At 34.0% G+C, this 121,896-nt stretch overlaps 1 protein-coding gene across 1 annotated transcript; it reads right to left on the minus strand.

The window, feature by feature from the left end:
• Positions 1-79,609: 79,609 nt before the first annotated feature.
• Positions 79,610-103,197, minus strand: LOC128673754 (uncharacterized). The gene is made up of 6 exons (XM_053751816.2): positions 103,016-103,197; positions 83,806-83,978; positions 83,053-83,239; positions 81,999-82,138; positions 81,185-81,410; positions 79,610-80,272 (listed from the first exon to the last, which is right to left on the minus strand). The coding sequence occupies exons 1-6, from the start codon at positions 103,047-103,049 to the stop codon at positions 80,205-80,207; spliced, it is 828 nt and encodes a 275-aa protein (XP_053607791.1). The 5' UTR covers positions 103,050-103,197; the 3' UTR covers positions 79,610-80,204.
• Positions 103,198-121,896: the final 18,699 nt, after the last annotated feature.

The raw sequence follows: 121,896 nt of genomic DNA on the forward strand, positions 1-121,896 counted from the left end.
TTTGTATACTAAAAACAATTTAGAAATTCACAGCGCGCCTTTTATCACGCGCCTTTTATCACGCGCCTTTTATCACGGGCCTTTTATCACGGGCCTTTTATCACGGGCCTTTTATCACGCGCCTTTTATCACGCGCCTTTTATCACGGGCCTTTTATCACGCGCCTTTTATCACGCGCCTTTTATCACGCGCCTTTTATCACGGGCCTTTTATCACGCGCCTTTTATCACGCACCTTTTATCACGCGCCTTTTATCACGGGCCTTTTATCACGCGCCTTTTATCACGCGCCTTTTATCACGGGCCTTTTATCACGCGTCTTTTATGACTTCTACAATTAATCTTAGAAATTGATCTGATCATATATATTTTATAAGTACTATGCTTGAATACAAGTAGACAACTCGGTTAACAAATTCAGATAAAAAAAATAAATAGTCTACGAAAATTTTAAACTATCAGTTTAAATAGCACGTAACTGCTAACAAAATTTTGTGAGGGTTAAATGTGTTTAGTTCAAGAACGCATGCAGCCAGATTAAATTAAAAAAAAAAAGTCAGCAACATTAGGTACATAAAATTAGGTTCGTTTAGTTATTTGATGATAAGATTTGAAATAAATTTGATATGATTTATGTAATTATTTAAAAAATATGAATTATATACTTAATATTACGAAGGCATTACCTAGAACATAGACAACATGCATTTCCTTATTAAACGAGAAATGGATCCCGAAGAACAACAAGACTTTGTTATAAAGTTGTAAAATAATATCATGTCACAAAACAAAAAGTTTCAGAATGAGGAATATAAGATTTACGATGATACAGCCAACGGTAAATCACGTCTACGATATATCCTTTGCATCACCGTAATAATTTCTTAGTAAAATTTGTTCAAAATTTCTTTCTTCATAGTCGTACTCCTCGTGGCTGAGGGTTGTGGTCCCTAGGTGGAATGAAATATACACAACGACTTTCTTGGTATTATTCATGTAGTGGTTTGCCATTGTAGTGTGCAGGTTTCCTCACGATGTTTTCCTTCATCGGAAGCTGGTGAATCTACGAAAACTATACATGTGTCAGATTGGTATGTACTCATGTAGGTCAGTAAGATTCGAACCGGGGATCTTTTGATCCACGGGCGGGCGTCGTAACCATTACGCCTCCACCGCTTCAAGATTAATAAATTTCTGCGAATGAAATATAATTATGAGAATAGCAATTATCTCTTTGTCTGTTTGTTATTTGAGCGAGTGTCCATTTTCTTCAGCTGTTTCTTTTTGTGTCGACTGTAATTAATAGTAATGAGTAACTTCAGTAGTTTCAATCTTCTGAGTGTAATAACTATATCGGGTCTCGGACAGGATGATTGGGCAGTTAAAGTAAATTCCGCAGACATTTATACAGAGACCGATTTCAAAAATTTTCTTCGCCAAATCGTGCGGCATTCGGCTTCGTTCATTGTTTGAATATTGGCATATCATCCATGCCATCATCAAGCCAGCATATATTGAGTTTACGCTATCTTAGGACAAAGTGGAACGCATAGCGAAACAAATTGTTTCCTTCACCATTTCCATGACAATAAGGTATTTATATCACACCACCCAAGCCTCAAAATGGCCTGGACTATGTGGCGTGAATACAAAAAAGGAAAAACAAAACAAAAAGTAGTAATATGTTATTATCATTACAAATATAAGTTTGTTAATTATTTGTGAAGAAGATATTTTGTTATTTGGTTCGTTTAAAATGACTCATATTTATTAATAACACTAAAAGTTAAAATTTAATAAATATAAATACTAAATTAATTTCAATAAAAAAATTGACACCAAATCGCCGTCGTCGTGCGGTAAAGTTCCCAGAAGGCTGGCGACATTTTCTCTTTGTATGGCCAAACTCAAACGTTGGCCAAAATAGTCACCAACCCTTGGTTCTCCACCTTGGCACCCCAGGGTCCCAGGGTCTCTACAGCAAAAGGCGTAAATATGTATGGCTCTCCCAGAGATGCATATTTACGTCTTTTGCCGGACTCTGCCGCCAACGCAGCCGCACCAGCCTTACAGGCAGTCGTTGCTACGTAGGATGGAGCTACTGCATCCACGCACGTCGCATCCCACACCAACGACCGCCCATTTTTCCACAGAATAAAAAATTGCATTGAATTTTGGTTAACTATGACTTTGTGTTGACTGTACAAACTTTTCACTTGCAGCGTTGAGGTATCGTCGCCGGGGGATATCTTTATCGAGTTACGGTATGACCGGATTGGGGACCGAAATGGACCAGCCCCTTTTAGTGATTTCGAGGCTTTTTATGGTAACACTGTAAACAAACCCTTTTAGGTTCCATTTGTCTTTCCTATATGGAGATTGAAAAACACTTTTTTCTCCTTTATCATTATCCTCCTTACATATTATAAAACAAAATTCTCTGTCGCGTCTGTCTGTTCGCGATAAACTCAACTACTGCACGGATTTACAAGCGATTTTTACCATAAAATACTTATTGTAATTTCCGAGAAAGATTTTGCTGTATAATTGTAATGTTTTTACCCGAGTATTCAAATTCTCACAGCTCTTTTTGTAATCAAGTGAGTGATTCTTAGAATAACTTTTCTTATCCATGTTTAAAAATATCCTGCTATGTATTTACGAAATATAAAACACAAAAATAAATTAATAGTTAAACTTGAAGATAAAATTATATCCTTTGCGATTTCTCTTTATCTTCCGCTCGTATCAATTTAAGCTCATTTTATCCTCTACACTCGATAGAGCCGGAAGATTATCCACTTTCCCATTATCTCTATACAGATTTTTTTATTTATTACTTGTTGCCCGCCAGTTTTTATGTTTACTTTTTATTTCACGTGGTGAAATTTTAGATTCGGCACGCAAACATAATGTTCAGAAGTTTTTATATAACAGATAGTAAAAATTGGTTTTATGCATTACTCTTGTTCCCTGTTTATATGCATACAATTTTGTCATAATAGTTACGCACAATATTAGCACATTTTTTTACGCATATAAGCATAACAATTTTTAAGCATAATATTCTAAAGCTTATTGGCTACTGCTCCACTATAGCTTTATGCAAATCAAAATTATGGTAAAATATATTAGCCTAAACTATAATTATGCTTATTGAAAAGGTATGCCAAAAACAAGTATGTGAAAATATTATTATGTCAAAAAAATATATGTCTAAGTCGTTATGGTAAATTAAATTAGAATGAAACATTTATGCGAAAAAAGGGATCCCAAATATAACATATACAATCATAGTTACAAAACAATTAAAATCACGTTTCCATGACTAAGCTGCTGGACCGATTTTGATCTTTGTAATAGATATAGATCCGAAAACAAACTACTAGACTACCACGAGTGGAGCTACAGGTAACAGCTAATTTATAATATTTGTACGTTTTAACTTTCTACGATCTACCAGAACTTTTTGTGAAGGTTTTGCACTATTTCTACATGTATAAAAAAAAACACTGTCTCAAAATGTCCAATTGAACGGGTCGATCGAATTTTTTCGTTTATAAATGTGCTTAAAATCATAGAAAAAAATTTGAGAAACTTGGCGAAATATGAACGTCGATTGCGTGATAATTTATTTTTTACTTTTGGTCTATTTCCTTAAACTAATATTTTCCCCCAATCTGTCTCTTGAAAAAGAAACGTGGATATATATTGTTTCTGAACGTAAATTATTATTTACATACATAATTTAAAAACTTGTAACTATTTTGTTTTATCTACAAAACATATTAATTGAAAGGGCGGTCATTTCGCGTAAGGGAAATATGGTTATCCAGGGATATATTTAAAGGGATTTATAACCTCTAAACTTTTAGGGCGTTATGTATTTTGTTTGACTTTTATAACGACTTTGGATACTGTTAGAAATGAAAATAGGCTGTTTATTGTTACACTAAAATAAGGTTTTGCGAAAATATTATTGTTAATACATGCTTTTTAGTTTTTACTTTGCTTTTAAAATTTTAGTGTAAAGAGGTATCAAACAAACATTAAACTGCTCTTCATATCTATATTTTTAATTAATTGGAAAAATAATCGATAAGTGTTTAAAATTGTACTTATGTCCTTATTAATAAATAAATATATTAGGACGAATCATGCAGATTGAATTCAAATTCAAATTCAAATCATTTATTCAGAAATTATATATATATATATATATCGATGTGAAACGCAATTAACTTACATGAAAATATATGAGAAACGAGATGACCAGTTCCCTCTGGCAGCACCCGTTCACGAGTTGACGCATGGGACAGCCATCACGTAGCTCAACCATAATAGAGGGAACCTCACGACCCGGCCCACGACGCCACCACCAGCTAGCTCCAAAGTAAGTTCGAGACTTGTGTTATGGGATATTAACTCAACGATACTATTTTTTATAACAAATACATATATAGATAAACATCCAAGACCCGGGCCAATAAGAAAAAGATAATTTTCCATCATGACCCGACCGGGGATCGAACCCGGGACCTCTCGGTTCAGTGGCAAGAACTTTACCACTGCGCCACCGAGATCGTATTTATTTGCTATTTCGAGATAAATAGTATGTATGTTATTATATATGTACCTATATTATTCCAAGTTACATTCTATCAAACAGATTGATTTAGCCCCAAGGTAAGTTCGAGACTTGTACTATGGACGATACTATATTCTATAACATATACATATAATATAAATATTAAAGACTTAGGTCCATCTGAAAAATGTCATTTTCCATGTTGACCTGACCGGGGATCGAACCCGGGACCTCCAGTGTAGCAGTCCGGCAAGATGACTTTATGATAAGATGATTAGGCCACGGAGGTCGTCAAATAGAGAGTGTATATCTATTTCTTTTTAACCCATGAATATGACCAAAGTCGAACTATTTGACTACACGTGTAGAAGCGGTGGTAGTGTAATGGTTAAGACGACCGCCTGTGGATCGAAAGGTCCCAGGTTCGTATCCTACCCGTGCCACATGAGTTTGTATACCAATCTGACTCATGTATAGTTGTTTTCACGTGGTGAAGGAAATAATCGTGAAGAAACCTGCACACTGGTTTTTATTATTAACTTGTGTGTGAAATGGAGAAGGCAATGGCAAACCACTCCATTAATAATGCCAAGAAAGTTGTTGTGTGTGTTTCATTCCACGTAATGACCAACGACTCTCAGCCATGAGGAATACGACTATGAAGAGTAGTTAGTATAGATATTTAATAATTAAAAAATCCAGTTTTGACAGGTCACAAATTTAGTTACCACCAAACCAAAACCGAATATTTGGTTATACAATAGAAAATACTGAAATGAACTGAATAAAGTACGTCTAGCAAAATGGCGTCATTTGGAATTACTTAATCAAGCTTCCAAATCAATTAAGCTCAGGGTATTTAAGACAAATATTTGAACGCAAATAACTACACCAAATTAAATTTACATTTTCGTTTAATTCATTTATGAATGGATCTACCAATAAGTGTTAAGTTTATACAAATTTAATCAAATACAGTTCGCTAAGTGACTGAATAGATACACTCTTACATTTATTTTTGATAAGTACGTATTTATACATAGATGTATGTGGAAACCGGGATCCAAAAATAAAAAAAAACCACTTCATATTAAATTTTGCCGCCAAATAGTACCACATGTCTTTTTCTATTTTTAACCTAACGCTATCTTAACTATTATCTAGTTCTATCCCTCTCCAACCTTATCTCACTCTTTTTAATGTTTCCATCCCACATATAATAAAACTGTAAGTAAAAAATTGTTTTGGCTTCTATTAGCCCCATAACATTTTTTTCTTTAATATCTCCTAAGCACAGACATAACCCGTATGTAATATTATTTCATTAAAATATTATTCTTTCAAATTATACAGTGAACAGAGTGAAATAAACAAAGCAAAATATGTCATGACCGTTAGCGGAAATTTTCTGAGCAAAATGTAAAAAAAAAAATACAGTAATGCCGTATATCGCAACAAGTCTTCAACTGTTTCGTGGAAACTTTTCGTGATGGTAGAAAATATACTGGCTCCTTCGGAGGTTGATATAATATGGAATTTTTTTTAAGTGGGCCAGATCCTGCCTATCATACTAGCACGAGTAGAAGTATTAAAGCTGAAGTATTAATTTTAGCTATTATAATCAATCATTCAGTTATCATGCCAGACTGCTACACTGGAGGTCCCAAGTTCAATCCCCGGTTAGGTTAAGATGAAAAATTAACTTTTTCAGATTGACCTGGGTCCTGGATGTTTATATACCTATATGTTATTATAGTACTGTTGAGTTAGTATCCCATTACACGAGTCTCGAACTTACTTTGGGGCTAGCTCAATCTGTATGACTTATCCTTACATTCTAAGTGGGTTCCAGACTCTCTTGGATAGTTCTCAAAGTTATACAGATTAAACTTGGACTAAATTCCAAAAGATAAGTTTGGGACTAAAATTGAGCATGATTAATCTTTCAATTTTTTTTTTGGTGGAAATAATACTGTAAATGTGTACACACGTAACGGAATAAATAATCATTCCTTGAAATTTTAATTGTTAATTTCTCTGCTAAATCGGAACTGCTAAATCATAATCGAAGTCGGAATCGGAATTGGGCTTTGATTTCTGAAAAAGTATTAGTTTAAAAGTAGTAGTTAAAGACTCCCGGGTCTTTATCAAAATCGTTTAGCCGTCAAAGCAGAACAGGCAGACAGAGATGCGCATTTATAATTTTATGTAGTTACGAATACACTGCAGCAGGCAATTATTACCTTGTTTAAACAATAACATGCTATATAAGAACTAGCACAGCATGATTTCTTGTCAATTTTTATTAAGCCAATATTAAGAAACTCAAATCAAAAGAAAAATATGGAATGCCCGAAGGCCTAATGTTTGCTCCCTTGCCTGATTCGAAATTAAAAACACAAAAAACAATAAAAGGTAAGCAAAGATCGTAAACACAACATAGGGAAATTTATAACGCGTTTGAACTTTTTAAATATTTCATTCCGGGGTTTTCCCGCTGGGGCCCATTTGTTTGACCTCACAATTTCAAATTTCCCGTGCTCCTGTAGTTGCGTTGGTTTAGGAATATTACTGTTTTGTTGTACTTTAGATACTATAAAGGGAGGGTCTCTATGTGTACGCGTGATAAACTGAGTTAGCCGTTAGTTTTGTTTAAAAGTTAAATATTGAATGAATAATAAACGCGTTGAAGATTAAAAGTGAGATGTACGTTTTTCCAACTTTAATCTACGAGTAAAATAACACAATTTATGTTATTTCATCGAAACTACAACAGCGTGCAGGTTAAATTTAACGTCAAAGTTCAATTTAAAGGCAAAGTGATGTAACCATAAAAGCTGGTTTTATGTCACGTCGTCTATAGGCAACGAAAGCATTTTCAAAGTGGGGTTGATGTCCGGCAAACGGTAGTTAATTTTTTTCGCGTACTTACCCGGGTATAGGACAACCAGAGATTAGCTAGAATGAGAGAGACAGAGAAAGCTAACGAGCAAGTGAAGATTGGCAGAAAAACACTTTTAAAATGATTATACCAATAAACATTATTAAATTCTAGATTATTATCAGTTTTTTTTTCATTTTTACAAGTCGCGTATTTTTTCAAGTATGCCTTTCAGTTTTCAGTTATGCTTGATCAGGCATTTAAAAATTATTTTCCACAGTCTGAACTTATTTTCTTCTTCATAGTCGTATTCCTCATGACTGAGGGTCATGGTCATTACGTGGAATGAAACACACGTAACAACTTTCTTGGCATTGTTAATGGAGTGGTTTGCCATTGCCTTCTCCATTTCACACACAAGTTAATAATCGATAAGTGTGCAGCTTTCCTCACGATGTTTTTCCTTCACCGGAAGCAAGTGGTGGTCTATGAAAACTACTATACATGAGTCAGATTGGTATACAAACTCATGTGGCACGAGTAGAATTCGAACTTGGAACCTTACGATCCACAGGCCATTATACCACCACCGCTTCTTATTCTACAGTCCTCGAAATTACTGCCCTAGGATTTGAACCCTGGACTAGACAATGGGACCAAAAGAGAATATATCCATTTTGGTAAAACAGAACGGCATAACTCATGTTTTCAGCGGCGAGTGAAGACGCGGATAATAAATTGTCTTTAACTTTTGGCGAATGTTGAATTTTTGCTGCGTTCATTCACCGAAACGAATTTACCAATTTGGACGAGGGAATATAAAATTTTGCTTATTTGGTATGCGGCGAAATTACGTGACTTATTTTATTATTTTAGTAAAGAATTTTTTTTTTGCTTCTCGTTTAAGAAGCATGAGCCTAACCCTATATCGTATTCGTAGATAGATAAATAAAGCGTTTATTTGATGCTTCCGTTTGCCCAGCAGTGGGACACAAACAGGCTATTTACACACATACAAAAATACGTATATAAATAATCATAAATAAATACGTATATAAATAATCATAAATAAATACGTATATAAATAATCATAAATAAATAATCATAAATAATACATATATAAATAATCAATAAAATGTGTGTCGTGCAACAATACAAAAAAGTCTAGCCGATGAAAGGATTAGAGCAGTTAACATTTGATAGACAACATTTCCAAAGAGAGTTAACATCAGCCGGTCGTAAAATCTAGGGGGCATCTTCAGATCTTAAAGTAACTTTGTATAAAAAGATATCTTGAGTGCATTTACTTAACACATTAGTATTCAAGTCCCGCGGCGCTCCAGTGAGATCGAGGTATATTACAAGAAGTAATGTGATCCAGAATACAGATTCCGATTGTCTATCTTTTATCAAAGTGACGACGTGTTACATGTTCTACCAACGGTAGAACAGAGAATTTCTTTCTTTTTCGAGTATATGTTGGTGTCAGATTTTATTCAAGTCGTCTAAAGGCATCTGATATGACTTTTATGACTATCTACAACTACGTTGCTAGGTGGTGATGTCTGCTCGTTTTGTGTGGCGTGTGACGAGTGGCTTGTATTTTTCTGGTGCTATTGTGTTAGTTTCGGTTTAAATTGAATTCGTATTCGTTTAGTCTACCTTCTATTGTCTTAAGTGTGTATCATTAATTATATAATTACTATGGCGCGATCGTCTTCGATATGCGTGAAACCCCGTGTACCCTCTGTGGTGCGGTGGTATCTGAAAACCAGTGCCCTGCTCTCTTTGTTGAGCAGAATGCGTATTCTGCTCAAAAAAGAGAGCAGGGCACTGGCACTGAGATACTGCCCTTTTATATCACTGCGGCACATGAATGTATAGTTATTTAGAATGTTTCTCGTGTATTTGTCCTTTATTTTAATGATTTACTATGTACTAAATGTATATTGTGTATCCTCGATATAAATAAACAGTTTACCAATCTATCCATCCATCCGTCCGTCCGTACGTCCGTATTTACTGGCAGTAATCTCAGACATTGTGAAATTAAACTGTCAACTTACCAGTATGCTGGATTCCTCACGATGAAATGCTGATCTATGAACTATTATGTGAGTCAGATTAGTACACAAACTCATGTGGTATGCGTAAAATTCTAACCTGGGACTTTTCGATCACACGCGGGCTTAAACATTACACCAACACGGCGTTAAAATTGAAATATACAGAGACAAATCATACAGTTTGATTTAGCCCCAAAGCAAGTTTGATTCTTGTGTTGAGTTCTGTTAGGTTCGAGATTACAAACCACAAAAACTCGTAGTGTGTGTTTCATTCCACGTAATCACCAAGCCATGAAGAATACGACTATGAAGAAGATTTATATTTTATTTCATTATATGTGCGTAATGTTTATTCTATTTAACATTATAACATAATTATCTTGTCATCTGCTCATCAAAAGGTATAAAGATTATCGCCCATTGGTTATTCATTGGTGTAAACATAAAAAGCACCAATAAAATGGATCCCATTACGCTCACCTGTCTCGTGGCGAAATATATAAAAATATATTTTATGTCCTGTGAAAATTTTATGACAGAAGCCATTCGCTGGATGGAATCAATAAAGGAAATTTTATAATCATTGCCAGTTTTATTTTAAAGTAAGAATTTTGAGGTCAATTTATATTGACCCGGAGATGTTTGTGACTGGTAGTATAGTTACCTTACCGACCGCGACTCCGCCCACGGCTTAAAGTTGCTTATATTATACCACTCTCCACTTTCACATCTTCCCACAATAAATTTCTCCGTTTTATGAGTTGATTGGTATGCAAACACATATGCCATGAGTAGGATTCGAACCTGGGACCGTTTCTTAACTATTTACACCACCACTGCTCCTTCTCGTAGCATCAGTGTTGATAAATAAATGTCTAATGTCTATAAAATATATTAGTGAGATCAGCATTAAAATATACTATATTTTAAGAATTTAGTCTCCGAATCCCTCATCTGGACACCACTTGTCACTAGTCTGAGACACTGACAAATAGGGGACGCCGAATCAAATGGCGTGACGACCGACATTAATAGAGAAAGCGCGTGGAAAGGGTTAACCGCCATTCTTTTGTGAAGAGAGACTTGACAATTCCAACCCAAATTAGATAAGGTTAAATTTGAAAATAATAATATTAATACTGGAACCACAAATTTAAAATTCGAAATTCTTTATTCAATTTATGATGATGATATATAAGTTAAAAAGTCTACCACCGACTTCCTAAGCGCAAATGACGAAGAAGCGGCGCAACAAACTTTATCTCCCTTATCTAAACCTTTGCCGAGTAAAAAAAAAATATTTTCAAAAAATATGGGACGTCAAGTTACATCGATTTGATCGATTTTTACCATCGAAATGGTTATAGTCGTTTTCGAAAAGAATACAACTCAGGTACTTGTTTGATAGGATTAAATATTTTCACGATAAATGAATGGTTTTTTTCTCCTTTCTTTAAACTGCACTAAGTACTATAACTTCTTCTTCATAGTCGTATTCCTCATGGCTGAGGGTCGTGGTTGTTACATGAAATGAAACACACACAACAACTTTCTTGGCATTATTAATGGAGTGGTTTGCCATTGCCTTCTCCATTTCACACACAAGTTAATGAGAATCAACCAGTGTGCAGGTTTCCTCACGATGTTTCCCTTCACCGGAAGCGAGTGGTGGTCGATGAAAACTACTATACATGAGTTAGATTGGTATACGAACTCATGTGGCACGAGTAGGATTCGATCCTGGGACCATTCGGTCCACAGGCGGGCGTCTTAACCATTACACCACCATCGCTTCTATATAGTATAAGTAGTATAACTACTATAATATATTATAAGTATACGCGAATTTTAGTTAGACCAAAAAAAATATCCTCTATATACTTAGTAAGTAGGTTTAAATAATTTGGTTTATATTTATAGGTACACGAATACCAATCTGGAAAATAGTAAAACATTCTGCCAACTTACACAATACAAATTCAAAACAATGAGATTTTACCACGAAATCGTTATTTCCTTGTTTATAGAACGCCATTAAAATATGCTGTAACTTGGTCTGTTAGTTAAATTTATGTTCTCACGAAGAGTTTTAATAATTTTAAAAATGTGCGATGCAGCGGTCGCTACCAGGATGCCATGAGTTAAAGGAGTTAATATTTCAAAAGACAGACCCCGGAGCAAAAGACGTGACATCCTTGCGCTTGCAAGTAAAGACTGGAACACATTACCGAGTCTTGAAAAATAGGATGAATAGCGGAAATAAAATCCTCGGAAATATTCATTCCATATATTATAGTATAGTATATTTAATATAGATCAAACCACGCGAATTCGATAGTGTTGGAATATTCGTATTATTTTCCCGATTGATAATAAGTTAGCATTTAAATATGGAACATATAAAATATCTCCAATCTGTATGTACCAAATTTACATTACCAATACTCTGCATGGAGACATGTGTATTGTTAGCTACCATAGTTTGATCTATCGGAGGTGACTTCATACAAGCCTTCAGAACTGTTGGTCATATGTATTAGCGATGCTCCTGAGTCCACATACTATTCCACATTATCTTACCTTCAGAGGCTGAAAATACTGCTGCAAACGCTTTATCACTATTGTTCTTCTTTGTTTTACAGAAGATCACTTCGCGGAACTGAACTTTGTACGGGAAAAAATACCTAAATCTCTAAAATATGGTATTAGGTAATGGGTTCTACCCATTACTTAATTAAAAACTGGTAATTAAATAATTATACATAACAATAAAGTTATTGGTGATTTTCTAGTAGCACGATACAGAGCATCGCGGGAAGAGAACCGCAGAAGGCGGGAAAAGCAAGACTTGGTCAGAATAGGGTGCATTCTATATTTCAACATATCAAAATAGATAAAACAAAATATAAAACAATCTATTGAATTGTAGATTATCACAACAACAACAACCCAATGTGTCGCCAGCTTAAAAATGCAGCAGACTTATCCATTGAATATTTCCTATTCAATCTTGTTCGAACACGCCTGACGACTCTGTACTGATTCTGCTCTCCTAGTACCTTGCGTTCTATTGGATTTACGGTTGGTCTTTTGAAGAACTTTGAATAGGCTACCAACGGGAGATAGGAATTCCTGTGAACTGACTCTTGCACTTTATTCACTCCTGATACACGAATACCAATCTGGAAAATAGTAAAACGTTCTGCCAACTTACACAATACAAATTCAAAACAATGAGATTTTACCACGAAATCGTTATTTCCTTGTTTATAGAACGCCATTAAAATATGCTGTAAATTGGTCTGTTAGTTAAATTTATGTTCTCACGAAGAGTTTTAATAATTTTTAAAATGTGCGATGCAGCGGTCGCTACCAGGATGCCATGAGTTAAAGGAGTTAATATTTCAAAAGACAGACCCCGGAGCAAAAGACGTGACATCCTTGCGCTTGCAAGTAAAGACTGGAACACATTACCGAGTCTTGAAAAATAGGATGAATAGCGGAAATAAAATCCTCGGAAATATTCATTCCATATATTATAGTATAGTATATTTAATATAGATCAAACCACGCGAATTCGATAGTGTTGGAATATTCGCAGTGACTACATTACTATATTTTCCCGATTGATAATAAGTTAGCATTTAAATATGGAACATATAAAATATCTCCAATCTGTATGTACCAAATTTACATTATCAATACTCTGCATGGAGACATGTGTATTGTTAGCTACCATAGTTTGATCTATCGGAGGTGACTTCATACAAGCCTTCAGAACTGTTGGTCATATGTATTAGCGATGCTCCTGAGTCCACATACTATTCTACATTATCTTACCTTCAGAGGCTGAAAATACTGCTGCAAACGCTTTATCACTATTGTTCTTCTTTGTTTTACAGAAGATCACTTCGCGGAACTGAACTTTATAAGGGAAAAAATACCTAAATCTCTAAAATATGGTATTAGGTTATGGGTTCTACCCATTACTTAATTAAAAACTGGTAATTAAATAATTATACATAACAATAAAGTTATTGGTGATTTTCTAGTAGCACGATACAGAGCATCGCGGGAAGAGAACCGCAGAAGGCGGGAAAAGCAAGACTTGGTCAGAATAGGGTGCATTCTATATTTCAACATATCAAAATAGATAAAACAAATATAAAACAATCTATTGAATTGTAGATTATCACAACAACAACAACCCAATGTGTCGCCAGCTTAAAAATGCAGCAGACTTATCCATTGAATATTTCCTATTCAATCTTGTTCGAACACGCCTGACGACTCTGTACTGATTCTGCTCTCCTAGTACCTTGCGTTCTATTGGATTTACGGTTGGTCTTTTGAAGAACTTTGAATAGGCTACCAACGGGAGATAGGAATTCCTGTGAACTGACTCTTGCACTTTATTCACTCCTGATAACGTAACAGAATTTCTTCCAATTCAGCGAATTAACTGGAAAATTCATAGCTAATAAAACAAAAGCATTAATTTATTTCGAATAGTTTAAAAGAATATGGAAAGTTAAATTTTAAAATATTACTAATATTTACAATGGTACTTTATTTCATACATTTAAAAATAATATAGTGGGAATTCATTTTGTATTTGAAATAATGACGTCACTCCGGCATTATTGAAAATTCAATTTTAGAAAAACTATATTAGTTTGAGCTAACTTGGTGTCACATAATGAAAATATATGTATTTCTAAAGATCTTTTAGATAAAATTTCATTATTTGTATAATAATTTATAATAAATGAATATGAAATAGATGAATTTTAACACTATATCAATTTGGTCTAATGGTTGGTAGATAAAGAATACCTATATATGGAATTAGTAGGTACTACGAAGTACTTACTAAATCCGTGGCCTTATGTCGCCAACATTTGTAGGTAATACTCAAGTTAAATTAATAGACAGAGATCTATATATGTAATACAAATTAAGGCTTCCCCGTAGGAGTGAAATTTATAAAATCTAGACTTTTTAGTAAATCACAGAATCACATCTGCGCTTCGGGAGCCAATAGCTATAAATCGCATGGACTAGGATATCAGAAATAAAGTGCAGCCGTACGTGGCAAGTATGGCGGAATGTATTGGTAACTGCCGTCTCGTGGTGTTGTGGTGAGAGGTTGGAATTACAATAAATCACAGTTTGTTCCTATCAGATAATTCTCTCTTATTGCTGCATTCAGAATTCCTTTTGTTTTTTTTTTTATCTTTCTTATTTAACAGAACTCTTTGGTCGCTCACAAATTAAGTTTGATAAAACTGTATATATCTGATGCGTATTTATTTCGGCATCCGTATGTAACACTTTATGGTTTGTGTAAGTAAATACCTTTTTGTTGCTTGGTTGAATCACAAATATAGATCGACAGACAGACGCGGACAGACAGAGGACTTTGTTTCATAATATGTAAGGATAACAAACCTAATTACTTTAACAAAATTTATTTCTAAAATGAACTGAAAAATTGTGATATGGCTTGCACGATTCCTCATGTCCTAATAAAATAAAACATTTCGACTTTAGCTTTTATTACCATGCAGTAAGTGTTATTGGCTGACCAGTAGCTTCTTATCTTTACGATGCTGACATATAACTTCAAAAACTGCAGTCAGTATTCGTGGAAATGCTACATATATTACTACCTACTGATCTACCTTTTGCAATAATAAATTCTCATTTTTATTGACACAAAATTATAAACAAACAGCAACTAACCATTCTGCTCTCCTAGTACCTTACGTACTTTCGTATTTACTGTTGGCCTTTTCTTCTTCTACTTTATGTGCCTATTCATTGGGCTTTTGAAGAACTTTGTATAGGGTAACAACGAGGATATAGGAATTCTTATGAGTGACTACTGCAGTTTATTCACTCCTGATTCAATATCATTTGATTATCCGCCGTAGCCCTTCGTTACTCACTGCTTGATATAGGCCTCCTTCCGTCTACGCCAGCTATCTCTATTCTTAACTAAATTAAGTCAAGTCGCCTAAAGTGATGTCAGCCTTTAGGCGACTTGAATAAAATCTGACACCAGTGTAAGCAATAACACATTAAATGAGAAAGAAAGAGTTATTGACAGAATTATTCCGGATTTTCAAACTAGGTTCGCATGTATATTTTGGAATGCATAAGACTGTATTTTTGAAGAGGAATCGATTTAATATACCTATAAAATATCTGTCATCTCTTTCTCATTCTTGTATATTCCGAACATTATCGGCTGCAAGGTCTCAAAGCCCGTGGTTTACATTAAAAATTAAAACGACGACCAAGTATTTTAAAATTTTATTTTAAAGTCTTCAGCGTACGCTAACAACCGTAGAAAATATATATTGTTTTCGTTTAAATGTGCTAACAACCTATCTATATGTCAAGTCAACACATTTTAGTTACGCTGTCGTTGCCATCGATGGTATTAATTTTTGCTATCCCTACCTACGTAACGCTGTAACGTATGTATCCCTTCAGGTATACTCCAACATAAAACAATTGTATCGTCATAAAAACCCACTTTATGACGGTTGTAGGTTATTTTACGGCCAGGTACATTAGTAAATTGACTTTGAATATCATTCCTGTAAAATTTGACCTATTTGGTTTTATTTCAGCTATCGTGTCATTATGTCATAAATTTTATTATGTTTGTGGTGACGGGAGCCAGCGGTGCGCCGGAATTTATATGATTTAAATTATAATTTTATAGAGGTATTTCGAAATAAGTCTATACTATATTGGATGAAAAATTTTTGGAACAGATCGGGAATTGAATCGAAGACCTGTCTTTGCGGGAAATTGGAATCCCGTATAGAAAGGAACTCGGGGTCGATTCCAGAATATTTGCATGAAAATTAAGTTTAACTGGATATGTCACATATAACAAAAACGATTTAAAAACTCTAGGTATATAATTTTAATTCACACAAAACAAATATCATAATGTCAGCTGACATGATACCTCATGTCCATATGCTTTGAAACATATGCTTTCTTATATATATATATATATATATATATATGCTACATAAGGTTATTGTAGAACTCAAAAATATAACAAAGTTACAGATTGTTAAAAACTACATATTTGTTTGAAATATCACACGAAATGCAAATGAGAAAAATACTTTATTCTTATTATTATTTAAGAGCTTATAGGTGGAGTATACGCCACGCCTCTCTATCCTCGGCTTTGCTTTTAAGGTCTCGATAGGATAATAAAAAGTATAAATACAATTTTTTTCATATTTTGCTGATGTTACACAAAAAATAAAGTAATTGCTGTTGTAAAATGTATACAATTATGTGGAAAAAATATGTTTTTCGCCCAAAATAAACACGCTACTCTCACGAAAACATAACTTAAATTATAAAAAATTACACATACTTACGTAAACGTGAAAGCCGGTCCTGCCCCTTGAGTAACATTTCAACTAAATTCTGTAAAAGCTTCGGTGTTGTTTAGAAGCTTTCTATTTTAATGTACCAAATGTATACTTTGCGTTGTCCTCATGTGTACTGAAACTCGCAAAATGAAATTCAACTTTAATTTCAATATGTAAGATTGTTTTTTGAATGGACAGGCAAAATTATATTCTCTTGGACTTTGAAACCTAGACAAAAGTTTAAGTTTAACTTTTCAGTTGGACGTTACTTAGAAATATAATTAAAAATGCTTTGATAAATTTACTTAATGATTGCGTATTTTATCGTTATTTTAAAGTTTAAATCAATATTATTTTATATTGCGTAGGTACATCTTCAATTGGGTTTTGGAAGTCTAGTATAACGTACTCGAAACGGAGAGATTTAATATTCAATGCAAGTTAGTGCGGCGTGTGGTTCCGTCCTAGAATAGGCCCACTCCTGCGGATATTGTATGAGGCGACTGTACTGTATCTGACATCAGAGGATCGTATTCCCAAAGAAAGTCAGGCGGGCGGCCAAATCTTCCAAATTTAATAACAGTATTTTTTACATTATCCCAGGCTTTGGGGCGTCACAGTTCCGAATGAAACGGGAACACGCGAAAATGAGAGAGAATGTAAGTAAGTTTATTATTTACGCTTATCCCGGGCTCGAGACGTCACAGCCTACCACACACATGCCAATAAAGCTAGTAAAGTTTTACATGAGCTACAAGATTTAACTTGCAATGTAACTATGTATCTCGGGTGGAATCTTGCAACTCAAGTTTGAAGCAGAATCTTCAACCGATTGAGCTGAAATTTTATACACACGTTTAGTTTGGATGACCATGTATTATTATGATAAGCATGTCACGGTGCACCCAGGGACGGCTCCAGACGTGGAAACTCCTCAACGATTTACTGAAAAATTTTCGTTTTTCTAAAAACCTTGTTTCACACGGTCTCATAAAAAATTAGTGGGGCTTAGTGTTTTGCCTCTGTAACTCTAAAGGCATAAGTGCTGAAGCAGAACGTGGATAGGAACGTCCCAGGTTCGAATCCAAGAAGAACCACATGAGTTTGTATATCAATCTGCCACATGTATATTAGTTTTAATCGACCACCACTTGCTTCTGGTGAAGGAAAACATCGTGAGGAAACCTGCACACTGGTTGATTATTAACTTGTGTATGAAATGGAGAAGCTAATGGAAAACCACTCCATTAATAGTGCCAAGAAAGCTGTTGTGTGTGTTTGTGACCCTCAGCCATGAGGAATATATTTATGAAAAAGAACTCTAACACTAGAGATTACTAAAGCAAAATAAAAGCAAGGGACGTTTCTGAATTAACATATCCCAACTAAAAACCGTCCTAGGTGAACGACGAGCGCAAAGCAACGCAGTGCGGTGTGATGCTTCAATATTAAATGTTCATGTATTAAATCCATTTATTTCTAATTTTTATTTAGAGTTCTTTTTGGCATTGATTCTTTCTTCACAGCAGTATGCACAGTGGTTAAATTTAACAAAATAATATTTTTATTTTATTTTTAATATTAGGTAATTATAATAATGCAAAAAAAAGATTATTAATTATAAATGATGAAAGATTATTAATTATATTAGATCCAGTCATTAACCTACCAGTACGATAAAAATAAGTCCTCAACCTATAATCTATTTACAACCATTAGTCTAGAATTCATATCAAAATATTATTGTTTTAAAATTTGTCGATAAAAGCGTTGACTTCATGAAATATTACGGAAATAACACAAGCCAGAGGCGGTTAAGCGTAAAAAATAATATTACATATTATTTTTTAAAATAATATTACATATTATTTTTTAAGCTTAATTATACGCATGGCGTCGTGCAGTGTTACATCGCTGACCTAGGATACCGGGTACTGTACAAACGTGGGTCTACGCAAGGCAGAAAGGAATTCAGTTTAACAACGTCCTAGCGACGAGATGGTCCCTTGTTAATAATTAACATGCTTATGTGGATAACTAAGTTTATTGTTACGTTAACTGTTGCTTTGCTCCGACTTTTGGTTACATAAAAATTATAAGAAAATTCATGAAAAACACATTTCCGAAATTATGTTAATAATAATAACTTCATTTCCATCACCATCATCTCATACAAACCATGTTCTCTCTGAACTATCAAACTCTTAATAAAATTTCACGGTTTTTACTTGGCTTCGGCCCGTATATATCGTTAAAATTACCGGGTTAAAACCCGAGAATAAAATGGAATTAAAAATAATAATAATAATAGTTATTTATTTTAGGTAAAAACCCATACATTTGTACATTTACGTATGTAAAATAAATACAATGAATTATCTAAATGAAATAAAGTAAAAATAAAGCCACAAGGCGTATTTTCAGTCTTACAATGATACTTTTTTGTTAGGTTCCCGATGTGCTGTGATCCAATACCGCATCATCGGGCTTGTCAAGTCTTTACAAATTACTTTAAGAATGCTATTACTAGCGTCACGCAATCTGTCCCAGAAGGAAGATATACGTGGCCTTACAATAGCAAAGAAATCGGGCATTCTCCCCTCAGCGAACATAATAAATATATACTTGGAGTATTATATCGAAAATTTGTTAAGTAATTAGACATAATTACACTTATTTAAATACCAATTTTATTCTGAAATTTCAGTAACAAATTGACCTAAGATATAATAATGTTAAAGTTGAGAAGTCTAGTATAAGTGAATATTATTTAGATCACTTTAGCAAATATTATGTTTAACGAAACATCGCGAACCCTCCAACATGTCCCAAATGAAAAGAAAACATTGTCGCCTTCAATTTTTAAGGGATAGACTTCGATAGTTTCGGAAATGCCAAGTGTTTACTTTTAGCCGTTTACTTGCACTAGACGTTGCCCGGGGCTTCGCTCCCGTGGGAGTTTTGAACCTTTCTAATGGTAAAACATTTTTTAAAGTCGGTTCTGTAGTTTCGGAGATTACCCGCCTCAAATATACAAACTCACAAACGCCTACCTCTTTTTAATAATAGTATATATATTAGTAATAATATGTATAAAATACTGATTTTGACAACTCTGCCCCCTTTCTGTTGCAACTACAGCTGTGACTCCACGAAGCGCAGGATTCGCGTGAAAAATATCTTTTAAATTTTTTAAAGTCAAATCTTAATTATTTGTTTAGGGATGTGACGTGAAGTCAACCCTGTTTGAAAATACACAAGATCGGAGAAAACGGCATCTGGTGTCTTAACGATCGTCTGGAATTGAAGTAACAGGGAAAAGGCTTATACGAGACAGACAGAGAGAGAGAGAGAGAGAGAAAACCATTGAGATACACCATATTAAATGTGACTATCTCCATGAACGAGAGATTTAAATCGAATGAGACCGTTGACTAAACATTAACATCTCAATGAAGAAGACTTACCTTAGGTATATAATTAAATGCCGTCTCAATGCTGACTCGACCACGACCTGCCAAAGCAAACAATGCAAATTGTTTAAGTAAATCTCAATGTCGAATGTCGACTAACTGAGTTATGAACAGTCTCTGACTGACTATCTAATGAGATATGCTGCCCTGGTACCTGCCTTGGAAAAGACTAGTGCTCGTCCCGGGGCTTCGTTCTCGTGGAAATAAATTTCGAGTTTATGTCAAAAAAATTAACATGAAAATTTAATCACATAACTTTAATTCCAATACATCGAAAGTTAATTTGCAGGCATTTTCTTAATAATAAATTGATGCTTGATCCAGTCGGGTATATGTCAATTTGACACAGGCAATTTCCCATCTATTTTCGCGCCATTCCTGACGGAAAATGAAAAAAAAAACTCCCTTTACATGATCACTGTGCGCCTTTATGTATTTGTGTGCAATAATGGGTCCTTTCTTAAATAGGTCTTTGTTGTAATCTAAAGCAAAATACGATTTGGAAACGAAGTTGAGTCACGAGTCACGAGCCAAAACCCCAAACTCAGAGGAGATCTCGCTCGCTCTTAATAATATGCGGTCAGCACCGTTTGCGACTGACTGGGAATTCTCTTGTTGTGAGGCACCTAGGGTTGCCATAATTTATAGTAACCAACAGGGGGCATATTGGAACATACAATGAATATATTTCTATACTTTGACAGTACAAAGTGTGTTGGATAGAATATATTAAAAAAAAAAACAGAATTGGCATACACTGTTTTTTGACGTGCAAATTATATGGTATGAAAAAATGGCGGTCAAGTGCGATACGGACGTGCGCAGCGAAGGTACCGAAAAACCATAGTACCTATACTAATTCCTGAGATCTGTCAAGATATCTTGACAGACATATAGACAGACAAGCTAACAGACACACGGACAACGTAATAAAGCTAAGTATTCCGTTTTAACTTACAAAATCATAAATATTATACATACCAGACATTATAGGACTAAATTTTTTTACGAATAAGCTTTTTTTGTGACTTGATATAATTTTGGAAATATGGAATCGATAAAACAAAATCGTCGATAATCCTGTGTGTTATTGTGAAACGTGTGACAGCCCTAGGCATAGCCGAACTATTTGCATCGAAGATTAGTGGAAATTAGTATTAGAGATTAATTTCTAAGATTAATTAACAAGTTCATTATCCCAATGGAATGCATTTAACCTGTGATAGTAAAGTTAATGCAATTTTCACAGTACGGTAATATTAATATTGGCCAAAATGGCGTTTACATTAATACTCTTGGTATGAAAAAACATTTTTGTCAATAAATACCAAGGTATTGAAAAAAACTCACTGCGAATCAAATGTAAAATTGTTCGTTCTTTGGTCCTGTACCGAATTTTAAGTTAGATCGTCCGGTATATAACTTTCCAGTATCGCGATGCATGAATAAACATTGTAAACAGACAGAAATAAAAAAAGTTTTGGCTTCTATTAGTCCCATTAAGAATCTACATAATTATCTCACATTAATGTCTTCTACATATATAGACAGTTTATTATAAGTATAGATGCCAGCTTTCTACCCTACAAGAAAACTAACACTAGTGTACTTAACACACACGTATTATATAATACACACAACACACAATGCGTCCTGTTTCACAGCAGAATATCCTTAAGTTCTTGTTGGTTATACGTATCAAGAATCATGGTCTGCATCAAGCCAGCTTACAGAGCATTTTAAACTCTAATACTGTGACCTAGGATTTAATTTTAAACGTACTTACATCTTGCAGCAGATGAAACTGCAAACGTTAGACAACATTTGAGCTTTAATGCTTCGGAGTTAAATATAATTTTGGATGTATTATTTGCAGTCGCTGAAACTAAGGCGAGTTGTGAAGTCTTTATGTCAAGGTATTAAAGGTTGATATTTGCCGTGAAGGTTGTGCTCAAGTTACACAGGTTGTGTTTGAAACTGAATTTAGTATTTGTGTGAAAATTTATTGTAGTAAAAGCACTTCCTGAATATAATATTTCATCGTAGGCCATTGTTTTTAGATAATTTGGTAGTTAACGTGAGAGTTTTGGCAAGAGTCAAGAATAGTATGAATGCATGGTGCAGTTTATTTATGATACCGATTTTTATAAATTAATAGGTCCCAGTTAAAAAATACGCTACTTTTATTTTCAAAGGTTAACGCCAAATTACTGTAATGGGCGGTTTCCGCTTTCGCAGAGAAATTCACGCGGGGAAAGCCGCTTTATATTCGACCCGTGTAGCAAATTTCATAACAATCGGTCCAGTAGATTATACGTAAAAGAGTAACAAACAAACACTCACGCTGTCCTCACAAACTTTCGTATTTATAAGTAGGATTAAATTAAAAGGGTTATTCCATTTTTGCTTGAATTGTCTTCTGGTTTATGTATTTTAGCTCTTTTAAAACTATACAAAAGTAAATCGAATTGCACTTCAGTCTAAACTCGTCGTCTAAATGCTCGAACTAAAATTCGTATCAAGTTTTCAGAGGGAAAAATATACCTAACTAATGGAATTCAAACTACTTTTTCAAAACTTATTTACCTAAAAACATACAATTTTCAAAGATGATTCGAATTATCTAAACATCGGCAAGAATCTATGTACACTTGTTGTATCGTAACAAAATCCTTCACCACTTGTTTACTCGATTCCCCACAATTAGCAACATGTTTATTTGCAGTATAACTTAATAATTCCTCCCCTTGACGCAAAACAAAGTCTATTATGAGGGAAAAGATTATTAAATTTCGCAGAAGGGACTGTATTTGTACACTCTACTTATTAGAATGCGTCTTCTAAGAATTTAATCAATTTATCATACATAATTATTTATATATTTAATAAATTAAATTATATTGTATTGCAAAAATGTTTGCTATGGTAAAACTTCTCATTTAACACTGTCGTCTAATTTACGTTTGGGACAATCGGATGTAAACAGTATTGGGTTGAGTAGCATAGAAACTGTGTTACTTTTCGAAACTTTTACATTGAATTTTATCCGAGCTATAGGTATAACTTGTTATACAAAATTATGACGTCATTAAGTGATGTGTCTAAATTGAATAAATGATTTGGAATTTTCTTTTGAATTAACGGAAAATATGTAAAATGTTAATAAGGTAAAACAATAGACACACTATTCCGCATAGAATAAATGCTATGAAGAAACATATATGTAGGTACTTAATCTAACAGAGGTCCATATCGCTTCTGTATTTTAATCTATGAATACATTTTGAAGCGGAAAACAAATAAATAATTCTTGTAATAGGATGTCAAATTGAGAGGGCGACAAGATACACCACATCAAAATGCAATAGGAACCCTGTTCCAGACAAACAGTGGCAGAGGCAGGGTCTTTTCATATTGGTCTGCTTATAATAAGGATGTTTTCACAAGATGCCTGATGCCGATATGATAAAGCCTGGACATCAAAACGACTATGAGGGCAATTCTACAAGATATACTTGAGATATTTGCCATTCAACTGGATATTAAACTAGTAGGGCCAACTTAGAGTGTTTTGCAGCGGTCAATTTTGACGTTAAATTTAACCTGCGCGGAAGAATCAAACTGCGACTTTATCTAAATGTTGGCGGCGTGCAAGTTAAAGTTAACGTCAAAGTTGACTGGTGCAACCCAACTTAAACATATTCGGTATAAACAGAAAGAAAATTGATTACATTTTGTTAGAGTACGTCTGTCTTTGATGGTAAATAATTGGTCCAAGTTATGTAAATCAAATAAATTATTAATTTAAGGAGATACTTTGATTTTGTACATGGTACATATTTGGATTTGGTACATATTAAATATATTCAAAAATATACAAACAAAATCTCTGAGTAATAATTAATAAAATAATTTGTTAGAAAAACAACTAAATACTTATTTTCTAAACACATACTTACTTGTAAATATTCTCAAACAAATAAATAGCTGTTGCAAAATATTATTATCAGGTCACAGATGAAACAAGAGTTTGAAGTAAAAAAAAAAACCCCTTTTTTACATCATCATTTTAGCCTCTTTGTAACAGCTGAGCATCATTTACTAGTCATTCAAATTTCATTTATTTTTTACAAGTTTTCATTTAACTTGCAATGTAACTATGTCTCGGGTGGAACCTTGGAAGTTTGGAACGTTTAGTTTGGACGATAATGCATTATTATGTTAAGCATGACCTGATGGTGCACTAAGGAAAGCTCCAGAGGCGTTAACTCATCAGCGATTTACTGCACGATCAGTATTTTTTTTTGTGTCATACATTGAATATACTCTGTGATATCAATAAAAGCTTACGTGTTAGAAATTACGTTTTTGTAAAGAAATTATTTATGAAACAAATGGCGAAAAAGTATCAATTTATGAAATTCCATAGAGTAACGTTTGCATCTACTAAAATATAAATGGTATCATGGCATAATCGAGCGAAAATCGTATTATAATCCGTCAATAAAGAAAAGATAGTCGGGTCTGTCCATAAAATATAGCATTTACTGAAGACATCAACCCTCATAAAGATATACTAAACATATCCAACATACAGTTTATATTTTATGAGAATAACGAATTATAACAGTAATATTGTTTACGTATATGTTATTGCTTATATATATATATAGAAGTATATATCTCTTATCTTCGTGCTTTCTCATTGCAGTCAACTTCGACTGTGAAGCCTAAGGTCAGCGCAAAAATAAAATATATTATTTTGAAGATTCGATTGTGATTTTACAACTGGCCGCCTGCCGGCGGCTCATTGGAGATGCTATTGCTGCTTAAAGTTATTTAATAACTTGTAACGTAACTTGGGAATTATAGAATTCATTTACATATATTCCAAGACTAATATATGTTGTAAACTTTAGCTCATTCCTACCGGATCTTGTGTTATGCCTTCTACCAATCAAGATACAAGTTAATTCCTAGTTTGATGGTTTGACTAACGATGTATGTAAACAAATGTAATGGATTGAATCAATAATACCTTTATTTTTTAAAATTAGGCGTGGCGTACCAAAGCCCAACGTTTGAAACATGTGTGTGGCGAGTGGACACAGGACGCCCGGATATTCCTTCGCTCACTCGCCGCAACTCGCCTTCTGCAACTGCCAGTTGGTAATCATACCAAGAGTAATATCGGGCGTATCAATCGTGGAAACGAGCTTGACACGGAATTAGAGATAGAAGAAGAGGCAACGACCACAAACAGGATTGTCATCAGGTAGACGGCAGGACGTCAAACCACATATAATTTTATGTCATTAAAATATATGGTTTTTTTTTAAACTGAACCCATATTGCAGTCATCAATCATAGCTGTAAAGGTAACACATATGAGAGAGAATAGACTTTCTTATAATGATCTACGTAACAATTAACATACACAAATTTTGCAAACAACAAACTTAAATTTAAATTCAAGGCATGAGCGGGATTTGAAAAACTTTAAACGTTTTTTATATGTTTAATGAACAACTCTTTATTTATTCGTAAACTAACTTGCTATACAAATATATGTTTTTGGCAATCTTGAAAGCTGTTTAACGGAAAATACCTATAAAATATCTTCTTCTTCTTCTTCTTCATAGGGTGCTTCTCCGATTTATGAAGGTTGGCCGTCAATTTGGCAAAAACTTTACTATACTTAGCGAGACGTAACAGCTGGGCGGCGCCCGCTATCTCCGTCCACCCCTTGATGTTGCGCAGCCAACATTTTTCCCTCCAACCCACACGCCTTTTCCTGCGACTTTTGCCATCACAATGAATGGCAACATTTATTTGCCATAACTTTAAAGAATGGACATAACGCCCCCATTTACTTTCTTCTCTTTATAAACAGACTTTAGCTACTCTTTTGTCATTTCCATAGAGTATAGATTTTGAACATCGTATCTAAATATGGCCAGTTAATAGCTAATTTTCGTTTCAATCGCACAGGCCGGCTTACGTATGATTGAAATCGAGTTACCTCGAATCAGGTGCATGCGAGTTATCGAATAATTTACTTTGACCTAACGTGACGAATTGAACGTATCGATACATATTGATTTTCAATTTGTCTAACGATTCCGTTTTATTATGGTGAATTTATTTGAATTTATTTGAATCTTAACGTATTCAAATTATTGTGTAATTGGTGCACATTGCTATCACTAAGCTAATGCAATAAATTGTATTCTGTTGTCGTTTTGTATTATATTTGTTTTGTATGTAACTTTGGTGTTTTAGGGTTTATTCATATTAGATTAAAATATAATATGCTGCATTTATAACAAAAGAAAAATACTTTAGCGTCAGAGCCCAGGGTCCTCCTTCTCCCCTTTTTCTTTACTGTATAATATTACTTAATTCTATATTGTGAAGAAAATCCTTATCCTTGTATAATATAAAAGAAAGTCCTCTGCCGCGTCTGTCTGTCTGTCTGTCTTTTTGCGATATTTTTTTTAAATGCTGCACGGCTTTTCATGCGGTTTTCCCGGAGTAGATATATTATATAATTTTCAATCTTAACGTTTTGAATTGAATAGAATAAGAATGTAATTTTCTCAAAAGTAGATTACAAAGCGAAATTGTATCCTTCGATCTGCGTACACTAAGTCGATGGATTTAAGTTAAGTGAAAGAATAACCTAAGTAAAAATTAGAAATGAAAAATCGTGCCAGTTCGATATAAAATTAAATATCATTTCAAATCAAAACAAATTTCCTAGCTCAATTAATACTTATTCGATTTTCAAAAAATACATTCGGCAATAAAATTAAATTTGTTAAATAAATCTATTAATAATACTACATTTTAATTAATAATTAATTTCATTAATGATTACTGAGACAAGTAAAATTATAGTGACATCAATGCCCAAGAAAAAAAAACAAAATCAAAAGGCGTGAACCACAATTGAAACAACGTGATAGTTTCCAAAAGTTCAGCTAATAAGAGTCAAGTTTGCCAAGGGGGTGGAGGTGGGGTGGGGGGGGAGACGTGAGGGGAATCCAAAGAACTTTGGATACGTTTTTAATTAACTCACTGATTCGCACGCTGAGAATTTTAAAGCTTTTCGTGTGACGGCTACACGTTCGCTGTGAAAAGTCGGCACTTAAGGCGCTATGTACCCGCACACTAGCGCCACCGTCAAATAATTATCAATTTCTTTAATTTCTTCTACTAGGACACATTCTTATTATGGAAATCGGGATAAAAACCCTTCCCTATGTTATATTCTGTCCAGGATAATCCAGGTTATATTCTACCCGTGTACCAAATTTCATAATAATCAGTCTAGTAGATTTTGCGTAAAAGCGTAACAAACATACATACGTGCATATACATTCTCATAAACTTGCGCGTTTATAATATTAGTAGAATTAGTAAGACTAGCGACCTGTCGCTCGGATAAATGATCATAAATGCATATAATAAAACGGAAGAAAGGTCGAATTTGTACATTGGATTTTTTTTTAATTCTTCAAGGAATATATTTAGTTACTGATATAGATGACAAAAATATAGTCTTGGAAATTTTTGTCTGTTTGAACGCGCATCACTTGAAATCTACTGGACCGATTTGCTTGAAATTTGGTATGTAGGTACGAGTACCTTATATACCCGGTTAACATCTTAGATACACTGTATCCCGGTAAATGGTCAGGTTCCCGTAGGATAATTAAAAAACTAAATTAAAATTGAAGAAGGGCCAAATCTGTACATTTTTTATAATACAAAAATAATTAATCAAAAATAATTCGGAATCCCGTTTTAACATCTAAAAGACATTTCATCCCGGAAAATGAGGAGGGTCCTGCGGAAAATTAAAATAACAATTCACGGAGCCTATTTACTTAAATTTTGTTGAATGTTGTAAACAGAATATAAACAATTTTTTTTTATTGATAAAAGTCAGTTAAAGATATAGTCTGTCTGTATGTTAGTACGCGCATCACACAAAATCTACTTATTGAACGGATCTGCATGAAATTCTGCACAGAGATAGAATGTGGCTTGAATTAAAATATAGGCTAATTTGTATCCCGAAATTCTATCCCAAAAGGGGAGAAATAGGGAGTGGAAGTTGGTATGAACCTTTTGTTATTTTTGAAGTGAGACACGTACAATTTTATATTTACGTTCATCTTTAGGTTAAAGTTTTAAAAACAAGTTTGTAATTATTTGTGTTATAAGTATTAAATTAAAAAAAAATTACTTAAAATGTCCATAAGAAAAATAAGGATAATTAGTTTTACTATCTGATAATAGATGGCGCCACATGTGAACTCATAAAATGGAAAACAAAATTGTCAAATGATAATAAGAGTTCACTATAAATTAATTTTGTGTCAAAAAAGAAAACAGTTTATTTTACTCACGCCATCGAACTTTCTCCATTGAATATAGAAGTTGAACTCACTTCAATTTTTTTCTGATACAAGATGGCGCCACAAGGAAATAAAAAAGCAATGTCGATTTGAGAAATTATATCAAACTCGAAATACGTACGCACATAGGGACCTTTTGGCTTTTCGATTCGAATAAACCAATACACTTTTCTTTTGCTTTAAAAGTATCAAAACTATGCCTTCCCGATAATGATCTAATCTTTCTTCCGTTTCTGCGCTTTCAAGCGCACTTGAGAAGTTTGACAGAAAGTCGACCGGATCGTGATGAGCGTTTAGCTTCACAGCGTTCCAAGATTGCATCGTCTAGATAACTCAAAGACACTCTTGGAGACTCTTTTGAAAAGGAATCATGTATGGATGCTGCCCCTCGATTCAATAAAATATATTGACTTTTCTCAACTTTTCTCAATAAATCTCTATATATACCCGCAATGTCGTGCTTCGAAATGGCACGGAGAGCCTAAAGGAATTTGTTGTTCATCAGGTAATGTTGGCCTGCCACTGGAACAGTTGTTATATGGAGAACATCTGCAATCAAAACACTTCCTGGATAAAAGAAAAGGGCCTACAATAGCGCATTCAAAACGACGTTTTATGGAGCCAACTAAATTTCAGAAGCAGCGTTCATCCTTCACGAGCACCTTTAAAATTCATAGCCAAGTTTATCATCTAAATAGTTCATTGGTGCTGACTGACGTTCCAAAATTTCTGCAAATATATTTTGTACTCGATTATCAAGACAAGGCAGATTTGAGACTACTGAGGCAACAAAAAACCATTCCGGTGGCGATTTACGAAAAACCTGTACTATCTTATAGGTGGCGCTAAAAATAATTTGAGATTAACTCAGTGCGAGTTAATTTCAAATCAATAAAGATTAAATTTGGCAGGAAGGTAGATTATGATGGATAGGAGACGTCCGCTGAGAAAGGAATTTTGGAAATTCTTTCCCTAAGGGCGTGAAATAAGGGTTGCAAGACTGTATGAAACTTCATCAATTTAGAAGTATGCGCCATGCGAAATTTTATATTTACATTTACAAACTATCCAAATCCATTGGGATTCCGTGGGATTAGCGATAAAAGACTGCCAATTTGAATTTTAGTACTTTAAAAATCAGTCGATGGCGCGGAGAGTATGTTAAAATGGGAAATGTAGGTTTTTTACAGTTCCCGTGATATTTATTGACTCCAAACCCGACACAAATCTGTGAAAGTACGTTTTTTTCGTAGTTTGTACCTTTTCACACTTTGTCTACTCAACAAATCTTGAAATTTCGTATAGTCAGTCGCATGAGTACGAAGAAGAGCAACCAAAAAGTATTATTCCTGTGGGATTCACTAGAAATGATTATGCAATATTGCATTGCGTTATTTATGCATTCATACAGTCATGGATACAGAACAAAACACTTCTTGCTTCCAGCCCAATAATTCCCACTAATTTTCCATTGACAAACTCAGAAGGTTGCAGAAGTACCTACATCTCAAACAGTCAGGCTTTTCCCATTGCCTGTAGTATTTTTGCGTGTGTCCAGTGCTCAGAATTTATTTGTTTAGTTAATTGGAAACAAGCAATATTCTATACAACAATGTCCTAAAATAAATTTCAGATTTGTTCAATCCTATTCCAGTTTTTCGATCTCAACTAATATCCTAATCCTATTCTAACTAATATTATAAATACGAAATATACAATACTAAATATACGAAATATATAAACAAGTAAGTTTGTTTGTTACCTCTTCACGCGTTATGTAACTCAACCAATCTTCTTGAAATTTTGCATACATATAGTTTGAAATATGGAGGACATAGGGTGCCTTTCATCCCGGAAATTAAATGTTACCGTGGAAAATTAACGCGGGCGAAGCCGCGGGCAAAAGCTAGTCCATAATATTCGTAAACCTAACCTAAACCTTTCACGGGAATCCCATAGTCTATTGTTGAAAAATGGAAACCGAAAAAACGGATTTTAATATTATGTGTGTTTTATTACATACGCTGAAGAAAACAAAAAATAAACATATCCAACCAATTAAGTAAAAGCGTATTCAAGAGGATAAAGCGATGTAAAATATTAAAAGTCGCATGTTTTTCATTAAAAAAGCTCATATAACATGCATCTATTCGTATCGCAGTGCATACAGGATGCGCCGTATTTGTCGACCAGATGGTATGTGTACAACGTGCATATGTGTGTTTGCGGTGAATGTTTTAACTAGATTGGGGTCGGTTGACATGTTAACATTAGTTGTGTCAGGACAAATTCCAAAATATAAGCCAAATATTGGTTTGGATAAACGCAAATATAATAAATTGGAAGGATCATCAATATATAGATAATATTAATTGTTTTTTGCACCATTTACAAAATCTCCAATTGTCATTTCTTTCCAAGTGTGTTATTGCCAACACCGGTGTCAGATTTTATTCAAGTAAAGGCATCTGACATAACTTTCGAACTACCTACAGACATCTTGTGGCTAGTGAATTTGTTTTTGAATTGCAAACCAATGAGACTGAGAGAATGAGAAACCAAGAAAACGTCGTGAGGATACCTGCAGGTATCCTCACGACGTTTTCTTTCATCGGAAGCAAGTGGTGGTCAATGGAAACTTGACTCAAAGACATTCAAAGACACATCTATTATCAGCACTCGGGTCACAATCATAACCTGTTTTGATATATTCTTTTGCTATGTACATAATACTTTGATATAAAAATGGGAAGCCTTTCTGGTATGATAGGGACCAACACTGTTAATATTACTTTCTTTCGAAATTTCTTCTCAGCAGTGGTCGTTTCGAAATGCCAGTAGTTTGTAGCTTGTGAGAAATAACTATTTAATATAAAAATTGACGTGAAAAAGTGCTTGAGAAGGTCTAATTTCTGAATAAATGATTTGAATTTATATTAGAATGCCTGCTTGTTAAAAATAGTAATAAAACTGCCTTTTTTTGGCACATTATCTTGCAAAGTCGGCAGCGCGCTATCACATGAAATCAGTTTAGTATAAAGAAATGTAAGTATGGGAAGTCTACATATTTTGTTTATTTATGTATAAAAAAACGTAAAGCGGGTTCCCAGAATCTGCCTACAGAGTCTCTAGTTTTAATTGTTTCGAAAACAAAAAGTATAATGAACTTACAAATGCTCGGTTTTTGTCATTTAACTAACACAAACCTAAATATGATGGCAAGACAACCATTGTTTTGTTGACAAGTCAACAAAACAATGCAAACCCAAGTAACATGCGGGGGCCACTAAGCCATTCATAGCACTATTTTGCAACCGTATCTGAAATCAGCGTATAGAACGGAGTAAAGTCGTGTTCACAACCATTTCACATCCATCAATGCATAAAACATTTATGCAGAAATTAGACCTTCACAGACAGTTTTTCTCTTCACAGGTGATATCTCAAAAAGCTACAAACTACTGGCATTTTGAAAGGACCACAGAAAGAATCTTATATAAACAGTGACGGTCCCTTTCCTTCATTTCAGCTTACCATTATCGTTTCTAGTAGTATGTTCTGTGCACACTCATTTTGCAAGTGTTAAAGGTCGTTGACACTTATAAAATGAGACATCTCGTTTTTAAATGAAACAGGTCATGTTTACTCAAAACGGAGCAATGAAAAATTGAGCAAAGCTATGGCATAATTTGTTGCTGCGATCAAGAATACATGAGTGCAGGGGTTTGGCTATTCGACAGGACAATATAAATTAGTAGTATCAGCAGTTGACAATGAGATCAGGCCATGTGTTTCGAAAACAGAGGAGCTACCATGTAACGTTAAGACACGAAGCAGATAATTTCCTTTACACGTTATCTCTTTTATACATTGCGTATATAATATGGGAAAAAGAGACAGCATCAATATGGACGTCATTATCGAACCATCTCAATTCTAAACACTAAAAGGCACAAAATTATAAAAAAACTACATCAATACTCGACTCACATTTGATGTGAACACAGCATAGAAACGGGCCTGTGAATTTTTAATATTTCCATTTCAGAGGTGACATAGGTATACCAGACCTACTCTGGTCGCAATGAAAGAATGTCTGATTGAATTTGACTGCCCTAATTAACTTTCTGACGGCTGATATTTGCTGTTCGAAATAAATACATAAAAGTATTTAAATACGGATCACAATAATTAATATATATATTATTAGAAATTTATATATTATTAGAAAGAAAAAAAAAACATTGTAAGAAACAATAATGGTAAGCCGATCTGGCATGATAGGGACCAACACTGTTCAAATGAGTTTCTTTCGGCATTTCTTCTCAGCAGTGGTCGTTCCGAAATGCCAGTAGTTCGTAGCTTGTGAGAAATAACTATAAATATTGACGAGAAAAAGTGCCTGTGAAGGTCTAATTTCTGAATAAATGATTTGAATTTGAATTTGAATAAATTTCATGTTTTATTAATTACGTAATTTACTGTTTTGTATCCATTAGAGTGTATTAGGTAGGCACCAAAACTGTGACGTCATAACACAATACTGTGATATTAAATAGAGCGTTGCATTTAATATTTTATTTTTGACGTTAGAAATTCTTATTTTACTAGTTAGAAAGCGGGCAATTCCAATGTCATTTAAATGGTTAAACAAGCAACGTAACTTAACATTTTTTTCCCGATTAAGTGTGAGTTCAATTTTGTTTTTAAATTAATTTTATTTACTGTACACATAGTTTCATTTTCATTATAGGAATTAGTATTATACGAGTATAGATACTTTCAATTTATCGTGTTTCGGTTTTAATCTTTATTTTAATTATTGTAATGTTTCATCGTCAAAATAACTTAAGTATTAATACCGGCGAAGTTTATTAATGTGCAAACTATCTGTACGTTTATTACAATTTGTACTGTTTTTGTTAATGTAGGTACCAAGTACCAAAATATAATAGTTTTCCGTGGGATAATTAAAAAAAAATGTATTTTTTTGTATTTAAATTTAAATAACTTTTGATAACTAGTACAACAGACACATACGTGGAGTAAATCTATATATTTACGTATATAACTCACGAAATAAATGCAAAAAGATGACGATAAATCAACTGAGAAAATTTGGTAATTCGACGCGTGTTCCTATATTGCTAACCCTACGATACAGCATAGCGATAAATTAGAGAGACGCGGCTCGATGCTTTTATAGAAAACAAAGTAGAAAACAAGTTAAAAGTAAACTTTGCTTTTGTAGAAAACAAGGCAAGCTTAAAAGGAAGTTTAGCTTGCCTTGTGATAATGACAACCTACAATTAAGTGATCGATGCTGAAATTCTTAGTTCTGCTGCGTCGCCCCATGATATATTCAAGTATATCTTACCCAAATACCCAAACTAATACAACTTATGTGTTTAACAAATGGCAAACTCGCCGCTATTCATGAGGGGTAACTTGATGTGTTGACTGTACAAATTTGAGCATTCTATTTGGAATTTAGAAAATATTACCTCTGTCCGTGCTTGTTGGTAGTACGTAAAGGTAAAACATTTTATATAATAATGGCTACCGAAAGAAAGAATTCGTATGAATAGAGCTATGCTCGAAGGGCTTTCGGAGAGAAGTGGTCGGAGGTTGTTCTGTATAGAGAGAAATAGAATATAATGGGAGACCTTTGCCCAGCAGTGGGGCAATATACATTAATATAAAAATACTTTAAACAATATCGTCGTACATATAGTCGTACGACTATATATCAATCGGGCGGTCAATCAAGCCTTTTTTTTAGTTTTTTCTAGCCGTACCGGTTTTTATTTTTACGGTTCAAAAACTGGAATTTTGATTGTAACGAGCGTAGTTGTTCGTGGTTTTTTAAAATTTTCAAATGAAAATAAATAAAGACATGCTTCATAAGCTCACATATTGATGTTGGGGGTTATCTACCGAACTCTTCAAGTGATTTTCACGACTCATCCATATAGCATAACAATATTGCTATATTCGTTCAAAGTGTTATTTTTTTATTTCAATTAAATGACCAGCGGCGCATTCGTTCTACGTTCAGTTAAAAACATATTATTATATGTTATATAGGTTATTATTATTATTAGTTATACGCGTAAACCTTCCTCAGGAATCACACTATCTATTTGTGTAAACCGCATGAAAATGCGTCGATCATCTGACGGCCATATTTTTCGACTGCAAAAACGATTTGTGCCGGTTCGAAACGTTTACTTTCTGGGCCCGGCGAGTGATTAACTTGTAAAAAACCGACAGATCTTTTTCAGTTTATTTGTGACCATAGACTTATGAAAATATAGGACTTGTCTATGCGAACAGTTTATAATAAATTTCAGTATTACACATTCGTGTACAAATAGTACGTAACGTATGATTAAGCGTGAACACTGTTTAGCACGTGACGTTTTCCAGACTTGATTCATGTCTTTAGGAGCCGTCCCTTGGCATACTGATAAGTTTATATTAACCGGTGCATTGTCATTGAAACTTAAGCGATTTCGGCTCGATCAAACAATAATAGTATTTGAGTGTTATAATTATTTTAAATACAGTTTTATTTTATTATTATTTATATTATTTTGTTTATGTACTTATTGTGTGTTAAAGTATACTTATATAACTAATTCATTGTTTTTATATTAGGTACTTGATGTTTCGTGTATTTCTATTTTCTTCATATTGCACGTTTATCTTTCGTTTACACTACCTTACTTTGTGCGTTAAATTATTTCCTTTCAAATACTTGTTTGACTGGAATAAATCACTTTCTGGGATAAGTACGCCTTTGTACGCGTCTGTTTCTTTATTTTACTGCTTTCTTCGTGCTTTAAAGAGTTTACAAACAGACAAACAATAGTTACTTGTAATAAAAACTTGTAATATATTATGTATATTTTAATAACATAATGATATCATTGCCAAACCGCTGGATTTTCTGCAACGAGCCCATTCTACTAATTTATAGGTCTACGTCTGCCCCTAAATCGCATCGAACCTTTTTTTGCGCAGGGACTGTTTGTTTATTTTTATCATTTTGTTGATGTCTTTGTTCTGATTGAATGTATTGGGTATGTTAACGAGATTTGTTGCCGGCTGTTAAGTATTCGAAATAGATTTTAAACCTAAAGGTTCCCACCTTTAGGTTTAAAATCTATTACGATTGCACCTTCAATTTTGACTTAAATTTTATCGTACGCAGAATAATTCACGCATTTTTGTCTTAAAATAAAAATCATCCACAAAATTGACGATGCCTAATAAAAGATGGCAATTTTCATGACTTGCTAAATAAATATACTGTAAAAAATGACATAGATTTCATTAACTCCAAATTAAGCCCAACGCTCATACTATAGAATAAATAAATTAATAGACAACACTCAACAGCCCACACTAAACATTAAGCTTGTTTCGCGGATCCGATGGACACTAAAACAGAAATAGGCACACACTAAACCGCTGACAAATATTAATTGTGGTCACAGGGCACAAATATTTCCCCTTGATGGGAATCGAACCCAGTACCCATATGTCCTGAGGTCGTTAGAGATACTCAATCAAAAAATCTTTTATTTGTAATTATTGTTGATGACATTTTCAAAAATTGCTGATAGGTAATAATTTTCAAAAAGCCCACATATATACATCCCGACCGGAGTAATAGTAGTATTTTCAGGTTTTCCCAAGGGTAAATTTTATTATTCCCATCATCCATTAGGTATGAATCCTTAAAGATATTGACATAGTCAATCTATTGACATTTGTACGGCTTCCACCGAGGGCGAGTCCAACTTGCACTTGACCGGTATTTAATATATCAACGCTTTCACACAATTGTTATTTTGTGCTTTGTAATCATATACATCTAGATCTCCAGGGCGTTTTTAAAAATGAAAGCATCAAAATTTTAGGTTCAAATTGTTACCGATACATAGTCGTTCCCTGCATTAATTTATACTGTGGGCTGGCGGCAATGCGTATGCTTTTACTTATACTGTGACACGCGCAGCTAACGTTCTATATCGTGATTGGCGCTCGAATCGCTATAGACCGTGGATAGCATCACGCGTTCCCGCTTCCCGCGCCCGCTCTCAAGTCAGTCTGTGTCGTCGTTCGTCTTGTAACAGTCGTGTGTGCTAAGATAAATGTTCCGTGATTATAAAGTGTTAAGGCTCCTCATTGTACGATAATAAACGCTGTTGCCCTACCTAAGTCCACAAATCTTTCATTTCTAACACAGATAAAATATCTTTAGTTTTAACACTAAGAAGTAAACAAGCATACGACCAATCTCTTAAAAACAAATTTGGGCACATACGAAACGGACGCCTATTAGTATCAACAAATCACAGCCGATTTAATAATTATAAACTTAGTATTAAAATTTTTGAAATGTCAATATTTACTTAAAATTTCGCAAAGGATCTATCCAAGGTATTATCACCCCGCCTAGTATGTGCACGGGGTTTTTGATACATCCTATATATACGAATCATGAGTTCAGATATTTACTAATATTATTTAACTATTTCCTATTAAGTACAATATTTTTTGAAGCATTTGACCTTTTCTGCTTACTCAAAGGTTCTCGAATGATCTTAGAATATCTATGTCATGTAAGAAATATTTGGCAAGCACTTGATCTTTTGCGCTCCTAACCGATTCTCGTTTGACCGTTTTGGAAATTAAATTACACACAGTAAGTACCTACTACATCCACGTCATTACGTCGTGTCACAGAATTCGAAATATTCAAACATTATAGAAGCGTTAGGATGCGTTTGTTTGTTCGTAAATATAAATAAACACATTACAAAGAAAGCAGTATAAAAAGAAGACTTATCTCCGAAAAGGATTTCTTCCACTCAACCAATTATTTTAATGGAAACAATTTAACGCAAAGAAAAATAATAGTACACGAAACATCGATTAATATAAAACAATGAATTACTTACTCTAATAAACATATTGTATAGAATTAGGTACATTTTCGTTATTTTGTAAACGCTCGGTAAGCATCGATAAAATTCCTAAATTCAAGTAATTCATAGAATTTTACATACATCTAACAAATATTACGTTACGTTGTTATTTATTTACTAGCTCTTGCCCGCGGCTTCAGTAACATAGGCCAAATTAGCCTTTATGAGACTCCCCAATACCCCAAATATCTCCACACAAAAAATCACCTCATTCTTATGCTTAGTGAACACAATTTCATACCTAAAATTCCAAAATTGCAAGATAAAGAATTCATGATAAGAGCACTAAAGGTCAAGAAGTCTGTAGACTATGGGCTCCGATGCTCGGAGGCTGAGGAAGACCCCACGAAAACGTTTATACGTGCGCAACTAAACAATAAAGGTTAGTACTAAACGCACATACACATTACTAGTTCATTACACTGCAGTATAAATAACAATTTTTTTGCCTAATTTATACCCTATAGGGTAATTATAATTTATACCCTATAGGGTGATTATAATTTATACCCTATAGGGTAATTATAATTTATACCCTATAGGGTAATTATAATTTATATCCTATAGGGTAATTATAATTTATATTCTATACGGTAATTATAATTTATACCTTATAGCGTAATTATAATTTATACCCTATAGTGTAATTATAATGTTAAAAATCTAGTTTCGGAAAATATTTCAAACAGAATTTAACTGCTTGTATAAAGTTACCAAAACAAAATTAAATATCACAACTAGGGCAACCTACAAGCGAACACTACATGCACAAATATTATGTTAATTTTGCACAAAGAAGTCTTTAAACGAGAAATATGTACATATACGAGTATATTATTAGACGTAGTTAAAATATACAATTACAATCAAGCCGTCAAAAATTTTCAGAGTACGCACGCACGTAGATCACTAAGTAATGGTAATATTTGAGATTTTCTGTTTTTGTCCAAAATGGCGTTTTAAGAAATTTGACAAATGCAGCATTTGTGTGATTTCGTCTGAGGCTTGTTAATATAAATGCAGTAATGACCAGGAACAAGGATACAATGCAGTATTTACGTTAGCGCTACAAATTCGATATGCAGTATTCAGCTAATAAATAAACTAATAAACACATGGAAATATAATTATACTATCCGATGTGCACTTCAGTTCGCGTTACTATTTTAATTTCCATGCATAATACGAGCCGAGCTTCTAAGCCAAAGTCAATAATGTGATTACACCACGCAAAGACGGGGCAAATTTCATTCGAACAAGGGTGTGTGTACTTGGAACTCGACTCCCTAGTTAGGACGTTTTCGTTTCTCGCATGCTTAATTTTATTCTACAAATTTTGGGAGTGAGAAAAAGGCTTTCCCGTTTTATAGAACAAAAAATATGAATCATTCTCACTCTCTGTCTTCATCGCGTGTCCCTGGTTCGTTGCTATTACGCCACGAGGCTAGAAGTCAGTGGAAAAAATATATGTAAAAAGTTTTTAGGACCGATTGTCAACCAACCGTTTGCCTGACGTTATACCCCCATAATAATGTTATTATTATTATTGCCAAGGCCATGTGTCTTTCAGTCGGGTTATTCCCAAAGTACTCCATTCTATTGTTTCGAAATAATTAATATTCCATACATTCATTCCCAAAATACTCCACAGAATTATTATTATTTTTAAATATAATATTTTACATTCCCATTCTTCTCCAAAAAAAAAATATTCCCGAAATGCTCCACGGTAAATTTTTAAATTGCTTTATTAAAATGATTCAATTATAGTTTCATTTTACTCCATCAGATATTAAAAAGGTATAGTCGGCTACAAAATTTCTTGTACACTGCCTGATTATTATGACGGTGAGTTACGCATCATTATTTATATTGTACATAAAAGGATTATAACACAACTACGGAGAGTTTTGTTCAAAAAATTGCAAAAAGTGCAAACAAGCACACTTTGTTGGATTTTTACGCTTCGCCCTCAGTGTGAATTCTAATACAATAAAGTTCCACTATTCGAAGTTGGCATAATTGTAAGTTTATTTTATAATTTTTATTAATTTTATTTTTCTTTAGTAGTAATACATAGTATAACATTAATTTGTTATTTTAGGGGTAGTTATTTTAGGAGTTGTAGTTGATTTGTTATTATATTGCTATTTTGCTCGTACGACATCTTGTAGAGGATTAATATTAATGAATACATTAGTATATTAATATTAATTAATATATTAGTATATTAATATTAATTAATATATTAGTATATTAGTATTAATTAATATATTAGTATATTAATATTAATTAATATATTAGTATATTAATATTAATTAATATATTAGTATATTAATATTAATTAATATATTAGTATATTAATATTAATTAATATATTAGTATATTAATATTAATTAATATATTAGTATATTAATATATAAGTATATTAGTATTGATTAATATTAAAGGATGTGGGTGGAATGATGCAATATCTGTAGCCAAATACACGATACATGTTGTCGTAATGTAACTTATGACAACGTAACGGCTGTATGTGGTTTTCACCGTATAACTGCAGGCCTATCATCAACATTCACGGAATTTATTCCAATGCATCTCAGTTCAATTTAGGAACCTAAAATGAAACGCTTTCATACTAAAAATCGATCGTTACGAATTTGCGATGCAGATCAGTTTAGGTCGCAAAATGGATCGTGTTAAGAGATGAAGCCTTCTAGACATTATTATTGTCGTTATGTATACGAGGAAATCAATACATATAATAAAAAAGTAGAAAAAAAATTCCTGTACATTGAATAAATTTACATAAAAATAAAATGAAGCGATAGAGTCACAGCAACAGAGTAAGATCTTGAAAAAAAAATTATGTCTGTTTGTCTGTCTGTTTGTACACGCTAATCTTCGGAACCACTGGACGGATTTGAATGAAACTTTTTTGTTATATAGCTATTAAGCCTGGGCAACATATAGGGTATAAATTATTTTGAAAACTGGAACACCTGACGGAGAATAAATATGGTACAGCTAAATCATAGGAAATATAGAAATGACGCCTTAACAAAAGTTGTTCAGTCTGATGAGCATTTTCTGTTGAGGTATAAAAATCGAAGACCTGGAACACCTGAAGAAGAGTCATAATAGTTCAGCTAAACTATGGAAAGTATACTTTTTCATTCTGATTAGCATCTTCTGTATGTATAGGTATCGTTACATTTGTCTGTACAATTAAATGTCTCTAATAGTTTTGACTCCATACCAAAAATTGTTCGGCCACGCGAACGAAGTCGCAGGAATCAGCTAGTTAAAGGATAAATTAAATGGCATAGCATCAGATAGACAACAACATGTATATTCAACAAAATAGATTGTTTTTGTTGAATATACATCATAAGAAAACCTAGAAAATTGTAGATTGTATTTACTAGTGTTGCTGTCACTAAATGAATATCATTTAATTTAGAATATTTCGCAAAAAAAGTGCTTGTGAAGACCTAATTTCTGAATAAATGATTTTATTTTAATTTTGACTAAAGTGAAGTGTAATTGAAAAGTTATATCAGATGTCTTTAGGCGACGAGACTGTAATCAATACCAGAGTTAGCAATGACACACTCGATAAAAAAATATCAAGTATTTAGCACAAATTCTGTACAAGCAAATTACAAAATAAAAATGTTATAAAGTTTCATGTAAGGAACAAAATACCGTACGTGTTGTATGATTAGCATATAAAGCATTTTTATTCAGATTTTATGCAAACCTTACATAGTGACTAGCGTATACTACCAAAGGGAGATGAAGTATTAATTCAGTATAACTTGCCCGGTGTCCTAGTTGGGTGACAAACACGGCAAGGGAGCGTGCTACTCGACGCGATTAATCAATATCTTGTGAATGATTTTTTAATCTTTCGCTTATGGATTTTCTCGCCATAGTAATCTACGGATAAACAACTTGGTTTTTAACTAAGTCTTAGCTACGTAGCCAAACACTACACGATATATTATGACGGGCCCGTCCCGCCTCGCTCGGTTAAAACCAGAATAAAAAGTAGTTTATATTATCCTGAGTGATTTTCCTCTTGAAGGAACTTTATGCCAAAATTTATCAAAATTAATTTAAAAAAAAACGAAGAAACAAAACTACAAACTTCGTTTTTCGGACTCATCATCATTGGTATATAAATGCATTAATACTTATCAAATTGTCGCGCCTTGTAGTGCTACTAAGCCGGACGCTTGGTCTCTCCGATTATTCCTCCATGTACTAAGAATTCCTCTGTTAGTTAAACAAACAGGGCTCAAAATGACCACTTTGTTTTATCACCCACAGCGTCTCTTCATGCAGCAGTCCACAGCTCAGTTAAGACACCCGTCTGCACACAGTTCCATATTTTGTCATAGTTTCTATCCTCTAAAGGAAAAAGATAAATGTGAAATATCTCTTGCTCATAAATCAATCCTTCTCACGAGACATAGATTTGCATGTAACTAAATTACCACATTAATATACATTATGAAAATGGTCGAGCCGTCCCTTATCTAAGGGATGATATCCAGTGGCTGTTTTAACTGTGTTATCCTGACTCGTTCACATCCCTCTTTTTGCATCAGGGGGTTAAAAACAGGGTTTAAGAATAAAGTTTATATGGTATGTACGTAAATAAAGTATGAAAGTTATTGTAACAATGGTATAAATAAGTCCCTCCAAAAGTCGGGGTTTTTTTTAATTTGTCTAACAAATAAATTTGGTAATAAGAAGCTGTATGCACAATAAAACGGTCTTATACAGTCTATTGTATACGACAAAATCCTTCTAGTAATTCTGCGCCACGATGTGACGTTTCAAAAAAATTATAGCTTTAAATATTATCAGTCTACTGGAGGCACTGGAGCGCAAGCTTTACAACATACGGTGCAGCTTACAGCCGTGTACAAAGCTCTGTCGACCATGAAATTGACATGGCGGGTAATTTCAGCAACACGATGCATTGTTTGCCGCATCAAATATTCACATAATATATAGCTTATACAAAAAATCATAGTCTGCATATTCTGATGCGTTAGAAATAATGGAATGTTAATTTAATATAAACAATACAAATATATATTATTTAATCTGATGCATCATTAGATTATTTACTAGTTGTTCGCCGCGAATACAATAAATTTTAATGAGTTTTTACAAAATTGTGAATATTTAAAAACAACTTAAACGATATATATATTTTTTTAAATTTCATCTAAATCAGATCAACACAGTTCGAAAGTTATCGCGTTACATACGTACAAAACGTTATACATACGTTTATATATACATACAAAAAATATATTTTTTAGGTTGATTTGTAGACCTCGCTCGCTTGGTCAATAATTAAAATAGGCATCTAGGTATGTTTGGTGTGCCTTTGCAGGGTTTCAATTGTACTACTTTTGAATTTAAATTTGTTACCTAAAACCTCCAGTCCGATTTGAAAAGACATATACTGTTAGATTTTCAGAATTAGTCTTTTTATAAGACGTTCTAAAACTCGGGGTGAGCTAAATAAATATACTTAAAAGTTTTGACAACACAGATGTGATTTTACAACCACTCCTCGCCCGCTTCACGTCAACTCTCTTTGGGAATGCTATTTTTGTCTATCAACCGCAGAGGCTATATTATGTGCTTTAGTCGCGTCGTGGGACTCAGAGTTATATAGAGAGGTCCCATTCTAAAGTCACATAAGTAATTAATTGAAAATAACAGGTATTTTCTACTACTCAAGACGTCTGATCTCACTACTAATAAGGTACGTATCATGGTCGGAATCATTATTGGCCACTGTGTACTAAACAAATACCTTTTCGCCCTAGGTCTTACAGACAGCCCACTATGCAGAGCATGCACGGAGGGTGAGGAAACTGCAAACTACCTCCTATTGGAGTGTTATGGCGGAGAAGAGTTCCTGGGAATATCAGGGACCATGAGCGAAGCCTGCCATCGGCGGTGCTCCGCTTCCTGAAGGAGCTGAGCTGGCTGGAAAGATCAGCGGTTCAGACTCCGCATTCAGAAAGGTCCCAGACAAGAAGCCTAACTGCGGAAAATTATCCTCGAGGGAAATAAGAAGTAAGTAACAGGTATTTTCAATTAATCAGGCATCTGATTCATCGACAAAGTAATTGAATATCATCGTTGTTATTACGACTGGCGCCATTAATACGGTCCTGTACATAACACAATATTAATAAGAACTTTTCCAATAACGTGGAGAAACTCCAAACATAGCGTTATGATTTGAGGAATGCCGCGTGTCGTACTGAGCACCAATTCGAATTGCACACAACGGGTTGCCTTATGAGACAAATGCGATGCAACGCGACGCGACGCGTAAACATCAAATTTATGAATGTTCGTATGTTATAGTGTATAATGGTAAAACCCTAGACTTTTATTTTTTATTAAAAATTTGAGTTCATTTGACTTTAATCTAGACTTCAATCTAGGTCTAAAAATTCCAATTCACTCTTGCCTTACATCCTTAAATTGTGAAACATATCGACGCGAGGAATTGCAGACCTCGGCAAATTGGTGCGAGACAAATTAGTACGCTGAATGGAATGACTAAAATTCCTTGTTTATTCCCCGCGTCCTGTTTTGTGTGAGATAGTGAACTTGAAATATTTTTTAATTAAAATCCTTTAGTGTATGGAGTTATGTGTGTGTTGTGCGGTTCAATTTTATTGATCTTTAACTGAAATTAAAACGGTGGTTGTAATTCAAAAGTCCCGGGTTCAGATCCTACTCGTGCTATAACATATTTCTAAATGTTTTTCACCAACTGAATAGAGATATTTACTTGACATACATAACAATGAGACAAGAACATAAAATATAAGTTTTTTTTTACTTTTATCCATATTAATATAATATATTAATATTAATATCATACTAATATACTTTATGAATAATACGTAATTAAGTTCAAGAATGTCTCGAAACTGGTATTTTAATTTAGTCCCTTAAACCTCGTTAAAGAGATTTTTTTGATTTGTTCAATCTAAATGAAAATGCTCTTATATCAGAATCCGAAAAAAAAAATGTGTTTTCTCCGAGTTGAATCGTAATGAAAAACGCTCTTTATGAAATCAAAAATTAATTTAGTATGCGAACCAAGAAAGAATTTCATAGAGGCTAAACATAAGAAAAGTTAAAGCTCGCAAACTTGCAATCAACGACCACATTTCAACATTTAAATCTGTAGGCTTCACAGACCACGCTGACATTTCCCAGAAGTACTTTAAATCCTTCGTTATAGGATGGGCGCGGTTATTCCAATTGCGTCATTAGGTTACCATAGGACCCAAGTGCTAGGCCTAGAATTTTATCGCACTAATATTATGCGAAAGTTTGTGAAGATGTGTATGTTTGTTACGCTTTCACGCTGTACAAAATAACCTGGACGGATTGCTATGAAACTTGGTAACAGGTATTATATAAAATGGAATGTTAAATAGGGTATTTTTTTATCCCGAAATTACCACGGACGCGAAGCTGCGGAAAGTTATTTATAATAATAATAAACATTCCTGTATATGTATATGTTATGATAGTGTTTTCCAAGGGATATATTTGTATAGATGCAGCTATCTCATCACTAAACCCTCTTCAATGTTCTTCGTCCTTATGAATCCTCAAAGGACCGGATCCCAATGGCTAAAAGTGCGAACCAACATGATAATCATCTTAATCTTTGGCATGTGTCCCTTAGTCGCCACTTACGACATATATGGGTACCACACGCCACTGATTTATATCATAGGTAAGTGATATCGTTAAGATAGATAGATAGATAGATATATCGATAAGAGTGATATGTCAATTTTCTTAAGAAAAGGATTTCGGTTTTCTGTGGGTGATCACTCTCTTCTTAATAGGTAATTTATCTATTTTTTCTCACAAACATCATCTGATTTTTCATGTGTATGTTTAAATCCAAACTAATGTGTGAATGTATATTTGTGTGTTTAATACAAATATACATCCGCGACTCCGCTCATAGAAAAAAAACCTATGTCACTCTCCAGCACTCCAAATATCTCTGACACCAAAAATCAGCTCAATCAGTTGCTATAACTGATTGAGGTCATTTTTGGTGTCAGAGATATTTGGAGCGCTGGAGAGTGTCATAGGTTTTTTTCTATGAGCGGAGTCGCGGGCAACAACTAGTATCACATATATATGTAGTTATAAATTCTTATTTATTTATTTGATTGTTTGCACCGGCAGAATTTTTCTGTTTATCCCAATGGTTCGCTGGGAGAAAATGCTAAAAGCATTAACTTCACCATTTGTTTGTAAGTGGGTGGTTCGCAGAGTGTTTCGACCGCTGCGGCTGCGGCTGCGGCTGCGGCTGCGCGGTCATTACAATTCTTGTGGAAGGAATCATTTCCAAAATCAATCATTCATAAAATTGACATCACTACAGTACAGAGTAATTAATGTAAAGTCATATAGTGAAACTCATTCTTGTCTTTGTTAAAATTTGAAAAATTGTAATGACAGCGCGACCGCAGCGGCCGAAACGCTCTGCAAACCACGCTAGTATGTTTTTACTTGGATATAAAGTTTTCGAGATATAAGGTTTAATAAATAAAATGTACATAATTTTGCATTTCTATATATTTTAATTAATGAATTCATGCAAACCTACGATGCTGAGATGTTTCCGATGCAAATCCATAGGATGCAAATGCATAGCACTGTAGGTATTGCAACGCTGGCAGACACATTAAAACGTGTATGTAAAACAAAAGGGAATGCATTCAACATCGTTAGCATTGATAATTCAGAACCACTGCATGGATCGTTGCACTGGATTTAGGGTGACCAGGCATTCAAACTGTTTAGACAAGTATATATATAGTAAATAACAAAGAAATTGCCGCACGCCTGGTCGATGTCTCTGGGGACCCTAGGGCTGGTGACTGTTTTGGCCATACAAAGAGGAAATGTCGCCAGCCTTCTGGGAACTTTCCCGCACGACGACGGCGATTTGGTGTCAATTTTTTATTGAAATTAATTTAGTATTTATTATTTTAGTTTTAATTTTAACAAATAGCTTAAGTGTGTATATCCATATATATAGTCATAAATTTATTTGAATATAAGTTTAAATCAGATGAAATTTTATAAATGGTGCAACGTCGCAGTGCAGTAGACGAAACGCTCTGAGAAACACACAGTCCCATACCTGACTGTCACTGAACAACGATTCTATTTTTAAAAGCTAAGAATTAATACTCACTTCTGCAGATTCCAAAGACAAAAGTCTACTTATAAATAAAAAAAAAATTTAAAAGATATATATTTTCGAAAATAGAAACACAATGGGACAAGTTACAGAAATACTAAATTCATTGAATTTTGACGAACTCGGTGGCGCAGTGGTAAAGTTCTTGCCACTGAACCGAGAGGTCCTGGGTTCGATCCCTGGTCGGGTCATGATGGAAAGCGATCTTTTTCTGATTGGCCCGGGTCTTGGATGTTTATCTATATATGTATTTGTTATAAAATATAGTATCGTTGAGTTAGTATCCCATAACACAAGTCTCGAACTTACTTTGGGGCTAGCTCAATCTGTGTGGTTTGTCCTCATTTATTTATTTATTATTATTATTATTTATTGCAAATAAAATTAGACGAACAGGCACAGGAATTAAAAGAAATGAAAGAAATTATTCCGAGAAGTGTAAATAAAAACATGGATGAAAAATTCAATCTACTAGAATCCAAACAACAGGGTTCTTATATATATAACTTTAAATAAAACTGAAAGGTCGCAAACCTCAGCATTAATTAATGTGTTTCCATTGCAAAGAGGAATGCCAGTTTCTTTAACATTTTTTGTCTCGCTTCAAATGTTCTTTATAGAGTGAAATTAGATTATTATATCATAACGCTACACTGTTTCCTAGTTTTGACTTCCGAGGCTATTTCGTGGCACAATAACCAAGACAAAGTACCCTCATATATTTAACAGAACTGTCCTGAATGTTTCGTTTATCATAGCCACCGTAATGAGAACTAAGCGTCTCTATTTTCATATTCATAGTTAGGATAGAAACACACTGGGGCCAGTTTAGGAAGAGATACACTGTTACTCTAACTATAGGGAACTAATTGGTGTTGAAGTGCATTGAAATTACTGGGGTATTATGTAATCTGTGATTGAAATTAATATGACTTTTTCCCATTCAATTATTTTCGTTGTATGTCTGTCGTCCGTATGTCAAGACATGTCAAATGTCGGAAAATCACCTTACTAATATTATGAAATGCGAAACTTTGAGAGCATGTATTTGTGTATGTGTGTTTGTTGCTCATTCACGCAAAATCCACTGGACTGATTGTTATGAAATTTGGTATACGGGTGGAATATAATCTACTAGGGCTAACACGTAGGATACTTTTTACCCCGAAATTCCCACGGGAGCGAAGCCCCGGTGCGCAACTAATCTTCCATAAAATATATTTGCTTTATGATGGATCAACACTTGGCACATATAGGAACGACCATTCACACGTAGAGTAGTTTGGATATTTGTTAATCTGCGCCATTTTGCAACTAGCGAAGTCAGTACGTAGGTACTATATTACCGTTTGCGGAGGTGCAATCAGAACTAAATTCCTTAATGAGTAAAAGTTAATGAGCCAGAAAAAGTTCTCTTCAAAGTAACTTTGTCAACCTCGGTGGCGCAGTGGTCCCGTGAACCGAGAGGTCCCGGATTCGATTCGTTAAGTTTATAGATACCTTGACACAAGTACACACCTTAACTTAATTTATATATATATATTTACTTTTATTCATTTACTTTAAGCCTACTATATATATATAGTAGGCTTATATCCAAGAATGAAATAGATGAATGAAAGTAGGATAATGAAAAATGAAAGTAGGATGTATATCCTACTTATAAACTTCATGTCGGTAGGCCTTTTGACTATAAGACAATTTTAAATCCTTTCATAATTACACAATTCTATAACTACACAAAACATTGAACTTTAAATCTACAAGAACGCTGAAAAGTTGCTACTTATAGTGATTGCTGGCGCGGGCGTCAGAACTGAGTTTCCAGGAAGACAAATTAAAGAACAAAAAAAAATATACAACTTTGTGTATGTACGAGTATTATGCTTATAGACATTCACACGCTATCCAAATTTGCTTGTAAGAACAAATTAACGATTGGCTAAAAACATTAAACTATGAAAAAACAGAAACACTAATTGAACAATAACACACATACAACATACACATGTCTGGAACAAAAAATTGGACTGAATCTAAACAAACACCTGGCGTCAATAATGACTAACAACACAAATAAGACAGACATTTATCGACTACTGCCGGACAATTTTAAAAATAGTAAACAATAGAAATGAGAATGAAATATGTTCTCATTATATAAGTAAGAATATAAGATTGAACATACATAAAAAAAAATATTAAATAGCAAACATGGAAGTAGCATAAGCTAGATAGCAAAGTAGAAATGAAGAAAGAAGTATAGTTATTATACCCTGAATTATACAGCCAAGCAATAAAACATTTAAAACAGAGTATACAGGCATCCCACCTGTCCGGAATAAAAGGAGAAGTGTCACATTTATTCTAAACTAGTAAGGAAAAGATAACAAAAATGACTTCGTTACAAAAATGACAGACTTCAATTTTAGAAAATGTAATAAAAAGGAAATGGAAGAATACCGTTAAATAGGTGGGTAACAAAATATTAACACATCCCGATTGATAAAAAGGTCTCTAAACAAAAACACCACTTCCTTTAATCCTCCAAATCAGCCAGACATCAAGAAAACTTAAGGAAAGAGAATATCTTCAAAGTGCGGCCGTAGGATGAAGGGGAATCCGGTACCGGAGCGTAAATCCCTATGGAAAGAAAGTATTTGCATGCTATTAATTAGCTACACGCTATTTAAAATAAAGGGATGGTAAATAGATAAGATATTATAGGTGATTTGATTACATATAATATTTATCTATGATGAGGTTTTTTACATAGAACTATATTTTAACAAAATAACAGCTTCTATAATAACAAAGAATAAAAGTAGCTCTTACCCAAAATATTTGGGGATCCTATAATTAATTACAGATCTATCTTAATAGATAAATAGGAGATTAAAATTTATTTTAATCTTTACACATTAGAATATAATCTACCAATCTTTCAGTTTGACATACAAGACCATGACAAGACATTATCAAGAACCAAAATAATAGACAAACAGAATGAAAGAGTTCCGAAATGAAAATAAAAAAATAAAACGTTAAAACATAAAAGTGTTACAGAAGTATGAATGGAAACGTATGTAGAAGCATAAATGCGAGAACTGGAATGAATGAGAACAGTAAAAAAAAATCACACATACAAATTCATACTCCTTTTATTATTACTTGTCACAATATGCTATTGTACTTGCATAATTATAAAGTACGTCATTTATGTTTGGCAGAGGAGCATGACGTCCTTGTATCTTCTCAATAGGACGTCATAAAACCATGAAACTTATAATATAGGCAGGTAATAAACGATTTTGATTTTTAATTGAACACTTTTTTCTCAGTAATACTGGAGTATGTTCAACTGTACAATAAAAATTGTACAGTTGAACATACACCCGTCCATGTATTTGTGATTTTTATTAGCTGTGAAAAATACTAACCTATATGTCGACGCGATCAGAAGATTTATGTCCAATTATGTGGCATACTTAATATTTATATTTCAAAGAGAAATCAAGTTATAGTACCTACAGGTCCCTTCCAGTTGACCAAAAATCATAAATTTTGCCAAAAAGTGAGAGATTATAATACAAATAAAGAAAATGGAAACGAAAATTTGTAAATACAAGTAAACAAGAAGAAAACCCACACAGTGCGAGTATTCACAAGTAAAATTAATATTTAAAGATAACCTTTATGTTAATGACAACTATCACCGAGCGAGTCACGTTAAAAAATTATTAAAATATCAACCAATTGGTAGAATAAATTAATCTAAAACACACTTAGTCAAAGACATATCAGTAATTTTCCATCACACAATCACTATTTTAGTGTGCTCAGCTCCTTAGTTTAGCCACATGTTTGTGATTCCTCTCTCATAATGCAGTGCTCGTATTATGTCAAGTCTATTCATTAACAATTTGGTATAAGAAGTTTTGTTAAAAACCATTATATTAAAAAAACAACAACAATATGTCTCTGAACTGTCCCCGTGAGACAAAAGCTAGTTGGGATTAAAAGCAGATAGAAAAACATAAAGCTAAATGGAATATATTTTTAAAATTGTATTTCCTCGGCTAATAAATATTCCACTTCTCAAACGATTTTAATGATGTTTGACTTTATTTACCTTTTGCTGTTTACAAATTGATCGCAAATATTTTTTGTATATTTCATCGATATATAAATTGAGTTATAGAGCATGTGATATTTGTTAAAACCTTGTTACTGTATAACTAAATAATGATAGAGTAACAAGGCGTTAACAAATATTACACACACGTGTAGACCTATAATTGGCTCACAATTCATGTAAATTGATAACGTAAAATAAATAAATATATTAGGACAAATCACACCGATTGAGCTAGCTCCAAAGTAAGAAGACTTGTGTCATGGGATACTAACTCAACGATACTATATTTTATAACGAATACATATATAGATAAAGATCCAAGACACGGGCCAATTAGAAAAAGATCATTTCCCATCAAATTTAATTTAATGAAAATAAGTGTAAGTCTTGATTACTCTAATCAATTTTACCATTACGTTTTTACGGTAACTTTAACCACGCTGCGCCGCCACGGACAATGGCGTTTATTATAATAATTTATATTATTGTGCGCAGGTTAAAATTAACGTCAAAGTTGACTCCAGCAAACGTGTCAAGTAGTTATTACAAAAAAAAATTAACATAACATAAAAGTATATATACTAAGATCTTGTTCATGAACAGCCCGCTTTATCCTTAATTTTCAAAGGGGGCCGGCACAAGTGCTCAGTGTGTTTACAGCCTTATTGTTTTACTAACAAGACGTCTTTGTGTTTTCTTTAATTGCAAAATATTTGCTTTTAGTCCGAGAGTATTTGTAGATAATTACTTTTGTTAAGTAAATCTAACGAGCGTTTTGTTTTGGTTGCACCAGTCAATTTTAAAGTAAATATTAACCTGCACAGAAAAACGCAAAGTATTAGTCGGGCGAGGCTCCTGCGCCGACCTATACTTAACGTTTAATTAACTCTTGTATTACAATATATGGTTTTATTTGGCTATGATTTTACGACCGCCTGCCTGCCTGGCGTTAACCCTCTTTTATTTTCTCTCTCTTTCTATTGTTTCCCATTATCTTAGCTAGGGCGGCATTTGTTCTCTTAGTCGTGTCGGACGACGGGAAGATATGTCGGTCTTATTCTAAGGCGGAACCACACGCTTCATCTAAAACGCTGAGTAAGAAGTATAACTCCTCGGAGACTAACTATAATTAGTAGCAAGAGTGCACCAGCCGGCAATACTGTGCGCAAACTAAGTAATGCGCTGCATCAACTATGTAACGGAAGCACATAAATTAATTCAGAACATTGTGCTTGTAACTTTGACGTCCCAAAAGTTGCTCAAAACGGTAAATTTTATATTATTAACTGCGTCCACGGACTCGCGTTGGAAATACATAAAAACGACAATAAATAATTTCTCACGAAATAAAATCAAATTGCCGGTTACCTCCAGATCTTTTAAGTTTCCTGAGAAAAAAAAATAAAAAATATTTTCTTGACAGAAGTGTTTCTTCTCATGAAATTCGTTTTCACACTAATTGGTTTGATTGTTTTTAAAGACTTTTTCCGAAATAACCTTTTTTCTTTTTTAGAAGATATATTTCTTGAAAATTGAAAATTGTTTTAGACCAAATAATTTGCATCAATTACGTACTAAACTTTCCACAAATCACATTAGTATTTTCATGCGTAATTCAATGATTTTCCGTAAATGTACTGTAATTTTGTTATAATTATATAAGTATAGTACGTTTAAGTAGATAATTGTGGAGGGATGTACATAAAATAATTTTGGGGGGACAAAGTGGAAATTCGGCGAGCGGGGTGACGCGGGGCGGGGGTAACGAACCGTGACGTCAAGCGTTTTGACTCCATTCGGGACGAACCCAGATCATATATGTTGTTGATACGCCAATTTTTGAACTGCGCGCGCACGCGGACCTTCCCAATCTCGCTCGGGTGAGACCAAAATAAAAGTAGCGTGTTTTTCAACATTTAATCTATAAATTGTATAAAAATCGGTCCCTTGAAATTTTTTTAGTTTATTCATTACAAACAAAAAAAACAGTAATATAAATCTTTTATCTTTATAATATTAGTAGGTGGATAGGTTAGTTTGAATAGCTAATCTGACTTGTGTTTGTGCTGTGGTCATTCTAAATAGGTATTCTAATTATGTGCTCATTTTAACGCAGGGGACATTTTGATTTAGTTAACTTTATGCGACTAAAGGTTTTCATAGACCTCCGCCTCATTGAGCGTTTTCCGGTTTCTTCCGTCACTATAGAGCGTTGGAGCCCACAGTCCGCATTTGTAGTTTCCAAATTAGTCAATAATTTACTATATGGCATTTTTCATCAAATATCAAATTACATAGGTATACTTAAACATATCCGTAGCCTATGTTCGCCTTACTGAGTTATTAACTACTTATTAATTTATAATTTTACTAACAAATGGATTCTGTTATCCGAAATAAAGAAATTTTGAAATTTGAATTAACTACACCTATTCCAAATATCATCGAAACCGACCCAGGTGAAAGCGTTACAGAATTTCTTATGTACATATAAATATATTTTCAGTTTTATTAAATCAAAATAACTAGAGATACCACATCTACCCGTGTTTTAGCATCCGCGGGAAAGATCGCAAAATGACTTTTTCTTTAAGCAAGGCGAGCATTCTTCACTCTGCCTAAGTGTCCATGTAATGTAAACTCTTGCTTGTGGCGACCAATTTTTTACATAATATTTCATTAGCAAAGTCGTTCTTTCAAGTTATCATGGTACAGAAATCTTAAATTGTCAAAATGAGTGTATTTTTTTGCTTTACTTTGAGCCGTCTTATTAAACCATCGTCCTTGAAATGATTTGAGAAATTTAACAATAAACAAGATATTTTAGTGGAAGTATAATTGGCAGAACTATGAATAAATATGTTTAACGATATCCATACTAATTCTATTCCGGTTTCACGGCTAAACTGCGAGACCAATTTTAATTAAATTTTATAAACATATAGTAGAAAAACCTCGTTCAAACGTTCGACAATTTTTTTCACCCCCAAATGACTATCATAGGGGATGAAAGTTTGTACGAAAATTATGTATGTTCCGCTTTCGCAGAGAAATTCAAACAAGCGAAACCGCGGGCAAAGGCTACTAATATATTAAAAGGGACTCAGCACGAACATGTTTTTTTGCATATTTATGGTTTCTACAACTTTTCAGTCGCCGTGGTTGCAAGAAAAGTGCATAAGTACGTGTTTAATTGTCTTACATCTAGTATCTTTTCCGACAAAATCTACAACGAACCAGAAAACTAATAATGTTTGAGCAAATAAACGTTTTTTCTTTCTTTTCAAACCGTCGGCTTCTCTAAAACATTTCCAAAAAAAAAAAACACACCTTAATGCCAATAAGATCCCAATCGAATCTTATAATCTGAGTTACGAAACTTATACCTTCACTCGGTCCAAATTCCGCAACGACTTCACTCGGGTGTCCATACTGACGTGGGGCGTCCGGGGAAATCTGTAATCTGGTTTGGTTTTATTCCTTATACCGACCCTGAGGGCTTCGGATTTTTTTCGGGTCTTGTAGAGCGCGAGCCAACCGATTAAATGAGAAAAAAGACTAAAGGCTTCTTTGCACACTTTACTATATAAAAAAAAAACAATAAAATTAAGTACACAAATGTAAAATGTTTTGAACAATTTTTCTAAAGAGATTACATTTATTTTTCTATTACCGAGTGTGTGCAATTTAGCTAAAATTTCTTCACATTTAGCTTCTATAAAACTCTATCCGATTAATTGGCTATGCTTTTGTTAATGTCATTATGTTGATTAAAATGTACTCGTTACTAATCGATATTTTCTTTGTGGCGGGAAATCTATTTAATGAAATTAATGTGAGGTCGAAACTTGTGCTAATTAGAAGTAAAAAACCATGGCGCATTGCGTCAAATAATAAAAAAAATATGTAGGTAAATTTTACGTTGCTTGACTCTTAAACTATTTTTTTTACTTTCCATTCAATTCCATAAACAATCTACAGAATTTCTATATTGAATTTCAGTGCCAATAAATCAAATATCCAAATATATATAGTCCGAATATACACATTCTAAAGTAAAATATTTATTTACCACGTTAGTCATTTCGTCAACTGTAACACTGTGAGATCATAAAAAATACATTGCAAGATTACATAATAATTCTTTTGTGTTTAAGTTGAATTGTTTTATGCAATCGCCGCCTCACGCCTTCCGTTGATCAACTAGAGCCTGCTCTATATCATGAAAGCTATCTAAAATCCCGTCCAATCCCGGCGACCAGTGAGGGATTTTTATCTTAGATCGCAGGACCGCTGACATACCACTGTGATTTCAGATTGAGGCAGGATTGAAGTAATATGGTATTATGGAACGTTGACAGAATGCCGACCGGGACATATAAAACGTTACGTTACTCGTTGCCCTTCAAATCGCGGCTTTTCCGCAATATCACATCAAATATTTATATTATTTCTCCGGAATATTTGCTGAATATTTCAAATCCTTTTTGGAAACTGGCACTCTTTAAGATATTTTAACAAGATTTTATCGCATTTGTTTTCACATTCGATTACCTGATTACCTCAGTGACGTCACCCACGTCGCTATTTGGATATCCTAGGCCACCACGTCCGCTATTTGGATATCCTAGGTTCGAAACCCAGGAATTTTAATTTGTGTCCATTGTAGCCGCGATAACTATCCTAAGGGACACATTACCTTGGCAGCTAAAAAGCAATAATAACATTCTCAAAAAGAATAAAAATACAACCAAATCTTAGGTATCACTATTTTTGCTATCTTATCATTATTTATTTTAAGCTAACTTTAGGCCGCGGCTTCGCCTGCGACAATATTCCGAAATGAAAAGTACCCCTATGTAAAAGTATCTTTCATACTTCAAACTACATCTATGCAAAATTTTAAGAAGATTGAGTAGATTAGATGGAGCGTGAAGAGGTAACAAACAAATAAACAAAACATATTCATGTTTATAATATTAGTTGGGATGTTAGGATTCGGATTTATTACACAATATACACGGAAAAACTAACAACTGTATAAATTTAATGCCGTACCGAATTCTCTGCCAGTCAAACCTATTGGAAAACTGAATGGGAATTAAAAATACCACCCTAGTTTGCATCATATACGGTGTAAACTGTATGGCCCTGCCAGCATTCACGAGGTAAAAGCTTCGCTAATTAGGCCACGAACAATAGTGAGACGCCGCAGTGGGCCGACTAATAAAGTTTAGTTCATTAACTAAAAGCCTATGAGACTTCGTTAATGAACTGTTCTTTTTTAGTTTTGGGTACAAAGTTACAGCTTGAAATTGTATATCTGCATAAATACGTGTGGAAGAGTATGTACTACAATAATCACTAACTACGCCCCGGGGCTTCGTTCCTGTCGAAATTTCGATATAAAAGTACCCTATGTATTAATTCAGGATATATTCTATCCGTGTACCAAATTTTATATTAATCCGTCCAGTACATTTTATCTGAACGACAAATTTTCGCATTTATAAAACTAGCTGCGCCCCGGGCTTCACTCCCGTAGGAATTTCGGCATAAAAAATACCCTATCTGTTATTCCAGGTTACATTCTCAATTCATAACAATCAATTTCATAACAATCCGTCCAGTAGATTTTGCGTGAAAGAGTAGCAAACATACACACATACATCACACACAAAGTATTGTTATTGAAATGTCCCTCACAGATTCGGAACTCCAAAAACTGCTTTTTATACGGTTTTCACCAATAGATAGTGTAGTTTCTTAGGAAGGTAGATGTATAATTTATTATGTTCTTACCTGAGCGAACCCAGGACGGGCCGCTAGTTACGCAATGTATATTGGCACTTTCTTTGTCACCGCTATATAAGCTGTTTGGTCATAAACGGTTATTGCTTGGATTCAAACTTTTACATTACTATGTTGTAAAATCTAGATGGTTTGATACAAAGTACAAGTTTCACTACAGCAGTAAACCGTAATAACACTTGAGGAAAAATTTTAACAATTCCTTACAAAACATCAAAGCATTTTATGGATCTAAAGCCCCGTACTAGACTCGTTTACAGGTTGACAAATTGTATTAACTTCACACGAAGAAAACATTTTCATTTATATATGAACTAGCCATTTTGCCGCGACTATCGTCGTCAAAGAATGACGCAGTTCAACAGTTTATTTTTTTTTTTTGTTATTAATGCCATGCCAGATTCTCGGAGAAAAGGCTGCGGTGAAGTTTGTCACGCCGCTTCTTCTCTACCTGCGCTTTGGAAGTCGGCAGTAGATTTAGTTAAGTAAATTTGGACGTCGATAAATGATGTACTTTTATCCTAAGTTGGATTTTGAATTTATAAAATCACAAAAATATACATTTTCAACATAATTTCTTTCATGTAATACGAATACAAATATTTAACGTTTACCAAAGCTAAAAGTAAACAAATTTAAAATAAATATCTATATTACTGAACCATAAATCACTTCTAAGTAACCAATTGAAAAATGTTTCTTTCAATCAAACGTATATTTTGTAAGAACATGCAATGGAAAATAAGCCTCTGAGGAAAAAAATACACAATGTCGTCTCACATCTTTCTTATTGTTTATTGCTTCCTGCATTATCCACGAGACAATTTTTTTTCATTCGCGTGTGAAATTGGTTTATATTGTCCCAAAAACATAATGAGGACAGGATGAAAATCACGGCGAACAAGAACTTCCGAGCTCTAGTTTTACAAAATCACATGTGCCATTAAAAAAAACGAATATCACTCAAATTTAAACTTTATTTTGAAGAACGTAGAGATGACGTGTGTTGAATTTTATAAATTTTGATTATTGCGATACTTTCCACACATGTTTTCGCGCGTGATTTTTCTTTGTTACATTAGGAATTTCCGCTACCTACGTGTCAGTTATTTGAGCCTGTCGCATGGGTAATAAGGGTATACAATATACATGTTACGCATTTATTTGTAATGAACGTACATTTTTGACCTGCCTACCATGGGAAATTTCACTCGTGTATTTTCCGGTTTATGCTGCGTAATGGAAAATAATTTATGAATATATTTTGCTAATGTAAGGTATATATATACGACATGTCCACTAATTGGTTCGTTGTAATAACTTTATCTTGAATTTTAACAAATCGGGTTGCGAAATAAAAGCATATCGTATACCTACTTATTTGACATAAGAAGTGTTTAATGTCTTACACATGCACAATAAATATTTTGCTTCAATAATCACACAATAAAATTTCTATTTAAATGCATTGTCACACATGATTTTTAACTTATTTTTGAAAATAATAATGAGATGAAAAAATTCTGGAATCGAGCGGGAATCGAACCCGCGCCCCTGTCTATCCGGGACAGTGCTCTTGACCACTGAGCTATCGAGAACATGGCTGTTCGACCGAATTAATTCATCTCTTCACGTCTATATATATATATATATATATATATATATATATATATATATATATAAGTAATTATATAATATATATATAAAGTAAATCTGTAAGTTGGTTATGTCTGTACATATGAGATATTAAAGAAAACTAATTATGGACTAATAGAAGCCAAAACATGTTAAACAATATTTTCACCAAATCAAATCTATCAAATACAAAAAGTGTAACTAAGATATTTCACAAACGACAATATTTTTTTCATAAAAAATACTTACGTGCCGTTCGTGGTGTACCTCAAGGGCCATATTACGAATACCTATAATATGGTATTTTGGTAAATACACGAATTTAAACTTTAATAAAATAAAATTTTAATAATTTTAGTACCTATTTCTTGAAGCGCACTTTTTTTTTAGTGTGGTTCAAATAACAAGGCGGCTGCACTAAAAACAAATTCGCTTCGAGGAATACCTGTTATTTTGATCGGTGCTCAAAGTAGCACTGGATAGTACTGTATCAATGAATAGTTTAACACTCCAGATACACAAGGTACATTCAATTATGAAGCAGGTCTTGCAGACGGTTTGGCGGCATTATTGTTCAATTAATTCGACGCTGATTAGCCAGTCATTGTCCGTGATGCTAATCTAGCTCTGTTTAATAGTATACATACCACGTTGGGCCATGAAATATGTAACTGTGTACACGAGCTGAACTCATAAAGATTAACTGGGTGTGAAACAAAATTTCAAAGATTTTTTACTGAAATAACAATTTTGACACAAGTAATGCATTCGATGCGTGATAAAACATCATGTCTTTGCAGTAAACCGTTGAGCAGTTCCCACGTCGGGAGTCGTTCCTCGGAGCACCAACAGGTCATGCTTATCATAATGCATTGTCATGTAAACTAAACGTGTGTACAAGATTTCATCAGTTGAAGATATCTGCTAATGCAGATATCTTGGAATTGAGTGCAAAATTCCACCAGAGACATATTACATTACATACAAAAAAACTTGTAAAACAACATATATAGGGAATTGTTTCAATAAAAGCATCAAGCAAACGGTCGTAATTTTCAATAATTCATTTCATTAATTAATTTTAAAAAAGTATATATAACTATATAAGTATATAGTGACAGTAATAAATAATGTGAATCGGCGGCCCGCATTTTCAACTGACGTCTTTGGAGAAAAGGCTGCGGTTTATTGCGCCGCTTCTTATTTTCCTGCTTTTTGGAAGAAGCCGGCGGTGGACTTAGTGAGTAAAATTTCACGTATTAAATTTTACGTAAATATAAATAAATATATTAGGACAAATCACACAGATTGAGTTAGCCCCAAAGTAAGTTCGAGACTTGTGTTATGGGATACTAACTCAACGATACTATATTTTATAACATATACATATGTAGATAAACATCCAAGACCCGGGCCGATCAGAAAAAGATCATTTTCCATCATGACCGGACCGGGGATCGAACCCGGGACCTCTCGGTGCAGTGGCAAGGACTTTACCACTGCGCCACCGAGGTCGTCACGTCGTATATCATCCTATGTTGAATAAAGGATTTCAGATCGCTGTTGGAGCTTGATATGGCCACACTAACTGGTCTAGCCAAATCTATTGCATCCTGCATAATACAATTGGACTTTAATTTAATGTTAAATTAATCTCTCTCTCCTTAGCTTTCCCATATCTTCGTATGTTCCTGGTTTAATTCTTGGCTAGGAAAGGATCCCATAAAAATTTGGAATCAATCAATTCAGAACATTTGCAAAGCTGCTAGTGATAGTCGTCTCGTACGAAATCCATGGTCGCATATTGAGAGCTCTTATCTAGAGTGGAAACCTAGTACACTGGAGCTAAGCTCTAGCTTAATAATATTTGAAATGCTTTCCTACAGCTTGCGTTCTTCTTAGCATGTTCAAATTCAAATTCAAATTCAAAATTCTTTATTCAATTTAGAATGATATACATCACTTATTGACGTAAAAAAAATTACTTAAACTAAGTCTACTGCCGGCTTCCAAAGCGCAGGTGAAGAAGAAGCGGCGCAACAAACTTCACCGCAGCCTTTTCTCCAAGGACGTCATTTAACAAATATAGGTATTTTAAAAATAAGGAGGACGAATGTCAATTCGACTACATTTGTGAGGAGGTCACCACGAAGCCCATCTGTCCCAGCTGAGCTTGAGGGAATTGGGAATTGAACTCAGCTGAGCCGGCTGAGTTCAATTCCCAGGGCGGGCAACTTTATTTTATTATATATTTGTACTTGTGAGCACTGATATTGCATAGATAGTGTTCGTTTCTATGTTTGAGTCCATCGGCGGGTCCGATGGACTCGAAACACAGATATAAGCTTAATTAATATGAGCACACTCAACGAAGTCTATTTATTTGTGTATCTAATCATATTCAGAATTGTTTCCTCTATTCCTATGAGGACCTCGAACTTCAAACCGCGGAAGGGAGAAAATCAAGTTGCAGACGCCAAACCAACTGAACTGTTAAGTTCAGTTGGTTTAGCATCGGTAACTTCGCTGGATCAATACTGTTTTCTTATCATTAATACAGGTCGGAAACCAGTAATGAAGCAATAGTAACAGTGATTGTAAATCAATAGCTTGCCGAGATGAAGTGGATAAAATGCAAATTAGATTGTAGGCGCGTCATGTTTATCCCCGTTAGTAACTTTGTATGTTATCCCTCTATACAATACAATTTAAAAAAAACGTACTTTATTGCACCAAAACTTAGAAATAATATATAGAATACCTAAATAATATGAAGGTCCTTCGTTTTGACGTCCGTCGACTGATAAAGCAGAATAATGCAGAAATTGTACGAAGTTTCGACTTACGTCAACGCATGTCACTATTAAAATCCACAGGTATAAAACAACGGAGCATTAAGCTGGCACCGTCAGTTTTTGTTTATCAAATAATGCATTGCCATTGAAAGTGAATCCCACTAATATTATAAATGCGAAAGTTTGTGAGGATGTGTGGACCTATTGTTATGAAATTTGGTGCGCGGGTAAAATATAACCTGGAATAACATAAAGAGTACTTTTTATACAGAAATTCCTACCGGAGCGAAGCCCTCGGGCGCAGCTAATCTTCCAAATACATTCATTTTTATGGTGATGCGATGTCCTATGATTCACAAACAACCAAGAAAGTGCAAGAATGAGAAAAAATATTTCTATTTCTACCAATATCAAGAAGTGGGACGATGTAATGGATACAAAACGAACAAATTCATAATTGATTAGTGGCATTAGAGATACAAGTAACTATTGCTCTGTATATACTAGGTTCATACCAATTTTGTAATTAATATTCATGAGAACAAAAGCAAAAAAAAAAGTTTCAAAATATATTTTGGTTTAAGTATAACATGCAAAATTTCAAGAATCTATTTTTTGCTATTTTGACAGAAAGAGGATATTATAAGTTCAATGTGTCTGTGTATATGTATGTCTGTCCGTGAAATCGTAGCAGTTCAATCGGCTAAACCGATTTTGATTTACGTAGTTCTTTTCAATTGAAAGATATTTTAACCGCGAGTTTTATGTCTTGAAAATGTGTGTTCAACCGTTTGAAAACCGTCTGCGTTCTTTCAAATCTTCATGTACTAAATGCTCCCAGGTTATATAGGTAGGTAGGTAATCCATATTGAAGGTAAATTCAGGTAAGCTGTGGATTTGACCTGTCCTTCATATTCATGAGCCGGCCAACACGACTGAATAATACCTATATACGTCTTTTGACATGAATAATAAAATATTCGTTATACACAGAACTGTAATGTTTCGAATCGACATAAATTTATATGTCTTGGGAATGAGTCAAGTTTAGTTTCACTAGCTTTTGCCCACGTCTTCGCCCAAGTAATATTTCCCACGGGAACATTTATTTTTCCGGGATGAAAGATAATATATGTATATTATCCTTGTATATGTCCTTCTAGGTATTTCAAACAACATATATGACAAAATTCAAGCAAATTGGCTCAGCAAATATTGCGTGAGCACATAATAACCATATTACTTTCGCGTTTATAATATTATATCATGATATAGTATTTAATAAATCAAGGCAAGTATTCAATTTATAGTACATAATAAACATCGCTGGGTGTTATTTAGGTTAACTTTGTTAATTACGTAAGTGCTATTGTTTTTTACTTACATGTTTAATTCTCCATTTCCATGTGAGTGAAACCCATGTGGTAAAGCTAAGCAAAATAAAAAAAATATTTTAATATGTTTAAAATCGGGCTTACCAACAAAGGAAATTCAAATATCGCCTTGCTCGGTCCAGGTCATTTCAGACGAACACAAAAGAACACGAAAGATATTGTTATTTTAATAAGATTTCTAAAATATATTCACCATAGAGTTATAACTGTACTGGTGAATTGTGTAGAAGATGGGTAAAAGTAAAAAAAAAAAAACCGGTCAAGTGCGAGTCGGACTCGCCCATGAAGGGTTCCGTAGCAGCAAGTAATACAACATGAAAGTGCTTGATGATCTTTATGATTATGAAATAAAATGTTTTTGTATATTTTTATATTTGCATTGATTGATTGAAAGGTACATTGCGATTTACTATTTATGCCGTATAAAAAACAAACTACTTAATAGATCTTGTTCAAACCAATTTTCGGTGGAAGTTTACATAGTAATATTCATCATACATTTTTTCAATGTTATTATTCTCTTATTTTAGAAGTTGGGGGATAGACATTTTACCACTTTGTAAGCGTCTCTCGGGCAACTATTCAGTTTAGAAAAAAATTATATTAGAATCTCCAATATTATTTTAAATGTACACGTATGTATGATAAAAAAAATTCCAGTGTTCTAAGTATGGGGATCTTAGAACACTGGAATTTTTGGGGATCCCCATAAATTTATTGTTTTTGTTTTCTAATTTTGTGTAAAATCTTAATGCGGTTACATGTACTTACCAAGTTTCAACAATATAGTTTTTATAGTCGGAAGAAAGTGGCTGTGACATACAGACGGACGGATGGACAAACAGACAGACATGACGAATCTATAAGGGTTCCGTTTTTACCATTTGGCTACGGAACCCTAAAAATGTGTTTCTGTATTGTAATATAATATTTTTAAAATACATTCTTTACTTACAAAACAATTTACAATGGCGCTCCTAAAACCTAATAAAATTAAGATTAACAATAACAAAATAATTTGTGAACATGTTAACCTACGAATTGTCGAAGTACTTTTTGACTTGCAAAACTTGATTACAGACAGACAAACATACACCGGGACAGACGTAGGCTAAATAAAAGGTAGTAAAAATGATATTTATTTTTAATTAACGTGTTTAATTATCTAAAAACGATCGCCTGTTATAAAGATTAAATAAATTTAATTACCTATTTTAGAAATGACTCTCTTAAAAGACATAAAATCCCCGGCGACTCGGATTGAACAGCTCTAAAACTATTACTATTGAAAATCCCAGCCAGTATCGAGGTCTACTTAGCAGAATCTATGACGTAATCAGTCCGCGACTTCTCATTAAGAGCTCGCTATTCAGCTGAATTATTGGTGAAAGAAATGAGGAGATAAAACATAAGGAGACATACAACTATAATGTTGCCGAAAACTCGATTTTGTTGCTATCGATAGTTGATCTTAAAATTATATAACTGAATTATATAGCTGCGTATGCACTGATACTGTCGACATATTGATCGGTGAATAGTATCTATGATTAAATGTTTGTAACACTAATGGCATTTCGGGTACATTTTTTATTTGCCCAAAACAACATTTTTTGGAGCTTAAATTACCTTTCTGCCAAAATTCATGCTTTTATATAGGAATATATCTATACTCATCTATGTCATCACTCATCTATATATATAGTTTAGACTGAAAAAATATTATAATAAATTTACCAATTAATGTGACATTTCAAGTAACTTTTTTTTTTCTTAATAAATACTCCATTCTTCTACATTATACTAAAATATACTCAAAAATTACTGCACGGATTTTTATGCGGTTTTCACCAATATAATAGTGTAATATTCCTGAGGTGTATGTGGATTTAGGTGTATAATTTATTATGCTTTTACCCGAGCTAAGCCGGGATGGGACGCTAGTATCAATATATTAACACATCTCCTTCAACCTGTAATCCGTGAGAGCCGCTAATACTCAGCAGGGTCGGGAAGTAATTAGACTCGTATCCTTAGAAGAAATTCCGGTCAATTTGACCCCAAGTCGTAATTCAGTCATTTCCACTGCGCTATCTGAGCTTGGGGTCGTGTAAATGAAAATATAAGGACAAATCACACAGCTTCGGTCGGAGTCAAAGTTTTCTATAATTTATTTCATACTTTTGACGAAGTTTTGTATTTTGTATTATATATATATATATATATATATATATATATATATATATATATATATATATATATATATATATATATATATATATATATATATATATACATACTTTACGTATTAATAAAACAGTAAAAATCTTTTGTCTGTACATTTAGTAATTTTGACTGAAGTGGATACTTAAAAAAGGACACGCGCTAATCTCCGAAAGCACTGGACGGAATCCAATGAAACTTTTTTATAATATAGCTATTAGGCATAGGTAACATATAGGGTATTAATTATTATGAACACCTGATGGAGAACAATGACGGTACAGCTAAACTATATGAAATATAGAAATGACGCCTTAATAAGAGTTCAGATTTATGAGCATTTCCTGTTGAAGTATAAAAAAATAATTAAAGCCGAGATTCTCATGAGAGTGGTTCCGGTGAAACCGTACTCGACTCGACGTACGGGACCCTATGTGGCTTTCTCCAGGGTGAGTAACAGTTATAACTGTTCTGGTGAATTGTGTAGAAGAAGCGTTTGTGGGTAAAAGTAAAAAAAAATCGGCCAAGTAGATACGTTATATAGTTCCGGAAGAAAGTGTCTGTGACATACGTACGGACGGACGGACAAACAGATCTTTTTATATTGGCGCCCGAAGGAAATACCCCCATAGTAGTATATAAAGATTTTTTTTAGTCTCTCCAATAATTTTGACTCCTTATCAAAAATTGTAGGGCCACGCGTACGAAGTCGCGGGCATTAGGTAGTAGCATAAATAAAAATATTCTTCCAACGTGCTAAAAAAATAATTGATGAACTGTTTGAAGAATTTATGTAATATAAAATGTATATTAAAATAAAAATAATATTTTTATTTTATTATTATATGATATCACTTCACACGAAGTCGGGCCAAGTAGCTAGTTTTTTGAACAAAGAGAAGGCGGATGTGATGAATTGTGATAAATTCTGTACATCCAATACGTATAAAACCTGTAAATATAATCTGATAAATACAAATATAATTAAATTCCAAACAAAAGAAGCACAACTCGTTAGCTTTTGACGTTTCTGAGACCTACTGAAACCTTTATTGGAGAGCTTTGAAAAGCCCTTCAAAATCTATTGTGACGGACCTTTAGAGGAGATTTGAAAACTTTTGACGTGCTTTTCGGTCCTTATAAGGCTTCCTTTCTAGTTTTATCTTCCGCCTGAGGCATGGGCTTCGGGTTTCCGGTCAAGTATATATCGTCGTAATATAATATATATAAATTTTTTTCTTACACTAATCTGTGGTTTACGAGGTTGGCTTCACGTTTATTTATATTTATTACAATTTAATGTAAAGCTGTTTGTTTTGACCCAAATAAAAATAAATGTGAATCCAACCCCGTAAACCGTAAATTAGTGTGAGAAAAAAATTTGCAAGTCGGACGTTATTTGAACATATAAGTGTTTCAAGATTGATTACATAAAGTTAAAAAAAAAACCAAGATTTAGCTAATTGTTTTGAATGATATGCCAATAAAAACTGCAGTTGTGACCACTGGATGTGACATAACTTGAACTTATCCATAACTAATATTTTTGAAAGTACAATGCAATTATAAAATATATATATTTTTAATAATCATTATATCGATTCAACATACCGTAACGAGGTGCACTAAAACCTGCTTAATGATCTTCGTCTGTGACGAAATGTTTAATTATTACACTGAACTGATTTCGAATTTGAATAATATTTCAGTAAAATATGTCGGTTTGAAGAATAGCACTTCTAAAATAGACTCGAAATAGGTACTTATGACTTGTTTTAAACTCAAAATATCACATGAAGGTCACACCTATCAATATTTTCTCATAAATTATTTGTTTGCTTTGGCCCGAGACTTCACCCGCTGTAATTTCCCACGGAAACTGCACACTTCAAACTACATTTGTATGCAAAATTTGAAGAAGATCGGTTGATTTCGGTCGGTTGAGTTATATAGAGCGTGAAGAGGTAACAAACAAATAAACAAACAAACTAACTTACATTTGTACTATCAGTTAGTCTTATATTTTTGTATGTAAGCCATTAATTATGCTGGCAAACGTCAACAATACAACTTAACCATTGTTGTTTAAATATTCGTGATAAATTTAATAATTACTACATTTACTATTAGTTAAGTAAAAAATAAAAACAAAAAATAGAATTAGTTCTATTTAGATGTCCAAAGATACTTAATATATTATATAAATATACAATATTAAGGAAAGTTATAAAAATACATATATATTTATTATTATTTATTTTGACGGCCTCGGTGGCGCAGTGGTAAAGTTCTTGCCACTGAACCGAGAGGTCCTGGGTTCGATCCCCGGTCGGGTCATGATGGAAAATGATCTTTTTCTGATTGGCCCGGGTCTTGGATGTTTATCTATATATGTATATGTTATAAAAATATAGTATCGTTGAGTTAGTATCCCATAACACAAGTCTCGAACTTACTTTGGGGCTAGCTCAATCTGTGTGATTTGTCCTAATATATTTATTTATTTATTTATTCATATATGTAACTTTCTTTAATATTGTAAATATTTATATTACACATCATGACGAATCATGACTGCCTAGTTAATTAATGTAACTTGATCCGGAAATAGGAAACAAACTAGTTAATGAAGTGTATGAAGGAGATGCTTGTACACAAACTGTTCAAAGTATGAACTGGCATTAATTACATAGAATCCATATCGAGCTCTGTTACCGTAGTAAGTTAAGCAAGTTATGGAAGCCTATCGATATTTCCAACATAACAGTGGTTAGGTTATCCTAACTAATATTATAAATGGGAAAATAAGTTGGTTTATTTGTTATACGCTCTATTTACTTAACCAATCTTCTTGAAATGTTGAAATCTTGAAGTATAGAGTTATACCTTTCATCCCGGAAATTAACGCGGGCGAAGCCGCGGGCAACAACTTGTCCTACTATAAATGTGCAAGTTTGTGCGAATGTATGTATATTTGTTACTCTTTCACGCTAAAGCTACTGGACTGTTTATTATGAAATTTTGTTCACGTGTAGAATATAACCTAGAATAACATATAGGGCACTTCTTATCCAGAAATTCTCACGGGAGCGAAGCACCGGGGCGCAGCTTATTAAAACACGATAATCAAATGTTAGTTGATCATGCAATTTATTTACAGCAAAATTTTGTGCCTTTTTGTTCTTTTTAAAGTAGATGTAATTAAAATGCTTTTCATTCCAAATTCAAATCATTTATTCAGAAATTAGACCTTCACAGGCACTTTTTCTCGTCAATTTTTTATTTATAGTTATTTCTCACAAGCTACAAACTACTGGCATTTAGGAACGACCACTGCTGAGAAGAAATGCCGAAAGAAACTCATTTGAACATTTTCCAACATTTATGGAACACTAAAAAATATTAAAATTTTATTCTTCGAACCGTTTAAATATACGGAAGGGCATGAAGTTAACACAATAACGATATCGACTAATTAGTTTAAATCTGAAGTTTCTGGTGCAAAGGATTGCCATTGCTATTCAGCGTGGCAGCGCCGCTAGTGTTTTAGGCGCCTTTGCACCGGGAACATTGGGAGGTGGGTTATAATTAAAGCATTTAGTGACCATTTTTTATAGTTTAAATTCGTTAAGATATTTACCAAAATGCCAGATCGACATAAATATGTGTATGTACCTATAGTCATATATTATTAATAATTCGACGATGTTTTAAATCCTACATTGAGCATCGCGTTACATTGTTATCTAGAGTATAAATCATTTTAGATTTTACCACAATATGATTGATAAACATGTACTCTACTTATAACTGTGTTTTAATTATATATCTAAAACACATTTATCATTTGTCATACTCGGAAAGTATGATATGTTTGACCTAAATATCTGAATAGCTTTGTAAAACACCACACTATTGCACAATAGAACCATTCCCTCACTAGGGTAGTAAAATATCTATATAATATATTATTTCATGAATTATTTCTCATTTCTTATTTATTGTTAAAAGTGGGTCGAAGAACATATTTCATTATTTTTTGTATTCCTCGAAGCTCAAAACACACACAAAATTAAAATTTGTGTGTGTTTTTTGTTTTCTTTTTTTTTTACTTTTTGGTGCGCTTCGACGGGTGCAGTTTTAACAAATTCCATTTCTTTCAACAATGTTTCGATTTATATAATAACGAGATTAGAAAAAAGTAGAAATTACTGCTTAAAAATCAATGATTAACTCAAAAATACTATCCTAGAAATGGCAACACTAAAACTAAATTAATAAAAGTTTGCAATAACAATCAATCGTTGGCAACAAATGCGTAGGTATCTTCAACAAGAACTGAAGACACGTAATTCTCTAGAGAGAGTACTTGTTAACCGACTAGTATCAAGAGAGTGTTCCAGTACAACTCGAGCCTATAGCCCGGCAAAGTCACGCGATGCCCCGGGGACTTTTTGTTTAGCGATACGTTATTGAGCAGTGCAAAATTCGGTACTGGCAGGAACTGCGTGTTTGATTAAAAATATTCTTTTTTTGAATGTTGGGATCGAGTTGCTTTGTTAGAAATAAAGTCACAAAAAAAAACATGGTTTCCTCTTTCAACTTAATTTCTGATTTTTTTTTTGACGTGACAACGTCTTAAATTAGGTTGCGGCTGGGAGTCACTTATGAAAAAGTGTAACGCCCGGTAACGTTACGATGAGTCATCGAACGAGAGAGAGGCCCGCCGAATGCCTTGCGTCTCTCTCCCACTCAACTATGATCGGTCTGCCGCGCGCGTAAAAAGACGTTGTCACGTAAAATCTTCGCCCGTAAAACCGACTTTACAGGCAACCATTTTTTTTACAAAAGACTTGGCTGTATGGGCTAGTACCCTTTGCCTCCTCAATAAAACGAGGGAATAAACCAAAAAAAAAATCATTTCTGATTTGCCTCAAAAACCGGCTTCGCTTAGGTTTATGGAAGATTTTACTGTTTTTATGGTATGTCTATTCTCGTTATATATTATATTCTCAAGATGTCCCAGGGGACAGTTCAAGACTAGAGTCGTAAAATCCTTCAAATCGTCGATAATAAATTTTGTAGAATGAGTATCATCATAATTCATTACTTTATTGATTTAAAACTTTATAATGTGCCATTTTTTCGGTGATAAAGACGTGTTTTTGTCTGGCACTTTTCTTTTGGTCCTTTTTTAATCGATACATCGATTCAATGGAAACATCGGAGAGAGGTAATTAGAACGATTAGCTACTAGGTATTTATTTACCCACTACTTAATTGTGTAACTTTGATTATAATTACATGGTAGGTATTGAAATAATCTAGAAAAAAAAACTCGAACTTATGATTAGACCGATAAAGTTTTTACTTAAAGAAATAAATAAATAAATATATTAGGACAAATCACACAGATTGAGCTAGCCTCAAAGTAAGTTCGAGACTTGTGTTATGGGATACTAACTCAACGATACTATATTTTATAACAAATACATATATAGATAAACATCCAAGACCCGGGCCAATCAGAAAAAGATCATTTTCCATCATGACCCGACCGGGGATCGAACCCGGGACCTCTCGGTTCAGTGGCAAGAATCTTACCACTACGCCACCGAGGTCGTCAAATGTTAATGGATACCATAAAATAATGACTTTTTGTAACATACAGTCAAATTAGTTAACTCAAATGTACCTATTTAAACATTACATTCGTAAGACAAGATCAAACACATCAAACCAGTTAATACCAGTCCCGCTAATCCCCAGGGATGAAAACCTATCCTTTTCCAATTACCTGTACGGCACAATGTACTGTATGTCAAGCAACCCTTCATGGACCTCTACGGAGTGGTGATAGAGGCGAATTTGAAGTGAATATGGATAGTATTATGCTGTGATCTGTACAATTAGAATTCGAGTTTGCATCCCGTGAGAGTTCTCTCGATTTGGGCTATAAGCAGCTCTGTGTCCATCGATTTTAACGCTGCCCTAAGCTTTTCAGGTTTTATGCATCCCATATAACAGGTTTGGGATCCCTTTGTTTGGCATAAATTTTTTATCCTAATTTAATTTAGCATAACGACTTAGGCATATATTTTTTGACATAATAATATTTTGACATACTTGTTTTTTGGCATACATTTTCAATAAGCATAATTATAGTTTAGGCTAATGTAATTAAACATAGTTTTGATTTGAATGAAGTTCTAAGGCATAAAGATCAATAGTCGTAATGAATTAATCGTAATATTTATTTCTGATTAGGTTAGGTTAGGTACTTATGCCTAATTATCATTATGCGTGAGCATATTTAGGCTTTAGAATAATATGCTTAAAAATTGTTATATTTCTGGTAGGTATGCGTAAAAAAATTATGGCCTAAAACATTATGCCAAATTAATATTGTGCTTAATTATTATTATGATAAGTAATTGTATGCCATGTTAATTTATGACATAAAATTGTATGCATAAAAATATATCCTTGTCATATCTTTGAAAGCATTGTAATTAACACAGTATTTTTTTCACTGATGTTTCTATTAATATAAGGATATATATTTATTATATATATATATATAATTTCTAATAATATACGAATAGTCATCAAAATAAAATAAAAAATACAAACCAATTTACGCGAAAAATAGATGTATTTTTTGGGTTGTAGGTATTTTTAGTAAAAATGCCACTGAGAAATAAAACAATGAATGATGATTCATCATTTTATTCCTCAGTGGCATTTTCACCTTACAACTTCGGTTCTAAATATATTTTTTAATTGATGAAATGTTGAAAAACGTGACACAGAGTGAAGGATTAATTGGATAATAGAATGAAAGAACAAATCATTACATACGTTTATTATCGCCATTAAGAACGATACATCCAACGACCATAATTTACATGGATTATATATTATAATGCATAATATCTAAAGCCTTGTATACATTAAAGCATAAATACCCTTTATAAGATGTCGTCATTAAGCTCCACATACTTAAAGTTCATTTGACGCACACCATATTTTTTTATCGATGAAAACGCTACGGAAAATCGACTAAGATTTCTTTGCTTGGTTAACATTGTTAGTCGCTCAACTAGGACACCTGGTATGAAAACATGACTTCTTTACGTTATGCCTTAGTGTATACGAGGCTTAACAAACACATGTATCACAGAATAATCTGATAGTGCACGAAATTGACCATTTTTACAACGTGGACGATCACTTAACATAAATGAGTTAGGAAATAATATACAAATACAATGAGAAAGAGTATTTTAAAACATTAAATATTATACAAAATTTTATATTAGGCCTTTCAAAAAGTAATCATAATAATTATATGCAATATGTAGTTTACATTTAAAAAAAAATAAAGTAAACACTTTATTTTAAAAAATGTAAACAACATAATATTGCTTTGAACTTTTTAAAAATTTAAAACACATCTTTTCACACTGAAAACAGCCTAACATAAATTAATATGTTGCTCTCTTTCTTTTTGCCTGTTACAGGTCAGTGTGAAAGAGATAGGGGGAGTAATATTGCTTTTTTCCTCATTCTCGGCTTCGGAGTATTCGCCAACTTTCGATACTTTACGATTATTATGGTCATTTACGAGAATCGGTATTTCTTCTCGGCGAAGTAACGATTATGTGTATTCGAATGGATTTTAGCTGATAATACAATGTCACAACTTCAGACCTTGTCCAAATAGAGCTAGGTAAAATGTAATCATGATTACATATAATAAAATGATTACATAGTAAAATTACCCAACTTGCATAATATCCTCGTTTTAATTTGTAATAAAAAATCAGAGTATGGAAAAATGAATTATCATTAAGTTTTGTAATCATTAATCATTTAAAGCATATTCTTTTTATTTTACTAAACTATTGTCATTTATAACTATGAATATTAATAATTTTTAAAATAATATTTTCATACAAAAAAAATGTGAAGACCTGATTGTTATTGCAATTGTTCAACAATTGGAACTTTCAATGATTTATTTACAAAATTATGTTTTAAAGTTCTATTTTTTTTTAATTAATGCGAAGTTTAGCATCGCCCGTATTACAGAGGAAAAGGAAGTGGTGTTAGATTCCGTAAATATTAGACGTTTTAACTACCTAGTTCACATTATATGTACAATTTACACAATTAATAGGTGAATTTATATATTTAAATTTGGCACGACAATGTGACAATATTAATTTTCATGTTCATGCATATAAATATTATATTCATTATGAATATTTCCGCAAAGTAAATTAAAAAAAAAACGTGTTTTAGAAACTCTTATATAGCTTGCAATGTAACTATGTATGTCTGTATGTCTATTCTGGTGATAAGCATGAGCTGATGATGCACCCAGGAAGGGCTCCAGACGTGGGAACTCCTCAACGATTTATTGACATGATATTTTTGACACAAATTGAATGCAATTGTTCTGACAACAATAAAAACTGTGTCACAAAATGAAATTATTGTACTTAAAAATCTATTTAACGCTCTTAAAAACTTCTAAAACACGAATCTTCTCGCTCGTACACCGTTGCGTCGAGGTAGCGTACTGTCGTTCCTATATGTTTTATTGACATTCACGTGCGTCTACTTAAGTCGGAATACTATACGCGTCATTTTAGAGTTGATCCGTCACAGAACGTCAACGTAACGAAGGACGACGGAGTGCAACGGAGCAACGGGGCCAGATTTTATAAAAATATTTATATATTTCGTTGCATAGTGCAGCTTTATATCATTCTAGTAGGATCAGGTTCCCAACCAGTATACACATAGGAATTAAACATTGCACCAGAATTGTTATCTCAAATTCCTGTTACAGTTGATTAATATTATTTTTGAACGGAAACAACTCAAATTGGAACGAACATTCGACACTGATTAACGAATCAAATAATTGTTTTCGAATGCAAAAGTATGTGTAATGTAAAACATGTTGGAATCTCACTATAGCCATTTAAAAATACACAAAAATACAAATATTTTTTCTAGTATATTTTAATTAAAATTGATTCCAACAATAAGTTAACTGAGCCTTTGATAAATTTTTACAGTTTTCTAGTTTGATTTTCACTCATAATTAAACACGATTTCACATTTATCTTAGACTGAAATTCAGTGAATATTCCATCCATTGGACATATTACAAGGCAAAATAATTACTAAATAATAAATAAAAAATGAGAAATATCCGTCCGTCTATTTGTATTCTGACATTAACTCGACGTAATACACGACTCCAACATATAGTGGCGCAGCTACAAGAGGACCACATCGTGGGTGCTTAATTTAGGGGCCCTCAGATCTGATTAGCCACTTTTTTTTTGTCCCACAAAATTTTTAACTAGGTAGTATTACTGTACTAACAAATAGTAGCGCAGCAACAAGAGGACCGCATCGTGGTTGCCTTATGTTAGGGGCTTCAGACCTGAGTTTTTTTTTGTCCCACATATTTTTTTACGTAGTAATACTGTGACTCAATAATTATTTAATGTGTTTGGCTGGAATAGTATAATTCAGTGTTATGAATCTATGTCTGTTTCGACTAATTGATGCTGAAAGAACAAGGTAAAACAATGAACAATAACCAACATTCCAATAGTCATTTAAATATTTTTTATTTATTTAATATCTTATATACACTGAGATGGTAAACAGGAAAGTAAATACAAGCTGCAATTTATTTTAATTTTTTTTTATTCCTGCAGATCCATGATAGGCGTAAAAGTTTTTTAAAAGGAAAACAAATAACAGATTTCTGACTACGACACTAGCTACAGCTAACAAAACTAAATAGAATCAATTACACACAATATGAAGTTATAGAAGACGAAAAATATGCGCAAATAAGTTAACATGGCAGCGCCTGTTCTCATCGATCAAAATTATTTGCTAAAAGCTGCCTGAAAGCCAGGGTATCGATTCTGCTAACGTTACGTCAAAATCGCGTCGCAATGGTTTTCAAATAGTATTTCTGTTGCAACCGTTACGTATTTCTATTATTTACGAATTAATTTACTGAATAATTATTTTATTTATTTGTTTATGTTAATTTCGATTCACCATTTTACCGTTTATCTGTACAATTAATGGTGCAGTGAATAATTATTAGTTTCATTTGTATAATATTAATACAAGTACTGTCACCATAAATAAATAAATAAATATAAATATATTAGGACAAATCACACAGATTGAGCTAGCCCCACAGTAAGTTCGAGACTTGTGTTATGGGATACTAACTCAACGATACTATTATTATAACATATAGTTAGGGATCCATTTTTTCGCATAATTTTTTATTCTAATTTAATTTAGCATAACTCGTTATGAGTTAAGCATATGTTTAACGAGTTAGACTAAATTAAATTAAAGTATGTCAAATTGTTATTATGTAAAATAAAAAAATATTTTTTGACATAAAAATAAATTTGACATACGTGCTTTTTACATAATTACAGTTTAGGCTAATGTATTTTACCATAATTTTGATTCGCATAAAGCTATAGTGTAGCAGTAGGTTAGGGTGCGGCGGGGCGGCCCTTAGACCACCCATTAGCCGCCAATATGTTAGAATATAATGCTTAAAAATTGTTATGCTTATAGTAGGTATGCCTAAAAAATTGTGCCTAAAATATTATGCCAAATTAATGCGTAACTATTATTATGATAACTAAATGTATGGCATGTTAAATTATGACATAAAATTGTATGCATAAAAATAGGGAACCATATAGTTAAATAGATAAACGTCCAAAGTTCATGTCTGAAAAAGGTCATTTTTTCATATTGATCGAACCAGTTTAACCGTCCACTGTTTTGCTATTTGCCATCTGAGCTCGGAATCCCAAAAATATTTATATGCATGAACATAATTAGATATCTAAGGACTTAAGAATTTGAAAAAACTAGCTTTATAAAATATTCAGTTTTCCTATAATAGAGTAGTTGCCACAGCAATAAGACTTGTATATATATATTATATACTTTTAGAACCATTAATCCGTCGTCACCTATACTGACCAGTAACCGGCCGGTCGTAAAAGTCATGCCAGATGCCTTTGGGCGGCTTATAATAATAAGTCGATTGCGAACGAGATTAATATTAAATTAAAATCTAAGCAATCCCCGACTCCAAAGTTACAGAGATCCTCTCAAAGAGCTGACGATTTCCAAACGGCAGAACGCACATTTCTCAAATATAGCCATGAACGCTCTCGATTAAATTATCTTTCATATAGAAAAAACTAGATCAATATCGGTTCAGCCGTTTGATTGCGCTACGATGCCACGGGCAGACACTTTGAACTTCTGCCCTCTTTCTGTCGTCGGGGATTAAAAAGAAAAATAGGTCGGTAATAAACTAATTTTCAATTGTGTTTCGTTTTTATAAATATTTGAAATACATTTTGCTATTGTAATAGAGGCAACATCCCTATATCTAGACTTACGAGATATAATCAAATTCGATCATCAATGTATATTGCGCTCTCTGACACAGTCAATTAATTTAGACGATGAATATATTTTACATTCTAACCATTTAAAAGGAACTAGAAAATAAGGTAGAATTAAATGAGACTTATTTCGTTTCACGCATACATATCAATATATTTAATAATAGTTACTATTTATCTTATACAACACTGTAATTTAACAACGATTTATGTATTATTACGATTTTAAATTTATACAATGTAATTATTTATATGTTGATATCTGACTGATAAAATATTTACAGATACTTTTTGATTGCAAAAGAAATGCCAGACAAAATAATTCTCGTAAACAGCCAAAACCATTTTTGACTGCATCGCCCGAAATACTTTAAGGAATGTCAAAAAAACTACTGTAATACTTTTGAATAATTTTAGCAAATCGACTTTGTTATTTTTTGTGAGATAACTGATAGTTTTAAATTGCGTCTGCCATTTAAAACTATCAGTCAATACCATTTAGTATCTGACTACAATAATAAATACATCAATAATAAACTATATTTTTATGAAACTAGCTGCGCTCCCGGGCATCGCTCCCGTGGGAATTTCGGGATAAAAAATACCCTATGTCTTATTCCAGGTTATAATCTAGCTGTATACCAAATTTCATAATAATCGGTCCAGTACAGTTTGCGTGAAAAAGTAACAAATATACATACACACATCCTTACAAACTTACGAAATTTTATATATAATATTAATAGGATTTAAAAGTAGTTTAACTAAATGTGAGTCTCAATCTAATAAATCCAATCTAGCTTTCCAATTAAAAACACAATGGCAAAACTAATTACCTCCCGTACAAACCGTAGATCGCAAACAATCCCATGGCAATAATTTATCTTGTAAGGTATCGACAAGTTCATGAATATTGCGTTTTCTAATAGCGTTTTGCAGAAATTATACAACTAATTATAGAAATAAAACCTATATTTGTTAATTGACGTCCTTGGAGAAAAGGCTGCGGTGAAGTTTGTTGCGCCGCTTCTTTTTCACCTGCGCTTTGGAAGCCGGCAGTAGACTTAGTTTAAGTAATTTTTGACGTCAATAAGTGATGTATATCATCCTAAATTGAATAAAGAATTTTGAATTTGAATTTGAGAAATTATTAGATTAAATTGAAATTCAAAACGAACATATACGACAAATAAAAACTTGTATTGATCACTTTCAAAATCTCGTGAAAAAAATCCATGTTAATTTTGAAATAGTGTATGATATTGAGCAATTTACATTCTAATCTATTATATTAAAATTGAGGGTAGAGATTGATAAAACACAATTATTTATAAAAAATAACAGTTTTGTTGAATATATCAAGAAATTTGTATTGCGAACAGTATTCCGTATTCCTTTTTCATGTAGATCGTGGATAATTTATGAAATACATAAAATAAAACTTAAATGAGAATAAAGGAATTGATTTAACCACTTAAAACTATTATATAAACAAATTAATATATAATATTTTTTCTTAATTTTTAACATTTATCAGTAAGATATCAAATATGATAATGATCTACATCCAGACTCCATCCAACATATGTAAATATTACAAAATTTTCGTGACACAAAACATCGAAATTCAGTGCTTGCTATAATCATAGAATAATTGATTTAATCATTATAATATATCCTTGTTATTCTTATAACTATCACCTGTTGATTGCTGTAACGTACTTACATAGAAAAAACTTCACAAACTAATACACAATCGTCACACAACATTTCCCGATACATTTACTTAGCTATTACAATGAAGATGTAAATTTCTAATTTTATTTTTGATTTATTTTCAAACAAAGATGTATGTGTCATATAATTTCTGAAAAAAAAAACATGAATTTCCAAATTCATATTTTTTTTAGAATTGAAATAGCAAAGTAATACAATACATAAAGTCATATTCCGTTTTAATAGTTAAGTAAATCAATTTGCCTGTCGTTTTCCACGTTTCATAATTCCAAAGTCCACTTAATTGTTATTCATCTTTTTTTAAATATAATAAATATATTATGACAAATCACACAGATTGAGCTAGCCCCAAAGTAAGTTCGAGACTTGTGTTATGGGATACTAACTCAACGATACTATATATATATATATATATATATATAAACATCCAAGACCCGGACCTATCAGAAAAAGATCATTTTCCATCATGACCCCCAATCGGGATCGAACCGGTTCAGAGGCAAGTACTTTACCACTGCGCCACCGAGGTCGTCAAAACTTGTTTATCTATGTCCAAACATAATATTTGTGCTTGATGAAACACAAAATATTACCAGAGCCCTTGGTTTCCAAGTTTCAGGATTGTAATTAAAGGTAATAAGAGAATTGAAACACTTTTTTATGTATTTATTTTAGTAGCATTAAATTGTGGACCATACATATTTGTATTCGAACTAAAGCAACTGTGAAGCCAGTATAGCATAAATCATTTTCTCGTGTATCCCCACGAGAGATGTAGCTTGTCTCACGGTCTCACACTCGAATCGCGTAAGATCGATACAGCAATAACCAGTGCACACGTTGAGAAAACTGTTCTGTGCAGATTTCAACTGATCCGTGAGTAGTTTGCAGTCGAAGATGAAGATTAGTCAATTTTGTTTTGAGTTAAGTACACGAGAATATAAGTTTTGTGCCGTTAAATAAATATGTTACATTAACATTTATTTAGTAATTGATCGAGCGAGCGAGATCTTACAGTCTTCTTGGGGCAAAAATACATTCTTGTATGTATATAACTTTCGAACCGTTGGTCCGATTTTGATGAAATTTAAAAAATATATATCTTTTAATTTTCAAAGTTTTAAAGTTTGGAATTTATAAGTTGAATATTTATTCACAATTTCATTGTGTTCGTGAGGTCTACGTTCGCGGCGAACAACTAGTTAGTAAGTGAAATTTGATTTCGTATTATTTTTTATGGTATTTTCTATAAGATTTATTTAAGCAATGTTAATATATGCACTCTATAGAGAGAGAATGGTCAATGGTGATTTATTATTCTTCTTTCTATCTACCCTGGAAATAAATTTTAGTGCCTAAGTAACGCAAATGGTAGTGAAGGAAATAAAAGGAACGAGCATCGTGAGCTTTTATTTTATTCATATACCTTACATTTTACGACTGCTTCGCGACGTTATATTCTGAATGTTTCTTCTTGAATTATATTTAAAAATGGAATAACAAAAACATTCTTTCAGCCAGTAGTGCAAATAAAATCTGCTATTTAAAAAAATGTGTTCGAATGGATTCCTCAAAAGAAAGTCTAAGAGAACTGATAATTTATTTTTCAGATTTTGAATAAGGAACGTTGTCAATTTTAAAAATGGAAAAATGTGACTTCTTGAAATATTTAATCTTATCGGCTTTACTATGCGTACATAATTTTTAGAATAAAATTTAATGAACAACAGTTTTCTCAAAGTGCAAACTTTAGGTGAACAATTGATAACTACCTATAACTACTTCATACACCGACTTATATCGACCGAGTCGACTAGACTTCATCAAGGCACTGTATTTAGAAAATAATATGTACTGACATGCACATTATTAGGGCTACCAATGCGATGACGGGGCTGGCAGTACCTGGGATAAAAAAAAACAATATTAGTCATAGTTAGAAAATCCGATAACACTTACCAACGTAGTAATAGATCACCAGCTGAAGCAAAAACAGACTTCAACATGGACTAGTAATTTTATTTTCTGATTAAAAAATATGCAATTACTTGCTGATAAAAAATATGAAATAAACGGCACCTAGAAGGTTGTATGTCCAAAGGACAAACTATACCCGAGTTAGCTAGCTCTGTATCTTTGTTGGTCTGTATCTTTGTTGGTCTGTATCTTTGTTGGTCTGTATCTTTGTTGGTCTGTATCTTTGTTGGTCTATATCTTTGTTGGTCTGTATCTTTGTTGGTCTGTATCTTTGTTGGTCTATATCTTTGTTGGTCTGTATCTTTGTTGGTCTATATCTTTGTTGGTCTGTATCTTTGTTGGTCTAAATCTTTGTTGGTCTGTATCTTTGTTGGTCTATATCTTTGTTGGTCTATATCTTTGTTGGTTTGATCAACTGGAAGTGCTATTTATTTATCTATTAGTCGGCAATAGCTCGGAATTATCATCTATAGCAACACTACATTTCAAGATAAATAATTTAAACAACTGGCGACAACTTGATAATGATGGCCCAGGACAGAGCTGGTTGGCATAGATGGAAAGAGGCTTATGCCCAGCAGTGGGTCACGAAGGACTGCAGTTGATGATAAAGTGTTACGTAATTCGATTATTTTATTTAGTACCAATAAAATTATCGAATCAACAGCCGTCACGAATAACATCATTATAGAAATGATGATCCCACAGACCTATATTAAGTCTGTGAGTGGTAATCTTACTCTCAACACACAAAAACACTGAAGCATCATCCAGCTAATCTATAATACAATACAGCTTCATTCATGCACACTTCCTCCCATCAAACAGTAAAACGCTCACCAGAAGCCGATAAATAAGAAGAAAGTAGATGCGGCGACCGCGCCACCTGCACTGTGGCGTTGGTGGCGCGCAAAAACGGCGGCCATGTTGGCTGCGTGGCCTCACATCTCACTCCCATGTGGCCTCTCACCGTGTTCACACGGAATCTGATGGAACGCCAGCTGTAGCGGAGGCCAGTCTCGTCCGGTGCGGAGACTTGAGTGTAGTTGAGCATCCAGGGTTCTATCTGTTAAAGTGTGAGAAATTATGATTCGTTTCAAAATTTTAAATAAATTGGACGCTTTCTAAATCTATGCATTTGTGTTGGGGAAGGTTTAGTTTACTGTCAAGTTTATTTTTATACTACTGTGTAAGCAAATAGACATGCGGCCCACTTCATAGGTTGTGGTCACTGCAGCCTATAGACGACTGCAATGCGATGCAAGGTCAATATGGAAAATAATAATAATTTCTGAATAGATGATTTGATTTTGATTTTGATTCAAGTCTTTACAAATTACTTTAAGAATACTATTACTAGCGTCTCGCAATCTGTCCCAGAAGGAAGATATACGTGACCTTATAATAGCAAAGAAATCGGGCATCCTCCCCTCAGCGAACATGCCCGACGCGCTGCAGTAGCGAGGAAGCTTCATAAGGATGCGGTATGCATTATTATACTGCACCCATATAGTGCTGAAGGAAGACTTTTTTGATTATACCATAACTGGCAAGGGTAGAAACACTGGCTAAAAACACTGGCACTGGCTTAAAGCTAACTCAGTAAGTCACATGGCCATAATTTTTTATTTATTTATTGAAATATGTAAGCTACCCTCTCTGGCTTTCCATCGATGAACCAAGCTAAGTTTGCAGGCGGGTTCGCCGGCGTCGTCGTGCAGTTGAGTGTAACGTCCTCTCCCATTTGCACGCTGCCCGTTATACCTTCGATGACCGGATCATCTTTCAATGTCACTAAATAAACAAATAAAATAAATATGTACGTAATTAAAGTTTTTGCACATCAACTATTGAAAATCAATCAGATTTATATTGCACGAATGCAAGATTTTAGCGCAAGGAAGAGACCTCATAATCAAAAGAGGTAAATTGAAAGAACTCCAAAAGTCCAAATTACCTTGAGACTTGTTCTTATTTTTTTTATTTTATAGGCTCTTTCTATACTATAATTATAAAGAGCGTTTGTGTATTTGTATGTTTGAGGCGGGTAATCTCCGAAACTACCGAACCGATTTCAAAACTTCTTCCACCATTAGAAAAGTAGCGTTATCCATGATTGCTATAGGCTATATGTTATCTCAAAATTCCCACGGGTGTGAAGGCCCGAGCAACATCTCGTAATTTTATAATTTTACTTGTATCTTGTCCCAGATTCGATGTGGTAAAAGCATTTAAATTATACACCTAAACCTTCCTCTTGAATCACTCTATCTATATAAAAAATCCGCATCAAAATCCGTTGTGTAGTTTTAAACATCTAAGCATACATAGGGACAGACAGCGACTTATCGACTTTAATTTATACTGTATTTTGTGTCCCACTGCTGGGCTAAGCTTGAAGTTTAAGTTTACTGAGGAAAGCTTTAAGTAGGAAGGTACATGGATATAGAGATGGATGGATTGTGTCAGGGAGGATATGAGGTTACTGGGGGTGGATCCAAATATGGCAAAAGATAGAGAATTGGGGAGGCAACAGACATTTTGCGCCGACCCCAGATGATGGGACAAGGTAAGGTAAATGATGATGCTGGGCAAAGGCCTCCCCTTCTGTCTTCCAAAGGTCTCTATCCTGACCCATTTGTTGCCGACCACGCTGAAGCCTGTATAAAGTTAATAATTTTCTTAAGTGTAAATAATGTAGTAGTTACCAGCCACAGTGAGATTCTTCATTTGCTTCACCACCGCGAACCTGGGCCCCTCGGTGGATACCTCACACGTGAAGGATATCTTCGTGTTGATGGTCTTCGGCAGGGCTACAAAGATAGCGCAGCTGTGCTGGTTGCAGGAACTCCTAGTTACACCCGTGGTCGTTGTGTTGAATATTCTGGTCGCTGGCTGTTGGTAAGCGATTAGTTTTATTTTAATATATACTTCCATACTAATAATTCTTAACATTTTAAGGTTATTGTTAAAATGCTAGTTATTAGGGCGCCATAACCGTGAATGTGATCAAAAACACGCAAAAATGAAATATAAATATAATAAATACATAAATAACAAAAATGAGATATATATAATATTAATGGTAAGAAATTTGAGAAATTACTCCTGTTATTGTAGCGACAATCTTAGACAATAGTGTTAGAGTGTAGTAAACTCTGAAAGTATTTCTAAGTTTCTTGAAGTTTTCTTATTAGACTCCTGCATATTGGGAACATACGTAGATTGTACGCTCAGTACGATATTACACTCAATTACAACTGCCATTCGCTGAGTAAAACTTGATTCTTCACTTTTATCATTAAGCGTGGGTTGCACCAGTTAACTTTGACGTTAACTTTTAACTGCGCAGAACAGCGCAAAGTACGTCATTTTATTTAAACGGCGCGCAGGGTTTAGTTAACCTCAAAGTAGACTGATGCAACCGAGCCTAAGGTGATGATAATATATAAATCATATACCTGTTGACCCGGTGTATATCTGAAAATCTCATGCGTTCCTCTATACCACTTGACTGAATGAAGGTCTGGGTCCCCTCTCTCACTCATATAGTGACAGTTGAGGTTGACATCCCGACGAGGGTCACCATACCGAGGGACTTCCAGGAACGTTATGTTGTGCGCTGTTGCGATCACTGTGGACAAGCAAAGACGAATTTGCAACGAAGAACACATGCACCAATCGCAAAATCGCGGAGGAATGCGAAGGAGGATTTTGCATATTCGCGTTTCGCTTCGCGCCGTACACCGATCGGTGTCGGTATTTTAGTATGCACAAAATACCAAGGTGTCACACGCGTCTTTTTTTTTAAGAATATTAAATATTTTTCTCTGAAATCTTTAAGAAAATCAAGCGACGGATTGACTTCCTCCGAATGGCAAAAGGCGGCAGGGATGTCCAAGATTGCTGAAGTTGAATGGCACGATGTAGCACTGGACCGAGTGACGTGGAATATACAGGGACAGGCCTACGTTATGTCCCAATATTAAGTATATATTATACATATCTCATAATATACTTATTTTACGAACTTTGAGGTTGTGGATTGAACTCCCTCTGTTCCTCCTCTCCCTGTCATAATGTACTCTGGAATATAGAGAGACAGGCCTCTACCCAATTGGAACATAATAAATTCTTATTTATTTCCGTATTCCAGCCTGCCCTGACTGGCCTTTCTCTCTATTCCAGAGTACACTATGACAGGGAGAGGAGGGACAGAGGGAGCTTATTCCACAATCTTAAAGCTCGTAAGATATAAATAAATAAATATATTAGGACAAATTACACAGATTGAGCTAGCCCCAAAGTAAGTTCTGGACTTGTGTTATGGGATACTAACTCAATGATACTATATTTTATAACATATACATATATAGATAAACATCCAAGACCCGGGTCAATCAGAAAAATATAATTTTCCATCATAACCCGACCGGGGATCGAAGTCGGGACCTCTGGGTTCAGAGGCAAGCACTTTACCACTGCGCCACAGAGGTCGTCATATATGTATGCGAATCATATATTAGTAACTCAACCACATTTACAACAATTAAAAACTGCATCTCTAATTTTAGCGCTGCACAAAATTTGAAATTAGTTTGGGAAAACTTTTAATCAGTGGAGCACGCACAAAAACAAGTTTCATTAATATGCAACTGGATTTGCAGTTTGCGAAACAGGGTTCGATGAAAATTTTAAAACTGCCGTGTACAGTACACTGTTAGAACTTCGGGCCTTCCTTTTTCGTTGGGGTTTTGTAATCAACGTGTTCGAATGAGAACGAAGGAAAGTTCGCAAGAATTATTTTCATTAACGTACTATGAGTTACTACAAGTTCTACCATTAGTTCCCTTCATAGAATAGGACCACTGTTCAAATTCAAATTCAAATTCAAATCATTTATTCAGAAATTAGACCTTCACAGGCACTTTTTCTCGTCAATCTTTATATTTATAGTTATTTCTCACAAGCTACAAACTACTGGCATTTCGGAACGACCACTGCTGAGAAGAAATGCCGAAAGAAACTCATTTGAACAGTGTTGGTCCCTATCATGCCAGTTCTTCCGTAGATATCATACTTAAGTTGATAAGCAACATAAACAAATACTTCTATACAATTTTTGGCTTTGACTTTTTGAATTTTTCGCTTTTTTGTTATTGTTTTATGTGCTAGTTTTTTTTAGTTAGCTTTTAAACGCCTCAAACACAGGACATCCGAGCTCAGGCGCCATTTTATTTTATGTTACCTACTATTGACACTTTTTAATGTTTATCATAAAACTGTATCGTGTAAGTTATTGATTAAAGAATTTATTTATTTACCCATAGTAAGTTGACGTCAGGCCAACGACCGTTAATAAAATCAGAGTCGAATCTTGTAAATGTCAGTCGATGTTTTATTTTTCATTACATTTTTCCCGGAACCCGGGCTTGTAAATTAAGTTAAATATAATAAATTATTTCAGTCAAAAGTCAAATCATTTAAGTTACAAATCTTGTTAGCTAGTATTAGTACCTAAATAAAACATACGTACAGTCAACAGCACATCAACCTACCCAAAATCATTGCAAACTCGTCGCTATGAACGCGGCATAGATTTTAATGCGGGGTAACTTGACGTGCTGTTCACTGTTGCGCATCACAGCTTAAAATATAACTGAGAATATGTGAATTAGAATAAGTGACCTAAAGTTATCTGACACGGTTGACGTTCAGAGAATCTTTGCTCAACAGTGAGATAGTGAAACAATATTGTGGCTACTATTATCTAGGACACGCGGTATCTCTATTCTCCAATACGGGCACAGCTTAAGCTCAATCTGCTTAGAACAACACGAGCTTAGAACTAGCAGAGTAACTGCTAAGTACAGTTACACACGCTGTCGGTTAACGATACACAGATATTACGTTCCATAGACACATTTCTAAATAGACATAATCTTCTTAACTTAACTTAAAACTTTATTACATTACTTGGGCTTCGCTCCCGTGGGAATTTCGGGATAAAAAGTGACCTGTGTGTTATTCCAGGTTATATTCTACTTGTGTACCAAATTTCATAACAATCCGCCTAGTAGATTTTGCGTGAAAAAGTAACAAACATACACATACATCATTTGTAATATTAGTAGGATTATCTATTGTCTGCGCAAGCAGCCTATGCCTCTCTCTCTCTCTCTAGCTTTACAACTATCATCATTCCTAAATCGCCTTTTAATCCTATGCTCTGTTTTAAATTGAAAGAAAGATATAAAAGTACACTTTCTTCATTTGTAATTAGTATGGATAGCAGAAAACGCTTAATTAAGACATATATCTGGAGCATAGCGTTATACGGATACGAAACATGGACACTCACTAAAAAGGATACCGACAGATTAGCCGCTTTTGGGATGTGGTGTTGGAGAAGGATAGAAAAAAAAATAAGCTGGACAGAGAGAAAAAGCAATGAGGATGTACTGGAAATATAAACGAAAAAAGAAGACTGCTGACAGAAATAGAAAATAGAAGGGGAAGAATGATTGGCCACTTGATACGACACGACGCCTTGTTTAAAACTATTTGTGAAGGGAAGGTGAAAGAAGAAGAGGTCCAGGGAGACCGAGGAAGAGTTATGAGCAAATGAAAGAGAAGGCAGGCGTTGTGTCGTATCGAGACCTTAAAAGCAAAGCCGAGGATAGAGAAGCGTTGCGTATACTCCAGTGACAAGACAAGCTATTGTCTTACATTTTATATTTCAAAACAATGTAAATTTGTTTGTTGATCCCAATAAAAGAAAAAAAAACTCTTAAATTATAACAAGAAGAAGATGGATGGCAGAGAAATTATTTTTTAATTTTTGTGTTTAATTAAAAAAGGTTTAAATGAAATTACTGAAATTTAGATATTGTAATGTAAACGTATCAATAATAATAGTAACAAACTTTGCAACATCATAATTAATTTTTCTTTAGATGCAGTCACAATCGAAGCAAAACACAACACTGGTCTGACTAGAGATTAAATAAATAAATATGTTAGAGGACAAATCACACAGATTGAGCTAGCCCCAAAGTAAGTTCGAGACTTGTGTTATTGGATGCTAACTCAACGGTACTATATTTTATAACAAATACATATATAGATAAACATCCAAGACCCGGGCCAATCAGAAAAAGATCGTTTTCCATCATGACCCGACCGGGTATCGAACCCGGGACCTCTCGGTTCAGTGGCAAGAACTTTACCACTGCGCCACCGAGGTCGTCAGAGATTTCAAGTTACTAAGTACATACAACACAAGCGGCGCTGTCGACGTGCGATATGCCGCTATAGTTTCAAAACTAACACCTACTATAGTATAATGAACCTCATCCCGGCGTCCTAGATGCACGACGTAAGTACAAGAACATCGACACAACGTCATCCTTAAGCATTTAATAATAATAGGTTGTTGTTGACGGTGGAGCTACCTCCAAATGGAGCCTTTAGATAAATAAATATATTAGGACAAATCACACAGATTGAACAAGCCCCAAAGTAAGTTCGAGACTTGTTTTATCGGATACTAACATACATAGGATAAACATCCAAGACCCGGGCCAATCAGAAAAAGATCATTTTCCATCATGACCCGACCGGGGATCGAACGCGGGACTTTACCACTGCGCCACCGAGGTCGTCATCGAAATGTAAATACACCTTATCCTATACAAAAACACATCTCTAATATAGATCATATCTACTCGTATAATCTTCTTCTTCTTCTTGACCTTATCCCACTCATGCGGCACAGTATGTAAGTTCCTTTCATTTCGTTCTGTCATTTGCCATATCCATTGATACTCCTTTCCTGTTCGTACTATCCTTGACACACTCCATCCATTTCTTCTCAGGTCTTCCTCTATTCCTGGAACCCTTTACTTCCATCTTCAATGCCCTTTGAGTGTTGTGATTTTCATCTCTTCTTAAAATATGCCCGTACCAGCCTAACCTATAACTATGTAATTTCTCATTAACTGGTGCTACTTTCATACTTCCTCTTACATACTCATTCCATATTTTATCTAATCTAGTTACTCCACACGTCCATCTCAGCATGATCCTATCTATAATGTTACAGCAATAAATCGTCATAACGATATCTCGCAGAGTTTTTCAGATTCCACAATACGGAAAGAAAACGAGCACGGATCCCTAAAGTTTCAGTTTTCATACATAACAAAGTGAATAATACCTATAATTATAACCTCTGACCAAACGGTATACCGACGGTATACGATATATATATATACGGTAGACCGATCATTTCGGAGGCGATTTTCAGTATAAGGCAACTTGCAATTCTTGACGTACTGGCTTATAGATTTAGAAGGCTTATTTATTGGTTGTCCTCATTGTGACAGCGGCGCGATGCGACGCGACATGAAAATGTCAAATTAATGGTATGTGTTGAACATTAATTACATAGTACTATTTTGTGCATACATTTTTTACGTACATACATGGTCATTTTTTATATATACGATCGCATTGCTAAAAAAATGCGTTACCGAAAGATTTTTATTGTAATTTTAAATTTGCGAAGTGAATGTTTAAATTATATAACATACCTATTCACTCTATTGAAAGTTGTTAGTAAATTAGTTTTGATTTTAGTTTAGTGCCCTAAAGATCTTTTTTAATATCAAGAGCAATAGAAATCTCTGACAGCGATAAGGCCGCCTTTTGCGCCTTATCTTTATACACCTATTAAATTTTAAGTTGTATATATTTTTGTACGCTTTTGTATTGCACTAATTCCAAGCTATCCAAAGGGATGCTCCATCACTCGTTCATCTTCAGTAAGTCTGAGAACCACAGTGAAACAATATCGGTTTCAAGCGCTGTCTCCTCTCGCCCCCATTACCCAAGAACACAAGCTAAGAACAACATCAGACTAGACTCAAGTTACTAAGTACAGTTACATATTTTGTGACACGTGCAATATGATGGAACAGTTTCATAGTTTCACAATCACGCTTACGTCTAATAACAACTGTATTCTGAGCCTTATTTTAATTACAATAATACTAGTAGTATGAAAATTTTGTGACGTTAATTTTGATAAAAATCTCAAAGTGTAAACGTATTTTTTTTATGTGAACTCAGCACACGTATCGTGAAATATATCAAGAAAATAGTATCCTTCAGTTGATAACAGAGGGAAAAAATAGGTTTCTTCCCATTTTTTCTACTGAGCTACTTATACTACTATAGATCGTCAAAGACGAAGATTATTTATTTGCATAAACATGAGTTTACAATTTTTTACAATGTGGTGTTAAAAGAAAAGTTTAATCCTACATGTTTCACCGTCAACGGGTATGCAAATTTAAATGGAGAGCATGCTATCATACCACAAAACAAAATCGAATAAATAAAAGTAACTAAATTAACTAAATTTTTATCTGAGACATTTATTAATCGTTCAAATTATAATAACATTTATCAATTAGTAAGACCTGAGGTGTTTTTTAAATAAATTCTGGTCTTTATGTTGTCGCGTACTCATCGTATGACGGTAGAACATTGAAAAGATCATCCTTTGATCCCCAGTGGATCTTGGTCGGTGGATCAAAGTGGAATGAGAGATGCTTCTTACTGAGTAATAAAGATAATTAGTATGCAAACGTATCGACTACCTACATAGAGGCAGCGTTCAATCAGCCAAGTACACATTGTAACAAACTACCCCATTAACTAAGGACTGGAACATATAAGCAGTGCGTTTGATACACTGATGTGTTTCCAACAAACATTCTAGCTAGACTATCTGCTACATCAGGGCTTAGTGTAGTTTTGTAATTCACATTTCATCATCGAAACTCCCGCAGTGAGACGCATTAAACCAATTATAATGCGCCATTGTGACGCGTACTTACGTAATGTTTGTGTGTACTTAGGGTTGCAATGATAATTATATTGGCACACTGATAATATCGACGCTAAAATATCGATATATTTATCGATATTTGCGCTATAACGATACGATGATATCGATGTCATAGCTTAAGAAAATAAAACGATAATTCACGACCGATATGGCTGTATGGGCTTTGAACATTAGCCTTTCCTTACACTAAAAAAAATTATTTATAATATTTTATTTATTTTATTTATAATAAAAAACATGCTGGACTTTTTCCTCTATTCTTTTGTTTTTCTTCTTGTGGCGTAGTCTTGTGGACAATCACAAATTAGGTTCTAAAATTAAAAGAAGTAAGCTATGGAATTATTTCCAAAAAGAAGGAAGCATCGCTGTGAGTACGTTATGTAAAAAACCTGTGCGAACCACTTATTCAGGAAACTGCAAATTTTTTTGATTAAAATTTAAATAAATTCGATATTATAGACCAAAATCATCGATATTATCAACTATCAATGATTTCATTCACGATAGAATTATTGATATTTTTGTCGATATTACAACAACCTTGCATCCGTATGGATAGCTACCTCTCATTGCAAAAAGTCTCGATAGAGTAATATTAACAAATATCTACTAAATAAATAAATAAATGTATGAACAAATCACACAGATTGAGCTAGCCCCAAAGTAAGTTCGAGACTTGTGTTATGGGATACTAACTCAACGATATTATATTTTATAACAAATACATATATAGATAAACATGAAAGACCCGGGCCAATCAGAAAAAGATCATTTTCCATCATGACCCGACCGGGGATCGAACCCGGGACCTCTCGGTTCAGAGGCAAGCACTTTACCACTGCGCCATCGAGGTCGTCAAACTACTATCTAACTCACGTACTTTGAGTCAACTAAGTCATTATTCTAAAATATCCGTGCTAACTAAATGCGCTACGCATGTGTCAGATTGGATACTAGCTTTGACAGACCACCTTCTTTTCGCATAATTTATTTTGTTCTATTGCTCTTTGCCATACTAGTTTTGGCATAATTGATTATTGTCAGACGGGTAAATGAGGAACACATAATAAACTTTTAAGTTAGGTTAACTATAAAAATATTAGGAAGGTTAAGATAATAAAGAGAATTGAACAACAATAGGATCGCAGAACGATCGGGCCGCGCATGAACTGAGTAGTTCAAAGTTTATTTTAGACAAATAAAAAAAAACCCCGACTCTTTATTCATTTCGCTACAACTTTTGAACGGCTGAACGGATTTTGGTTAAATATATCTAAGAATTATAAAAATAAAAAAAACCGTATTGAAATCGGTTCACTCGTTGACGAGCTACGTTGCCACATACACAGACAGACAGACAGACAGACAGACAGACAGACAGACAAACTTAACGGTCAAACTTATAACACCCCTATTTTTGCGTTGGAGGTTAAAAAGGATTCACGTCCGTATCAGATCGGTCAATATTGGACTGAAAATTATTTTAAATAGTGAAAAAAAAAATGGCCGCTGTTTTCTTTTTAAAATGAAACTTTTTTTACAGTTTTTTCTTTCCGGACAAGCTTATATTATCTCCATCCATCTTTGTTATGTCGAATATGAATACGAATATGTGCGAAACACACAGGCAGGGCCACGCAACATGGTCGTAGCGTCACTTCATCGTAATATTCATCGTCGTAGACCGTCTACGCCGTAGACCATCTACGCCGTAGGGCTTCTACGAAAGTCTTTACGAATATTTCTTCTAGTATAAGAAGCGGTGGTGGTGTAATGGCTAAGATGCCCGCCTGTGGATCATAAGGTCCCAGGTTCGAATCCTACTCATGCCACATGAGTTTGTATACCAATCTGATTCATGTATAGTAGTTTTCATCATCCACCACTTGCTTCCAATGAAGGAAAACATCGTGAGGAAACCTGCACACTGGTTGATTCTTATTAACTTGTGTGTGAAATGGAGAAGACAATGGCAAACCACTCCATTAATAATGCCAAGAAAGTTGTTGTGTGTGTTTCATTTCACGTAATAACCACGACCCTCGGTATGAGGAATACGACTATGAAGAAGATATAATTATTGCGCGTTTTGTTTAATGCTAAAATTTCTCGTGCTTTATAGTGAACATCCATGTTCAAATATTTTCATGAAAGAAATCGGTGTGTCTACAGTTCACAAAAACAGTCTTCTCACAAAGCAAGTTACGCCAATATTTTTTGTTTCTCAAAATATCAATAACTTTTTAATTGAAATAATCGGTCATTCTGCTTGACCTATTACTTACCTAAGTAGGCACTAGACACTAGGCTTTAGGTAGTAAATTAAAATAATAATAATAAATATATTAGGACAAATCACACAGATTGAGCTAGCCCCAAAGAAAGTTCGATACTATATTTTATAACATATACATATATAGTTAAACATCCAAGACCCGGGCCAATCAGAAAAATGTAATTTTCCATCATGACCCGACCGGAGATCGAACCCGGGATCTCTTGGTTCAGAGACAAGCACTTTACCGTCGTCAAACTTGAAGAACATAATGTTTAGTTAAAAAGCTTAAATTGTGACATTACTAGACCGCCGTCGGTGAGAAGAAACTGATATCTCTGAAAACGTATTTCTGATGCATATAAGCAATAATATAAATGATTATAAGTAAAATAATCTCAAAAGCCATAATAAATAGGAAGTTAGCGTAGTTTTACATATATAACATCCAATAAATAGTATCGAGAACAATCTTTCTATGAATTCAGATAATGTAAATGAAATTAATTAAAAACATTATTCCTTTAATCTTTGTTTCCTATAATGATATAAAAATCACCACATATATAAATGAATTATTAAAAAAAAAACAGTATAAGTAAATAAATAAATATATTAGGACAAATCACACAGATTGAGCTAGCGCCAAAGTAAGTTCGAGACTTGTATTATGGGATACAAACTCAACGATACTATATTTTATAACAAATACATATATAGATAAATATCCAAGACCCAGGCGAATCAGAATAAGATAATTTTCCATCATGACCCGACCGGGGATCGAACCCGAGACCTCTCAGTTCTGTGGCAAGATATTTACCACTGCGCCACCGAAGTCATCAAATAATTTGAAATCAGTTGAGTTCAACCATTCGAAATGTTTTATTATTAATAAATACTTAGTTTTTTTTTGCCAAAAAATTAATATAAAGATTCTCATATTAACTGAGTCATTCGAAAATAAACTAAACCATACCAAACATTTCAATGTGATATTTTCACGGAGCAGCTCTCCAGCTCTTCATTTATTTAGCACAATCGTAAATCGCAATATTTCCGCGCCATCGATTCCTTCTTTCACAGGCCATTTGCTGTTTTTTGGGGAATCCCGGATAATCCGGCGTAACTGGGCCAATTCATTAAGGCAGCTAATGGTACGACCTCATGCTCATTGCCGAAAAAATGTACCTAATCACGGTTTTTATTATTGTTTTTGATATATTATGAAAATTTGCACAAAATAATTTTTTTTTCTTTAGCTGATAATGGTGTCTCACTGGGTGTGTGCTGGGAAAAGACGTCCCCTTTTGGTGACTTTGTGTATGATTTATCTATCTTTATTAGAATTTTGTAAACATCTATTTATATATACTGTATTAGCTTGTGACCGCGGCTGCGCATGCGTGAATTTCAGTTCTTAAAAGTAACCGATTGTGAATGAATAATAAAACGATGCGTACTATTGGTCAATTTATTTATTTTATGCGTAGAACACACAGTAGACCGTATGTTTTTTTTCTCCGAATTGTTTTCTTCTTCTTCTTATAATGTTCTTATAATGGAATAACCTAATCCAAAAGGAATGGGCGATGATACGACCAAACCGGCATGGTCTCCTGTGCCCAGCTAAGTGGGTTCGATAACCGCTAGACACCTATTTTTTTTTGTTTAAATATAATATGCAATACAGTAGGTCCAATATTATTTTACATACATACATAAGCCCTAAAAGCAGAATATTATGGGTTGCACCAGTCAACTTTGAAGTTGACTTTAACCTGACGCCGCTGACGTTTAGACAAAATAGCGTACTTCTCTATCTGCGCAGGTCGAAGTCAACGTCAAAATTGACTGGCGCAACTCAACCCAAATCTTTTGGACTGTCACATAAAAAGTATTTTAGTCTAAAAAGCCTGTGAAAAAATAAACATTAGCATTGAAAACTTTTTTTAGAGCCATTATTATACTTAGTTTGATTGAGTTTGAGCGTTTCTTGCGAAAGTCGTTTGTGTTGAAATGGCCGCGATTCACGATCTATTATCTTTTCAGGGTTCCGCATCGCGAGGATTAAAACAGAATCCTTACATCCATACCAATTTAATATTATATATGTTAATGTGTGTTTATACTTTTTTCCTTCAGTTCGAAATAAGTAAAACTTCAGCCTATATGTTCGTCTTAACACTAATTGATGCCCGCAGCTCCGCCCATGGAAAAAAGAAACCAATGCTACTTCCCAGCTCTACAACTATACAATTCAATGCTCCATCTTGACGTGGTAGAAAGACAAAGTAAAACACATTCTTTTATTTATATTTTTTACGTAAGAATACTTCTAATATTTTAAAAATAGAAGTATAAATTTACTTTATTTATTATGTAAACCAAAAAAGTTATTAGATAAAGTGTATTTATTTTAATTTTATGGACCTCTACGTGAGCCAGGCCCACTCGCGCTTGGCTGCCTTATCATTATATAAAACTTTGCTTAGACTTTTCATCACCATTACGGCTTATTTGTCAAGGTCGGAGTCATTAGCATTTTTAGGGAGAGAGCACTCATAACAAAATCTGTAGTCATTAATTAAGAAAGATTGGAATAGCGATAATAATAATATAAAATATTTAATTACAGTGCAGGAATGCCGTTATTACTTTTAAAAATCCTAAAATCAGGCATCAATGATGCCAAAGTTCTTACTTTGTTTATTTCTGTACATAATTCATTGGATATATTTACACAAAGATAATAAATAAATAAATATAAATATATTTGGACAAATCACACAGATGGATTCTTTAAAATTATATTTCAGTATTTAACACATTTATTTTTAATAAACAGCCCTATTTTCAAGAACATTTTCGTATTGTGCTCCGTCTAAATTAATTCTAGTTCGATTATGCAAATAGAATACGCTACATTAACAACGTATAAATGAAAAATAAATAACAATACATGTAGCCAGCCCAATCAATCCAAATCTGTATAACTTCACATTATAATATCTCAGCTATATTGCTGCCAGCCTCGCAGATACTCCACGAAAATTGGTCACGTCCCGTTTTATTTTTCTAGCTCGAGATAATTGGCAATAGATATAAACAAGATCCAGACAGACTCGCGAGAAATTCGGTTAAGGCCAGTCCTTATTAGAATTCAGAAAGAATTCAGGCCTTACAAGAAAAATTCCGAAATTCTTAGTCTTTAAACGTCAAGTGCGGTGCGATCTCACCTATGGTTAGAAATACTCAAGCAGGAAAGATATTCCATAAAAATATAATAGTAAACATATTTCAACCAATCAAATTACGAATCAAATTAATAAGACGAAATTAAAAAAATCCTTTTTTTTTTTTCTTTTATCGGCGAAAATCACAGTAATTAAAGCGATAACAGTAGCAATTTTTCGAAGAATAAAATAAAGTATACAATTGTTTAAAAGAATAGCTGTTTCTTTTCAATAAATATATTAAGAGAAATCCCCTAAAAACAATTGCCCCAAAAAGACACAATGATAACAAGGACAGGCCAGCCAGCAAAAACACAAAATGCTGAACACTGGAAAAGGTATATTATTTCTCCGTTTGCTAATATCTCGCCTTCATGAACGTACGAGGTTGGAAGAAAATGTACTGTTATGTACAATTGGAATATCTTAGAGAATCCAGTTTTTATCTGTTATCAAAAAAAGTCGCCTGGCTCGAGGACCATGTTAAGCTATATGGTGGGATGGAAATTAAATTAAATAGCGACAGGTTGCTTAGAGAAAGAGTGATATATGGATTTGAGAGTTAATTTCTTCGTTTTCTCTCGTCGAAGTGAGAGTGGATAGTAAGTGTGAAAGTAGATGGCGCTACAGTGCATAGAAGCCTAAGTATTTTTTTAACTAATTACGCGGGTAACACCGCGGGATGCAGCTAATTTAATGATATTTATAACCTTCATTATATGTAATAAAGGTTGGTTTCCATAGGACACTTGTCTATGTTGAAATAGAGGACTTTTCGTGAATTTCTGAAAAGCAATTTCAATTAAGAGAATATAAAAAAAATATAACAATGTTCTTGGTCTGTTTTTTTAATTGTCAGACTTATAATTACTTTTTTCGAATGTAATTTGATTTATTCTTTGTATTATAATTGGAAGAATTTTTTAATTTTCGTACATCAACGTTGGTTTTAACTTTCGGAAAATTTTAATAAAACTTTATCATTATATTTTTGAATGCTTTTTTTGATACTATTATTAAGTAATATTAAAAAGGACTGATTTCTTTTCTCTCTCTCTCTCTCTATTATATCACCTCTGGCCTTAAAATTTTGCAGGTTCTTCAAAATGTTTTCTTTTTTTGAGATTTTACGGTATGCTTGATATTATAATAATAGTATTGTTCATTCTGATTAGATTTATATTTTCTCTGTTGTATACAAAATAATAGACAGGCATCTAATTGTCTTCTGTGTTTGCTGTGACCTTACAGGGTGTCACTTGTACTATCAACTTAAGCATGCACTTGTGACTCGCAATAAAATCTAAATCTAATAAAAGATCGTTACAAGCTTGACTACGAGTTAACTTCATTTAAAAAAAGGTACAATCGATCGAATATTTTTTTATTACACAGCCATAAATAAAAGCCATAAATTAATGTAGACATATAGAAACAAAATTAATTTAAGTTCATATTCATGGAAAATGTAATAAAGTAACACGACCGCCGAAAGCGATACAGCAAGTAACACAATCTAATTAGTTATTAACTTTTAGAATCCGCAAACATAAAAAGTTACAACTCAATTTTCCAATACCCTTGTAACCACTGACAGGGGCCTGTAGGGGAGGGAGGTGGGGGAGTATGTATGCTGAGATCTTTAAAACTAGGTACGTAACGGGTATTGATGATTTTTTTTAAAGTGATTCAAGTGAAAGGTTTATGTGTGTTTATAGTTATACAAAAGAGAAGCCGGGATGAGCCGCAACATAAATAATCTTTAAGTGTGCCCAGATATTATGGCTATTGGGCACATATGAGTAAAATTATAACATATTTAGGTGTGGCGTGTGTTTACATAATTATAACTTATAAGGGCAATCGCCTTTACCTTTTTTTCTTATAGTTAATTACATTGTAAAGGACGAATTAAATGAGTTTTTAAAAAAAAACTAAAAGTACGCCAGCCGGACTGGCCAGTAAGAGTGCAAAAAAAAGTAATAAGATAAAAAAGAGCGCGAATTTAAAAAATTGAAAAAATTATGATAAATATGTCAGATCACAATTTAGATCAAATCAAATATTGTTAAATGTTTTACGTTACCTACTTTGAACCCAAGTTAATTTTAAGTTGTTAAGTTCAGTGAAACCTTTACGCTTTATGTATTTGTAACAGTGCAAGATACTATAATCCTTTTTCGGAACAAAATAAGTATTTTGATTTTATCAGTATACCTAATTTCTACTAACAGCTTAAACAAGTACATTTATTAAAGATTCATTCATAAAAACACACCCTTTATTTCAATGTATCAATAATTTCGCATGAGCCGTGTGCAAGTTGTCGGAACTCATTGGTTTTCAATTAATTCAAGCGGTATTTATATCTACTTAATGGGCGAGGAAGATTAATCGCTTCCCGTATCCAAATTTATTGTATATCCTAATTAATTCTATTGACGTAAAATTTGCCAAATTGCTCGAATGTATTTTTTTTCAATGTTTATTCAGACAAATATGTAATTATAATACAATTGAATTGAAAATTTTCAGACATTTATACCATCTGCGTTCCGTCGTTTAACGTTCAATGCTGGCTAGACACTATCGGCAATCAGTTCGGCAAACTTTGGCGAATTCAACAAATATTGCTGTTTTTTCCTTATAGTAACTAAAACCTCTCATGCAAACTACGCAATAATATATGAAATCTGTCCGATTTTGACGACAATGTATAGTCGGAAAAATAATAACGTACGTCAAAGGTGACGGGCTGGTACGCCAAAGATGATCCGCTGACGGAGCACAACCGACGGAGCTCAACGGAGCAGTGGGGCCTCACCCTTTAGTGGGTTTTTCGGCTAATAATTTTTTTTTCACTTTGTGGACTTGGGAAAGTGCACAGAGTTGAGTAAAAAGAGTAAACCAAATTTGGTTTACTGTAATTTGGCTTACTGTTTTGGTCCACTTTGTTAGTAATTACTAATAAAGTGGAAAGTCGAGTGTTCACATTTTCGTTTCGGATTTATTTAATTCAGTTGATTTTTGCAATAATTTCGTTTATATCATACTTATGTATAAATTATTATATTTTATCTATTTTGGCAAGACAACAAGAATCAAATCATCATCATATCGAGTGTGTTATTGCTAATACTGGTGTAAGATTTTATTCAAGTCGTCGAAAGGCATCTGACATGACTTTACGACTACCTTTATCTAGTGCCATGTAGTCGCATACACATTAATGAACTAAACTGTTAACCAGTGTACAGGTTTCCGAAAAATGTACTGAACGGATTATTATAAAATTTGGTACACGAGTAGAATATAACCTGGAAAAACACATAGGGTAATTATTATCATGAATGTCCCACGGGAGCGAAGCCTCGGAGCGCAGCTAATTAATAATATTTTAGACTTGTGGCATCGAAACTCACACAACAACATTCTGACATGAAAATTTGTATCGAGAAGCGTTTGTAAAGTCGCCACTGACACGCAAAGAAGAAACCAATAAATTATCATCTGGAGTTTTCATATGTTTTCCTTCACCCGAATATAATATTAATAAAAAATATAGTAAAAATCTCTCCACAGATATAAATAGCGACAAATAACGTCACTCACCCTGAACAGAAACACGAAAGAACGTCAAGTTCCCTTTATTTTGGGGCAAATCTCCGTAACCGAAACACGGCAACTCGAGATAACGACCGACCGTCTGTCTGTCAGTGTGTCACAAACTTTGACATGCCAAGTTTTTTTATACTTTGATCATGCGGCTGAAAATAAATATGTTTTGTTGTGGTTGTTTTTCTTGATCCAGTATTATTTTTTTAGGAAGTGGTGGTGGTGTAATGGTTAAGACCGCCTGTGGATTGAAAGGTCCCAGGTTTAAATTCTCCTCATCCCACAAGAGTTTGTATGCCAATCTGACTCATGTACTCATATACTAGCACAGAAGGAAATCTTCCTGAGGAAACCTGCACACTGGTTGATTATTAACTTGTGTGTGAAATGGAGGCAATAGCAATCCACTGGATTAATAGTGCCAAGAAAATATGTTGTATGTGTTTCATACCACGTAAAGACCACATCCCTCAGCGATGAGTAGTTACAACTATGAAGAAGAATGAATATTTTTTTAACGGCCCGTCCTGGCTTCTTTTTGAGTTATACCATAATAAATTACACCTATTTTTTTTTAGGAAGTAGTTTTTGAGTTATAACGAATATATATAGATAAACAGGCTGATACGGCAAATGACTTTGTTGTATAATATGTAAGGATATACAGTATTATGGTGAACACGATATTATAGTTAAATCCAGTGTCAATTGACAAATTAATCCAAGCCTTTGCCACGTAATGACTGTATAATCAAGTGGCGATGGTCTCAAACCATATTATAATGCCAACCGCAAGTACACACACAAGTTTACACGTGTAACTCTAATGTTACATTGCTTAATTATTATTCGAGATATGGTTAAGTTTCAGATTTATTAATAACTAGCTAGTAACCTTAGAGCTGTCACTTTGTTAGCGTAGAATAGTTAATTTTGACAGCATGATTATATATTTTTATGATTAATGTTTTATTCATGTCATTACTATTAATGTCCAAGACCAATTTTGGTGTGATATAGCCAATTAAGTCGCCTTCGATCGTCTTTTCAACGTGATTTTCATACAAACCTATGCCACATAACACCCTATGCTACATAACCTATTCAAAGACATACTACTTTTTTTTTAAATCAACCCCAAAATTACTGTAGGAGTTACCTCCTACAGTGATTTAGAAAAAATAAAAGTAAGTCTGTCTTTGAATACATGCATATAAAATTTCAACAAAATCGGTCCAGCGGTTTAGCTCTGAAAGCGAAACAGACAGAGACTATTTCACATTTATATATTAGTATGGAAATATAGATATATCAGTATGGATTTGTTCAATTTATATAAACAGGTCCGTATAAAACAGTACACATATATGTAAATCTTATTTTTAATTAAAGTTTTTTGAACAGTGTAGAAATATAAGTTACTAGAGTTCAGAACAAAAACTTTCGCTGAATAATTTCTTTGTGCGTTCAAACTACACAAAAGGTTTTTACGTAGACTGTAACAAAAAACAAAAAATAATTCCCTTTTCATTACCGCTGAATATGGTCTAATAAGTTTTAATTTTGGCTCTACCGAATAAACTCGCGTTTATGGTCACCATCCCGCGTTTCCAGTCGTAAATTATTTAATTCGGATAGTTTTACGACCTACCATTCCTGTTCATTATCCTGTGGAACAAAATAAAACTAACACAGAGCGTTAACTTAGTCACAATCGGATGTGGGTGACATTTTTCAGGCGGGGCAAACTCGATATTAGAAGCGGGAATATTTGCAAAAAAAAAACACCCAATACTGTTTAGGAAAGCTAATGAGAACAGAAGATCTAAAGATCCAACTAAACTTTATTATCCAATTACCCACTCAACATTATATAAAAAAATTGTTATGTTATGGTTAAAAAAATATTCAACAAGATTCCTAAATTCATAAACGAAATGCCATTTTAAAAGACAATTAAATAAATGGCTTCTTGATAAATGTTTTTACACAATCAAAGATTTTTTTGGATTTTATTGAAAGATTTAGATTGCAAGTGATATTTTATCTTAATTTAATCTGATGTCATTTTATAATTTTTTAAATATGCCATTATTAACATTTGCATGGTGTTGACAACGGCTAAATAGGCTTGTTCTAAACCATTATGTGGATATTGTATTACCTACCATATTTGAGCAAATAAAAATGATTTGATTTGATAGACTTTAATTTCATTACAATTTGGTACCAAGTGTGTCGCTGCTAACAATGGTGTCCGATTTCATTCAAGTAGATACATGGCTTTTACTACTATGTACCGATATCTATTTGTCATGTAATTGCATACATACAAGCGAGCTAAACTAGTTTGCAGATTTTCTCACGATGTCTTCCTTCACCGGACGCAAGTGTTCTATGACAATTACTAACACTTGGATTCAAAGATTAAAAAGTCTTTATTCAATTTAATATGATATACATCACTTATTGACGTCAAATATTACTTAAACTATGTCTACCGCCGACTTTTAAAGTGCAGGTGAAGAAGAAGCGGCGCAATAAACTTCACCGCAGCCTTTACTCCAAAGTTGATACTAAGTACTATACTTAGTACCCAGATTATTAACTATCAAAATATCTATTTCACATTTTATCAAAATCTGCTCAGCGGTTTAGCCCTGAAAGCGACTACCTTTTGTCTACCTGTCAGGTAGACAAAACGACAATCTTTCGCATTTATACAAGTTCTATTAAATAATTTTAAACTATGTGATTTCTCTTCTGTTCTAATTGTTTTGAACAAAGTCACAAGCTCGTAATAATGGCCTTTTATAACAATGACATTTTGATTTTCACAGTTATAATTTTAATTGGCATGTTTAATATTAATTGATTGAAATGAATACATACATTGACGACCTTAGTGGCGCAGTGGTAAAGTGCTTGCCTCTGAACCGGGTTCGATCCCCGGTCGTGTCATGATGGAAAATGATCTTTTTCTGATTGGCCCGGATCATATAATGTATATGTTATAAAATATAGTATCGTTGAGTTAGTATCCCATAACACAAGACTCGAAACTTAGTTTGGGCTCAATCTGTGTGATTTGTCCTAATATATTTATTTACATTAAGGATGAGTGGCACCACTCAACTTTGACATTTACTTTAACCTGCGCACCACCTACTTTTAGACAAAATTGCGTTCTTAGCGTTTGTCTATAATACGCAAGTTAAAGTTGACTGGTGCAACCCAACTCAAAAGTGTCGCTTACACTTTCTCTATCTCAAAATTCAATCAATCGAAAATATCTGGATTTGGTTAAATCATTACTAGTGTTCGCTTCTTGATTATAAAACTTGTAGCGGTTGAAACAGTGCTACGAACAGCTACGAGATATTGCACTCGTAGCCACGAGATCATTGCACTATAGCTGTCAGAGTATCGCAGATGCGCCAGCTTTTAAACTATCTAAACTTCTACACTAAGGGTGAGTTGTACCATTCAACTGTGACGTTAACTTTAACCTGCGCGCCGCCGACGTTTTTTCTGCGCTGATTAAAGTTAACGGCAAAGTTCACTGGTGCAAATCACCATTATTATGAAATTGTATGCAGAAATAGTTACTAAAACTTAAATTAACTTACCAACAAAAAGTCCCAAAACAAGAAGTACGGTCATGTTGTTCAACTTTTCATATCACGGTATCACATCACATCCATATCAGTTCACAAACACACATGGCACGAAAACCGAAAAGTTTACGAGCGATATTCGAGCGCACCCGAACGGGGTACACGACTGTTCAGACGCACAACACCAGAGCAACTGGCGCAGCTTCCAGATTCGAAGCCACTTCACCCACCCCCCGCTTCCCCCTCGCGCCATATCGCGATGCCGTAATTAGATAAATGTCATTGCTGTTGTCTGTGACTTTTTTTTTTTTTCCCCGCGCGAATTTCCCCGGCAATAGACTCCAGTCGTTTGACACAAGTAATTTACGTAAATTACGCTTGTGTTTGTTTTTTTTATCGAAGGGGGAGTATGTCGCAGGCCATTGTTAGTGGTTTATGGCCTTGTGTCGCAAGTTTCCACCTACTTCTCGGACTGGTTTATGCCAAGTTGTACGTAACGTCTATCCAATTTATTTATGTCATCGGAGATAGTATTTGAAATACTGGCATTTTACGAGTTCTGCGAAGTTCATTGAACAATTTGTTTATTTTGGCAATCTATTTTTATTTGTTACTTAGATAAATTATGTTACATACTTATTTCTGTATGTATTATTTAAATTATTCCTCTTAGCGAACCATTTTTTTTTTTGATACGTGACATAAACGGTTCTAGGTTTTCTAGAAAGAAAAAGAAAATATGTTTATTCGACAGAAAAATATTACTAACAATCCGACAATAAATGAACAATTAACCGTATAAATTTGATGTGGCTCCAACAAATTACTTCAAAATGATGGTAATATCATTTCATTATAACATTTACAGGCCATTTCGTAATACCCGACACTAACAAACATGTTTTGTCCCGAGTAGCGTTCACCCACCCATAATTCAAAATCTCGGCTTTTTCAATCTGCCTAGTTTATTCATAAAGGGCCTTTTCCATTTAGCCTGAAGCCATTGCATTGGTAGATCAGACAGAATGGGAATAGAATGGGTAACGCTTATTTGGTATAATATAAACGAACCTTTATATTGTCGGCTTCGCTCAAAAAAATATAAATTATACTCCAAAACCTTTCTCAGGAAACCGCAAAATCCGTGCAGTAATTTTTGAGTTTATTATGAACAGATGAACAGACGGCAGAAGACATTGTTTTATATTATGTAAGGATGATAAAGTTCCAGCTACATCTGTAGAATACCACATTATTTTGTATGTGTGCGTGCATTTAATAGAAAGAAAGAAAGAAAACATTTATTTGCCAAAAACATGAGTACAAATAGTCAAAATGAATTAGACCTACACGTTTTACCGAATATAGGTATGCAAATATAAATAAATAAAGAGGAGCATGCTATCCACTACAAATCCAAAACAAAAAAAGAATTATAATGTACTTATACTAGCCCTAAATTCTATCCGAGTCTATCATTAAAGAAATCATTTAAAGTATAATTTTTGTATAATATCACTAACGGCCGGCCCGTCTCGGCGTCACTCGGGTTAAACCAAAAAAATGGGTCCAGTAGTTTTTGAGTTTATTCATTAACAAACAGAAATATAAATCTTTTTTTAATAACATTAGTATGAATATTATTACGGGTTAGTATGTGGTCTTAATACCAAAAACACGATTTTTAAAGAAAACCAAAAAACTAAAATTAAAATGTTGTATTTGTTATAACTGGTAGTGTAATTGGTCCTATAAATTTGATTTTTATAATGAAATTCATATTTTTGTGGGACATAAATAAGAAAACACAAGCAATATCTGATGCGCCGCCAAAAAACAATCACGCATGTTATTAAGTCTCAAAATTTGACTGCAGCTTTAGTAACGCATGGTGAGCCAGAGTGTTATCGCCAGCTTTCCAAATAAAAATTGTGATTTTCATCTTCATTCATTTTAATATCATTTTCCTGCTATTATTAATCCATCATTTTGATTTAGGTCTTTCAGGAAATAGTCATATTTCAGCCCGGACCGTGCCCACCTCCGCTTGCTCACATATTTCAAACCCGCGCGGTATCTCGACCCATTCATTATACATTCTCGATATTCCGCAATTAAAGCGGACATTTTACATACAGCACACAGACTGTGAAACGAGCACTGGCTTCGTATTCTACGGTGTGATATTAGGATAATTAATTGTGAGATTACGAATGTTTCAATGAGGAACATATGTTCCTCATTAACATATGTTGATACCACCAAAACGTTTTCATCTAAAAATGTTGCCAAGACGAGACTAGTTTGTTCATCCTGTGAAAAAGTTATCAGATATCGTATAAAACCAAGCTTCGAAGACTACATGCTCTAAACCTACAAGCCCTAACTTCACAAACTCCACACTTTAGTCAAAATGTATGAAAAAGTGGTCAGATATATGCGCCTTAACTTTACCAGATCTAACTTCACATACTGTACATTGTAATTAAATAATGTGTACTCTATAAACAAGATAACGAATGTCTATGAAATCTACGTGATGATAGCAAACCTATATTATATAATCAGCCATTTTGACGTGCAAAATGCAGGTCTTCCTGACAGATGGTTAGGATTACATTTGACAACCTCGGTGGCGCAGTGGTAAGGTTCTTGCCACTGAACCGAGAGGTCCCGGGTTCGATCCCCGGTCGGGTCATGATGGAAAATGATCTTTTTCTGATTGGCCCGGGTCTTGGATGTTTATTTATATATGTATTTATTATAAAATATAGTATCGTTGAGTTAGTATCCCATAACACAAGTCTCGAACTTACTTTGGGACTAGCTCAATCTGTGTGATTTGTCCCAATATATTTATTTATTTATTACGGCCCCATTACTCCGTTGTTTCGAAGTCCGTCGACAAACAATGTAGGAATTGTATGGAGATTCGACGAACGTCGACACATTTCAATGTCGCCAATATAAAACAAAGGAGCACAACGGAATAGCACAACGCAATGTAATAATGGGACCTGGCTCTTAGGAGTATGGGTGTCGACCACGCCTTTTGCCTTAATGAAAACTAAGCTTACTAAAGTTTGAGGTACGCCGATGGAGATATTGTTGCAGTTAAATAAAAAAAGCGTTTCTTGTTAGCAGTTCCTGCTCTAAAAAAGGATTTATCCATATCTGTTGTAAGTGCTAAATTGCGAAAAAGCCATAATTGATAGACAGTAACAGAATACCCATAACTACCGTCAGAACGGAGCTTCAAAACAAATTATATTTTTAGGCGAACTCAGGTCTTCGAGGCGTCACAGTCGGGAATGTACGTGAGGATAAGACTGCGGGAGAGCCTAATAAATATATCATGATTAAGTTTTAATTCAGTCAGCGACCTCTTGCAAATTTGAAGTACGAGAAAAGGTTTTCATTATTATATGTTTCCAAAATTTTCAATCAATTATTATATCATCAAGTATCCATTCAGTATCAGCCTTGATATTCAGCGGAGGAATGCTGCAAGTGTTGTGGACATTTGCGTCAGGTACGATTCCGGGTGACCTTTTCGACTGAATCGTTCGGATGGTCAATACATAAAATATATTAGCGTTAATGACGTATGTAGTTGGTATAAAATTTTATTTAGATTACTATTATGTTTGTGTAAAAAAGTATGCAATCAGTGCCATTACAACATATCCCGAAGTGGCTAACCGATGTCATCAATCCCAAAAACACTTCGGTGTCACGCCTCTTTGATGTTCACCCGACCAAGAGAAAAGGTTCGCAAATTCCTTCATGTTTAAGATTTACAAGCCATTTCAATATCCTATCCATACAATATGAAAAAAAGTCGTCTCTATCATCTGTTTGACTGTATGAACGCGAACTCAAAAACTTCCGGACGAATTTATTACGGTTTTCATCACCAGTATATAGGAGGAGGAATGTTTAGATTAGATAAACAAATTAATAATTAATTGTACAAATTTATTATAGCTAATATACACTATAACTCACTACTAAATATTATATACGAAAACATTGGTGCGAATGACTTTAATCTGAGAATTTCCGCGTACTTCCTCAGCAAGTACGTGATAAATGAACAGACAGACAGAACAGTTTCAATTTCCATATTTTATTTTCGTTTTTGGACGAGCTCAAAATAAACGTGCGATTGACCGTTAGCAATAGTGGTAATGAGATGGGTTAAAAAATATAATCTCAAGTTCTTCCACGCTTCGGAGATTACTCTGTATAGCTGTATAGCACCTGTGTAACCTTCAAACCAGCTTTGGGCCCTCGTGGTGGATCATAACTGTTTTTTTTTCTTTTTAAATCTTACGTAGATGAGTGACCGTTATTTTACAACAAGTAAAAATTCCTACCATGTAGATAGGAATTCAGCTATTGTGACCATAAAATTGTTCACTTTCTTTTTTATACAGGCACATAACTACGAGTATATGTATTTCTTTAACCAACGTCGACTATTCAAAAATATTGTTGTCATAGAAAGGGAAACCAACTGGCTTCATTTTTATGTACTACTGTTGTAATATCATTATAAAACGCTGTTGGTTTTCTTAATAAAATAAATAAATATTTTTTTCTTGATCTGTGGTCATGGCCCACGTTCCTTTGCCATCAATAAGGAAGGCTAATATTTTTAATTTCGAGACAGGAAAAGGACTGGGCTCCGACACTCGGAAGCAACCGGGAAAACGCTCAGATCGAGAGAGAAGCTCAAAAAGGCAAACTAAATTGTATGAACTTACTAAAGGCGAACTATTTACGTACATTTCCCGTCATAATTGAGGGCCAAATCCCCTCTTACTTAGAAACTTAGCAAGTTGATCGGGCCTTACTTAACTCTATGATTGGTGCTCGATCGGATGCGATGGGAGTTTTAGTCGGTTTAGTTCGATTGCCAAGGAACTGGCAGATTTCTGTCACAAATTAATGAGTTTGTAGATCTATATATGATATATAGAGTACGTCTTCTCTCTCTCTCTCTCGCATTGATCTATACTACTATTATAAAGAGCGTAAGCGTTTGTAAGTTTGAGGAGGGTAATCTCCGAAACTACCGAACCGATTTCAAAAATTCTTTCACCATTAGAAAGGTACATTAACCAAGATTGCTATAGGCTATATTTTATCTCAAAAACCCACGGGAGCGAAGCCCTGGTGCTATTACTGCCTATCAGCCGCCAACGTTACATCATTATGCGCCACGTACGACGTCTACGAGAAGACATGGAGGGGTCCTATTATAGGGCGCACACACACATATACACAGATAAGGAGTTTCGACCATGACTAGTGGGTTGCAATGACATATGAACCGGAAGAACCAAAGGTTTAGTGTGTCTTTTGAAGCACAGAAGAATACGTAATAATTAGGGGCACGGCAGCGCCCCCGCGAGTCGAGCAAAAAAAAGTCACGGCCGTACCATCCTTTTCTCTAAGCACTTCAGGCCAATTTCGAACCCCAATAACTTCGTTGTGAATAAAATAGGAAGCCTGCATTCTCAGTAACTAAGCAAGAATTGTTTAAACACTGTAAATTTCAAATTTCATTCAATTTGAACCAGTAGTTTAAGAATTTCAACTTGTTAAAATTTCATGGATTTGTCACTCATTCACTCACGTTTTGGAGACGAGAGTTTCAATCGCGTGGTATTTTACAAGTAATACGTATAATATGTATTATTTGTAAGATACATTGTGTTTTCATGCGATGGCCAAGTTGATCTATTCATTTAAAACCTTAAAGATTTTTAATATTGATGTGATAATATTAACTAACTAAATTAATTAATCGACTTGGTAACATGGATCTCACAACTTTTTACTAATGTTGATTAATGATGTAGAAAAACTGAGCTGCGAGACAGGTTTTTTACAGAATGTTTTTTATGGCATTGGCATGACAAAATTTACTTTTTTATTTAAACTTTCACTTTAATATCACATAGTATGGGTGGCACCAGTCAGTTTGCCAACCAACCTGTGCTTCTACACAGGTTGGTTGGCAAACTGACTGGTGACCACGCAAAGTATGCCATTTTATCGAATCGACGGCTGCGCGCAGGTCGAAATTAATGCCGAAGTTGACTGGTGTAACTGAAGCTTAAAGTGGGTTGCACCGTCAACTTTGACGTTCATTTTAACGTGTGCAAAAAAACGCAAAGTACTCCATTTTGTGTTAATGTCAGCGGCGCGCCGGTTAAAATCAACTCGCCCTTTAATTTAGAATTTAAAATGATATGAAATTAAATGAAAATATTATAATAATCTAGTGACCCTTGAATCTGAAAATTTATAGCCCAAAAATAGTATTTCTACTTTTGTTGTTCTTCATTGTCATAGGTGATATTTCTGTATTTTATTTATTTTATCCCCTCACTTGTAATTTGTGTACGACAGATATTTATTACAATTAATTGCCGAGGGAGACCTACAACTTTCTTAGTTATTTTACAAAAATTTTTGAATTTAATTGTAACAGATTCTAGTCTATGGAAATCTTTTCAATAACAAAATTCTTTAGAGTTTTAGACTATAAATATTGTATACTATATCGATAGATAAGTCTAGTCCAGCAAGAATTTCTAAAAAATACACAATATACAAATTTTTTCCTTCTTCAGTTACATTATAATATTTATTTATATACCGTCCCCTCAATATTATGATCCTTTCTAATATTATAAGTCTCTCTCACGCAAAATCCGCGGTAAGCATAAAAAAGTATACCTTAAATTTTTGAATATTCGGCTGCGATGTTGCGGCCGTCTGCACGACTTTAACCCATTAGGAATGTTATTGTTACCTATCAGTTACTAAGGCTCTGTGTTTCTGTCGCCTCGTATGACATGTTTCTCTGATCTGAGCATTTTTCCAGTTGTTTCCACGGCCACGAAGCTAAACATCCTATACTCCTTCGTGTCCTAGCCCAGGGGCTTTCATACTATTTCTTCTCCACTTGACACGATCTTCAGAATCCTAAGTTGTAATAAACTATTACATTATAAACTAGATTTCCGCTATTATGCTAAAATTCTCAGCCACTGAATTTTTCCTGTAACGTTGCTTACTATCCCATTAAGGGAACAACAAATTAGAACAATAAAACGATACAACTGGTATAATAGAAGACATTGCGTATAATTCTATGATTTACAAGCTGTCAGTGATGGTAAACTATCGATTGATATTATCGATAGTCGGTTGAAAATCTCGATTGAGCTCAGTAGAAGTTCTTTCAGAGGATAAATTATGTGCTTGTGGTCTGTGGGTCCATTTCTTGAAATTTTTAGAATGTGTATAGTACATGGAATTTAGTGAACATTCCAAAACATTATTTATGTACAATTTGCATTAAAAAAATGTTTAATGATTCTCGACTGGTAGAAAAATTTGTTATAATATTTAATAACAGCATTGGACATAATTGTTACAACGCATTTATAATCTCGATAGTTCTTGATTTTTGATAACACTCAACGACCCACACTAAGCACTAAGTTTGTATCGCGGGTCCGAAGGACACAAATACAGTAACGGACAAAACACACAGAACTACAGCCAAATATTTGTGATCACATGTATATTTTTACTCACGCTAGAAATCGAACCCACGACCTCCAGGTGGCGGACCAAATATCGTCAAATGTGCTATTTTATATTTCATTTTATATTTCTTTACGATTAGTAATTACAAAATATTATTTAGTACAAACGAAAATGTTCGAAAGATAATTTATAATGAGTGATTATCCCACCAATAATGATTTAATTGGCTCAAACAATAACAGTAATACGATATTGTTATTTGAATATGAATTTAATTGTAATTGGTAAACTTATTTGTGAAAACTAAATGATTTTATAACAATCTTGTAAGCCGCACGCAAGCATTATACTGTTATAATTAAATTTTGTCTCTTAATCTTCCAAGATGGTTTCAGGATTGTCTTGATCGAGCTAGTTTCAAATATTGTTTGGTGACATAATTTAATAGTCGACTTTCCAACACTTTCCCTTTTTTGCTTCAGAAATGACCATAACAAAACGTACGTATGCATTTAATATGCATATGAAAATCGAAAGTTTAAAATTACTATTGCTAAATTATCGATAGGAAGCCATCGAGGCACATCCCTACAAGTTTCCCCGAGCAAAATCTCGATTTGGCGCTATGAATGAGAAATTATGCCGACTCGTCGACGGATTTCCATAAAAATCTACTTAAGGACGTATTAAAGAAATTTATCTACGCGAACAATGTTTTTGATACAACCAATAAAGTCTTCAAGGTTAATTTGATTCTATTTAGATGTGTTGGTTAAACAAGATTTATCACTACATAGTAAAAAACAAAGTCGTTTCTCGTATGAATATTAGTTATAAGCATACATTTTTCATTCATATAAATAGAATCATCACATCTTTAAAAATACGCAATGGATTTTGTTGCGGATTTTTTTAAATACATACAGTGATTCTAGAGGAAGGTTTATATGTACAGTACTTGCTTACATAGACCCGTGCTAAGCCGGGCGGGATGCTAGTAGCGCTGAACCAGAGGAGTAAAGGTGAGTTGCATCGTCAAATTTGACGTTGACTTTAACCGGCGCGCCGCTGACATTAAGACAAAATGGCGTACCTTGCTTTTTTCTGCGCACGTTAAAGTTAACTTACAGTGCAACCCACCATAAGTATTGTAGTATTTACGTTCATTTAGTTTCAACTGTAAGGAATGATTTCGATTTTGGAATTTTGACAAGATGTCGTAACATCTATAAAAGTAAAAAAAAAATCAATGAATAAGTATTTTTTTATCTTCATGGCTACTGGAACTTCTGTCATGGTCCCCAATTCGGGCTCAGTCATACATTGTATACACTATATACAAACACGATTATAAAACTTATTAAGTCAAAAAGATTCTTATTACTATCAAACGTCAAGTTAACAAGTTAGAAACTTCGATCGAAGTTAGATCGAGACGTTATTCCGTCGAGTGTCGAGCGTTTATCTCAAGTAAGTTAAGTTAAACTCGCCGCAAACATGACAAGTTTTGATGTGCGACTTCGTAAGTAGTCACATATCCATTCTAATATGCTAAATATGAAAGTCTGTCTGTCTATCTGTCTGTTTGTCTGTTCTTTCTGATCTGACTAAATCGCTAGACAGATTTAGATAAAAAATTGTATGCATATAGCTAAAGAAAGAAAGAGAAGAAAGAAAAAAAATATGATAAAAATAAATTGTTTAAAATATAATTGGCTACTTTCCAACTAGACAAATCAGTATTTATTTCTAATGCTAAAACACAAAAATATATTTAACTTTTTTTTACAGTAATGTGCTATGACATCACGATTTTGGCGTCAAAGTGCATTCTTAATACGAGAGCAAAATAATACTAAATTTCGTAATTAATAATCGACCAATTAATGTGACAGGAATAATTATTGTATTGGGTTATTTAAATGCCTTTATGTTGTTATTTGAATGCCTTTATGTTAATATTATTTTACCCAGTCAAGTAGACAATTTTCTCGAATCATGTCCTAGCTGAATTCAAACACAGAATATTGTATTGTTTGTGCACTAGACTAGCAGACAACAGGAAATTAATTCCAGACAACACAATCCAGATGGACATGTCGGATACTCTCGATACTGTATGCTAAGATGTAGTGGAACAGCTATACAAACTTTAATATGTAAGGGTAGGGGTAAGGGTAAATTATACACTGCGCTACCTCAAAGGTGTCAGCTGAAAATCAGCTGTTACTCTTCTGGGTAACATATAGTGAGCCTTAGTAGTTAGTAGCCTTTTGTTACTTTACGTTACAATGTAATTGTTAGTTTTATGTATTTTTCTAGTTATATTATTTTTCTTTGTCTGTAATTGTGTGAAACAGTAACAAATAAAGTTCTATCTACACTGAAACCTTCCTCAGGATTCATACTACCTACTGATGAAAACTGTACCGCATTTCCCGGTGTGTTAGGACTGTGACGCGAACATAAATAAATAAATATATTAGGAGAAATCACACAGATTGAGCTAGCCCCAAAGTAAGTTCGAGACTTGTGTTATGGGATACTAACTCAACGATACTATATTTTATAACAAGTACGTATATAGATAAACATTCAATGTCCGGGCCAATCAGAAAAAGATCATTTTCAATCGTGACCCGACCGGAGTTAGAACCTGGGAACTCTCGGTTCCGAGGCACTTACCACTGCGCTACCGAGGTCGTCAAAGAGAACAATTTTGGTTGTCATTTCACATGCTTGCCTGATGTCAATCTTCCTTGGGAATGCTATTATTAAATGTCAGCTGCCTAAGTTATGCGTCCCTTAGTCATCTCTTAAAAGCATATGGAATGAGGTTATTCTAGGGCGGAATTCCCCAAATAAATCTACAGAAGATTAATTTTTTTTTTAATAAATGATACATGATTTATATTTTTTAAGATACGGTAAGACCATATCTTTAAAAAATCTTTAAATAGATACGGTAAGGCCGTATCTTTAAAAAATCTTTAAAAAGATACGGTAAGACCGTATCTTAAAAAAATCGTGTTTGTTTCCGCTAAATTTTAACCATATAAATGGATTTGTTATATATGCTTTTTATTATTTTCAAAAATTTTTGCCATACTTAAAAGTAAGTAGGTACTTACAAAAAAAAATCTATAATCTAAAAAAGGTAAAATTTAGACTTCATTGTCGATTTGTATCATAACAAGTTACTCTGTAGCCTCCATCTTGATATAAGTACCTCCTAGAACTTTTATGTTGAAGTCACCAGGATTCAGCACAATAGGGTCAGCAGTTCTTTTACACTTTCTGATTTTAAAATTGACCACAAGATTGTACAAGAGAACCTTTAGCTCCAGCTAGGCAAACCTTGAACCTGTACAAACAAAATTAATTTAATAATTATAAAATATTAAATTACAAAATTAAAATATAAAATTTGGGGGCTGCCATGAATCCTAAAACACGTTACAAATGTTCTCCCTTTTTTACATGAAGCATACACGATATGGGAAGAAGAGACAGAATGTGGACGTTAGTAACGTGCTACGTATTGGTATGTTTCGTAGTAGGCCTTCCGATTTGTTTTTTGGGGATTATCCCCGGGGTTACAGAACAGTATATTTTAACAATGTTTACAGGTAACTCAATCCTAACGCTAAAAGGAAGTAAGATTGATCCAATCAATTTTGCCATTACTTGTAATTTGAGACAAGTAATGAAAAGTAAAGTACTCGAGATACACATTTACAAAATAGTTAGGATTAAGAGACAGTGGCAAAGCTTAACTATGAAATATTTAAATACTTTACTGCTTTATCGAAATAGATTTCTTAGCTACGATTCTCGAAGTTCGTGAGAAATATTGAAGAAGAAAACGAATAGGACCCTGAACTCCGATGCTTTGTGGTTGAAGAAGTAACAAAAAGAAAAAGCGATAAGACGAGCAATTTTGCGTAATATCAAATCACAGAAATTGTGTTAGCCCCAAAGTAAGTTTGAGACTTTTATTTGGAGATACTAACTCTAAGATAATATACATTCAAGATAAACATCCCATATCTTAAAACTTCTTCTTCTAAACTCTTTCTCTCTTCACTCTCGTCAGGACACGTGACCTGGTGGAAAATTCGTAAGATGTCAAAAATGGCCAAAGTTAATATTCAAGTTTTCACTTCTGCCGGCATCGCTAGAGTGCAACCCGTGTTTTTTTTTTATTGTATCACTATAATATGATTTGAATTGCAATATATTTATTGTCCTGATAAAGTCATTAAGTGATATCTATCTAATCTTATCTTCTAAAGCCACCATTATCTTCTTATCAAAATATATGGCCAATATCAAAATATATGGATTTTAAACGCCCGACGCAAAAAGAGGGGTGTTATAAGTTTGACCGCTAACTGTCTGTCTGTACGTGGCACCATAGCTCATTAACGGGTGAGCCGATTTGGTTGCGATTTTTTTTATTTTATAGCTAATTTTATGCGGTGATTCTTAGATATGTTTGTTTATTATATTATATTTATATTACATATTTACACTCATGGCACGAGTAGGAGCCTTAGCTTACTTGTTTTTATTGTTAGTTTCGGATATTTATTTATTTCTGCTTACGAGTAAATGTAATTTTGTTTAGTAATCAATTTCGAACAATATGTCCGTAACACTGCTTTCCAATATTCGAGAGCCTTCGATCAACGAAACTGACAGACAGACAGAGAGCTACAAGGTTTCCGCAGCGTTTCCAGAAATTACATCTATCCAACTGTCAAAAACAAATCTGAATGTGTCGCTTTTTTTTATCAATTACATATTTTGACACACATCTTAGACAAATAGAACCAGTACTATACCCTTAGACTAGTGTATGTAGTGTTAGTATGATATTTAAATTACATATCACTATCGAATCAATTCGAAGTGAGTGAGAGCCAGCCAATCACGATGCGGTGTGGTTGTCGTTGCGTCACAATGGCGCACCGGGGTTGGTTAGCTGCGACTCGACTCGATGGTGAAACGTAAATGCAAAGACGCACTACCTACGCACACGAATCACAGTGCGCCGTTGTGACGCAACGACAACCACACCGCAACGTGATTGGTTCGCTGCGTCTCACTTGACTGAAAACCGCGATGCGCTAGTAGACATCCACGGGAATCTTATAGATATGAAATTCTAGCGCGGAATAAACATTTCAATGAAGTATTACGAAAATATTAATAAACACTAGAGGAAAGTTTGTAAAAGGTTATTTTTGTTACCTCATTAGGGCGAATGTTCCAAAGATACCAATAATAAGATTAATGTCAAAAGAAAACCGATACGGAATATGACTGGCAGCGAAATATTTGTTTGCGGTTGTTTATTCTGTAACTCACGTATTTATGAATCATGTTAGGGAATTTGGACAAGCGTGAGAGGGAAGCCAACTGATCCGTATAAAATTTGTTTATTTTATTTATTTACTAGAAGCCATCCAAGAGAACATATGTGTTCTCGAGTGAGGCCACGCCTGGGTAAGCGAAGTGTGGGCCATCCACTGGTTAGATGGCGTGATGACCTGCGTAAGGTTGCAGGGTACGACTGGATGCGAAAAGCCCAAAACCCACAGCAGTGGCGCACCTTGGGAGAGGCCTATGTCCAGCAGTGGACTGCTACAGGCTGTACAATGATGAGCCATCCCCGGCTTCCCTCGGGTAATACCATAATAATATTCCTCAGGAATCATTTTGCAATAATGTACAAAAATCCGCTCTGTAGTCTCTAAGGATTCATTTGATAAACATAATAATTTATATATCTATATATTATGCTAACAATATAATATCACAATATATTAACTTATTCTTAGCTTATTTACATAACTTACGATCAACAAAAGTTTCCGAATATCGAGCATTCTTATTTATGAGAAAGAACCCTAAACTAGGAAAATATTATATTGGCAGAAATTGTTTTCTGAAGCAGATAAATATGTCCCGGCGAGGGCCGCCCTGACATCGATCAAAAATCTCACAGTCATGTTCCAGAAAATCCATCTTGGATAGACGTGGTTAGAGTTGTCCAAAATTTGGATGTGGCACTTTATTAACTAGCGACCCGTCCCGGCTTATCTCGAGTAAAACAATAGATTATAAACATAAACCTTTCTAAAAAATCACACTATCTATTGATGAAAGACTGACAAAAATCTGTACGGTAAGATATATAGTGACATGAGTTTGTAGCGTTCACACAGACAGTTGTGACAGAGGGACTTATTCCTTAATAATATGTATGGATTTAAAAACACAATATAACAGAGTAAATATAAAACTTACAAATAGGTAAGTAAGTATAAAGGTACAAATTATTTTTATAAAAATTTCTTTCAGTAAACCCGAGAAATTTTTAATTTTTGTTTCAATGATTGGACATGTGAAATTTGACTTTCAATTCAAATTGAAGAAGAATTGATCTTTTTTTTATGTAGCTCTCAAGTCCCACTGCTGGGCAAAAGCCTCTCCTCTTTGTTTCCAACCACTTATATTCCTCGCCAGTTGGTGCCATTCCTTATCGAAGGCCTGCAGTTCGTCAGACCATCGCACCTAAATAAGTAACAAAAAAAACTGAAAATCTATTAAATAGTTTAAAATATTAATATAACATATCGAACAAATAGATAATAATATATTTAATGTTACATTTTATAATATATTATATGACATATTTATAATATATTTAATGTTACATTTTATCAGAAAGTAACGAAACTGGCCTTTAGGTACTTCGAGTATTAATAATTTTTGTATTAAGAAATAAGTATTTACGAAAATAGCTTATGGCATGGATTTTTGGCTTGATTTGTGGCTATACATTATATATTGTAGATTTTCGTTCATAACTTATATTAATTATGTTTATTTCTGTGAAATTTGTATGTTTGTTACACAGAATCTACTCGAATTTTTATGTAATTTATACTATACAAGGTAGAAAGACATCTTCATTGCCTTGTAGGGTACATTTTACCCGGAAAAGAAAACCCAAATCCACAAAAGGAGAACTTCTGAGCTTAAAATTAATATCCGTAACGACTCAAAAAGTTAAAGTATTATATAAATATAATACTGGCTTTTGCACGCAGCTTCGTCCGCGTGAATTCATGATGAACATGAACATGATTTTCATACAAAATTTCACCCCCCCATTATAGTCATTTGGGGGGTTGATTTTTTGAAAACAAAGTAGCTTATGTTAAAAAGGGTTCTGTATCTACATGCATATAAAATTTCATAGAAATCAGTTTTTGCGGTTTAGCTATGAAAGCGGAACAGACAGATAAATTGTCGCATTTATAATATTAGTATGGATATGAGAATAGTGTGTGGCCACTTTTATTTCTTCGTCGTCAGCTTGTAAAGGTCCTCCATGGTATTACAAGCGAATAGTAGGGTACTATTAGCAATTGAGCCATTGAACCACATTAACCACTGTCTACGCCAGTACACCACAACACTAGGCACGTCCCGGCCGCGACCCCTCGCGCGGCAGCCAATGGCTATCGAACACGACAATTTAAATTTTATTCCTGTGCGCGCACTACAAATCTAGTTTTTTCTATTGTTTTTCTTTTCCTGTCATTTCGATTCGATTTCTGTTTTTCATTATACCAATTTGTAAGAACAAAGAAAAATATAATTATCTAATTCTTAGCTCCAAGCTTATTTTATTATAACTATTTATTAGTTCCGTAACGAACAACCACTTTCATCAGCCATTTGAACGTCCCCACTGCAGGGACACTGGCCTTCCTTATGGACGGATAAGGAGTATATTTTATTTTTATTTATTTATAAGACTTTATTGTTCCAAGTAAAAACATACTTATAAACAAATGGCGAACTTAATGCTATAAGCATTCTCTCCCAGCTAACCATTAGGAGAAACAGAGAAAAGTTGTGCGGCGCAAAAATATCAAACACAAATAAGTACTACCACATACTAAAATACAATAATAACTACATATATAAAATATAAATATAAATAGCAAAGCATATATACATAAGACTACATATATATCAATATATGAATACATACAAAACAAAATAATAAAAATTATGTCCAAGAAATACACATAAAAGCTAAACAGAAAAGAGAAAATCAGGAGGAAAAGGAGTCCAAAAGATGAGCATAAACTCTTTTCTTGAAAGAAAATTTGTTGTTTAAGATGGTCAATGGTTCAATGGTTTTATATTGGTCACGCGGATCCATTGCCGATTGGCGTAGTGTTTGAACGACAGCATATGCCTCCGGAAACGACGGCTTAACATACCTTCTGAAACATTGCAGTAATAAATTTTCTTAAAATATCTTATCAATTATTTTCTACTCTTTGGTCGGACCAGTCAACTGAGCGTATTAGCAACAGCATCGCGTCATCACAGCTAACGACATGACCGACTTGACAGAGCCTGATAACGTAGCCCGGCGGCGTCCCGGGTGAGTAACGGAATGCTGCACGAGGCGATGAGACGCTGTGCGTACAAAGCACTAGGCGTCGCGCTGCGTTGTCGCTACTCTTTTCATTACCAAATCTTTTCGTAGTGAGACAAAGTCGACAAATCACAGTGTGGTATTAACAGCCATGCCTCACTGCAAAAAGTTTCGACTGTAAAGTGAATTGAAACACGTATTCATTGCCGTTAGAGAGATATTGATGCATTTAATGCGTAATAAACAATCATGTCCGTGCAGTAAACCGTTGAGGAGTTCCCTCGTCTGGAGCTGAACCCGGGTGCACTATACAGTCAGGCTTATCATAATAAAGCATTGTAATGGAAACTACTGTAGGACAAGAAGTATATGATTAATCTTACATTTGAATACATACAGACAAACATCGAGAATTGAATGAATTAAAAAGAATATCACTCCTTTAAATAGTCAGAAAGAAAAATTATGTACCTCGGGGTCTTCAATGGAAAAGTACCTAATAAGCCCTTTTAGGATCGTCCGCTTGTCGGTCCGCCTGTCACACACATCCAATTTGCCAAATTTATATTGGGGTCATTAGCGAGATCAGGATTTTTGTTTGTGAAGAATCAACCATCATCTCAAAGTATTTTTTCAAATCAAATGTTATAAAAATCTTTCTTGTATGGTTCATACAAGCTTTTTGTCACTATATATCTTATATTTCGGTTTATATCCTCCTCTTCTCAAAGAACTTCTTGGTATAATTCGCATACAAATAACTTACTAGCTGATTTTTGTTGTTGTTCGCTACTCATTAATCGGTCTACTTCATAATGAAGGTACAATATTTTCCAATATTACCACTGGCACTTCGACATGAAAAAAAAAACAAAAAATCTACATTTTATAAATATAATAAATAAATATATTAGGACAAATCACACAGATAGAACTAACTAAGAAAAACGCAAAGTGCGCGTAACGAAAATTTGGTCTAAATAAAATAAATAAATAAAATAAAAATAAAAATTGTTTATTTCAGATAACCACGGATCCATATCAATGTTAGTAAACTTAGTCTAGATTTGTTAGTTACAAGCAATAAAATAAAATAGAAATTAAATTAAATTAATTTTTTTTAAATTAAATTAAATTAAATTAAATAAAATTAAATTAACAAAAATAAAAATAAAATAAAATTAAAATTGGAGAGTGATCAGATCGGATCAATTCTTTCGCAGACCACCCTCCTCACAAAAGCAGCCCACAACGGAGAGGAAAACCTATCTGCCAACGTTTTCAAAATGCTATTGGGACTGTCCCGTATTCTAGAAATTAGCGACGAGGTCTTCTTGCGCATAATAGCGGCAAAGCCATCGACTTGGTATTCCGCGAACATACCTGAGGCGCTACAGAAACGAGGCAATCCCAACATCATCCTGAAAACGTTATTGTATAGAACACGCAGTGCGCCCATCGCTTTTTGGGTATAGCCGACCCACAGACTTCCCGTGTACATATTCTGACAGTATGCTTTGAACAGCGTGATCTTGACATCTTCCGTACAACGAGAGAATCTGCGGATCAGCATATTCCCCCTCACCGCTAGCGCCCTGCGTTCCCTGTCAATGTCCTCATCATCTTTAAGGTCCTCAGTAACAATGTGTCCCAGGTATTTAAATTTAGTCACGCGTTTTATGTCAACTCCACCGAGAGTGATATTCAATGTGACATTGGGACTGTTACCGGGGGCCTTAAAGACCATGTACTCGGTTTTCCTGACATTATAAATCAGCCCATGATTGGCGGCATAGGTCTGACACACTTCAAGCAGGGTGTTTAGCCCCCCCACCGTCGGGCTAAGCAGCACCATGTCATCGGCGTAACTGATATTATTTAGATTAACGCCATCCATCCGACACCCGACACGCATGCTGCTCAGCCCGACGATGAGGTCGTTGATATATATGTTAAAGAGCGTGGGAGACGTTAAACCACCCTGTCTCACCCCGCTCTCCAACACATATGGCTCTGAAAATGCACCCGCCCACTTCACAACATTTGATTGATTGGCGTACCAAAATTTAAATATATTTAGAATTTCCGCCGGCATACCACCGTCATTCAGCTTATCCCAGAGCTTATTATATGACACAAGGTCAAACGCCGTCGAGAGGTCAAGGAAACAGCCGTACACCTGCGTCCTGCGACCTGTGTAGTATTTGACTGTGTGCTTTAAACTCACAATTGCGCTTTCCGTAGACAGCTTGGTACGAAATCCAAACTGTGCATCGTGAATATTAGCAAACTTCTGTAAAATCGAATTTAGCACACTGTCAAACACCTTAGCAATGGTTGTTGCTAGTGAAATGGGGCGGTAGTTCCCCTTTACCGAAACGTCACCCGCCCTATTCTTCACAATGGGTATCACAACCGTTTTCAACATATCATGTGGAATATAAGAGTGGCTAATACACATTGTAAAGAAGAGAGCGAGCACCCTGGGTAGGTGAGCACCGGCATGTTTCAAATGCTCCACACTGATGCCATCATGGCCAGGAGATTTTCCACCACTCATATCATTTATAGCCATTTTAATCTGTTTTGCCGAAATGCATAACAGTGGAGTCTGTCCGCTAAGCTCGACATAAGAGGGAGCAGAAGGTCCCAACTGTGAGCTAACCCTAAAATGATTTCGGAACATATTGGCAATACTACTAGGCTCGCTTTCCCCCTCCACACTCGCTGGCAGGCCAGGCCTAACATCAAGCCTTTTTGTTGCTTTCCAAAATCGGTCAAACCGCTTTTCCGCTCTATACTTAGCTAGGACATTCATTTTAAGTATATCTTGATTTTTTTGACACCATTG

Source organism: Plodia interpunctella, chromosome 11 (assembly GCF_027563975.2).
Source record: "Plodia interpunctella isolate USDA-ARS_2022_Savannah chromosome 11, ilPloInte3.2, whole genome shotgun sequence".
Classification (NCBI taxonomy): domain Eukaryota; kingdom Metazoa; phylum Arthropoda; class Insecta; order Lepidoptera; family Pyralidae; genus Plodia; species Plodia interpunctella.

Coding starts and splice junctions, on each gene's coding strand:
- LOC128673754 (XM_053751816.2), bottom strand. CDS start 103,049: ATGACCGTACTTCTTGTTTTGGGACTTTTTGTTG. Junction 83,979..103,015: donor TGTTTTGGGACTTTTTGTTG/GTAAGTTAATTT, acceptor GCTTGTCCACAG/TGATCGCAACAGCGCACAAC. Junction 82,139..83,052: donor GAAGAATCTCACTGTGGCTG/GTAACTACTACA, acceptor TTGTTTATTTAG/TGACATTGAAAGATGATCCG.